General features: G+C 41.0%; 1 protein-coding gene and 1 long non-coding RNA gene across 5 annotated transcripts; one reads left to right on the forward strand and one right to left on the reverse strand.

Moving 5' to 3' along the window:
• Positions 1-428: 428 nt before the first annotated feature.
• SP100 (SP100 nuclear antigen) lies at positions 429-100,798 on the forward strand. Of its 4 annotated transcripts, XM_043578128.1 has the most exons (27): positions 430-589; positions 40,312-40,474; positions 42,248-42,416; positions 45,847-45,930; positions 48,206-48,268; positions 48,907-49,053; positions 49,511-49,594; positions 52,416-52,562; positions 53,276-53,356; positions 54,861-54,944; positions 56,513-56,605; positions 57,745-57,798; positions 58,676-58,759; positions 62,367-62,426; positions 63,354-63,407; positions 73,441-73,491; positions 79,796-79,864; positions 82,616-82,663; positions 83,894-83,998; positions 85,678-85,820; positions 89,678-89,716; positions 91,646-91,678; positions 96,352-96,467; positions 97,906-98,026; positions 98,309-98,380; positions 98,919-99,062; positions 100,503-100,798. In XM_043578128.1, the coding sequence occupies exons 1-27, from the start codon at positions 558-560 to the stop codon at positions 100,626-100,628; spliced, it is 2,466 nt and encodes an 821-aa protein (XP_043434063.1). In that variant the 5' UTR covers positions 430-557; the 3' UTR covers positions 100,629-100,798. The 4 variants fall into 4 exon arrangements, with proteins under 4 accessions (XP_043434065.1, XP_043434066.1, XP_043434063.1 ...); XM_043578130.1 differs by lacking the exon at positions 56,513-56,605 and having other exon boundaries at positions 429-589; XM_043578129.1 differs by lacking the exon at positions 73,441-73,491.
• An 8,929-nt stretch (positions 100,799-109,727) lies between these two features.
• LOC122479740 lies at positions 109,728-113,188 on the reverse strand. The gene is made up of 2 exons (XR_006296423.1): positions 113,106-113,188; positions 109,728-110,520 (listed from the first exon to the last, which is right to left on the reverse strand). It is a non-coding gene; the product is annotated as an uncharacterized LOC122479740 (long non-coding RNA).
• Positions 113,189-144,179: the final 30,991 nt, after the last annotated feature.

A 144,179-nucleotide genomic window follows, 5' to 3' on the forward strand; every position in this document is an offset into this window, starting at 1 on the left:
GGAACACTAAGCACATTCCCCCGGGTTTATGATGCTGAGCATTTGTGCTCTCTCCAGCCCTGTGTTCCCATGCTGGGACCTTACCTGGTCGGGGTCCAGGCTCTCCCGCAGGAAGGGAGATTTTAAGTTTCTGTCTCTCCCTCTGTCCCCCCCACAGCCTCGTTGGCGAGGGGAAGGTGGCAAACACACAGCTCCCCTCTCCCCACCCCTATTACCCTCGGAAACCTTAGATAGAAGGACAGAAACACTTATGGACACATAGATATTTCCGTGTCTTTGCACACCGAAGTGGCCCCCCTCCAGGGGGCTGGCCCTGCTCCTCCAGGCCCTGACTGTCACTCCTTTGTTCCTGCTGCCACAAGTCTGTCTGCCCAGCAACTGAGAGATACTTTCACTTCCCTTTTCCCCATTTGGGCGGAGCTGCCTCTGCGTGAGTCAATTCACAAACTTCCTGCTCTGGGCTCAGCAGCTACCCTGACCCGGGCCACCCCAACTGGAGGGTTCGGAGGCCACACTTGAGGCCCAGGCGGGGCCCAGGCGGGGCCCAGAGCGGAAAGATGGCTGATGGGGGCAGCGACCTCAGCACCAGGTTAGTCTTCATCTCCCTCCCTTTGAACCTCTCTCTCTGCCCATGGCCTGTCTGCTCCGGTGTCCTTCTAAAGACACTAACCTAAATCTCTACTTTACCCAGTTTCCAAGAATGCTCACTAGCAACGTAAATAAAGTAGAGGACTAGGCAATGAGGAAATCAGGTTTTCATCTGCACACATGACTTTCCCGTTTTGTCATGCTGCTCAGACAGAGGCCCCTCTGAAGTCCCAGGGTTTTAGGACAGGGATTTGTTTTTTGTTCGTGACCTCTGAACTGTCTCGTTTCCCTCAGGCCTCCCCTACTTTCACGAGCCATTTCAAAGAAGGCAGTTGAGCAAACATAAAGTTCAGGGGAAACATCTGACAGGTTCAAACACTGGCTATGGTCTCACACCTGTCCTGTGAACAGGCTTCTGTCAGCGCCTGCGCCATTCCTGTCTCTGGCTGGGGGGGTTCTTCCTCGTCATCATGACCAAAGGAAGTAAAAGGGAAGAGAAGGGCCCAGACCGCCAAAGAGTAGTGCAGGCTCAGGTTTTTTGTCTTTACTTTGATTTTCTGTTCTGGAATGGGTTATGCCTCGGACAAAAAAAAAAAAAAAAGAAAAGAAAAGAAAAGAAAAGAAAAGAAAAGAAAAGAAAAGAAAAGGAAAGAAAAAGGCGGGGAGGAGGGAGGTAGAAATCCTATCTTATTCTCTAGCATTGGGTCAGAAATGATATTACTTAATATTTTTAATTAATTTATTGTTTAATACAAAAGGAATACATTATACATTCTTGTTCATAAAATTTTACACCAAATGAAGGTATGTAGAGGGAAAAATTCCTGTTTACTGCCTACCCCAATGCAGCTTCTAATCTGGGTCCTATTAAGCGTTTCAGGCACAGCCTTTCAGATCGTTTTCTACGTATTTCCATGTATAGCTTATTTTCCTATATATGCACTCTGTGCTTTGTGTTTTTAATAAATGGGATTATATTGTATATGCTGTTTTGCATTTTTCGTTTTCTCTTATTTTAAGAGTGAAGATCCTAGAGATCACCTTAATAATCATATAGATCTACTTCATTCTTTTTTAAAAATGATTTTTTTTTTATTTATTTTTGAGACAGAAAGAGAGAGAGCATGAGCAGGGGAGGGGCAGAGAGAGAGGGAGACACAGAATCCGAAGCAGGCTCCAGGCTCTGAGCTGTCAGCACAGGGCTCGAACTCCTGGACTGTGAGATCATGACCTGAGCTGAAGTCAGATGCCCAACCGACTGAGCCACCCAGGCGCTCCATACTTCATTCTTTTTAAGAGCTATTTTAATAGCTATTGCTATCCCATAGAATCGATATGCCATAATTTTTAAATCATCCCCCACTCCCCATTGATGGACAATTTAGGTCATATTTGATTGTTCACTTTACCAACAAGCTATGATAAGAATAATCTATTTCCTTATATTTTTGCACGCTTACAAGTATTGTCTTGTGTCAACAACCCAAAACGTGGAATCGTGGAGGCAGAGGTTACTAATATTTACTTGTCTATAGATCCTGCCAAATTGTCTTTCTAAGAAGCTAAACCGATATGTTCTCTTAACAATATCAAATGAGATAAACCATCTCCCCATGCCCAACCTTTGCAAAGGTGCTGGATAAGGAGCTGCACCTTCTTTTAATGTGCATTTTCCCAATTGCAGGGGGAGGTTGGACAGTTTTTCACGTTTATTGGCCATCTGCCTCTTTTGTGAATTGCTGCTTTATTTATGGCCGATGCCATTCAGTTGACATGACTGTCCTTTCTTTGATGAAAAGGGAGAATTTGCTAAATATTCTGAAAGGTATATACTCTCCTTGTCTTTGAACTCTGTTTATGGTGACTTTATCTTGTTAAAGCTGACGACGTACAATGTAGACTTATTATAGTATTGACTTCATGAGCTAGATGCACCCTCGTTGTTATAAATAATTAAAGTGAAACAGAAAAATTACTGATGAATTCCATGCATACTCTTGAACCACAGTTCTTGTGTTTTGAAGATGGCGGATTCAAGTCTATCTTCGTTGCACAGGAAGTTTCTTCTCTCACATCTCCAAAACGTTTACTTTTTCAATTTGGGGGCCAAACGATTCTTCCACCGAAGCAATGCTAGCCTTCACCGCTTCTATCTGCTCCCTAAATTTTCACCTCTTTCACTTTTTAACATTCTGCTCAGAAGGGTGGTCTCAAACTTTTCTTCCATGACAATTATTTTTTAGTCGCTTTTTCATTTCTTGTTATTTCCATTTTTTGTAAAGTCGGTTGTGTTTTTTTTTTTTTGGTGGGGGGACAGATGAGGTATCTGAATTTGTATCTAGATCTCTGCAGGCTTTTGGATGACTGTAAGCGCTTCGGGGATTTTTTCTTCATCCCCTGGGTTGTTCTTCCAGGTCGATTCTGTCAGCAGTTTGGTTTCAGTGCTGTTTTTACTTGCTTTCTCCCAGGCCTGTGGTGGTTTTATAGCCTATGTCACTCGTGATGGACGCCCCCCCCCAACTCCGCTATACACAGACTTGATCTGGGTGAATGTTTTTTCCCCCCAAATGTCTCATCTTATCTGAGACTGAATTGCTTCCCATCTGATCTACAGTTGAAAGGCTCTAATTTGATTCTTATCAAAAATTTTTTTTCCCTGAGGAAACTTTTATTAATTACACTATCCTTTTCCCCTGCTGATCTGCAACACCACTGTCTTCACTACTCAGTGGTCTTGTATGCAGGGCCCATTTCAAGGGCTCTCTCTTCCAGCACTGGCCTGCACGAGCCTTTTCTTACTCCCCACGCACCACGTTGTCATCGTGACCATGACTTCAGATGAACTTTTGATATCTGTGGCAGTAAATCTTCTTACCTTCTTTTCTTCCAAAGTGGCTTGGCCCTTTGCGTCTCCAAATTGGCTTGTCAATATCTTGCCAGGAATTCATTTAGATCGCGTTGAATCTATAGATCAGTTTGCAGAGGATTCATACCTTTACAACATTGTGTCTTCTATCTCATTACTGTGGTATATGCATATTACTAATTAAACTAGATTTGCTAATAAAAATTATATTTCTCTCTATAGAGGTCTTATACTTCTGCTAGATTTATTCATAGATACTTGATATCTTTATATCAAATCTACATAATTTAAAATAGGCTGTCTAGCTGCTTGTAACAAAGATACAAAAATAAATGAAAACTTTGCCAAACTCTTTTGAATTCTAATGACTTATATATACATATATGTATATATGGGGTTTTACATAATGTAAACACAATGACAGTTCTGTTTCTTCTGATCTAATCCTTCTACGTATTACTCCTTTTTCTTGCCTTACCGTGTGTGCTAGGTACTTTGTACATGGCAAATACAAGTACTGATGGTAATGATTCCATCTTGATCCTAATTTCAAAGGGAAAGTTTTTATCACTGCACAGTTATGGATGATGTTTGCTGTAGGTTTCTTTTATGAAAAGAGTTTATAAAATACTTAGATTAGAGAAGTTTTATATTGGCATCTGATATTTTCAACATAGGAGGTGTTTGTAGCCCTGTTTTCTGTTGTTTCTGCTGGTTCTCACAATTTTTTTAAATAAACTTTTAAATTTTGGAATAATTTTATACTTAAAGAAAAGTCGCAAAGACAGTACAGAAGTTTCTGTATTCTGCACACCCAGACTTATTTCCTGCGACATTATCCTCTTATGTGACTCTGGTTACGTTTTTCAAAAATGAAAAACCAATATTGGTAACGTCAGCGTGAATTAAACCCTGGACTTGTTTTCAGTTTCAACAGATTTTCCATCAACGCACATATTCTGTTTTTAGGATCCAATCCAGGGCTCCACATTTAATCTAGCCAGCCTGTCACTTATTCCCTCTGGTCTGTGACAAGTTCTCAGTCTCGCTTTGTTTTTCATGATCTTAATAGTTTGAAGAGTACTACTGGTCAGGCATTTTGTAGGCTGTTTTTTTTTTCTTTTTGTTTTGTTTTTGTTCTTATTTGGTTAGTTATTTTAGTTTTCTGGGTTTTGGGCGGTTTTTTAGTTCTTTTTTTATTTTTATTTTTTGTAGACCATTAAAAATTTTTTTTTAACGTTTATTTATTTCTGAGACAGAGAGAGACAGAGCATGAACGGGGGAGGGTCAAAGAGAGAGAGACACAGAATCTGAAACAGGCTCCAGGCTCCGAGCTGTCAGCACAGAGCCCGATGCAGGGCTCGAACTCACAGACCGCGAGATCATGACCTGAGCCGAAGTCGGCCGCTTAACTGACTGAGCCACCCAGGCGCCCCATCTTGTAGACCATTTTTTAATTTCTGTTCATCTTTATGTTTTTCTCATGATTAGACTGATTGAGGGTTTTTTTGAGAGAATACCACAGAAGTGAAGTGCCCTTCTCATCACATCATATCTGGGGATATAGCCAACCTGACTTAGCACCAGGGAAGTTGACCTTGATTATTTAATTAGGGTGGCATTTGCCAGGCTCCTCCACTGTAAAGTTACCATTTTCCCCTTTCCACAAAGGGATAAATTTTCTTCTGATTACAAAGATCATTTTGCCGGGTGTTTTTGTGTATTAGCATTGTATTGGGGAAATTATTTGTAGGTAAATCAAGGACTGCAATGAAGGTTTGGAAAGGGTTTCTGTTTGCCAAACCCAGGTGTCTCTGAAAACTCTTGAACACGGGTCAGCGTCTGAGAGCACCTGGGTGAAGCCAGGTGGTTCTCTGGGAGTGCCATTATTCCAGGCTACAGCTGCCCCCTTCACGGAATTCTCACTGGGAAGATGTGGTGGTGGTAGCTGGGACTCCCGCTGGACCCTCCATCTTTTTGTTTGTTTGTTTTTGAGAGAGAGAAACAGAGAGTGAGCGGGGAAGAGCAGAGAGAGAGGCAGAGACAGAGAATCCCAAGCAGGCTCCACATTGTCAGCTCAGAGCCTGTTGCGGGGCTTGAACTCGTGAGCTGGGAGATCATGATCAGAGCCGAACCCAAGAATCTTACGCTTAACCCACTGAGCCATCCAGGCACCCCTGGACCCTCCATCTTGTATGGACTCTAGACTTCATTTCTGTCCCTCTCTCCCCTTAAAGCTGTCAGACCTGAGGTTCTGATTCTCCAGGATCAGCAAATGCCCCTAAGTCAAAAGCGGCTGTTTGCCTGCCTCTCTGGTCTCTCCTTTTGCTTTACTTCCTCCTGGTGAAGCCTCACCATACATAGTTTCATGTCTTCAGTAACATTCTTAGATGCTATTCTCAACTTTTACGGTCTTTCCAACAGAAATCTGTATGGCTTGTGTGAGTTGGGGAAGATTGGAGTTTTTGAATCCTGTGCCACCACACCAGGAACTTCCAGTCATTGATGGATTGGTTGATTAACTGGCAGTTTTCAAAGTTTATTGCTTGACGTTTGGTTGTGACTCACGAAGTTTTTCTCTGAATGTTTTTAAGATTTTTCTCTTAGAATGTATACGTAATGAGTCTAGATTCGTTAAAAAATTTTTTTTTAAATTTTTTGTTTTTGTTTTGCGTTTATCCTTTTGGGGTTTCCAGACCTTGAATTTGTGAGTTGATGTCTTTTGGTTTTTGTTAATTGGGGTTTGTTTTTTGTTTTAATCAAAGTATGGTTGACATACAATGTTATATTAGTTTCAGGTGTACAACAGAGTGATTCAACATGTGTATACATTATGAAATGATCACCACAGTAAGTTTAGTTACCATCTGTCACCAAACATAATTATTATAATATTACTGGCTATATTCCCTGTGCTGTACTTTACATCCCTTGATTTACTTATTTTATAACTGGAAGTTTGTACCTCTTAATCCCCTTCACCTGTTTTGCCCATTCCCCTACTTACCTCCTCTCTGGCAGTCATCATTTTGTTCCCTGTATGTATGAGTCTGTTTCTGTTTTGTTTATTCATTTATTTTTTAGATTTCACACATAAATGAAATCATTTAGTATTTGTCTTTCTCTGACTTGTTTCACTTAACATAATACCTTCTAAGTCACCCATCATTGCAAATGACAAGATTTCCTTCTTTTTTTATGGCTGAGTAATATTACACACACACACACACACACACACACACACACACACACACACACACATACATGCACGCACACCACATGTTCCTTAATCATTCATCTATTGATGGAAACTTAGGTTGCTTCTATATCTTGGCGATCATAAACAGTACTTCAGTGAACCTAGGGTGCATATATCTTTTTGAATTAGTGTTTTCATTTTCTTCAGGTAAATACCCAGAAGTAGACTTCTGGATCATATGGTATGTCTATTTTTAATTTTTTGAGGAACCTCCATACTGTTTTTACATGATGGCTGCACCGGTTTGCATTCCCACCAACAGGGTGCAAGTTTTTTTTTTTCTCCACATCCTTGCCAACACTTGTTATTTGTCTTTTTGATTCCAGCCATTCTGACAGATGTGAGGTGATATCCCATTGTAGTTTGGATTTGCACTTCCTTAATGATTAGTGATGTTGAGCATCTTTTCCTATGTCTGTTTGCCATCTCTATGTCTTCTTTGAAAAAATGTCCATTCAGGTCCTCTGTCCATTTTTTTAATTGGATTGTTGGGGCTTTTTTGATGTTGAGTTGTAAGAGTTCTTTATATGTTTTGGATACTAACCCCTTATGGAATATATCATTTGCAAATATCTTCTCCCCTTTAGTAGGCTGACTTTTTATTTTGTTAATGGTGTCTTTCACTGTGCAAAAGCTTTTTAGTTTGATGTAGTCCCAGCTGTTTAGTTTTGCTTTTGTTGCCCTTGCCTAAAGAGATCCAAAAAAATACATTGCTAAGAGTTTACTACCTATGTCCAAGCGGTTACTACCTATGTTTTCTTTCAGGAGTCTTATGGTTTTAGGTCTTACATTTAGGTCTTAAAGCCATTTTGGGTTTATTTTTGTGTATGGTGTAAGATAGCAATCCAGTGTCATTCTTTTGCACGTAGCTGTCCGGTTTTCCCAGCACCATTTATTGAAGAGACTGTCTTTTCCCCCTATCCTTGCCTCCTTTGTCATAGTTTACTTAACTGTATAAGTGTGGGTTTATTTTCAGGCTCTCTATTCTGTTCCATCAATTTCTGTGTCTATTTTTGTGCCAGTACCATAATGTTTTGATTATCATAGCTTTGTAGTATATCATGAAATCTGGGATTGTGATGCCTTCAGCTTTGTTTTTCCTTCTCAAGATTTCTCTAGATACGTGGGATCCTTTGTGGTTCCATACAAATTTTTGGGTTATTTGTTCTAGTTCTGTGAAAAAAATGTTGTTGGTATTTTAATAAAAATTACATCGAATCTGTATATTGCTTTGGGTAGCATGGAAATTTTAACATTAATTCTTCCAATCCATGACCATAGTATATCTATTTATTTGTGTCATCATCAATTTCTTTCATCAATATCTTATAGTTTTCAGAGTACTGTTCTTTCACCTCCTTGGTTAAGTTTATTCCTAAGTATTTTATTATTTTTGATGCAATTGTATATGGGGTTGTTTTCTTAATTTCTTTTTCTGTTAGTTCATTATTAGTATAGAGAAAACGCAACAGATTTCTGTATATTAATTTTGTATCCTGAAAATTTACTGAATGTATTTATTAGATTTAATAGTGTTTTTGGTGGTTTTTAGGTTTTTTTTTCACATATAGTATCATGTCATCTTCAAACAGTGAGTGTTTTACATCTTCTTTACTGATTTGGATGCCTTTTATTTCTTTTTCTTGTCTGATTGCTATAGCTAAGACTTCCAGTACTATGTTGAATACAAGTGGCAAGATGGAGGGCATCCTTGTCCTGTTCATGATCTTAGAGGAAACACTTTTAACTTTTCCCTATTGGGCATGATGTTAGCTGTGGGTTTGTCATTTATGCCCTTTATTATGCTGAGATGTGTTCACTCTAAACCTACTTTGTTGAGAATTTTTATCATAAATGGATGTTGAGTTTTGTCTAATACTTTTTCTGCATCTGTTGAGATGATCATATAACCTGTATCCTTTATTTTATTAATGTGTGTATCATGTAGATCAATTTCCTGATATTGAACCACCCTTGTATCCTTGGAACAAATTCCACTTGATCATGGTGTATGATCTTTTAATGTATTGTTGAATTTGGTTTGCTAATTATTGAGGATGTTCATTTACCTTGTATTTATCTGGCATTTATAGAAGAAATATAGTAGTCTATTGATGATTTGGGGTGATTTGAAATTTAAAAAAATATATTGAAATGGTTTGTTTAATATGGACATTTTCTGTTTTGTGAAGGATTGCTGGAAATTGTCCATAAAACTGTTCGAAACTGATATTTGTTACCGTTTTTATTTTTTGAGAGAGAGAGAGTGAGCAGGGGAGGGGCCGAGGGAGAAGGAGAGATGGAGAATCTTAAGCAGACTCCACACCCAGAGCAAAGCCTGACATAGGGCTCTGTTCACAACTGTGGGATCATGACCTGAGCAGAAATCAAGAGTCAGATACTTAACTGAATGAGCCATCCAGGTGCCTCTGAAACTGATATTTGTGTGTGTAGGTGTGGGGAAAAGGCAGGGATAGGGTATGTCTCAAAGTACATTATACATTTATTCTATCACTTTTAATTCTATTTAGTTCTCATGTTGACTCTCAGTTTTGATGATTCATATTTTCCTAAAAAGTAAGCTTTTTTTCCTAGGTTGTCATATTTATTGGTAGAAAATTATACAAGGATTTCTTTTGTAAAGTTTTAATATATAGGGATTTCTTTTGTAAAGTTTTAATCTTTTCCTTAACTGCAGACACATCCTTTTCCTCATTCCTAGCATTGTTCATTTATGTCTTTTCTTTTGGTCTCTCTCTCTTTTTTTTAATGTTTATTTATATTTGAGAGAGAGAGAGAGAGAGAGAGAGAGTGAGTCAGGGAGGGGCAAAGAGAGGGAGACCCAGAATCTGAAGCAGGCTCCAGGCTCTGAGCTGTCAGCATAGGTCCCAAAGCGGGGCTTGAACTCACCGACTGTGAGATCATGACCTGAGCTAAGGTCAGTCGCTTAACCGAGTGAGCCACCCAGGCACCCATCTTTCATTCTCTTGATCAAATTTTCCATTTTGTTGTTCTCTTCAAGGAATCATCTTTTGGTTGTATTGATCCATTACTCTGATTTTTTTGTTTGAGATTTAATTAAATCCTGCTTTTCTTTATTTTCATATTTTTTTTCTTTCCTCATTTTTGTCTTCAATTTCCTTGGGGGGTGGAATTTCCTTGACCTCTTTTCTTAATACTTTGATTTAAAACTTAGTTTATTGGGGCGCCTGGGTGGCTCAGTCGGTTGGGTGTCTGACTTCAGGTCATGATCTCACGGTTCGTGGGTTCATGACTCCGAGCCCCATGTCCGGCTCTGTTCTGACAGCTCAGAGCCTGGGGCCTGCTTTGGATTCTGTGTCTCCCTCTCTCTCTCTCTGCCCCTCCTCCGCTCACACTCTGTCTCTCTGTCTCAAAAATAAATCAACATTTAAAAAAATTTAAAACTTAGTTTACTTTTCAGTGTCTCTTATTTTCTAAAAAAATGTTTCTTAGGCCATGAATGTTTATCTCTTTGCTACTTTGGGTATATCCGTGGTTCTTATATGTTTGTGGTCTTATATGTTTTCATTAGAATTTATTTCTTACTCATCTGTAATTTCTATCTTGATTTTCTCTTTAAACTAAGGACTGTTTGGAAAGAGTTTTAAAATATTCCCAGTGCATAATATTGGAGGAGTTCCTTTGTCCTGGTTGTTTGTTCTGATCTATGACATGTGGTTAGAAAATGTGTTCCTTAAGATTGTTTTCCATTTCAGAATCTATTGTTATTTTTCTTGTGGCCTAATGCATGTGATTTTGCAGGTTTTCCATGTTTGAAGGGTAATATAATGTAGTGATTAATATTGTGCTATCGAAGGCCAGCCAGGATGGAGGGTAGGAGCTGAGAGAGTAGGTAGGAAATTTGGGGAGAGGTGTTCCAAACCCTAGCTCTGGCACTACATAGCTGTAAAACATGTCCCCTCAATATTTTAAAGATATTTTCTTACACATAATGACTTCTACCATGAAGTCTGGTGAAGTGTATATTTTATGAGTATGAAATAACCTTCTACATTCTTTGTAAGGCTTTTCAACCTAACTTCCATTTGCTTTTGATTTTAGTTTTGCTACAGAGCACGCTTTACTTTGTGTTTGTTTCATGTGTCTTTTCCAATCCCTTTATTTCCAGTGTTTTTGAGCCATTTTATTTTTTCTATGTCCCTTATAAATAGAATACAGTGTACACAAAAATTAACTCAAATGGATTAAAGACTTGAATGTAAGACCTGAAACCAGAAAATTCCTAGAAGAAAACATAAGTGATAAGCTCCTTGATATTGGTCTTGGTGTTGAATTTTTGCATTTGATTCAAAAGCAAAGGCAACAAAAGCAAAAATAAACAAATGGGATACATTAAATTAAAAAGCTTCTGCACAGCAAAAGAAACCATCAGCCAACAATGAAAAGGCAGCCTACTGAATGGGAGAAAATATTTGCAAATCATATGTTCACTAAGGAGTTAATGTATAAGATATATGAAGAACTCAAACAACTCAATAGCAAAAACCCAAGTCTGATTTAAAAATGGGCAAAGGCTCTAAATAGACAGTTTTTTTTTTTCAAAAAAGAAATAAAAATGACCAATGGACTATGAAACTATGCCCAACATTACTAATCAGCAGAGAAATGCAAATCCAAACCACAATGAGATATCACCTCACACCAGTCGGAATGGCTATTGCCAAAAAGACAAGAAATAACAAGTGTTGGTGAGGATGTGGAGAAAAGGAAACTTCATGAACAATTAATCAGAATATGAATTAGTACAGCCAGTGAAAACAGTATGGATGTTCCTCAAAAAATGAAAAATAGAGCTATCATATATACGACCCATCAATTCTACTTCTGGGTATTTATCTGAAGAAAAGAAAAATGCTAATTTGAAAAGATATATTCAATCCTATGTTCATTGCAACATTATATATGATATAACTACTCTCTATATAATACTATACAATGGAATACTCCTCAGGTATAAAAAAGAAGAAAATCTTGGCACTTGTAACAATGTGGCTGGACCTTGAGGGTATTATGCCCAGTGAAATAAGTCAGAAAAAGACAAATACCATATGATTTCACTTATATGTAGAATCTAAAAAACAAAGAAACAACAAAAACCCTTCATAAGCACAGAGAACAGATCTGTGGTTATTTAGAGAGGATGGGGGTGGGGGTAGACAAAATGGGTGAGGGGACCAGTTGCATGGTGATGAGTGGTAATGAAGCTTATTGTGGTGACTTTGTAGTGTATGCAAATATCAAATTATTATGTTGTATACCTGAATATAATATCATATGCCAATTTTAGATCGATAAAAAATATATACAGCTGAATTTTATTTCCTATCCAATCTATATATTCTCATATTTTATGTCACTTTATTCCATTAGCATTTATTTTGATCACTAGTATATTTATGTTTATTCTTACTCTCTTAGTTATTAATATTTACAAGAATTTCTTCTGGTTCTCTCACCTTCTTTCTTACCTGTTTTTGAATTGGTTGCATTTCCTTTGCTCCATATTTCCCCCCGATACATTGGAAGTATTGCCTTTTTTGTTGTTGTTGAAATTTAATTTTTAATAAACATACTTAGGCTTGTATTATTCTCCCAATGCCTGGAGTTATTTAGTACCTTTTTTTAAGCTAAAAACTGGAACTTGATTTTCTTTTCCTCATCCCTCTTCCTATGCCCTCCATGAAATTTTTGAGGCTGAAAATGTCTTCATTTTACTTTTATACGTGAATGAATGTTTGTGTATGTTTAAAATTAAAGTTCACTTAAATTTTGGTCATTTTTCTTCACTGTCTTCCTGAATTCGGTGTTGCATAGGAAAATTCCAACTTCCATCCAATTTTCATTTCTTGTAGGTAAGTCGCTTTTACTTTCTGTAACCATTATGGTTTGTTTGTTATCCTTGATGTTCTAGATTTCACCATAATACATCTAGGTATGTGTTTTAAATACTCATTCTCTGTACTTGATGAGCCTTTTTAATATAAAGTTCTACCTTTCTCTGATTCATTTCGTTTGGCATAATACTCTAGCTCCATCCATGTCATTGCAAATGGCAAGATTTCATTCTTTGTTATGACTAATATTCTAGTGTATATATAAACCACATCTTCCTTATCCATTCATCAGTTGATGGACATTTGGGGTTCTATCCATAGTTTTGCTATCGTTGATAATGCACAGAGAAAGACAAATATATGATTTTACTCATATGTGGAATTTTAGAAACAAAACAAACAAACATGGGTGGGGTAACTGGTGGTTACCAGAGAGGAAGTGGGCAGGGGGATTGGTTAAATATGAGGTGGGGATTGGGAAGGGCACTTGTTTTGACGATTACCAGGTGTTGTATGTTAGTGTTGAGTAACAAAATTCTATACCTGAAACTATTGTATGTTAACTAACTGGAATTTAAATAATAACTTAAAAAAGGAGTTCTAGCTATCATTCTGAAATTCCCCTCCCCCCTCTTTTTATTGGATCTTGTGTCCTCATTCTTTCTCCTCTCCTTTTAAAATTCCCACTGGCAGAACGTCAAAACATCAGATTTTGCAGTATATCTTATTTTCTTCACACTTGCCAGATCTTCTTTTTTCTTACATTCCAGGAAAAAAATACATCTAATTAACTTTTCTTCAACTGAGTCTATTCAGCTATTAATATGCCTACCTTTATTTTTTAAAGCAGTTTTAATGAGGTATAATTTACATACTATAAAATTCACCTGTTTAAGTGTACAACTTAATTATTTTTAGCAAATTTATAGAGTTCTGCAGCCATCAGCACAATCCAAATTTAGAGCATTTCATTACCTCACAAAGTTTGCAGTTTTTTTTGTCATTTGTAGTTGGTCCCTGTTCCTATCCCCCAGCCCCAGGTCACTACTAATCTACTTTCTGTCTCTGTAGATTTCCTTTTTCTGGATATTTCATATAGATGGAATCATACAGTAGGTGGTCTTGCACATCTGGCTTCTACCGAGCATAATATTTAAAAAAATTTTTTTATGTTTATTTATTTTTGACACACAAAGAGAGACAGAGCATGAGGAGGGGAGGGGCAGAGAGAGAGGGAAACACAGAATCCGAAGCAGGCTCCAGGCTCTGAGCTGCCAGCACAGAGCCCGATGCGGGGCTCGAACTCACAGACTGCGAGATCATGACCTGAGCTGAAGTCGGACGCTCAACCGACTGAGCCACCCAGGCGCCCTGTACTGAGCATAATATTTTGAAGTTCATTCATGTTGTAGCATGATTAGTATTTCATTCTTTGTTATTGCTGAGTAATACATACTGGATGGGTCTACCACATTTTATTTATCCATTTATACCTGTTAATGGACATTTGGAATTTTTCCATTTTTTGACTATTATGGAAATGCTGCCATGAATATTTGCATATTTGTGTGAACATGTTTTCATTTCTAGGTTGATATCTAGGAGTGGAATTATTGGGTTATATGGTAACATTATGCTTTCCCACGAGCAGTGTGTAAGGGTTCCCATTTTTCCACAATCTTGCTAATTATGTCTTTGATTATAGCCAAGTCAGTAAGTATGCACTGGTATCTCATTTTGGTTTTAATTTGCTTTTCCCCTAATGACTAATGATGTTGGATGTCTTGTGTTTACCTTCTTAATATCTTTTTGAAGAAATAGCTATTAAAATAATATATATATATTTATAATTTATATATATTTATAATATATTTTTTACATTATTTAAATTCTTTATAATTTTTATTTTTATTTTATTATATATATAAATATATAATTTTATTATATTTTTATATTATTTATAATTTATATATAATATATAATTTATATATATTTATAATATATATTTATAATATATATTATATATTTATAATTATATAATATATATTATATATAATATATATTATATATTTATATTTATATATATTTATTATGTATTATAATATATATTATTTATTTATAATATATTATATATATTTTTTATATTTCATTTTTTATTTTTTAAAATTGACATCCAAATTACTCAGCATATAGTGCAACAATGATTTCAGGAGTAGATTCCTTAGTTCCCCTTACCCATTTAGCCCATCCCCCCTCCCACAACCCCTCCCATAACCCTCAGTTTGTTCTCCATATTTATGAGTCTCTTCTGTTTTGTCAAACTCCCTGTTTTTATATTATTTTTGTTTCCCTTCCCTTATGTTCATCTGTTTTGTCTTTTAAAGTCCTCATATGAATGAAGTCATGTGAGTTTTGTCTTTCTCTGACTAATTTCACTTAGCAAAATACTCTCCAGTTCCAACCACGTAGTTGCAAATGGCAAGATTTCATTGTTTTTGGTTGCCAAGTAATACTCCATTGTATATATATACCACATTTTCTTCATCCATTCATCCACCGATGGACATTTGGGCTCTTTCCATACTTCAGCTATTGTTGGTAGTGCTGCTGTAAACATTGGGGTGCCTGTGTCCCTTCCAAACAGCATACCTGTATCCCTTGGATAAATACCTAGTAGTGCAATTGCTGGGTCATAGGGTAGTTCTATTTTTAATTTTTTGAGGAACCTCCATACTGTTTTCCAGAGTGGCTGCACCAGTTTGCATTCCCACCAACAATGCAAAAGAGATCCTCTGTCTCCGCATCCTCACCAACATCTGTTGTTGCCTGAGTTGTTAATGTTAGCCATGCTGACAGGTGTGAGGTGATATCTTATTGTGGTTTTGACTTGTATTTCCCTGACAATGAGTGATGTTGAGCATTTTTTCATGTGTCAGTTGGCCATCTGGATATCTTCTTTGGAGAAGTGTCTATTCATGTCTTTTGCCCCTTTCGTCACTGGATTATTTGTTTTTTGGGTGTTGAGTTTGATAAGTTCTTTACAGATTTTGGATACCAACCCTTTATCTGATATGTCATTTGCAAATATCTTCTCCCATACCGTTGGTTGCCTTTTAGTTTTCCTGATTGTTTCCTTCGCTGTGCAGAAGCTTTTTATTTTGATGAGGTCCCAGTAGTTCATTTTTGCTTTTGTTTCCCTTGCCTCTGGAGACGTGTTGAATAAGAAGTTGCTGTGGCCAAGATCAAAGAGGTTTTGCCTGCTTTCTTCTCAAGGATTTTGACAGCTTCCTGTCTTACATTTAGGTCTTTCATCCATTTTGAGTTTATTTTTGTGTATGGTGTAAGAAAGTGGTCCAGGTTCATTTTTCTTCATGCTGCTGTCCAGTTTTCCCAGCCACATTTGCTGAAGAAACTGTCTTTATTCCATTGGGTATTCTTTCCTGCTTTGTCTTTATTCCATTGGATATTCTTTCCTGCTTTGTCAAAGATTAGTTGGCCGTATGTTTGTGGGTCCTTTCTAATCTTTGTTGCTTTTGATAGTCATCTTTTCTCCCCTCAGAGAGTCCCCCTTAAAACTTCTTGCAGGGCTGGTTTAGTGGTCACAAACTCCTTTAATTTTTGTTTGTCTGGGAAACTTTTTATCTCTCCTATTTTGAATGACAACCTTGCTGGATAAAGAATTCTTGGCAGCATATTTTTCTGATTTAGCACACTGAATATATCCTGCCACTCCTTTCTGCCCTGCCAAGGTTCTGTGGATAGGTCTGTTGCAAACCTGATCTGTCTTCCCTTGTAGGTTAGGGACTTTTTTTCCCTTGCCACTTTCATGATTCTCTCCTTGCCTGAGTATTTTGTGAATTTGACTATGATATGCCTTCTTGATGGTCGGTTTTTGTTGAATCTAATGGGGGTCCTCTGTGCTTCCTGGATTTTGATGTCTGTCTTTCCCCAGGTTAGGAAAGTTTTCTGCTGTGATTTGCTCACATAACCTTCTACCCCTATTTCTCTCTCTTCCTCTTCTGGGATCCCTATGATTCTGATGTTACTCCTTTTTAACAAGTCACTGATTTCTCTAATTCTTAAATCGTGCTCTTTTGCCTTAATCTCCCTCTTTTTTTCTGCTTCATTATTCTCTGTAAGTTTGTCCTCTATATCGCTGATTTTCTGTTCTGCCTTTTCCATCCTTGCTGCCACTGCATCCATCCGTATTGCAGCTCAGTTATAACATTTTTAATTTCATTCTGACTATTTTTTACTTCTTTTATCTCTGCAGAAAGGGATTCTAATCTATTTTCGACTCCAGCTAGTATTCTTATTATCATGATTTTAAATTCTGGTTCAGACATCTTGCTTGTATCTGTGTTGGTAAATCCCTGGCTGTCATTTCTTCATGCTCTTTCTTTTGTGGTGAATTCCTTCATTTGGTCATTTTTAAGGGATAAAAGGAATTAATAATGTAGAAAAATTAAAATTTAAAATATTAAAAATTAAAAAAAATTAAAATTAAAAAATTAAACACACACACACACAAATCTAATAAAGGATGCTAGATCCTAGGTGTGTTTTGGTCTGGGTGTTGAAAGTGGTTTGACAGATTAGAGAAAAAAAGGGGGGGGGAAAGGAAATCTTTGAGAATTTGAAAAAATGAATACACTGAAGTAGACTAAAATTAGATGATGGGAGTAAAATAGAACTTGAAAAAATTTACACAAAAGTAAAAATATAGTAGAAAAAATGAAAAATATTTTTAATAAAAATTAAAAATAAAAATGATTTTTTCTCTTTCTGTATTCAAGAAAAAAGATATGAAAAAGGGAAAACATAGAAAAAAAGAAATCATTTGAAAAAGTGAATACACTGTAGTAGACTAAAATAAAATGATGGAAGTAAAATAGAATTTGAAAAAAATTACATCAAAGCAAAAAATACAGTGAAAAAATTAAGGAAAAATATTTTTAATGGAAATTGAAAGTAAAAATGAAGTTTTTCTCTTTCTGCATTCAAGAAAATGAAAAGAAACGAAAAAGAGAGAAAAGAAAGAAAAAAGAAAAAAATCATTTGAAAATTTGAAAAGGTGAATACACTGAAGTAAACTAAAATAAAATGATGGAAGTAAGATGGAATTTGAAAAAATTTACACAAAAGTAAAAAAATAGTAAAAAAAATTAAAGAAAAATATTTTTAACAACAATTGAAAATAAAAATGAATTTTTTCTCTTTTTGTATTCAAGACAAAGAAAAGTAGTGTAAAAGAGAAAAAAAAGAAAGAAAATTGAATAGATGGACCTAGCAGATTGAAATAGGACTGAAATTACTTCGTTTTCCCCTAGAAGCCAGACTATGCAGCGCTTTATAGTCCATAAACTAAGCCGGCGGTGAGACTTGTGTTCTTGAAGATCGAGGTTGACCCAATTGGGTGGGGCTCGGTGTATTGGCTCCGTTCTCCACTAGATGGCGCTGCTACCCTACTGGGGTGGAGGGTTGCGGCGCTCTTAGGTGCGTATGCGCTTGCGCGGGGGGCTGAAAATGGCGTCTCCCAGCTCCTCAGTCTCTAGTATGGGAATTTTCTCTGCAATCAGCAATCGCTCAACCGTCCTCTGTCTTCAGCTTTCGTCCACTCCTGGCTTCTTCACTGTCCGTGGCCTAGTCCCAGGCAGCACCTCTCTCCCGAGCCCTGTCTCAGACGCGGCTGTTTTCCCCGACCCCTTACTTCCGAAGGACCGCGGCTTTGACCCGTTCCGCCCCTCTGCGGGAGGGTCTCACCGAGCACCGGCCGAATGAGCAATGGCCGAATGTCAGCTGCACCCAGGAACGCTTGTGGGACCCTGCTGCTGCTGGTGCCCCGAGACTGCGGTCAGGGGCCAGCCCGCCCCAGAAAAAATTCACGAGATAGCGTAGCAGCAGCTTTTCAGGGATTATGGAAAAACACCACACACTTCTGGCACCAGGTTTCACCCTTACCGACCTTGCCCCCGCACCAGCGAATGTGGCCGTTTTCTGGGGTCTGCTGGTAACAGGTGGCTTCAACAGTCTCTACCAAATGCCCTTCCAGCAGTGGAACCGCTCTTCCCCGTGTGGCCCGAGAACCTCCCAGACCCCACTCTGCTCCTGGGGACTCGCCCTTCCCACCAGAGCACCGCCAGGTAGCGTGCTGTGGAGTTGCAACGTTTGCGCTCCCCTTGTTTACAGTCTTAATGGAATTTTAACTCTCTCCTTTCTCCTTTCTCCCTTTTTAGTTTAGTCCCTATGGCCGTTTCCAATTTTCCACTTTCTCTCCAGCTGCTTTTGGGGAAGGGTGCTTTTCCCATATTCTCCCCCCGTCCCCAGTCTCTGTCCTCTCTCCACCCGCGAAAGCAGTTCCCTACCCTCCTTGGCTTCTCGCTCCCCAGATTCACCTCTGTGCGCCGCATACCTGCTGAATTCTGTGGTTCAAGTTGTGCAGATTGTTGTGTGAATCCTCCATCAGTTTTCTAGGTGTGTCGGATGGTTTAGCGTTGGTCTGGCTGGATTTCATGGACACGAGGCACACAAAATGCTTCCGTGCTGTTCCGCCATCTTGGCTCCTCCCCTCTCGTTGGCTCTATTATTTATATTTCCTCTGATGTTACCAAAATATGGTCAAAGATGGATCTGAAGGGACCTGGGTGGAATTTTGATTCTCTTCATTAAGCCAATGTTAACAGCCTAGGATGTAGCACTCCATGTTTTTCCCAAAATTTGTTCCAAACTTTACACACAAATGAGAGATTTTTACTACTTTGATCTGTATACAAATGGGGTCATAACATATTAATCTGAACCTGATGTTTTCATTTATCAGTAGAATTATGCCCTTCATTCCAAATTACTAGGAATAAATAGCAACATACCATTTCAAATTATGGATTTGCCATAAGCTCCTCTGCTATTCAGCTAACGGACAGTCAGGTTTTGGGGGTAGTCTTTTTTTTTTTTTTTTATGAAATTTATTGACAAATTGGTTTCCATACAACACCCAGTGCTCATCCCAAAAGGTGCCCTCCTCAATACCCATCACCCACCCTCTCCTCCCTCCCACCCCCCATCAACCCTCAGTTTGTTCTCAGTTTTTAACAGTCTCTTATGCTTTGGCTCTCTCCCATTCTAACCTCTTTTTTTTTTTTTTCCTTCCCCTCCCCCATGGGTTCCTGTTAAGTTTCTCAGGATCCACATAAGAGTGAAACCATATGGTATCTGTCTTTCTCTGTATGGCTTATTTCACTTAGCATCACACTCTCCAGTTCCATCCACGTTGCTACAAAAGGCCATATTTCATTTTTTCTCATTGCCACGTAATATTCCATTGTGTATATAAACCACAATTTCTTTATCCATTCATCAGTTGATGGACATTTAGGCTCTTTCCATAATTTGGCTATTGTTGAGAGTGCTGCTATGAACATTGGGGTACAAGTGGCCCTATGCATCAGTACTCCTGTATCCCTTGGATAAATTCCTAGCAGTGCTATTGCTGGGTCATAGGGTAGGTCTATTTTTAATTTTCTGAGGAACCTCCACACTGCTTTCCAGAGCGGCTGCACCAATTTGCATTCCCACCAACAGTGCAAGAGGGTTCCTGTTTCTCCACATCTTCTCCAGCATCTATAGTCTCCTGATTTGTTCATTTTGGCCACTCTGACTGGTGTGAGGTGATACCTGAGTGTGGTTTTGATTTGTATTTCCCTGATAAGGAGCGACGCTGAACATCTTTTCATGTGCCTGTTGGCCATCCGGATGTCTTCTTTAGAGAAGTGTCTATTCATGTTTTCTGCCCATTTCTTCACTGGGTTATTTGTTTTTCGGGTGTGGAGTTTGGTGAGCTCTTGATAGATTTTGGATACTAGCCCTTTGTCCGATATGTCATTTGCAAATATCTTTTCCCATTCCGTTGGTTGCCTTTTAGTTTTGTTGGCTGTTTCCTTTGCTGTGCAGAAGCTTTTTATCTTCATAAGGTCCCAGTAATTCACTTTTGCTTTTAATTCCCTTGCCTTTGGGGATGTGTCGAGTAAGAGATTGCTACGGCTGAGGTCAGAGAGGTCTTTTCCTGCTTTCTCCTCTAAGGTTTTGATGGTTTCCTGTCTCACATTTAGGTCCTTTATCCATTTTGAGTTTATTTTTGTGAATGGTGTGAGAAAGTGGTCTAGTTTCAACCTTCTGCATGTTGCTGTCCAGTTCTCCCAGCACCATTTGTTAAAGAGGCTGTCTTTCTTCCATTGGATGTTCTTTCCTGCTTTGTCAAAGATGAGTTGGCCATACGTTTGTGGGTCTAGTTCTGGGGTTTCTATTCTATTCCATTGGTCTATGTGTCTGTTTTTGTGCCAAGGTTTTGGGGGTAGTCTTTATGGTTGTATTTTGCTACAGAAAATGTGTAATAAAAACTTTTGTACTTGTAGGCATCAATAAATATGGATAATTATTTATATTGATAACCAATAAATATTGACCAATGTCTTATGCATCTCAGGTACTTAAGAAAACTCAAGGGACAAAACAGACAAAATCCCTGTGCTTGTGGTATGTATATTTTGTGAGAAGACAGACAATAAACACTAAATGAAATAAATAATTCAATACGTTAGAGAGTGGTAAGGACATGAATCAAAATAGAGCTAGAATAGGGAGTGAGTTGGTCAGAGCAGGCCTCATTTGAGAAGATACCATGAAGCAAGTTCCTTAAGGAGACAAGGGAATTAGTTCACCACATGGGTGTCTGGACAAAGGACATACTACACAGAAGAGAGAGCCAGCACCAAGTTTCTAGGGTTGGAGTGTGCCCGATGTAGTCAAGAAACAGCACAGAGTAGGGTGGGGCCAGAGAGGGTTGAGCTAGGGAAGAGGAGAGAAAGGCTGTATCATTTCAGGTCCCTTGAACACTGTAAGAACCTGGCTTTTACTCTGAGGGAAATGGGGAGCCAGTGAATGTTCTGGAGTTTCTACAAGATGCATATTGTTTTTATTTCCATAGGCTAGGTTCCAAAAATGACTGCTGAGTTAATCTGTAGTATATCTTAAAATTCATAGATTATTGCCAGATCCTTTTCTGAAATGGCTTTAGCAATTCAAGCTCACACCAACAAGGAATGTTTCTCTGAATCTTCTCCCACACTGCAGCATCACATATAAAATTCTGTCTGCCACTCTAACTACGAAGAAATGGTTTCTCACTGGTGTTTCAGTTTATCTGTATTCACATGTTTATTGGACATTTTAATTTTCTTTTCCCTAAGCTACGTGTTCAGGTCTGTTTCCTTTGGGTTTGTCAAATGTTATTATTAGCCTGGAATCTTTGTGTATCAAATGAATTAACCCTTTCTCATATGTGTTGAAAATACTTTTCTACATTGTCTTCTAATATCTGTATTGCTTTTTTTTTTCTACATTTAAATATATTAAATCTTCCTCCACCTACTTTACATATTTTTTCCTGGCTTGACTCAGATATTCATTCTATCATGTAAGTTTCTGTATCCAGTTTCAGTGGAATTACAAACTGCAAATACACCACACTTACACAATAATTTCAGAAGGATTGACATTTTTAAATTACTGTGTTTTCCTAATTGGGGGTGCCTTATATATCTCTTTATTTGGATCTTGTTTAATTTCCTTTAGTAGGATTTTATGGTTTTCTTCATATAGGTCTATACCTTTGAAATGTTTATAAATATACATGCATTTTATTTGCTATTGTGTCTGGAGTATGATTTTATGTCTTTTAAATTTATATTGTTCCAAATAAAATCTGTAAGTTTTATATATCTACTTTTTAAAATTCACGCATGTTGGTAAATTCCTTTTCTAGTTCTTATAGATTTTGCTTTTGTTCTCTAGGGTTTCTATGTATATAATTGTAAGACATATAATGTTGTATCTCATGTTCATATTTACCAATGACTTAATTTTCTTACCCTATTGCCTTGGCTAAACCTTCTAAAAATATTTATAGGTAAGCAACTTGTCCTTTTTTTTTCCTATTTAAATGACTTCACCATTTCAGTATTCACTGTAATGTTTGTTCTTTCTGGAGGCTTTATATTATAATAGCATCTATCTATTTCATATAGTTTTTATAAAAATAGCTACTAGGTTTTACCAATTCCCTTTTAAGATAATTTAGGGGTATATTTATATACTTTCTCCTTTTATTTGTTGATGTACTGAATTATATAAGGATATTTCTTAATGTTGAACCATCTTTACTCATTTTGTTATCTTCCTTTTCCTCCTCTTTTTCTCCTTAGTAAAGTAGTTTGATGTTTTTTAGGCTAGAATTTTTTTATTATTGATCATTTTTTAAATTTAAGTATAATTAACATACAATGTTCTATTAATTTCAAGTGTACCCACATGTGATTGATGTACTGATTCAACAATTCTACACATCACTCAGTGCTCATCACCATGTGTACTTATCACGTGTCACCATATAACACTATATAACACCATATAACAATGTTATTGACTATATTCCCTTTACTGTACTTTTCATCTCTGTGACTGATTTATTTTATAGCTGGAAGTTTGTACCCCTTAATCCCCTTTATCTATTTTACCCATCCCCCAACATACCATTCCTCTGTCAACCACCAGTTTGTTCCCTGTATTTAAGAGTCTGGTTTTTTTTGGTTTTTGGTTTATTTTGTTTTGTTTTTTAGATTTTGCATGTAAGTGAAATCATATGGTATTTATCTCTTTGTGTCTGACTTATTTCACTTAGCATCATACTCTCTAGGTTCACCTATATTGTCATGAATGGCAAGATCTCATTCTTCTAAAAATTAAAAATAGAAATACCGAATGATCCAATAATTCCAGTACTGGGTATTTACCCAGAGAAAACAAGAATACTAATTCAAAAAGATAAATGCACCCCTATGCTTAATAGCCAAGTCTTGGAAGCAACCCAAGTGTCCACTGATTGATGAATAGGTAAAGAGGATGTGGTGTATAAATATAGTGGAATAGTCCTCTTCCTCTATTTTTGAAATAGCCTCTAACCACAAGGTCTATTTCATCTTTGAGACTCAACATAGTACTTTTTATTTTTCTTGTAAAATCTCTGGGCAGTTTATTTTCGTTATGTTGCAGCCTGTTTAGCTTCTACTTATTATAACTTATTGAGACTTCTTTTGTGTCCAAGATTATTATTATTGTTTAAAAATTTTTTAACATTTATTTATTTTTTGAGAGAGAGAGGGAGAAGGGGCAGAGAGAGAGGAAGAGACAGAATCTGAAGCAGGCTCCAGGCTCTGAGCTGTCCGCACAGAGCTCAACATGGGGCTCGAACTTAAGAACCTCAGGATCATGACCTGAGCTGAAGTCGATGCTTAACTGACTGAGCCACTTAGGCGCCCCTTTTGTAGTCAAGATTATAATCCATACTGATACACATTCAAGGACATTGGGGGAAAATGGTGTGTTACTTGTTTTTAGGTCACAAGATGAAATAATAAATTATTCTTGTTAATTTATCCAGAGCCTGTATATTTTGATCATTTTTGGAATATGTGAAGAGTCAAAAATCAGAGGTGAATTGCTTTTCAACATCCATAAAACTTTTGTTTCATTATTTGTTTCTTAATTTTTGCTTTGCTATGATTATGAATACCATTATTTTTTGTTTTGTTTATATTTGAATACCATAACTACCTTTCTTTGATTTTACAAATTTTGTGTCACTTTGTCTTTTTTGTATCTTTTCTTGGATTCCATTTTTGATCTGTGTCTTTCAATATTATCCTTTTTTTTTTTGCATTTCCATTTAATATTTTAAATATATTTTTCATATGGGTATTTTTTTCCTTTTTTAACTTTTAGAACTCCTATTGTTTTCCTTGTTTGTTCTCTCTGAAAAATGCAAGGTGTGTTTTCTTTTTTTTTTCCTTTATTTTTTAGTGTTCCATAGGGTTTTATAGAGTCTGATTTCACTGAACCTGTAGTTTCTAGAATAATTTTCTGCAGGTAGATACTGTACTCATTTTGTTAGATTAATACTGTATTTCACATTTTTTGTGCTATTGTAAATGGTAGTATTTTATGTTATGTTATTTCATTTAATTTTAAAGATTATTTATTTCTGAGAGAGAGAGAGAGAGAAAACACAGCAGGGGAGGGGAAGAGGGACTGAGGATCCGAAGCAGGCTCTGCACTGAGAGCAGTGAGCCCCACATGGGGCTGAAATTCACAAACTGTGAGCCAAAGTTGGACACTCAACCAACTGAGCTACCCAGGTGCTCCTGGTAGTAGTTTTTTTTTTTTTTTTTTTCAAATTCCAATTGTTCATTGCTGGTATACACAAAAGCAGTTGATCTTTGTATATTAACCTGTGTGCAGTGACCTTGCTATAGTTACCTATTAGTTCCAGGAGATTTTTTTTTTTTTTTGGCAATCTGAGATTTTCTACATAAACAATTATATAATCTGCAAATAAAGACAATTTCTTCCCTCCCAAATTCTTTTTTTTTTTTTATTTAAAAAAAAAATTTTTTTTTTCAACGTTTATTTATTTTTGGGACAGAGAGAGACAGAGCCTGAACGGGGGAGGGGCAGAGAGAGAGGGAGACACAGAATCGGAAACAGGCTCCAGGCTCTGAGCCATCAGCCCAGAGCCCGACGCGGGGCTCGAACTCACGGACCGCGAGATCGTGACCTGGCTGAAGTCGGACGCTCAACCGACTGCGCCACCCAGGCGCCCCAATTCCCTCCCAAATTCTATACGTTATTTTTTTCTTCATCGTCTGCACTAACTACACCTTTTAGTAAGATGTTGAATAGGAGCGGTAAGAGAGGACATCTTTGCCTTGTTCCTGATCTTAGGGAAAAGTGTGCCAGTTCTCTCCAGTATATTAGCTATAAGGTTTTTTTTGTAGAGGTTTTTTGACTTCATGTTGAAGAAGTTCCTCTCTATTTTTAGTTTACTGAGAGTTTTTACATGAATAGGTGTTGGATTTCATTAAATGACTTTTTTGTGTCAGTTGATATCATTCAAATTTTCTAGTTTAGCCTGTTGATGTGTTAGATGAGTATACTGATTGGTTCTGAATATTGAATGAGCCTTGCATATCTAGAATAAACTCCACGTGGTTGGAGTTAATTTTTTGCATTGTTGGATGAGATTTGCTAATATTTTCTTGAAGACTTTTGGATGTATAGTCTGAGAGATATCGGTCTGCAGTTTGTCTTTATCTGGTTTTGGTATTACAATAGTGCTGGGCTCATAGAAGGAATTAAGAAGTGTTCCCTCTGTTTCTATTTTCTGGACAAGACTGTGGCGAATTGGTACCATTTCTTCCTTAAATATTTTGTAGAATTAGCGAAAATACCTGAACCTAGTGCTTATCTTTTTCAAAGTTTTTGAAACTTTGACTCAGTTTTTTAAAAAGTGAGCATAGGTCTATTCAAATTACCTCTCTTTGTGTGAGTTTTGTGGGTTTCTGTTTTTCTAGGATTTTGTTCATTTTGTTTGACTTATCAAATTTGTGGAGATTCCTTTGTTATCTTTTTAGCATCCATGGAATCAGTTGTGTGATCCTACTTTCACTGTGATATTTTGTGTCTTTTCTTTCTCTCTCTTTTTTTCTTGGTTAGCCTGGGTAGAAGGTTATCAATTTTCTAAATCATTCCCAAGAACTAGCTTTAGGTTTGGTGGAATTTTCTGTTATTTCCTATTTTCAATTTCATTGATTTCTGCTCTAATTTTTGCTGCCTTACTTCTGCTTTAGGTTTAAATTGCTCTTTCTTTTCCAGTTTTCTAAGTGGAGAAACTTAGATTATTAATTTTGAATCTTTCTTGTCTTCTAATATATGCATTTAATAGACTGCATTTCTCTCTAATCATAGCTTTTTTTGCATCCCACAAATTTTGGTGAGTTGTCTGTTCATTTTTATTTAGTTCAAAATATCTCTAAATTTTTCTTGAGATTTCTTTGATCCAGGTGTTATTTAGAAGTGTATCTTTAAATCTCCAAGTATTGGGTACTTTCTAGCTCTTTCTGTTATTGATTTGGAGTTTAATTCCTGTGTTGTCTGAGAAAATACTTTATGATTTTTATTCTTTTCAACTTTTTAAGATGTGTTTTATGGCCTACTGTGTGCTCTGTCTTGGTGAGGGTTGTTATTCTGTGTGATTTTGGGGAGTATGTGTATTCTCATACTCCAACAACAGCAGCAATTCTTCTGTTGTTGGATGCAGTATTATAAAAATGTCAAATAGATCAAATTGTTTGGCAAAGATGTTTAGGTCAATTACATTCTTATTGCTTTTCTACCTGCTTGATCTATTAATTACTAAAAAAGGGCTTTTCATGTATCCAACTGTAGTAACAGATTTGTCTATTTCTATTATCATTTTATCAACTTTTAGCTTCCATAATTTGATGTTTTGTGTTTAGGGAGATATACGTTAAGGATTGTTATGTCTGCTTGGAAAACTGACCCCTTTATCATATGAAATGCTCTCTTTCTCCTTGATAATTTTTCTTATTCTGAAGTTTTTTTGTATGGAAATAATGTGGCTACTCCATCTTTTTTGTTTGTTTGTTTGTTTGTTTGTTTGTTTGTTTATTAGTGTTAGCATGGTATCTCTTTCTCCATTCTGAACCTGAGTCCTTTATTTATGGGTTTTTCTGGGTGACAATACTGGTTTTTCTGGGTTGGGTCTTGTTTTTGCAGTCACTTTGACAATCTCTGCTTTTCTTTTTTTCTTTCCAAGTTTTTAATTAATTTCCAGTTAGGTAACATACAGTGTAATATTAGTTTCAGGTGTAGAATTTAGTGATTCATCACCTACACCCCACGCTCAACACAAGTGCCCTCCTTAATACACATTGCCTATTTAACCCATCCCTCTGCCCACCCCCCTCCAGTAACCATCAGTTTTTTCTCTATAGTTAAGAGTCTGTTTCTTTTCTTCTTCTTCTTCTTTTTTACCATTTAATTTAATTTATTTTTTAAATTTACATCCAAGTTAGCATATAGTGCAACAATGATTTCTGGAGTAGATTTCTTAATGCTGCTTACCAATTTAGCCCCCCCCCAATAAACCCTCCAATAACCCTCTGTTTGTTCTCCATATTTAAGAGTCTCTTATGTTTTGTCCCTTCCCTGTGTTTATATTATTTTTGCTTGCCTTCCCTTATGTTCATCTGTTTTGTCTCTTAAAGTCCTCATATGAGTGAAGTCATATGATTTTTGTCTTTCTCTGACTGACTAATATCACTTAGCATAATACCCTCCAGTTCCATCCACATAGTCGCAAATGGCAAGATTTCATTCTTTTTGATTGCCAAGTAATACTCTATTTTATGTATATACCACATCTTCTTTATCCATTCATCCATCGATGGATATTTGGCCTCTTTCCATACTTTGACTATTGATAGTGCTGCTATGAACATTGGGGTGCATGTGTCCCTTCGAAACAGCATACTTGTATCCCTTGGATAAATACCTAGTAGTGCAATTGCTGGGTCGTAGGGATAGTATTTTTAATTTTTTGAGGAACTTCCATACTGTTTTCCAGAGTGACTGCACCAGTTTGCATTCCCACCAACAATGCAAAAGAGATCCTCTTTCTCCACATCCTTGCCAATAGCCTGTTATTGCCTGAGTTTTTAATGTTAGCCATTCTGGGGCGCCTGGGTGGCGCAGTCGGTTAAGCGTCCGACTTCAGCCAGGTCACGATCTCGCGGTCCGTGAGTTCGAGCCCCGCGTCGGGCTCTGGGCTGATGGCTCGGAGCCTGGAGCCTGTTTCCGATTCTGTGTCTCCCTCTCTCTCTGCCCCTCCCCTGTTCATGCTCTGTCTCTCTCTGTCCCAAAAATAAATAAACGTTGAAAAAAAAAATTTAAAAAAAAATGTTAGCCATTCTGATAGGTGTGAGGTGGTATCTCATTGTGGTTTTGATTTATATTTCCCTGATGATGAGTGATGTTGAGCATTTTTTTTCATGTGTCAGTTGGCCATCTGTATGTCTTCTTTGGAGGAGTGTCTATTCATGTCTTTTGCCCCTTTCTTCACTGGATTATTTGTTTTTTGGGTGTTGAGTTTGATAAATTCTTTATAGATTTTGGATACTAACCCTTTATCTGATATTTCATTTGCAAATACCTTCTCCCATCCTGTCAGTTGCCTTTTACTTTTGTTGATTGTTTCCTTCGCTGTGTAGAAGCTTTTTATTTTGATGAGGTCTCAATAGTTCATTTTTGCTTTCGTTTCCCTTGCTTCCAGAGACATGTTGAGTAAAAAGTTGCTGCAGCCAAAACAAAAACAAAAATTCATATAAAGTGATACAACACTTTAATATAATACAAAATAATAAAGAAAATGCAGAATATAAAGAAAAATAAATTAACCTGCACTTACGTTTGAAAACCTTTGTGGCTGGTGTGAGGAAACAGGAGAGAAGAGGGTTTGTGTAGGATGACTTTCATTATCACTAACGGAATCACTGCTATCTATTTGTTCAATAGAATCTTTTTCTGCATGGGGGCCATTTATATGCTCTCATGGATGTTGACTACGGTAAAGTATTAATAAATTCTTGTCATATACCATATTTAATGTAACTGGCAATAAGGCAGCAGAGGAAAGGGTCTACATCCACAGGCAGCCTGACCTAGAATGAAGCAAATCATTCCTGAGCTTACTCTTATATGGAAAAGCAAAGGACTGTCCATAGGTGCTTTGAAGTGACAAAAACTGATACTAGTGCCAGTTGTGGGCACCTTCCAACATTCTGAAAAATCACTGATTTCTGCCAAACACTGTGGCCTGAGACTGAGCATCTGAGCATGGGAGACGATCACCCACGAGGCCTCAGAGAGAGAGAGAAGAACCACTGGCTCAGTTGTGATCACGTGATGTTCAGCATCATGTACTACTCATATTGCAGGCCATTGCTTGTTTATCAAGTTAAAATTTATTAGAAACATTTGCTCGTCTTGTGGAATACTCACAGAACAAGTTACTCGCAATCCAACCTTTTACTATATATGTGTTAAGTCCATCTGGTCCATTGTCATTAAAGCCATTGTTTCCTTATTGATTTTCTGCTTACATGATCTGTCCATTGATGAAAGGGGGGTAGTTAAAGTGCCCTACTGTTATTGTATTATTATTATAAATGAATTCCTTTATGATTGTTATTAATTGTTTTATATATTTGTATTGTTTCATGTTCGGGGCATAAATATTTACAATCATTAAATTTTCTTTTTGGATGGTCCCCTTTATTATGATATAGTGCCCTTCTTCATCTATTGTTACAGTCTTCGGTTTAAAATCTAATTTTTTTGATTAAGTATTGCTACTCCGGCCTTCTTTTGACTTCAGTTTGCATGATAAATGTTTCTCCATCTCCTCACTTTCAATCTGCAGGTGTTGTTAGGTCTAACATGAATCTTCTATAGGCAGCATATAGATGGGTCTTGTTTTGTTTTTTATAGAGCATTTAGTCCATTTACATTCAGAGTGATTTTTTTAAGCGATTAATTTATTTTTTTAAGTGTATATACAAGTTTGCTAGCATATAGTGCAATAACAATTTCAGGAGTAGAATCCAGTGATTCATCCCCTACATATAACACCCAGTGCTCATCCCAATAAGTGTCTTCCTTAATGCCCCTTGCCCATTTAGCCCATCCCCCCCCACCCACATCCCCTCCAGCAGCCCTTAGTTCTCAATATTTAAGAGTCTCTTATGTTATATACCCTTCACTGTTTTTATATTATTTTTGCTTCTCGTCCCTTATGTTCACCTGTTTTGTATCTTAAATTCCACAAATGAGTGAAGTTGTATGATATTTGTCTTTCTCTGACTCACTAATTTCATTTAGCATAATACACTCTAGTTCTATCCATGTTGTTGCAAATGTCAAGATTTCACTCTTTTTGATTGCCAAGTAATACTCCATTGTATCTGTATACCACATCTTCTTTACCCATTCATCTGCCAATGGACATTTGGGCTCTTTCCATACTTTGACTATTGTCCATAACACTTCTATAAACATTGGGGTGCATGTGCCCCTTTGAAACAGCACACCTGTATCTTTTGGATAAATACCTAGTAGTGCAATTGCTGGGTCATAGGGTAGTTCTATTTTTAACTTTCTGAGGAACCTCCATATTGTTTTCCAGAGTGGCTACACCAGTTTGCATTCCTACCAGCAGTGCAAAAGAGATCCTCTTTCTCTGCATCCTCGCCAACATCTAGTATTGCCTGAGTTGTTAATTTCAACCATTCTGACAAGTATGAGGTGGTATCTCATTGTGGTTTTGATTTGTATGTCCCTGATGATGAGTGATGTTGAGCATTTTTTCATGTGTCACTTGGCCATCTGGATGTCTTCTTTGGAGAAGTGTCTGTTCATATCTTTTGCCCATTTCTTCACTGGATTATTTGTTTTTTGGGTGTTGAGTTTGATATGTTCTTTATAGATTTTGGATACTAACCCTTTATCGGATATGTCATTTGCAAATATATTCTCCCATTCCTTTGGTTGCCTTTTACTTTCACTGATTGCTTCCTTCACTGTGCAGAAGATTTTTATTTTGATGAGGTCCCAATAGTTCATTTTTGCTTTTGTTTTCCTTGCCTCCAGAGATGTGGTAAGAAGTTGCTACAGCTGAAGTCAAAGAGTTTTTTTCCTGCTTTCTCCTCAAGGATTTTGATGGCTTCCTGTCTTACATTTAGATCTTTCATCCATTCTGAGTTTATTTTTGTGTATGGTGTAAGAAAGTGGTCCAGGTTTATTTTTCTGCATGTTGCTGTCCAGTTTTCCCAGCACCATTTGCTGAACAGACTGTCTTCATTCCATTGGATATTCTTTCCTGCTTTGTCATATGGCCACAAAGTTGGCCATATGTTTGTGGGTCCATTTCTGGGCTCTCTACTCTGTTCTAGTGATCTAAGTGTCTGTTTTTGTGCCAGTACCATACTGTCTTGATGATTATAGCTTTGTAATACATACTGAATTCCGGAATGGTGATGCCTCCAGCTTTGGTTTTCTTTTTCAGGATTGGTTTGGCTATTTGGGGTCTTTTCTGGTTCCATACACATTTTAGGATTGTTTGTTCTAGCTCTGTGAAGAATGCTTGTGTTATTTTGATAGGGATTACATTGAATATGTAGATTGCTTTGGGAAGTGTTGACATTTTAACCATATTTGTTATCCCAATCCATGAGCATGGAATATTTTTCCTTTATTTTGTGTGTGTGTCTTCTTCAACTTCCTTCATAAGCTATAATTTTCAGTGTATAGATTTTTCACCTCTTTGGTTAGGTTTATTCCCAGGTATTTTATGGTTTTTAGTACAATTGTAAGTGGAATCAATTCCTTCATTTCTCTTTCTGCTGCTTCATTATTGGTGTATAGAAATGCAACCTATTTCTGTGCGTTGATTTTATATCCTGCAGCTTTGCTGAATTCATGGATCAGTTCTAGCAGGGGTTTTTTTGTGAAATCTTTTGGGTTTTCTATATAGAGTATCATGTCATCTGCAAAAAGTGAAGGTTTGTCTTCCTCCTTGACAGTTTAGATGACTTTTATTTCTTTGTGTTGTCTGATCGCTGAGGCTAGGACTTCTAATACTGTGTTGAATAACAGTGGCAAGAGTGGACCTCCCTGTTGTGTTCCTGACCTTAGAGGGAAAGCTCTCAGTTTTTCCCCATTGTGATGATATTAGCAGTGGGTCTTTTGTACATGGCTTTTATGATCTTGAGGTATGATCCTTCTATCCCTACTTTCTTGACAGTTTTTATCAAGAAAGGATGCTGTATTTTGTCAAATGCTTTCTCTACATCTATTGAGAGGATTATGTGGTTTTTGTCCTTTCTTATATTAATATGATGTATCACACTGATTGATTTGCAGATATTGAAGCCAGCCCTGCATCCCAGGTATAAATCCCACTTGATCGTGGTGAATAATTTTTTAAATGTATTGTTGGATCCATTTGGTCAGTATCTTGTTGAGAATTTTTACATCCATGTTCATCAGGGAAATTGGTATATAGTTCTCCTTGTTAGTGGGGTCTTTGTTTGGTTTTGGAATCAAGGTAAGCTGACCTCATAGAATAAGTTTGGAAGTTTTCCTTCCATTTCCATTTTTTGGAACAGCTTCAAAAGAATAAGTATTAACTCTTCTTTAAATGTTTGATAGAATTCCCCTGGAAAGCCTCCAGCCCTAGACTCTTGTTTTTTGGGATATTTTTGATTACTAATAATATTTCTTTGATGGTTATGGGTCTGTTCAAATTTTCTATTTCTTCCTGTTTCAGTTTGGTAGTTTATATGTTTCTAGGAATTTTTCCCTTTCTTCCAGATTGCCAATGTATTGGTATACAATTGCTCATAATATTCTCTTATTATTGTTTGCATTTCTGCAGTGTTGGTTATGATCTCTCCTCTTTATTAATTTTATTTGGGTCTTTTTCTTTTTGATAAAACTGGCTAGGGGTTTATCAATTTTGTTAATTCTTGCAAAGAACCAGCTCCTTGTTTCATTGATCTGTTTTACTGTTTAGGTTTTTTAATTTCGGTAGCATTGATTTCTGCTCTAATCTTTATTATTTCCTGTCTTCTGCTGGTTTTGGATTTTATTTGCTGTTCTTTTTTCAGCTCTTTAAGGTGTAAAGTTAGGTTGTGTATCTGAGACCTTTCTTCTTTTTTTAGGAAGGCCTGGATTGCTATATACTTCCCTCTTATGACAGCCTTTGCTGCATCCCAGAGGTTTGGGACTGTGGTATTATCATTTTCATTGGCTTCCGTGTACTTTTTAATTTCCTCTTTAACTTCTTGGTTAACCCGTTTATTCTTTAATAGGATGTTGTTTAGTCTCCAAGTATTTGTTGTCTTTCAAAATTTTTTCTTGTGGTTGATTTCGAGTTTCATAGTATTGTGGTCTGAAAATATGCATGGTATGAGCTCAATCTTTTTGGTACTTGCTGAGGGCTGATTTGTGTCCCAGTATGTGATCTATTCTGGATAATGTTCCATATGCACTCGAGAAGAGTGAGTATTCTGCTTTAGGATGAAATGTTCTGATTATATCTGTTAAGTCCACCCGATCCAGTGTGTCATTCAAAGCCATTGTTTCTCTGTTGATTTTCTGCTTAGGGGATCTGTCCACTGTTGTAAGTGGGGTGTTGATGTCCCCTACTATTATGGTATCATTTTCAATGAGTTTCTTTATGTTTGTGATTAATTGATTTATATATTTGGGTTATATCAGGTTGGGGGCATAAATGTTTACAATTGTTAGATCTTCGTGTGGATAGACCCCTTAATTATGATATAGTGCCCTTCTTCATTCTCTTCTTACAGTCTTTATTTTAAAGTCTAGATTGTCTGATATAAGTATAGCTACTCTGGTTTTCGTTCAGTGACCATTAGCATAATAGACGTTTCTCCATCCCCTTACTTTCTGAAGGTGTCTTTAGGTCTAAAATGGGTCTCTTGTAAACAGAATATAGATAGATCTTGTTTTATTTTCCATTCTGTTACCCTGTGTCTTTTGGTTAGAGCATTTAGTCCATTGACATTTAGAGTGAGTACTGAAAGATATGAATTTATTGCCACTGTGTTGCCTGTAGAGTTGGAGTTTCTGGTGATATTCTCTAGTCCTTTCCAGTCTTTGTTGCTTTTAGTCTTTTTTGTTTTGTTTCATCTTTTCTCCCCTCAGAGAGTCCCTCTTAAAATTTCTTGCAGGGCTGGTTTAGTGGTCACAAACTCCTTTAGTTTTGTTTGTCTGGGAAACTCTTTATATCTTTTTCTATTCAGAATGATAGCCTTGCTGGATAGAGTTTTCTTGGCTGTAGACTTTCCCCGTTCAGCACATTGAATATATCATGCCACTCCCTTCTGGCTTGCCAAGTTTCTATGGAGAGATCTGCAGCTAGACTTATGGGTCTTCCCTTGTAAGTTAGTGACCTCTTTTGTCTTGATCTGCTTTTGTTCATTTTGATGAGAGTTCTCTGTGCCTCCTGGATCTGGATGTCTGTTTCCTTCCCAGATTAGGTTAGTTTTATGCTATTATCTCCTGAAATAAATTTTATGTCCCCTTTTCTCTCTTCTTATTCTGGGATTCCATGATATGATGTTATTATGTTTGATGGAGTCACTGAGTTCCCTAAGTCTATTCTTGTGTTCCATAATTCTTCTCTCTCTTTTGTTCAGCTTTATTATTTTCCATTATTTTATCTTCTACATTACTTATTCATTCCTCTGCTTCTTCCATCCTTGTGGCCACTGCATCCAGTCTGTTTTGAATCTCAGTTACTGCATTTTTTATTTCTGACTGATTATTTTTTAACTGTTTCTTTTTTTTTAATATGAAATTTATTGTCAAATTGGTTTCCGTACAACACCCAGTGCTCATCCCAACAGGTGCCCTCCTCAATGCCCATCACCCAATGAGGTTCTCCCTGATGTCTTCCATGCTTTTCTTAAGCCCAGTGAGTATCCTGATGATTGTTGCTTTAAATTCTCTGTCAGGTATGTTACTTATATCTGTTTTGATTAGATCTCTGGCTGAGACCTGATCTTATTTCATTTGGGATTAATTCCTCCATTTTGACATCTTGTCATCTCTGTCTTCTTCTCTGTGTTAGAAAAGCTGCTTATGTTTCCTGCTTCTGCGAGTAATGGCTTTATGAAAAAGAGGTCATGTGGTATCCAGGGCCTGGTGCTTCAGGAAGTGTTTCTGGTATGTGCTGCGTGCACTCTGCTGTTGTGTTGTGGCTGCTGTATCCTTCAGGCAGGCATCTGCAGAGGCTCTCCTTGCCTGCAATGGGCAGTGTTTGGTTCTTGGTCAAATCATGGCAAGTTTTAATGAGGCGTGGTCTGGTCTGCTTGTTAAATGGGACCTGATGTTACTTACACTAGAACTGAAGCCTTGCAGAACAGTCTGCTCAGGAGATATGGTGTGGGCAGGGGTTTCTGCTGGTCTTCTGGGGAAGGGCCCTGCCACGCTGGGACTGAGGCAAACTTGACCGAGAAGGGCAATATTAACATAACGCAGGGGTGTGCGATCTGATGTAAGCAGGCTAGGCAGCCCGTGTCAGTGCTGTGCTGTTTATTAAAAGGTGGTTCTGTGTTGATGCTGAGGTACAGGGGAGGGAAATGGCATCAGCCAACTGCTTTTTCCCCAGAGAGGGGTCTCCATGTTTGCTGCTCTCAGGAAAGCACTCCCAGAAGAGTGAATATTCTCCCCCTGTGCATTCCAGGCATTTTTCACTGTTTTCATGCTGTCTGCCACTGGGTTGCTTGCCTGCATTCTCTCCTGGAGCAGCACATTTCCCGCAGGGCTCTATCCCAGCCAACCCTGCTGACTTTTAAAACTCCAAACTTTGGGGAAGTGCTCTGGTGAGGGCCTACACTGGTCTTCTGGGGTAAGGTGTCACCACACTGGGACTGAAGGAGGTTTGGCCAAGAAGGCAGTCACACCTTCTTGGAGTGCAGGGGTGTGGGACTTGGAGCAGACAGGCTAGGCAGCCAGTGTTGGCATTGAGCTGCCCGGGTCAGGTGGTTCTGTGCTTATGCTGAAGGGCGTGGCGGGGTGGGGGATGGAAATGATACCTGCGGGCAACTTTGTCCCATGGAGAGGTGTCTCTGTGAATGCCTTCTCTCAGGGATGTGCCCCAAGGAGGGCGAATAATCTCCCCACTGTGTGCCCAGGTGATCCTCAAGTTGTGCTGTCTGTCCCGGTATTGTTTCCCTGCCTCCTTTCCAGGAGCAGGGCAGTCCTCTCAAGGCTCTATCCCAGCCGTGCCCAAAGACCTTTAAAACTCACTGGAGTTCACTTCAAGCCCCATTGGTTGCAAGAACTCACTCAAATCAGCCCCTCTCATTTCCCCAGCCAACGGTTCTGAGGAAGTATTCTCCTCGTGCATATCTCTGTGTGCCCCTCTCTCACCTTTCTTTGCAACCAGGGCTTTCTCTCCTCTGCAGCATCCCACCATCCCTTTCTCCCCCAAACCATGTCTCCACACTTCCTACCTTCTTCACTGTGGCCTCTTCTCTCCCTCTACTTGTTCAGTGTGTTCTGTCAGCCCTCAGGCTGACTTGTTGGGTTTTCAGAATGATTTGTTATCTAGTTGTGTTCAAGGGACAAGATGAGCCTAGGGTTCTCCTACTATGTTACCGTCTTAGCTCCTGCACCAACAATCTCTGCTTTGAATTAGAACGTTTACACCATTCATACTGAAAATACTTATTTACATATTTATTAATATCTACCATCTACATTATTGTTCTTTATTCATTACATTTGCTTTGTTTCTTTTTTCCTTCTTTTTCTACCTTGTCTGGTTTTAAGTTAGCATTTTATATGAGCCCATCTTATCTTTTCTATTAATATATCAGTCATACTTGTTTTCTTTAATTTTTTTAATGTTTATTTTTTGAGAGACAGAGCATGAGTGTGGGGGGCGGGTGGCAGAGAGAGAGGGAGTCACAGAATCCGAAGCAAGCTCCAGGCTCTGAGCTGTCAGCACAGAGCCTGATGTGGGGCTCAAACTCACGAACTGCAAGATCACGACCTGAGCCGAAGTCGATGTTTAACCGACTGAGCCACCCGGGTGCCCCCTAAGTGCTTTTTTTTTTTAAAGATTGGAAACAAGACAAGGTAGTCCATTCTCCCCACTTTTCTTCAACATTGTGTCTAAACTCCTAACCATTATAATAAGAAAGAAAAAGAAATAATTGTTGGGGGAAAAAAAGTAAAGGGGTTTTACTTGATTCTTTATTTTCTATAAAATCCAAAAGAAATATATAAACACATTATTAGAATACAAGAATTTAGGGGCGCCTGGGTGGCGCAGTCGGTTAAGCGTCCCACTTCAGCCAGGTCACGATCTCGCGGTCCATGAGTTCAAGCCCCGCGTCAGGCTCTGGGATGATGGCTCGGAGCCTGGAGCCTGTTTCCGATTCTGTGTCTCCCTCTCTCTCTGCCCCTCCCTCGTTCATGCTCTGTCTCTCTCTGTCCCAAAAATAAATAAAAAACGTTGAAAAAAAATTAAAAAAAAAAAAAAGAATACAAGAATTTAGCAGGCTTATAAATACGTGGTTAACGTTTTTGAAAATTAGTTTATTGCCATACAATTATAACAAGCAATTTAAAAAGCAATACCATTTAAAGCAATGCCAGTTTTAAAAAAGCAATACCATTCTTAGTTAAGAGTAAATTTAATGAGAGATGTATATGACTTCTTTATGAAAACTATAAACATTTCTAGACAAAATTAAGGAAAACCAAATAAATGGAGAGCTATACAGTGTTAACAGACTGTAGTTCAATATCATTAAGATGTCAGTTGTTACCAAATTTATCTATAGGTTCAAAGCAAACCCTATAAAAATCCAAAAGGCTTTTCTTGTAGAAATTGACAAAATGATTTTAAGAGATATATAGAAAGCCAAAAGAGCTAGAAAAGTCAAGACAATTTTTCCCGAATTGGCTTCAAGATTTTCTATAAGCTACACTGTGCAAGCCAATATGCTGTTGGCATAAGGATAGACAAATAGATCAGTGGTGCAGAATAAGAAGTCCAGAAATAGACCCATGCCTACATTGTAAGTTGCTCTGTGAATATTTTCATTAACTTGTGATAGGCAAAGATTTCTTAGTACCTTAAGGTTTTTACCACAGAAAAGAAGTGATGGATTTGGCTTCATCAAAATTAAAAATTTCTCCTCATCAAAACACATGGTTAAGCAAATCTCAGACTGGGAGAAAATGTTCATAATACATAAATCAAACAAAACAATTCTTTCCATAATATAAAACAAGCTGCTACACATCAGTAAGTAGTAAAAGATAACTCAACAATAGAAATCTGTCAAAGACTTGAACAGACACCTTACAAAACAAGATGCATAATTGCCAATGAACGTATGAAAGTGTGCTCAACATCATTAAAGTAATACAAATTAAAACTATCTAAGATACCACATCAAAGACGAGAGTCGCTTAAATTAGGAAAACTGTATCTAATAGGTTCTAAAAGACAGTTTGGCAGATTCTAAAATAGCTAAGCATATTCACACCATGCCCCACTCCTAGTTATTTACACAAGAGAAACGAAAGCATCATGCCATAAAAAGATGCGTACAAGAACAGCAGCTTTCTTAACACGAGTCTCAAACTGGAATCAATCTAAATAACCATCAACAGGAAAATGAATAAGCAGATTGTGATAGGTCCACACAATGGAATACCTTCAGCAACAGAAAGGAACAGACTTCTATTCATCCAACAGCATGGGTAATGAGCAAATGTCAGGCACAGAGCATACATGATGTATGATTATTCCATGTACATGAAATCCGGTAATAGGCTAAATTCGCACATGGTGATAGAGAGGTCAGCAATGTTTGCCTTTGAGAGGTTGCCTGGATCCAGGGGGTCAGCTTGCAGGTGGAGAGGTTAGACGTACACTGTTCTATTTGCCATTTTTAAATTAACACGTAAGTTTCCAGCACCATCCCTTGTGATCTCCACTGCCTCTTCAGGGTTCTTCAGGGCAAACCCGTTGTTTTTCTGACCTCTGGGAGCATACTTCACCTACAACAGCAATTAGCACCCCTCTGCCCACTTTTGTCTACGGATTTTGATGGAAATCTCTCTTGTTCTCATTGCCCAGCGATTCTCCTTGCCAGTGTGAATCCAATTTCTTTATTATCATTTTTAGCAGGGTTTTTAATAAAAGACAAGACACATGCTTCTTTTCAACCTGCAGTCTTTGAACTGAAACTTGTTTTTTCAGGGATGTTTCACAATAATGTGACATCATTATTCCCTGAGGCACGCTAAGTACTGGGAAGTGGCAATGATTCTCTTCTGGTTTGACAAAGAAAGCTTCTGAGTCTTCATGATACAAGATGTTGATTAAAACATTATTATCAGAGCAATAAAATGATCAACTAACAACTGGAATTACAGACCCCAGTTTAAAATTAATTTCACAGGAAACATCAGTGATTTCTGAAATTCAGGTGCCTGAAAAGATTCACTAGCGCAGACAGATTTATATTAACACAAAGCAGGGCAGATGTCCCAGGAGAAATGTTTGATATTCTTGTGAAATTATCAATTTATACTGTGTCATATCATTATTAACCACATCCTATCCTTTGTAAACTAGTTTTATAATATTAGCAGGATGGCATTTCTCTTAACAGCTCTACATCAGAAAGGGGACAGCTTGTTTTTTCTTTCTGATATTCTTTTTCTCTTAGTTGTTAGTTAGGAAGTATTTTCAAGGTTAGATTTTTAGTCCATTGCTTTCTTTTTTTTTCAAAACTGTTTTATTTGAGTGCGGTTTATTCCATTGCTTTTCATTCCTCTGTTCACTATATCTCAATTTTGTTTAAATTTAATTTTTTTAATTACAAAAATATTTCAGATATGTGAAGATATCTTTACAATGGCTTTGATCCAGACAGACTGGAACAGACTTTTTCAATCCTGCATTTAAGTCTTTCTTTTTTTTTTTTTCTTTTATTTCAGTCTTTCTTAACCCTTATGCTTTCTTCATAATATCTTTGCTTATTGCTTTAATTCCATGTATTCTGTCTCTACTCGGGACCACTTAACTTATATACGTTAGTTTTTCACAGCTTATCCTTTATATATGAATCTTACAGCCACTACAAACATCTTGGAAATCTCGATGACCATTTTCATATGGTATCCTTCCTTCCTAGGGTGTCTGCAGAAGACCAGAGCATCGATGACAGACTCATCTATGAGACTGTATTCAAACACTTCAAAAGACACAAGGTGGAGATTTCAAATGCAATAAAAAAGACATTTCCCTTCCTTGAATGCCTCCGTGACCGTGAACTCATCACCAATAAAATGTATGAAGTAAGTGACGTATGTTATGTCACGATATGGTAAACTGGCCCCAAATGAAATTGTATTTTAATACCCTGGACGCAAACATCAAGCACAACTGGCTGACTGAGGAATCTCCTATGAGTGGGAGGCCTTTCCAAGTATTGTTGTAAGTGTTTCCTATAAAGCAAAAAGTGAAAGGAGAATCAGTCATCACCAGAGGCAGCCCTGCTTCTCACTTAGGGACTGGAGCTCCATGGTGCCCACTGGACTTGGATCTGAACCAGGAGTTCTCCAGAGATGCGTAATGCCTTGTAGGAATGCATAGAATATAACATAAACTAAGAATTAAAGGTAATTTTAATGAATTGCTGTGTAACGTAAATGAGTTAATTTAATAGAATAATAATTAACGCATTTCAATGGACATCAGTTTGAGTCCTTAGATCTGAAAACATTAAAGCCTACAGGAAACTGGTGTCCTGTTAGGACAAAATGTGGGAATTGATGATTGTTATTCTTTCTCCAGCAGTTTTCAGTTATTAGGGTTCTTTTCCTTTTTTTCTTTTTCTCTTTTTTTTAATGGTACCTTTGGAGTCTTGGAATTTGGGTGAATTTTAGTAGTAGGCATTAATGGAGATACAGAGATGCAAGTCTTCCTTTTTTAATGTTTACTTATTGATTTTTAAAAAAATTTTTTTTTAACGTTTATTTATTTTTGGGTCAGAGAGAGACAGAGCATGAACGGGGGAGGGGCAGAGAGAGAGAAGGAGACACAGAATCGGAAACAGGCTCCAGGCTCTGAGCCATCAGCCCAGAGCCTGACGTGGGGCTCGAACTCACGGACCGCGAGATCTGACCTGGCTGAAGTCGGACGCTTAACCGACTGCGCCACCTAGGCGCCCCTATTTATTGATTTTGAGAGTGAGAGAGCAAGCACAAGCGGAGGAGGGGCAAAGAGAGAGGGCGAGAGAGAATCCCAAGCAGGCTTCTCACTGTCAGCACACAGCCTGACTAGGGGCTGGATCTCATGAACCGTGAGATCATGACCTGAGCCAAAATCAAGAGTTGGACACTTAACTGACTGAGCCCCCCAGGTGCCCCAATGCAAGTCTTCTCTTTGCCCTATGAATATGCTTTCTCTACGGCCACGTTCACAAAAGGGGAGAACTGTCACCTGCTTTCCTTGAGCTCTTTAAGGCCAAGTCAGTCCTGGGGAAAAGGCAAGGATTGTGCACGTAACAGGACAGCTGCTCATCATTCCTAAACATGTATTCCTAAAACATCTGGCCAGGTTCTTAAAGGGCTACATATTATTTAACTTTGAAACTGTTACTCTTCATAGGTGCTCTCACATCTAATGTAAATGACGGTGAGGAGATCAGTTTTACAAGTGAATATTTTTAAGGAGGAAGGAGTTACATACAAATATGTAGAAATTCTAAAACTTTATATGAGGGGCGCCTGGGTGGCGCAGTCGGTTAAGCGTCCGACTTCAGCCAGGTCACGATCTCGCGGTCCGTGAGTTCGAGCCCCGCGTCGGGCTCTGGGCTGATGGCTCGGAGCCTGGAGCCTGTTTCCGATTCTGTGTCTCCCTCTCTCTCTCTCTCTGCCCCTCCCCTGTTCATGCTCTGTCTCTCTCTGTCCCAAAAATAAATAAAAACGAAAAAAAAAAAAACCTTTATATGAGAAGGTACCTATGGAGGGAACCTGGAATACATTACCCATAAAATCACTTTCTGGGGGCTCTTCTGTAACTTGGAAGTCTGTATTTATATTTTCTCTATTCAATATTTTTTTAAGGATTGTCAAGATTCTTGTAGAAACCTGGTCCCTGTACAAAGAGTGGTGTATAACGTTCTAAATGAGCTGGAGAAGACATTTGACCTGCCACTTCTAGAAGCATTGTTCAGCGAGGTCAACATGCAAGAATACCCTGATTTAGATCACATTTATAAGAGCTTCGAAAATGGTAATTAGGCTTATTATCTACCTTTTGATGTTTTATATTTTTTCTTTTTTTCTTTTTTTTTTTTGGACAGGTGTATATTGAGCCACTACAATTTGCTACATACAGTGCCGGGCAGTGAGGATATAAGAAAACACAAATCATGAGCCTTCTTAAAGCTTATGGTATAATGCCTATGGTACAACACCCACCTGGAGGTCTGCTTAACTAGGCCTTTAGACTCACAGGATAACCAGAGGCAAATGGCATCAGATTGACTTAGAAGGACACATTACAGGAAATACAGCATCCCAACAGGCCAATAGCAGTTGCTCCTCTTCTGTGGGACTCCTTGCAGTGGTCCACACTGCAGTCCACCAAGTTGACTACCCAACTCAACTGTCAGCTTAGCTGTGGATAAAGGACCCACCCTGGCTTAGCAGCACCATGCCCATGGGTATCAATATCTCATGTAACAGTGCTGTAGTTGCAAGTTTCAGGGACCTCACAAGGGACAAGGAGAGTTAAAAGAGTCACCACACTGAAGGAAAACCAGAGTGTGCTTTGTAGTGTCCAGATAATCCCTCCCAATCCACATGCACTTTACAGTCATTTTTAACCCTAAACTAGGGCTAAACGAGGGCTTTTTAAAAAAATTTTTTAATGCTTATTTTATTTTTGAGAGAGCTACACAGACTGCAAGTAGGGGAGGGGTAGAGAGAGAGGGAGACACAGAATCCAAAGCAGGCTCCAGGCTCTGAGCTGTCAGCACAGAGCCCGATGTGGGGCTTGAACTCATGAACCGTGAGATCATGACCTGAGCAGAAATCAGATGCTTAACCGACTGAGCCACCCAGGTGCCCCTACACTAGGTTTTAAGTAGGCTGATGTTGGCCTAATAACACAGGAGAGAGGCCACCTTGATTAGGTTTCCAGAGTAATGAGCCAGAAAATTAACCCAAGGTTAAATTTACCCTTAAAGAAGGAGAATTGTTGTTGTTTAATTTTTTTAATGTTTATTTATTTTTGAGAGAGAGAGAGCAGAGGAGGGGTGAAGAGAGAGGAGACACAGAATCGGAAGCAGGCTCCAGGCTCTGAGCTGTCAGCACAGAGCCTGATGCAGGGCTTAAACTCACAAACCGTGATATCACGACCTGAGCCGAAGATGGACTGTCAACTGACTGAGCTACCCAGGTGTCTTGGAGAATTGGTTTTATTAAGTCTTTCGGGGTGAAACAAACATTATTCAAATAATCACAAAAACAATGCTCTGCCAGATGTTCTACAAAACTAAAGGTTTGATTCTCGATTTTTTTCCTGGGAAAGCATGAGTCTCTATTTTATTTTTTAAATGATTTTATTTTCATTTATTTTAAGGCCTGCAAGAGTTAAGAGAATGCTTGTGTGTGTGTATGTATAATTTTTTTACTTGCCTAGAAAACCTTTTATTTCAACAGAGTTTAGTGTCAGTGGAGTTCTCCAAATAAGGGAGAGACACATCATAAGAAGAAGGCTCACATGTCCTGAGGAGGGTTGGCATTATGGGATCAGGCATGGAGTGTCCAAGGGTCCAGCGTGTCTTCAAAACAAAGACAAATTTGATGGGGCGCCTGGGCGACTCAGTCGGTTAAACATCCGACTTCGGCTCAGGTCATGATCTCGCGGTCCGTGAGTTCGAGCCCCGCGTCGGGCTCTGTGCTGACAGCTCAGAGCCTGGAGCCTGTTTCAGATTCTGTGTCTCCCTCTCTCTGACCCTCCCCCATTCATGCTCTGTCTCTCTCTGTCTCAAAAATAAATAAACATTTAAAAAAATTTTTAAAAAAAACAACAAAAAACCAAAGACAAATTTGATTTGTCTCAGAGAGTGAGAAGAAGACTGTGGACCTGATTTGTGAGAGATAAGTTTGAAGAAGATTTTCTTCAAAGAAAGAAAAAGCTAAGAAATTAGAAGTTTATTAATAGGCAATAAAGAGATATCAACAGTTTTATAAGCAAGGAAAAAATTAAGCATGTGCTTTGTTGATTTGTGTCACCAGTAACCTTATCTGAGAACAAAATTTCTACAGCAAGTCAGTACAGTTAGAAATGGAATAAAGGAAATTAAATACCTAATCAGAAATTTCAAGTCAATATTACATTTGCAACCAGGATGCCCTGGGCCATGGGAACAAAGGGAATGGTGGTTACATGTCAACTGCCTACATCTCAGGGGCTCTGATCCTCTCCGTGGACTGCAGGGACCCCCCCCTTCCAGGTTCACTGTCCACATCACACGTGTTAGGTTCCAGGGCTCCCCGAGCTGGGGTGACACGCACCTACACTCGCCGCTGCCCACCTGTCCCTGCGGAGGTGGCAGTTGTCACCTCCCGGACCCTGTTGTCCCCGGGAGCTGTCGGTCAGCGACCCAAAGCCAAGATTCGGGGGGCTGTGGCCCGAGTGCGGCACCCTCTCCTGTGCCCCAATTCCCACCTTCATCTGGTGCTCAGAGGCCCCTGAGCCCCCATGGGACCCTCCACACACAGGCCCCCTTCACCTTTCCCTTTGTTCTCTCTTATCTTCTACCTGGTTTTCCCAGGATCTGAGGCCACGTCCTGGGATGACGAAGCACCCGTGGCTCCCACCATCCAGTGGAACTCACCCCCACTGGCACTGCCCCAGGAGGAGCTCCCGTCATCAGCCCTGAGGCAGCAGGCCCCCTCCTCCCTGGCGCCCCCTCCTCTCTGGACTCCCCACAGACAGCCCTCCCCACCAGGCTTCCTGGTTCATTTCCTTCTTCCCATGTGTGCTGGGTCACCTGCAGGCAGGGGCGCTGGGCTGGTGTCCCAGCCTCCGGAGCCCGGAGCCCACGGGGAAGGCGTCTGAGGTCGTCCTCCAGCACTGCAGTCTGCTCAGTGCTCAGAGCTGCGGAGTGTCCTTTGTTCCCGGGACCTGGGCCCCTGAGAGGTCTGTCTCGTTCCTCCTGGTGTCCCCTGCTTTGTGTCTTTGGGAAGCCCTCACCCTCCCTACCCCAACCCTCCTCTTGTCTAGCAGCATCTTTAAAGTAGCTGGGCTTTCTCTTTCATACCCAGGGATCTCTCTCGGAGCTTAGCTCATCTCCCAAGGAAATCCCTGTTTCTTCCTTTCAGTTTGAACAGTTCAGAAACACATTTCAGTCCTTTTACTTATTTTGATACATGCATTTCCTGGCCATCCACAAATTCTTTTACAAGGCTAATAATAGGATCATGATGTTTTCCTTTATCCTTATATTGGAGGAGCTCCTTTCTGTGTGAGAAACATAGATTCTCTTGCTGGGAGTTCTCTTTTCTATCCCAGGGATGATGGGGGAATTTTACAAAGAGGATCAGACACACTGAGCTTGGGGGATGGGAGCTGGTAACTGTGCAATATTGAAGTATTGTTCCTGGTCTCTGATGGGGATCCCTAATTGCCTCCTCTGTCTCCCTCTCTTCAGCAATCCAAGAAAAACTTAGTTACCAAGAAAGTGATGGAGAAGAGGCGGTGAACAGTCCTAATATCCAACTGAGCCTTGAACAAGGTGATTGTAACCTGATAAATACCGATTCTCATCTGCAAAGAAGAAAAGGAGAAAGAGAACTCAGGCCCCAGTCCTGAGTGGATTTGGGGAATCAGGAAAGAAATGTTAAGGACCAAGGAGAAGGCAAGGAGCGGTATTTGTGTGAGCATCTAACCAGAGGAAAAATCCTGGAGGAGTATCTGTGACAAGAAACTATTGGCCCAATAACCAAGATGAAGGGACAGAAACCCAGTGTGTCAGTAAAACCAGATTTAAGCAGATTAACTACCAGGAAGTAATTGTGATTTAGAAAGGCCCCTATAGGAGAAGATCAGTGTAAAGCTGTGAAGGGCTAAGAACTGGGCCCATGGTCAATATTAAATGATGGCAGTTGGGACCAATTTCAATGTGGGGGATGTTGTTCAAGATGCTATTCAGAGAATGCCAGTCACAGAAAAGAGGAAGTGGTACAGAGGTGGAGGGGAGGATGTGGGCACTTTGAGGGAGAGAAGGAAGGGAAATGAAAACAGGGAAGAAAGGGTTAAAAGAATCGAAATAACCATGTTATTTTTTTTTAAAGCTTGTTTATTCATTTTGAGAGAGAAAGTGCACGGGAAGAGGAGGGTGTGGGCAGAGAGAAGAAGAGAGAGAATCCCAAGCAGTCCCTGTGCTATCAGCACAAAGCCCAGCACAGGGCTCGATCTCACAAACAGTGATCATGATCTGAGCCAAAATCAAGAGTCAGACACAACTGACTGAGCCACCCAGGTGCCAGGTGCCCCGAAATACCCATGTTACTAACACCTCACTGATTAACAATTTGCTCTGACTGTTGTAGGTTTGTAGCCTGACAGTGCTCAGGCTGCCACTGGAGGTCAGCCTTGCTTATGTGCTCATTTTGCAGACCCTGTGGGCCTTTAGCCTGGAATCCGATGAGCAAGGATGAACCCAGGCATTTTGAACCCAGAGTCTGTGTGTGTGTGTGTGTGTGTGTGTGTGTGTGTGTGTGTGTTGATGGAAGTAAAATTCACATAACATAGAATTAACCATTTTATTTTATTTTATTTTATTTAAATTTTTTCTTTTTAATGTTTATTTTTGACAGAGAGAGAGAGAGAGAGAGACAGACAGACAGAGCTTGAGCGGGGGAGGGGCAGAGAGAGAGGGAGACACAGAATCGGAAGCAGGCTCCAGGCTCCGAGCTGTCAGCACAGAGCCCGACGTGGGGCTTGAATTCATGAACCTTGAGATCATGACCTGAGCCGAAGTCGGATGCTCAACCAACCAAGCCACCCAGGCGCCCCAAGAATTAACAATTTTAAAGTATACAGTTTAGTGATATTTAGTGTGTTCAGAATGTTGTGCAGCTACTACGTTTATCTAGTTCCAACATATTTGGATCACCTTAGAAGGCAGCTCCGTGTCACTCCCTATGCCCCTCTTCCCGAGCCTCTGGCAACCACTAATCCAGTTTCTGTCTCTTTGGATTTACCTCTTCCAGACATTTCATGTAAATGGAATCACACAAACATGGACTTTGTGTCTGGCTTCTTTCACTCAGTGTGATGTTTTCAAGGTTCATCCGTGTTGTAGCATGAATCAGTCCTTCATTCCTTTTTATTAGTGGTTAGTATTCCCTTGTATGGCTATATAACATTTTGCTTATTCATTCCTCAGTCGGTGACGGTTGTTTCTACCTTTTGGCTGTGACAGAGTCTGCATTAATAACCCTGTACTGCCATTCCAGTAATCTAATGAAAAAGACAGAAACATGAGACAAAAATTGGGAAATATATGCAGAGAAAGATACAGAAAAAAAAAACCAAAAATGGGAGAATCAGACCCAGAATCCTCATGAACAGGCCAACAAAATAGACTGAACAGATGTGAAAAGGGAGGGTGTGGAGGGAGAGGAGGTAGGGACAAAGCCCCAGAACTTTGTAAGAACCCAGGTAAGTCTGCTGGTCAGGGCAGCTCTGGAAGCAAAGGTGGCATCACTGTGGCCACGGGAGTCAGGATCAACCATCTCCAGTTACTTAAGTACCTCGTGTAGGACACGCAGTGAGATGGCTTGAACGAGGCCCTCGTAGCCTGGGATGCGGGCGACCCTCGTCCTCCACTCTGCCACCTGGGGTCTGACTACAAGAGTTGTGTGGGATTTGCCAAGCCCACATGGCCTCTGTATTGATACCTGGAGGGGATCTTCACCTCCTACTTTATAAAAAAGGGGATTGGGGAAGAACAGCACAGACCATACTTCAGTTTCTGAAAGAAACTTTCAATTTCTTCCCCTTAGGAACTGGTGAAAACTCATATCGAAGCCTGACCTGGTCGTGCCCACAGTCCTCATCTTACAACGGTCTGTTCCTGTTGACTGTATTCTGTGATCCCTTGCTGTTCTCGTTCCATTCTGGAATGTGCTAGAAGGGTGGGGGCTGCTTCTTTGTATCGCTGATTACCCAGAATGTCCATCTTTCCTTCTGCAATTTCTCCAAGGAAGTCCTGGGGTGTTTGCCCTGGAATTCATTCCTTACCTTCTGCTGCTCTGCCCTCTATCTCTGGACACTGTCCCCTGTGGACTTACTTGCCAGCTCCTTTTGTTGCTGGCTTCCTGTTGAGTTCCCGACATGGGGCACTAACAAGAGATTGGAGAGTAGGAACAAGGGAGAAGTCGGATCTGTCCATAATTCTGGCAACGGCTGCATCTCGCCCATGATACCACTTCCCACCAAGCATGCCAGCCAGGGGCCAGCTTCTATCCACCCATTGATCCTGGCCTCTGTGCTCACCCTCTGGCCCTCCCACAGCTTACTGTTAAATATTCTTCCGGTTCCTGCATTCTTTTATTTGGACTTCTTAGCTGTTCCTTCAACTGCATAACTAACCCCCTGGATTAAATTCCCTCTGCTGTAAAAGCTAGAGCGATTTGTATTTTCCTGTTGGGCCCTGATTGATATAGAGGAGAATAAAACATCTATGAATCAAAACATGGTTTAGGTACAACCCCATCTGAAAATGGACTCTCGGAGAACCTCTGTGAAACAGAACAGATAAATGCAAACAGAAAAGATACGAGTGACAAAAATGATGCACTAGAAAGCCAAGAAGCAAATAAAGAGTGTGCCCAAGAGTCTGAGCCAGCAGGTAAGACTGATTGCCTGGGTTTGCATGAGCACAGAGAGGCCAAGGAGTCCTTGCTGGTGGCAGAGAATGGAGTCTTGCACAACCCAAGGAAATATCTATTAACAAAGAAGGGGAAACTCATGCAGACACAGAGGGGGCAGTAGTGGAGGCTAATATATTGATGGGAGAGACCTGGAGGAAGAAAAGTTAGGAAGGACTAACAAAGAGACAAAGGATGAAATTCTGCAGTACCTAATCGGGAAAGAGAGACAGAAAGAAAAGTCAAAAGAAGTCAGGGAGAGATTGGCCACAGAATCACTGAAGCACAGACACTTTCATGAGGTGAAGGTGGCAATATATGCAGACAAGCTATAGTAGAAACATGAGAAGAAAAGAGAAGTCAGGTGAGATGCAAAATGGAAATGGGCAGAATAAGGTCTCTCTGTCGGGCCTCAGCTGTGGTCTATTTTATCCTCAGAGTCCTGTGAACAAGCACCTATCCACGTGAATAATGGAGATACAAGAGAAGAGACACCCAGCACATTGCCCTGTGATGAAGAAAGTAATTGTTACTTTTCCTACCAATATTCTAATTCTATCCTTGTTTTTCCATGAGAAAAAAAGCTTTCCTCTTTTCTCTTTCTACCAACCACCTCTCTGGCCCTATCCAAGACCCACAGCCTTGTGCACAGCCTCTGACTACTTTTAAGTAAGCAAGCAGGAAACAGAGCTCAGGTCTTTAATGGAGGGGGTGTCCCTGAAGAGAGGATGTGAGGAGAGAAAATATGAAAAAGTGAACCATGGAACACTGGTGGCAAAGTACATGAACTACATAGGTTTTAGATAAATTGGCATGGAATCCAAACAGTACCACTTTGTGGAGTTGATGAAAAGGAGTAATTTGCAACTTGCTCTTCAGAAGTTGTAGCAGAAACATGGAAGCCACGTGTGATGCTGCTGGTCAGTTTGTGAGTACGGAAGCCCCAGTGAAGGACTTGTAGGAAAGAAGTGACAGATGGAAGGACTTGGAGCAGGGGACAGTGGCACAGGGGGAGAACTTTGATGATCATTGGAATGCTTGAGATGAGGGAGATGAATAGAAAGAAAAAATCAATATAGAAGAGGCTCTTTAATAATTAAGAAACGAAGAATAGGAGAAAGTAGAAAATGTAACAGAGAATGGATACACTGAAAAATCAGGTGGAGGACAGCAGGGCCAGTTTTCGGGGGAGGCAGCGAGGCCCTGGGGCACATGTAAAGAAAATCTTACTCTTGGTTTCTTGTGCCCTCACAACCTCCCCTGCCCCATCCTAGACACTGCTGGGCCCTGGGAGACAGTGATAAAAAATTGTTGAGAAAAAGAGCATGATAGAGAAATATACAGAAGGAAATGAATACCAGTAAATAGAGAAAATGGGAGGAGGCATAGAGAGAACTATGTAGAGGATGAGCTAAGGGACCATAAATGAAAAACTGGTGAAGAGTGGACCAACTGATGAGACAGAAGACAAATCAGTGTCCAATTTGAAGAGTCAGTCACTGGAATGAAAGCACAAAGGGCCCTTTCTAAGACCGTTGAGAAGGGTAAGGTGTCTGCAATGACCAAAATGGCCTTCTAACCCCCTCAGATAAAAATAAGCATTTACCCAGGCATTTCATTTCTCCATGGCTTCAGTCACCATCTGTGATCTATGGATTCCTACACACACATCTCCAGTCTGGACCTGCTTTCTAGATTCATCCCTTCAAGTTCCTAAATTTTTGTATTCAAAGATCTGAAAGCTCTCTCTATTTGGAGGCTGTATCAGTTATCTACTGCTGTGTAACAAACAGTCCCCAAATTCAGTGGATTAAAACAACTGTGACTTTATTTGCCACTTCTGTCAATTCCAACTTTAAAATATGTCCAACTTGCTCATTTCTCTCCATCTCCAGGATGCTCACTCTAATCCAGATTCCTATCACTTCTCACTTCAAACAGAGGAACTCTCCTGCTGGCCTCCTCCTTATCTTGCTCCCCTCAGATCCATTCTGCACACTTCAGCTCAATGGGCATATCAGAAATGCAAACCAGTTCATATGTCTTTGCTATTTAAACTCAGTGCCTTCTTGTGGCCCTCAGCATGAGGTCGACACTGTTTGGTATGGAGTATTGAAGGATACTTCCCATGCAGTTGCATATTCCCCCCTCATTCTCCCTTCCACCAAGTTCCCACCACACCAAATTCCATTTCTTTACTTGAATTTTACTAGCTCTCTCAATTATATCTCTGCCTTTACACATGCTTTTGGAAAATAGTTTGGTATACTCTTTCAAAATTGAAAATACACATAGCCTGTTACTCAGCAATTGCATTCCTCAACAGAAACCAACAGAAATGCACATTGTTCAAAAAAACTAAAAGAAATGCATATAAGGTCAGTACTATTCATAATAACTAAAATCTTGAAATGGCACAAATTCATTTTTATGGTTTTATTTTTAATGGGTTATTTCTACAATGGAATACTATACAGCAGTGAAAAAGCAAAGTGAATACAGATGACTACCACACACATCATGCTGAGAAAGGAACGTGAATTGATCACCCTGCCCCATGACAGAAAGACAGAGAAATAGCAAATGAGAGAGAAAAGGCATGATTCTATTTATACAAACTCGTGTATATTTTGGAACTGACAAAATTAATTATCAGTGGAATTACTAATCAAAGTGGTGATTAATTTGAATTACATGATGGAGACAATTAGTGGAAGCCATCACTAAAAGGCTTCCATGGTATTAGTAATCTTTTATTTCTGGACCCGAGTGATAGTTACCCAGATATGCTCACTTTGTGGTGATTCAAAATTTATGATTTGCTTATTTTTATCTATGTACATTATACATAAAATATAATTTTAATTTTTAATTTGTTTATGTTTACTTATTTTATAGAGAGAGTGTGTGCATGTGAGCAGGGAGGGGTAGAGAGAGAGAGAGAGAGGGAGAGAGAGAAGCCCCAGCTGACAGCACAGAGCCTGATTCAGGGCTTGAACTCATGAACCGTGAGATCATGCCCTGAGCTGAAATCAAGAATCAGATGCTTAACTGACTGAGCCACCCAGGTATCCCAATATACTTCTTATTTTTAAAAGAGCAAAAAGTAACTCATAAAAGGATGGGAAGAGAAAATAAAAACAAAAAACCTCCAAAGCCCAGAATCCAGACAGGCACAGAGGAAGGGACACAGTTAAGCAGCAGGAAGGGAGAGGGGTGGGGGGTGAAGCTTCATCCCTGCAGTGGATTTACAGGGAGAAGGACTTATCAATAGGAGTAAAGCATGTTTACTCCCTTTGGGGGAGACAAATGAAAATTCTTCATTTATTACAATTTGATCCAGGAGTAGAGCTACCAGGCCATGGGATCCAAATAAATTCCTGTTCTGTATATCTGATGGATATAAAGAAAGAAAAGCCATTTTTTAACTTGACAGTTGATCAGCAAGCCCAAGCGAGGACTAACTGTAACCAGGCCTCTGACATAATAGGTAAGTATGACTGTACGAGTGTGTAATGTGAGTCACCAGTTCCAGGCAAGGGGCTGGGACATGTCAGCAGGGTCCATCGAGGCAGTCCGGGTGGCCTTGGATGGAGGCAAGGGGTGAGGAACCAGTTAGGCAGTGAGCTCTGCAGGAGAAAGTCCCAGTAATTGGAAAAATACCAAAAGACAGAAAGGTTAGGTTAAAGTATTAACGTACAGGAGACTATTTCTAAATCAAAAGAAGAAAGTATGGGGGTAGATGTGGAAGAAAAGGGAAAAAAAAGTCAGAGAGCCAAGATATTCATGAGAGGAGATGGAAGACAAAGAGAGGTGTAAAGAGATACCATTGCCAGAAAGAGAGGCCTAAGGAAGAGAAATGGTCAGAGCCAAGAGGAAAGTCAAGAAATAAATTGAGAAAAAAAGATAGAGGTAGCATGAGAGCAGGAGTAAGAGGTAGCACAAGGGCAGGCGTAGGAGGTCTCAGGACAGTGGGGAAAGAAGAGTGATGGAAGGATGAGCAAAGCTGCCCTCCGTGCATGGATTCCGTCACCTTTGGTTTAGGACCTGGAGCAGCCCACGAGTCATACACATTCAAGCACAGACCAGGGTGCCTTGTGTTAACTTAGCTTCCAGGTCTTTCTAGTGCTCTTTTACAGTGTTGCCTGCTCTGTGGGCTCATTGGCCCCACCTGCAACTAAAGGGTTTTGCTCCTCTGTGCAGTGATCAGCAGTGACTCTGCAGAATCCAGTGATGGAGACGAGCCCCCAGAAGCCTCCACGTCAGCACTGGAAAATGGACCTGGTAAGACAGTGGGAAAGCAGGCTTTGGCTGCAAGAATCTGAATTAAGAGCTACAGTTTGATGCATCTTACCCTGTGCCTATTCTGTATGATAGATTCAGTTTATCCTGGAATCCCATTCTCTGCATTTATTTCACTTGACCTTTTTGGGAAATGAAGGGAGATAAGAAATCATATACGAAATATATATATATTTATAGAAGATGAGGCCTATTGCCTGATAGGTCCATGTATGGATTATATAGTAGAAAGAGGTTTCCAAAATGATGAGTTTGTTTTTCAAATTAGCTAGTTTCTATGCTTATAAAGTGTTGGAATTATACAGTGATTTCTACAGGGAACAGAAGGCTAAATATTCCTTTATTAGAAGGTCATATTGTCTTCTGATCACAAATTGTGTCAAAAGACAACTCAGCCAGCTATCTAGTGTTAGCAGAAAAAAGATTCAGATTAAGTACTCTGAAACCCAAGTATCATTTTTGAGAGTTCTTCAGCAATTCATGGCATATATGGTGATTTTTCAAAGGACTTTTGCAAATAATACCTTACTTTTTAATTCACAACAATCTTAAGGGGTAAGGAGACTAAACACTGTTACCCTTGTTTTCTAGAGAAAACGCAATCATATCAAGGTCTTCTACAAAGTGTCATGGCAAATTAATGGGACTGACAAGACTAGCATCCTGGATTCTGCATTTTTGTTTTGTAACACAGAGCTAAAAACAATTATCAAAATGTGTTTCCTCAATTCCAGGGTAGCAGGAGCTGTCCTAAGATTTGGAGCTCTTTAGTGCACAAATTGGTGATTCGTTTTCTCTTTCTACTTTCTAGACCCATAGGATATTAGAAACATGCCTATTTGGGGGAAACATACTTGGAAAATATGTAAGAACAAATAAAAATGTTACCTGGTCTTGATGTTACAAATGAACCATGACTAAATGATATGTTCATTCTCATCGCTCACTATATCTGTCAAAGTAAAATGTTAATTTGCTTCAAATTTTAAAGAGTGCACATTTTAGCTTTGGTCTTAGGGTTAGCAAACTGTTCTAAAAGGCAACCCCAAAATATGTCTATGATATGGACACAGAGCTTATTTCTCAGCCTTGCCAACTTTCATCATGGCACCAGGTTGGCAAGGAGTAGAGGAAGCTTGCTATTGTCAACACAAGATTTCCAAGGGTTCCCTATGAGAAGCAGCAGAGATAGGAAGTGTGAAGTGACAGTAGAGGGGCTAAGAAGTAGAAGAGGAAGAAATGTAGGAAGGTAAGGTTCAAACAATGCAAAGTTGCCCCTTGCCTCTGGGGACAGGGGATGGAGGTGACGATCATACAAGGCAGGTGGCTTAGAAGGACAGACCAAGCAAGGCAGCACTGTTGCAGGCCATGACATGCATTGGTTTTCAAGATTTTTCTAGGTTTTCTTATGAGGAGATTTCCTGCTAATATTTCAGTTTCTTAGTCATACACTGGGACCCCTAAAGATTCCTATTCTTTTGTGCAGTGACCAATAACCTTGACTCATTAGAATCAAGGAAGAGAAAAGAGTCCCAAGAAGCTGCCTGCTCACCACTCCATATTACAGTAGGTAAGAATATTAGGATTGAAACCCTGGGTAACAAATACTCAGAGTCTAAATCCAAAGCTCTGTTTTCCTGATGAATCTTGTTTTGAGCATGCCCCATATGCCTTAATGCTATTACTTCTAGGAGATTATTTTGTGCATTTAATTTCTCTGAGCCTATTGGGATGTAGAAGGGGACAAGAAGGCATTATTGATTGTTGTTTAACTGTACCGATCCATTTGATTGGTATATAAAAAATGTAGCAAAAACAAATTGGTAAAATGACAAACTTTTTTTACTATACACTATTATATGTATTAGTGCTAAAGGTTGAAATAATGTACTTATTCTCTACCTATATGCTTTAGATTCTAGCCGACATGGTAAGCATGGTGTTCCTCTATTTGTTCACAATATTGTCATTAGTCCCAAATGCAGAAAATCTTCGAAGAATAATTTGTGCTGACATTTAATTATTGGTGAGGAAATGGCCTCTGATCAGCTATTCTCAAACCCAAATTACTTAATCCATTGGCTTACACTGTGATTTTTTAAAGGGTTTTTGTAAACTAAGCTGCATTTTGTTTTCATAAAAACCTTAACAGGGAGATAGGGTAACCAGGTAATCCCAGCTTTATAGATCAGGAAACTGGAGCTAGTAATGTTTAAAAGTCAGTTACAAATTCACAGGGAGAGTGAAAACGAAATTTAAGCAGGAACTCAGCATTATGAACCCAGGCCACCAGAACTGGATTCAGTTGAAGAAAAGTGAAGAAAATGATCATCAAAACATTATTATGATTGGGGCACCTGGGTGGCTCAGTTGGTAAAACATCTGACTTCGGCTCAAGTCATGATCTCATGGCTTGTGGGTTCAAGCCCCACGTCGGGGTCTGTGCTGACAGCTCAGAGCCTGGAGCCTGCTTCGGATTCTGTGTCCTTCTCTCACTCTGCCCCTCCCCAGCTCACTCGCTCGCTCTCTCTCTCCCTCAGGAATAAAAAAAAATGTTGTAAGCCCATTGAGTTGTCACAGAATCTGTAGACTCTTGAGTATGAATAATTATTTCCTCCCCTTTACCTTGTGGAGCCCACGGATATCAGAAAATCACCTATACCCAAAAAAAAAGAGTTTGGAAAGTAGATAAGGGCAAATAAGAACTCTTCATGTTTACAAATAAATAGCGTTTTCCACAAGAGATTCATTCTAATTCTTTGCTATAGCCTTCAAAGTAAAATATAAATTTACTTTAATTTAAAATGGTTTTGTTTTAACTTTTGTATTAGTTAGTTAGGCTAACAGTCATAACAAATAAACCCAAAGAAGTCAAGGACTCAAACACAGTAGAATTATTTTTTTTTCAAGTAAACATTCTGAGAAGTTTTAGAAGTTTAGATGAAACATCCCCCATGTTTCAAGTGGGATTCAGGGAAGCTGCCAAGGGGAAGATCTGCCTTCTTCAATACCAGACTCCAAATATCCTTGGGAATTGGGAATATTCTTGCCCTGGGTTTTTAGAACTTCTCAAGTGTTTCCTTCTCGGTTCCTTTGTCATACACTGAGACTTTCAAGGGATATTTGCTCCTTCTGCAGTGAAAAAACTTGATGACTCTTCAGAGTCTACTGAAGAAGAAGAGCCCCCAGGAGTCTTGAGCTCAGCACTGAGAAGTGATCCTGATGAGGAGGGTAAGGACCGTCATACTGGACTCCCAGACATGAAGAATCTGAGTTCAGAGTTCTCGTTTCCTGGGCATTTTACTCCAAGCACACTTCACAGTCTATGATCCCATTCTCTGCATTTATCACATTTGGCCATTTTGAAAAATGCAAATAGAGAAATCATTATAAATTCAGGTTTAACAAAATGACTCTAGTTGAATGGCAGTACAATCTGTATGACATGCTCTCCGATTTATTAACCCCAAAGTATTGAATTATGTAGTGGTTTATACCCCTGTCCACTCCTATTCTGTAGAGAAAGTGGGGTATCTGACATTGCTTGATTTTGTCATAAACTTGCTCAAAACTCAGAAGACTCTGATCATAGACTCTGTTTATCAACAGAAGGAAAAGCTTCTGATTATTACCATCAAATTCAATTTATAACTTATGACACATGACCGTAATATGACACTGGCCTATATAATGATATTTGAAAATATATTCACTGATAAAATATCCTTTTATGTTTATAACAACTTAGAAATAGGCCAGATAACTGTTGTTCTCTCCCCATTCCACAGATGAGAAAACTCTAGCCCATAAACATTTAAGGATGTTTTACACATCACATATGGAAAGTTACCAGAAAAGACAGACCAGCCTGGACTCCTACCAAACATCCACAGTCTTTTATTCAAATATTTGAAGCCAGACATACAATAATAATCTCTTTTCAGAAAGACAATGTGGTTTATATCCTATACATTACAAAAAAAAATCCAAGAGGGTCTGGGGCAGAATCCCATTCTCAAATATACTATATTAATGTTCCTGCACCAAATTGTGTGAATTAACACCAAGTGTGAGAAATAAAGATTTTACATGGACTCATGACAACTCAAGTCCAGATTCACTGCCCAGGTACTTAGCTGCAAACCTGTAGGAAAAATATGGATTTTCAAAACTTCTTTGATTTTTCAATTAGGGCCAAAGAATTGTGGTTCTTGGCTCTATTTAGTAGTGATCTTTTTCCTTTAGATGGAAAGAAACAGAAATGATCATCATAGTATCTTTCGAATCCAAATCCTGTCTACAATGTGAGTAGTCATAAGTTTTACAACTTTAGTTGTAGATGACTAGTTGTGTTTTCCTTTGTTTTTTAGATCCTGTGGACATTGGAAACAAACCTATTTGGGGGATAAACAATAGGAAAAGACGTAAGCTCAATTAAAACTTTTGATGTAAAAAAAAAACTTTTGATGTAACAAATATCTTTCTTTTTTTTTTTTTTTTTTTCAACGTTTATTTACTTTTGGGACAGAGAGAGACAGAGCATGAACGGGGGAGGGGCAGAGAGAGAGGGAGACACAGAATCGGAAACAGGCTCCAGGCTCTGAGCCATCAGCCCAGAGCCCGACGCGGGGCTCGAACTCACGGACCGCGAGATCGTGACCTGGCTGAAGTTGGACGCTTAACCGACTGCGCCACCCAGGCGCCCCACAAATATCTTTCTTTACTGCTAAAACGTTGCTCAAAATTTTTGTTATATCCTTTAAAATAAAAAAAAAATGAATTTGTTGGTAATTTAATTGATTCATATTACACATTTTGAAATAGGTGGGATTGGCTAATTGATACAATATGTAGTCTTCAAAAGGTTCAGTGGCACAAGTAAAATAGAAGTATATTCTTCATTCGCCTCAATAGGATAAAGTAGTTCCCAGGGTAGAGAGGCGTTCTGCTCCACATGATTATTAAGGGCCTAGCTGATGGAGGCTCTGACATCTTGAAAATGCTGCTTCCACAGACTTCCTGGATAAACAACAGAACTGGAAGAAGTATGTAAAGACAAGTGGAGAGGGTAGGACATAGTGACAAATGGCAAAGTTGTCCTCTAGCCCAGCCCCGGGGATGGTTCCTGGAGCAACCTTGACTGACAGGTCAGATGGAGCCACAGGGTAGCCTGGCAGTAGGAATACTCCTGCTCCTCCTACATGAGCTTCCCTTTCCAATTTTCCTTTTAAAAAATTTGGTGCCGGATTGGTTTGTAAGACACAGACTGAGACTGCTAAGGAATTTTATTTCTTTCTGCAGGGATCAGCAGTGGTGACTTTTCAGAATTGAGCCACACGGAAGAACCTCAGGAATCTTCTAGCTCAGACCTAAGAAGTGGGTCAGGTAACGAAGATTAGGATGCCAAGCCTTGGCCTGCAGAATGTCAGGAATTAAAAGCTACTGTTTCCTGATGATTTTATTCTGAGCACCTTGAAGACCTGTATCCAGTTAATCCTGGGAACTCCTTTTCTGCATTTTAGAAAATAGAAGGAGACAGGAAATTATTATAAATTCATGTTTAACAGGATGAGTCCTATTGAATAAATGTATGTAATTATATATTGCTGTTGTAGAAGAAATTGATAGCAAACTGGTGGTATCTTTTTTAATACCTACTGTTATGCCTGCTAACACTAAGATCTTAGACTTCTATAGCGATACATTAATTGGCCCTAATGTCATTTGTAATTGTAAAAGCCTCAAAAGACAACTGGTCCTGCTATGTAATTATAGACAGAAATAAAGCTTCAGATAAACAACTTTCAAACTTTAGTATAGTTTTTAACAGATGTCCATTACATTGTAATTTGATTATATTGTGTTATTTTAAAGTACTTTGGCAAATAAGATTTTACTTTAGTCATAACAATATCCTTAAGACTTAGGCAGGCTAATTCTTGTCATCCACATTTTGGGATGAGGAAATACACATACAAATGTACAAGGGTCAAGAAGTGTGACTGCTGTATGTAACAGGCAGGAATATAAGAGCTGTATCCCATGATCAAAGTCCAGAAAGAAGATATAAGGGAACTGATATATAGTATCAGCAGAATGTATCACAAGAAAATTTATTTAACAGCTATTTGGATGATAGATAGATAGATAGATAGATAGATAGATAGATAGATAGATAATAGGTAAAAATGAAAATCATAAAGAAAAAAGATGGTAGGAGTGGAGCCAGCTATAAGGTGTTCAAAATACCTAGAAGGGAAGAACCAAAAATGATTAATAGAGAAATAAAAAGGAATAGAGATGAAGAACATCACTGACGAAAAGAGAAAACCACACAGAGGACAAGAGAAATCAGGGAGAGAAGCTCAAAGAATCAAGTGATGGAGATAGAAATGCATGAGGCAGGAAAATGGTCAAAAAATTGAGAAATAAGGAGGAGAATGAGGTGTGGCCAGATAGAAAAGGTGACAGTGCAAATCTTTGTTGGATATAAGGTGTAGTCATTGGAGTGGGTGTTTTCTCAACTCATCTGAGCAGTGAACATAGATGAGTGTGACCACATCGAAGTCACTGCCTATAGTGTGTCTTTCTCTTCAGTGTCCTATGAATTCTAAGCTCTTCAGATGAGTAGAGGAAGAGAGTCAGAAGAGATGCCAACCTATAAGCATCTGATGGAGAAGCCAGTTTTGATATTGTGAATTATCTCTGTTTTCCTGTCTGCACAGAGGAAAAGCTCTCCTTTCTTTACCTTACCTCTCCCCTCAAAACATAGCATGTACATACACACACAAATGCACACACTCACGCACACAGACTCCTATACATAGGCAGAGATGTGTGCACAGATTTGGACTGCTTTCAACAGGTTTGAGGGAGCCAAAAGAGAAAGATGAGCTGTGTTCCTGAATGCAGGGAGGTGACACTGAGTGGATAATGTAAGGAGGAAGCATGGAAAAAATAGTCTGGGGTCTCCAAATGGAAAGACATCTGACCGAGTAAGCTTCAAGTTTTTTCAAGTGGACATGGAATCCAAATATCACCAGACTGGGGAGTTTTGGAGGGAGAAGAGTGATGATTTTCCAGATACCTCTCAGAAGTTGCATGAAGAAACATGGTAATAAAGTCCATGACTGACTGAGTCTTGCAATGTAGAGAGCCCATAGGAAACTGGCAAAAGTAATAATGGTCAACAGTGTGGTCAATGTCAAAAGAGTAGGCATTTGACTTTGATGAAAGTAGCAATCTGTGAGATGAAGCTGAATACAGATAAAGAAAATATAAAGACAAAGATTATAATTATAAAAACAGCCAAAAGATCAAGATAAGATTAAAAGAAACAGACTAGAAGCAAAGAGAAAATAGAAAAGGAAGTGACAGTAGGAAGAGGATTACTTCCATAATAAAACTAGATCCAGGGATAGAAGCATAGAAAAATAGATGGAATGAGGTACATACCTAGGGGAATAAATAGAAGAAAGGGGAGGCACACAGAGAACCATGTAGAGAGAGAGTTAAAAGATGAGAGAAAGATGGCAGAATGTAAAAGGAAGAGAAGTGAGGTGGAGAAATTGTGGGATCTGAAATGGCCACAAGACAAAAGCAATGTTGGCACAAAGGGTGGCTCACAGTAGCAGTGAGTTTTCAGGGCAATGTGTGTCCAGGTATCCGTGTCCCCTATAACTCACACAGATTACAAGTTGCCTCGCCCAGGAATTTCATCGACTCCTATGGTTTCAATCAACACCCACAACTTAACAGTTCCTAAGCATACATATCCAGCCCAGCCCTGTCTTCAAAACATCTAAACGCACTCATCCAAATGGAAGGCTGGCCTCTGTCCAAGGTCCTGAAGGTCCTAGCCTTCTCCATTTTAGGTGTCTTTCAAAACCTTCAAACAACATTTCCAAAACTGAGCGCATCGTCTTCTTCCTTAAAACAAATATCTGCTCCTTCAATGTTCTCTGTCTCTAAAACACACTGTTAATTGTCGCATTATTTCACAATGAAATTCTCAAAGTCATCCCTGATAACGTTGTCTCCTCAGTTGATACACCACATCTATAACCTACCTGTATCAGTTCTTCCTTTTAAATGTCTCCGACCTGTCCCTTCATCTCCATTCTCAGTGCTAACACTCTAATCCACATCTATATCACTTCTCACTTGAACTAGGTCTACAGGGTTCTGTTCTAATCTTGTTCCCACCAAATGTATGCTAAGTGATTTAGCTAAATTGATCTTTCAAAACTGCATCTAATTTCCTTTCATTTCCTTTAGTATTAAGTTAGTTCTCCTTCATGTGGCCTCTAAAGTCACTTAACTCAGGGCTCCTGTTTATTTCTCCATCCTCATCATTGCCCTTTATTCTTTCACTTCGTATTCAGACATACTAAACTTCTTGTGGTTACTTGCATTTAATGGATCTAGATCTTTGCACATGCTTCTTCATATTTCAATATGTTTCCTCATTTATTTCTGTGTCAATTCCCTGGTTGCTCATAAGATTGGCAGCCACTATGCTTCAGTAGTCTTGTGCCTGAATTATTATCAGCACCCATCTCAGCACCTGGCACCTGAAAGAGGCTTTGAAAGCTTATTGAATGAGTGAAAAAAAAATTTCACTTCCTATATTCCAACATTTGGAAATTTCTCTGGCAAAATTTACTTTATTATAGTGTTATACAGAATATTTACAAAAACTATTTTAAGAATATCACATAAAGTAAATACAAAAGTAGGTAATAAATGTCATAAATGAATGGATAGGAAAAGCACATAAAGAAAAATGGAAGAACAAAAATACAGATTTGGGGCAAAGAGAAAATGATTCAAGTGAAAAAATAGGTTGAAGAGAAAGGCCAAAGACAATGGGGGAAAAAACGAAGAAAGAGATCTCAGAGGTAGAGAGACCCTTTGGTGGAGGAGTGGGGGAACAGAGGATCATTGGAAGAGAGGAGATACAAATGAAAACTCTTTACAAATCACAATTTAGGAGCAGAGCCGCAAGGACTTGGAAATAAGAAGTGTTCCTGTGTCATGTGTTTTTCAAAAGGTATGTCAAGAGGCCAAGGAACAAGGGGTAAGAGTAGCCAAGCATCTGACATGATGGGTAAGGCAGCCCAAGGATCTTGGGGTGGATATACCCCCACATGGCCCTGGGCTACAGGATGTCAGGAGTCTGAAATCAGAGCTTTCATTTCCTGCTGGACTTGACTCTGAGCACCCTTTGATAAAGAAGGGATTCATCCAAGACCAAATCCCATTCTTTGCATTTGCTTGGCCTGAGCCTTTTGGGAATGACAAGGAGGCAAGAAATCTTTATACAATCATGTTTAACAGGGTGGGCTGGTCGATTTACATGTATGATGTAGTAGAAATAACACTGGTAAAAATGGCAGTATCTCATTTACTCTATTAATATATCAATACTAAAGTATTGGATTTATATAGTGACATCCACCCTTGTCCATGGAATGAAGAAATCCAAGTGTTCTTCAGCTGGTAGATAATAGTGTCACTTTGTCACGACCTTGGAAAAGCCTCGGAAGACAAATGGCCCTGTTACCTGTCAGGAAACCAAGGCCCCAGATAACTATTCTTAAACTCAACATATGTTTTTGAAGGATGCCCTCCCACATGTTATTGACTAACCAGGTGATTTCTCAGTAACTTTTGTAAATAAGATCTTATTTTATTCTCATAAAAAATTTAAAGCCTAAACAGGATAACAGTTGCTATCCCTGGTTTCATGAAAGAGGAAACTGATGTATTGAAGTGATTAAGAGTTTTTTCAAAGTCTCCAAGAAATAAAGGAAGACCTTAGATATCAATCCAGTACTTGTCTGTTTCCTTTAGAAGGAAGACAGAAATGGTACTTAGATCATTATAAACTCAAGCCTTCCACAGTAGGAATTGTCATAAGATTTGTAATTTTTATTTATAAATTATAGTCATCTGACCACCACCTATTACTTTCTAGATACCATGGATATTGGAAACAGTTCTACTTCGGGAAAACACAATGAGAAAATAAGTAAGAGTGAATAAGAATTTACTTGATTTTTATGTTACAAATGAACTGTTTTTTTTTTTTAATGCTAAAGCTTATCATTTTCTATACCTTTCATAAGACAAAAAGTGAATGCCTTTTAAAGTAACTATTTTTTCCAAATGGCCATATCTTCACATTGCCTTTTATTCTGATTTTAAAATGTTTCTTATAAACATTTGTGTATGCCTTCCCAGATTTTTTTCTATGCATGTGTTATCTCAGTTTGGAATATATTGTTATTTCTCTTAATATGGTAATTCTATACCATCTTGCCTTTTAAAATTCATACATCAAAGCTAAACAATAATAGCATTTAACATCTTAATTGAACTATTGCTTTAACATGCACTATCTTCATTTTTAAGGTGCTTGAGCATTCTTCATTTGTTACTGGTCATTTCTTTTTTCTTCTTCATCGAACTCTTTTGTCATAGAGTACTGTGTCGATATTTCCTGTTGTGGTGTTTGGTTGTCTTTCCTTGCGTTGCCAAATGAATATAGAAAAGCCTATCTGATATATGCATTAAATCTTCATCATATATGTTGCTAATATGTTGCCCCATTTGTAATGTTTACACCTATAATCCCATGGGTTTTGCCCCTTTGCTTTTACGTGAGGTGGGAATTTAAAAAATATTCCCTACATTATTACACTGTAACTGAACCACCACTTTAATCACATAGTGCCTTTACCTCTCTATATACTAGATTTTCTTTTGTAATCAAAGGGGCTACAGAAAAGAAAAAAAGAGCTCACAGGTAGTACCATCCTGACGACCCACTGGGGGTGATTTTTAGAATCAGCTTGAGAAGATCCCCCACCTCCTTCCCAAGTTTACTGGAATCTCTGATCAGAAATGCGCTGAGTGTTATATGTAAGTGATGAATCACTAAATTTTATACTTGAAACCAATTTCACTATATATATTAACTAACTAGAACTTAAATAAAAACTTGAAAAAAAATGCATTGAAAATGCATATTAATTTAAGGAGAACAGAAACTTTTACCCACTTACATCTTATTTGATGTTCTTCCGATAAGAATTTTCTTACACTTTTTAAAAAGTCTTATATGGTGTACAAATTTGCTTGTTACTAAGAATATCTTTTTTCCCATTACATAATCCGGAGTGAATTTAAATGAGACAAGGCTCTCAAATCTTTATTTAAATAGGAAATCTGTGGTCATTTTATTACTTACTTGCATGTGAGGAAATCAGAATGCAAAGGATTTTTTTTTCTGATTGAATATAAAAATCTCATAAACACTTATACAGTTTGGGGATCCAGATGTCAGTTAAAATATGATGGCCAATATGAAATTGTTGAATCACTATATTGTGTACCTGAAACTGGTATAACCCTGTATGTTAACTACACTGTATTAAAATTTAAAATTTTTTGAGAGAGAGAGAGAAATCTTAAGCTTCACGCTCAGTGTGGAGCCCAGTGCAGGCTCGATCTCACAACAGTGAGATCATGACCTAAGCCTAAATCAAGAGTCAGTCGCTTAACCTAGTGAGTCACCCAGGTAACCCCAAGCAATTTTCTTTAGTTCACTCCCAAACCTGTAACTCACTACCAGTCACCCTTATCTCGGCAAATGGCAATACATATACTCAGCAGCTTGAACCAAAAATGGACGAATATCTTGAGGAATGAAGGACAGGATCCAGGAATAAATACTTTCTCTTCCATTTCTAAGATGAGCAGCATCAGGACCCAGTTGACCACAGTGGCAACCATCCCCATTGGCTGTCTCTCCTACTCTTTGCCTCTTTCCCATTCTGACTCCCAATCCTTGACACAGTTTCACAAATAAACTTCCTGAACACAAACACTTAACTCAAAATTTGTTTTGGGGAATACCAGGTTAAGACACTCTTATTTCTTTTCTCATTTAGTTCTTTAATCCTTTTGGAGTTGATTTTCTTAGTGTGATATAAGGTAGGGGGGTTAATTTTTTTCCAACGTGGATAACCAGTTGTCCCAGCTTCTCCATATGTAATGTCACATATGGCTTGCATTGAGATGCCATGTGTATATATGGTTTTGTTTGGGGGCTTTCTAGTCTCATCCACTGCTCTATCTAATTCTGCATCACTCTAGTACTGTCACTTAATAATACCTTGATATCTGGTAAAGCAAGTTTCTCTCAACTTGTTTCTTTTTCAAAATTATCTTAGCTATTTTGGGCATTTTCTCTTCCATGTAAATTTTGGTAGCATCTTGTCAAGTTCCTTTGAAAATCCTATTGAATTTTTGTTGAAATTGCTTAGGATGAATTTGGAAAGAACTGACATTTCTAAAACATTGAGTCTTTCAACTCACGAACACGATCCTTCTCACTACTTATGTATTCTGTTTTCTTTTTACATCCTTCATTTATTTATTCAACAAGTATCTATTGCCAAAGCTGCTCAATAGGAACAAAGAAGTGAGCAAAATCTCACTGAACTTACATTCTAGTGGACGGGGGGTATAGACTATACACAAGTAAATAAATATATAATATTTTAGATGTCCCTTATTATTATCCCTTAATATTATTAAGATTATCTCTTAAAATCTCGTCTATTATCCTTTTCTTCACACACCACTCTGGCATCCTTGAACAAACCAAATAATTTTCTGCCTCAGGACCTTTGCACTTGATGTCGACACTACATAAAATGGTTTTCCCCTCAGCTGAAGTGAAGAGAAAATAAAGAGTAATTGAAGGTATAGAGTGACAGAAACTGTGTCTCATATTTTCACTGTAAGCATCTTTGCTGTAGACATCTTTGCTGCAAACATTTTTACTGCATAACTAATTAGCTATAAGGCAATTTTGCCTTAAAAATTTTTTGAAGAACTGGATGGCAGTTTGGTTTTGTTTCTTCACTGACACAGTACTCACATTTTTGTATTATATAAGTCATAGCCCTCATAACGATCTATTCAGTGGTATAGTTTTAAGGCCACATTTCCCACAGAAGTTTGGAATATCCCTCAATAGACATGTAACAATATGCCAAGAACAGTGTAGAAAACTTTCACAACACATTACAAAGCTCAGTTACAGATAAACATCCTAGTATTTGGAAACTGACACCTCTCTTGATGATGAAAGAAATTTTAGTGAAGAAAGAAAAAGTGTAATGCTGAATATGGAGACAAATCAACAAGCAAAGAAATATATATATATATATATATATATATATATATATATTTATTATAATATTATGAACAAAAGACTTTGAAGAAAGGGCTTAGGTATAATCCACAAAATAAAATCAGTTACTTGTGTGTTCAGTGTTGCCATGAACCTGCACTACACATTTTAAATGTATTCGGATATTTTTTTATTTGCCAATAAAGTGTTTTTAATTTTGTTATTCATTTTTCATGTTCCATTTCATCCCTCTTTTATTTTCCACGATTTATCTTTTACAGCAAAATTGCCTTACAGCCAATTAGTTATGCAGCAAAATGTTTGTAGTGAAAACGGTGGGAGCCAAGATGCTTACTGAGCAACAGCCTGGCACAAGCAGAAACATGCATCTTATACGGGGTGGCCAGTTAGAGCCTCACTGACAAACTGAAACATAAGTAGATATTGAGTGGGGTGAAGGAATAAGCCACGGTGCTGAGGCTGAGATGTGCAGGGTCTTTTGAGGAATGTCAAGGAGACCGCTGGCTGGAGAGGTAAAGAGGGGTGAGTGGAAAGTGGTTTTTAAGGTCATATAGACCTCAGAGGCCATAGCAATGACTTTGGATTCTTGTCTCAGTAAGAGGAAAAGACATTGGAGGGGTTTGAGCTAGGGAACGGTAGAATCTCAGTTATGTTTTTAAAGGATTGCTCTGTAGTCCACATGAAGGATAGACTTTAGGCGGGTAGCATGAGAGGTCAGTAAGGAGACTGTTGTAATGATCTAGGCAAGGGGACTGTTGGGCTGGACTAAGCTGGGAGAAGTAGAGGTGTTTGAAAATAGGTGGATTCTGAAAACATGCACACATATAACACACCAACATGTATGTAAGTGTATATTTTTATATATCTTATTTAAAGATATAGAATTACATACTATGTGCAAATATATATAATATGGAAATGTATTTATATAGATAAATATAATATATAATATATAAATATGAATGTGTCATATGTGAAAATATATAAAAATTATAAATTATAAGTAAACTACAGGTAGAATGTGACACATATATAATTAAATATATAAAATATGTCTATAAATTATATAATATATGTAATGTATAAATATATAAATATAAAGTATAAAGCTATTATATATTTATATGACAATGCATACATAAATAATAAATATATATAAAGTTATAAAAGTATATATTTTATACATATAAATGTTACAGTTTATATATTATACATAAATATAAATATACAGTACTATAGTATAATATGTATAGCTTGTATGCATATAAATATGTAATACATTATATATAATATATAAATATAGATAGATAGATAGATAGATAGATAGATAGATAGATAGATAGATAGAAAACTCGCAAATATCCCTGGCCATCTGGACGGCCACACACACGTCTAGGAAAATGCACATGCTCAGGGCTATGCAAAGGCTCAGGAAAGACCTAAGAAAACCCTCAGCTCTAACCTGGAGGCTCTGTTCAAGCCGGAAGTGACAGCTAAGGTGGAATTGTAAACTGCCTAGCTGTGCATTGAAGGCATGCATCGACACAGGCTTTTACAGCCCCTTGACAAATACTGGAAGACTTATCGGTTCTAGCTTTTCAGGGAAATCTCTTTCCAGTCATTAGCTGACCATTAAACTAACTGAGCTGAAACTTCAGGGACCACATGGCAAAATACACAGACTTGACAGAAACAAAGCACAAAATAAGCAACAAAACTCAACAGCAATAGCAACAAACTTTGAGGAAAGGGGGATATCTGATCTCCAGGCTTACTACATATTATTTAAGATGTTAGGTTTTTAAGAAAAAATTATTTGACATGCAAAAAAAAATTTAAAAGGGGCGCCTGGGTGGCGCAGTCGGTTAAGCGTCCGACTTCAGCCAGGTCACGATCTCGCAGTCCGTGAGTTCGAGCCCCGCATCGGGCTCTGGGCTGATGGCTCAGAGTCTGGAGCCTGTTTCCGATTCTGTGTCTCCCTCTCTCTCTGCCCTCCCCCGTTCATGCTCTGTCTCTCTCTGTCCCAAAAATAAAAAAAATAAAATAAAAAAAAAACGTTGAAAAAAAAAATTTAAAAAAAACAACTAAGGGGCGCCTGGGTGGCTCAGTTGGTTAAGGGTCAGACTTCAGCTCAGGTCATGATCTTGCAGTCCATGAGTTCAAGCCCCGTGTCAGGATCTGTGCTAACAGCTCAGAGCCTGGAGCTTGTTTCAGATTCTGTGTCTCCCTCTCTCTCTGACCCTCCCCCGTTCATGCTCTGTCTTTCTCTGTCTCAAAAATAAATAAACGTTAGAGAAAAAAAAAAACACAACTAAGTATGGCCCCGTGCTCAGGAAAAATAGAAACTGTATGTGCGGTAAACCAGATACTGGAATTACTAGACAAAGACTTTAAAGTCAACTATTTTAAACACGCTTAATAAAGTCTTGTAAAAAGTAAGAAAATTATTTCTCTGCAAATAGCAAATATCAACAAAGAAATAGAAATTATAAAAAAGAACCAAATAAAAATTCTGAGATTGAAAAATATGTTTGAAATAAAAGGCAATGAAAAAAAGTGGATGGATTCTGAAAATACATTGTATACTCATATATACATATCCATATATATGTACATAAACAACGAATTTTCATTATTCAGAGTAGATACGTTCTATAAAGTCACCCTAAACACAGAATTAGCTAATACTGAACCATGGCTTCTAGAGGAAATATAGGGTTAGGTTCCTGTGAGCCTCTGGTCACAATATACCAATCAACACATACCTTTGTGTTCTTATGAGTGTTTCTACTTAAAGATATCTTATTTTACATATATATATATATATATATATATATATATATATATGTGTGTGTGTGTGTGTGTGTATTTCATAGCCAATATATGTCATAGCCAATAGCACTAGAACTCCTGCCTGAATGAAGTTTATCTAACACACAGATTTTCTCCATAAGGTGCATCACAATTATTTTGCTTAGGAACAAGAGATCACACAGCAGCACTACACTTGGGGGCAATTTTAAACAACAAAATCACCAGCAAAAACACTACATAAGTGGCAAAGGGACCCTTGTGTACAGAATGAGAGTGGAAGCAAGAAGGTAGAACATGACCTTGCTCCACTTTAGCTGGGAACATGCGCCATCAGCAACTCAAAGGACCCACTGCTCTGTCCCCACCCATGAATGACCATGAAAGTGCCATGAGCCTTGATTTGGGGGTTAAAAATAAGTTTTAGTGAGTGAGTGACTTCACAAATATGGAATCTGTGAATAAACAACTGACTGTATGCATGTATTTTTTTCATTCTTTCCAAAATTAGTGCTTTTTAAAATTAGATAGTGCATAGGTTCTCACAGCAAATATTTTCATTATTGTTATTTGCTAGATAGTCTGCAATTTGGATTTATAAGTCCTCTTTGACCCAAGAATTGTTTTTTTGTTTTTTGTTTTTTTTAAATTTTTTTTCAACCTTTTTAATTTATTTTTGGGACAGAGAGAGACAGAGCATGAACGGGGGAGGGGCAGAGAGAGAGGGAGACACAGAATCGGAAACAGGCTCCAGGCTCGGAGCCATCAGCCCAGAGCCTGACGCGGGGCTCGAACTCACGGACCGTGAGATCGTGACCTGGCTGAAATCGGACGCTTAACTGACTGAGCCACCCAGGCGCCCCGACCCAAGAATTGTTTAAGAAAAGAAAAGTTGGGAAGGGGCGCCTGCGTGGCTCAGTCGGTTAAGTGTCCGACTTCAGCTCAGGTCACGATCTCGCGGTCCGAGAGTTCGAGCCCCACGTCGGGCTCTGGGCTGATGGCTCAGAGCCTGGAGCCTGCTTCCCATTCTGTGTCTCCCTCTCTCTCTGCCCCTCCTCCGTTCATGCTCTGTCTCTGTCTCAAAAATAAATAAAACCTTAAAAAAAAAAAAAGTTGGGAAGAAATGAACATTCTCTATTTTTTGGATATGAAGTTGAATATCAATTAATCATATCAACCCTGTTAAATGTATTATTTGGGCCTTCTTGTTTTGTGCACTTGACCTCTCATTGACTGAGGGAGGTAAAAATAAAGTTGTTACTAGTCGTGTGTTTCTACCTGTTTCTCGTATTTCCGTAATGTCTACTTTCTTAAAACTTTTTGGCCTGAATTATACTTCCTATGATATTAAGATGATGACTCCCTGGTTTCTTTTGTTGATGTAAGCTCAATATACTTTTGCCTATACATTTGTCTTCAACATCTTAAAAATATGTTTTTCCAAGGGTCTCCTATATATGATTCAAAGCTGGAGTTTAGTTTGGAATTCAATCTCAAATTCTTTGTTTAAACAAGTGATTTAAATCCATTTACTTTTATTGATAGGACCAAAATGTGTGGTCTGGTTCCTGTTATGCTAATTTATATTATGTATTCTAGTGTCTTGGATATTAAAAATATCGACATTATCTTCTATGCATTTATGTGCATGTGCGTACTTCTGATAGCTGGGAAGGTTTGCATTTCTGTTCCAGTGGTTACTGTTGGGCACATGGCTGCCTAGCTAGACTAAACCTCTCAACCTTCCCTGTGGTTAGTCCCAGACTTGTGACCAAGTTCTGGCAAAAGGCCCCTGAGCTAAAGAAGTGCAAGCCACTTCTGGGTCTTTCCCTTAAAAGAAATGAATGGTTGAGCTGTACTCATTTCTCATATTTTCATTGGTTAGGAGTAAGTATATACTTGTGATACATAGGAATGTTTATATTTTTGTTCTAGTGGTTACTCTTAGCATTACTTTCATATACCTTCCTTTTATATACCCTCTGTACTGTATTAGACAGTACCCATTAATTTCAGTCCCCCCAAATTGATAAATTAAGCATGTGCCCTATTTCTCTGTCCACTCTTCCTTTCCCATCCAAGTTTAGATCATGATTTTCTTTTTCTTTTTTTTTCCTTTGATGTCAAATAGTATTTTTTTTAATTCTAGTGTAGTTAACATACAGTGTTATGTTAGTTTCAGGTGTGATTCAATAATTCTATACATTACTTAGTGCTCATCATGATAAGTTTACCCTAAATCCCCTTCACCTGTTTCACCCACCCACCCCACCTCCTCTCTGGTAACCACCAGTTTGTTCTCTGTAGTTAAGAGTCTGTTTTTTGGTTTGTCTCTTTTTTGTTATTGTTCATTTGCTTTGTTTCTTAAATTCCACAAAAGAGTGAAATCATAAGGTATTTGTCTTTCTCTGATTGATTTATTTTGCTTAGCATTCTATTCTCCAGATCCATCATGATGTTACCCTTATGTTTATCTTTCAGCCCTTTTAATTTTTTTAATGTTTATTCATTTTTGAAGGAGAGAGAGACAGAGCATGAATGGGGGGAGGGGCAGAGAGAGAGAGGGAGACACAGAACCCGAAGCAGGCTCCAGGCTCTGAGATGTTAGCACGGAGCCCGACCCGGGGCTCCTACTCATGAACCATGAGATCACTACCTGAGCCAAAGTCAGACACTTAGCCAACTGAGCCACCCAGGCACCCCTAGCTTTCTGCTCTTAAATGTTTTTTATATTACTCCTTGATTTGCCCAAATAACATGCTGTGACCCCACCAGTCAATGATCCTACTCTACCACCCATATTTCCCCCTTCCTCACACATTTTTTTTGCTGTTATATCATTTCTACATTGTCAGGGCACGTATGTTTAACATTCTGGTCTGTCACCTCACTCACCACTTTTATTGTAATTCTTTTGCCAAAATTCTTCCTGTCTCATCTTGATTTGCTGAAGTGAATCCCCTAGTAGTTTTCTCAATAATTACTCCCAGGAACAACCTTCTCGGAATTTCCCTGTTTAGAAGTATTTGGTTTTGTTTTTCACATGTGAAAAATAATTTACTCACTATTTCTAGAAGCATCTTGTAGATTTTTCTCCATTTTTCCTGTGGCATTAGGTGTTACTGGAGAAAATTCTATAGCCAATAAGATCCCCACCCTTGAAAATGACTTGACATTTTTGTCTACAATGCCCATTCCATTCTTTCTTTATCTTTAAAGTCCAGTAAATTTGCTGGACTATATCTCAGGGTTGGTGGTTTGGAGTCAATTTTCTTTGCTACAGGGTGAAAATACATGTACTTATGATATGTATATTCCATTTCTTGTTATGATTTCAAAAACTTTGCTCTTGAATTTATCTTGAAGTACTTCTATTATTTTGAATTTCTTCTTAGGAAGTCTGCTGACTTGTTCACTATCTTCCATTGGTTATTTTTTTCTAATATTTCTTAATTGTTCTTATACTTCCTGTTTCCTTTTGTTTCTTTTTTTTTTTTTTACAAATCTATGTTCTTCGTTTTAATTTCTGAAACATCTAATCTCGTTTATCCCCTTCTAAATTTGTCTTCATTTCTCTGATTTTTTTCTACTTATTTCTTAAGTTCTTGTTGTTATAAACATGGATTATATCTTTAGCTTTTCAAGGCAAACCCCAAAACCCAGGACATATACTTGTGATTTCTGATACCTACTTTTCCTTGATCCTTCTGACAGTCCCCCTCTTCTCTGTCAGCCCCTATCCAACTTCAGCTGCCTTTTGCATTATCTTTATTGTGAATGAGAAACCCTCATGTGAATAGGTAAAAGTATACAGTAAATGACCAGTACTGTATAAATCTAGGTTGTGTTTGCTGCTATTTTTGTTTTCAGTGTAATGACAACCAAGATAGTATGTTAGTAGCTGGAGATTTAGCACTACAAAAGTGGAGTGAAAACTTAAAAATAAAATGCTTGAAGGTAACTGGCATGTAAATCTTGTAAATTTCTGTTTATAATTCTAAAGGATTATTTTCTTTTCTTTTTGAAGGAAAAAAGAGAAGATATAAATGTAAAAAAAGCAGTCTCAGAAAAGGCACAGGTAAATCTGTGAATTCACACGTGTGCGCTACTGCAACTCTGATATTCCTTCCAGACCTTTCTTTGCTGCACCTCTGAAATCTCCAATGGGCTTCATAAATAATGAATTTTTTAGAGTACAGGCTAAGCTGTTGTAACAAAGAGAGCCCAAAATACAGTGGTCTAAGCCACATAATTTATTTCTCTTTCATCAAACAGTCCAGAAATGGGAGGAAGAACCTGCCTTCCTCAACACATAGTTTCCCTCTCTGGGTCCAAGAAATCAGGTCTAACCAGACCTTTGTCTCCCAACCAGTGGGAATGGGAAAAATGGGCAGAGAAATCACCTATCTATTTCTTTTAATGGAAAGATCCAGAGTCTTCTCCTCACATCCTATTGCCCAAAACTTACTCACATGGCCAGCGCTAGCTGCCAGTGAGGCCAAGAAATATAATCTCTAGTCAGGCAGCCATGGGTTCAGCTGTAACTCTATTTCTATGAAAGGAGGAGAGAATGATCATGGGAGACAATAGCAATCTGCTACTTGCCCTTCACGTTTTCGTCCAAAGTCACTGACTTCCTCACATATGGAGGAAAACTCAGATTATTGATTCAAACCTGGCCTTCTTGGCACCTGAGACTCTTTGGCAAGAATAGGAGCTAGAACCTGAATATAGCACAGAGCTACATGGTCAGAGACAAACTAGCCCTGAATGGGAAATGAGGCACCAAGAGAAAATGTTGGAAATGTTTGCTGTAACTAATGAACACACCCCTCAACAGAATGAGGGGAAACAGACAGAGGGAACTTGAATCAGTTAAGCAGAAGCTAGAGTCCTGGTATCACATCAGATCTAAGCCTGGGAAACAGTTACTTAAACCAAGCTCAATCAGAGCATACGCCATACTGTGTTCATGCAGCAGAGGATGAAAAAAAATGAGTGGCACTTCATTCTCTGCATCCAGCTTTGCAATTGTTTCTTTCCATTGTGTTCCTCCTTTCTTTCCTCATCTTATTCTCCTTTCTTTTCTTTCTTTTTTTTTAATATGAACTGTATTGTCAAACTGGCTTCCATATAACTCCCTGAGTTTATCCCAACAGGTGCCCATCACCCACCCTCCCCACCCTCCCACCCCCCATCAACCCCCAGTTTATTCTCAGTTTTTAAGAGTCTCTTATGATTTGCCTCCCTCCCTCTCTAACTTTTTTTCCCTTCCCCTCCCCCATGGTCTTCTGTTAAGTTTCTCAGGACCCACATAAGAGTGAAAACGTATGGTATCTGTCCTTTCTTTTCTCTTTCCCAATCCTGTTCTACTTATGTTCCTCTTATAGAGTACATTTCTTTTTCTTCATTCTTTAACATCAGATCCTATGAAATACTGCTACTAAGCTGATATGGCACATAGAGGTGGCAGGGTATTTCTTGTGGAGTCAAAACATATTTGGATATATTTTGTTTCCTTTCCATTTCTTCTGATTATTTCTGTCATCTCATCGTTATATATATAACATAACTGAACTCCTCCCATTTCATATGTATGTAATACATGCCTATATTTATGTAAACAATATAAATAAAATATAAACATATGAATAAATATATACATATATTTCTACTGTCTCTATCATTTTACCTCCATACTTGCCTACCTTACTTATTTCTTAGGTTACACTTACCCAGGTCCCAGATTTTGTTCTTCTGAGTTTTTGTGAAACCTCTCTGTCTTGCCTGCTTTGTTAAAATGTTGGAGTTGGTAGTTTAAGCACAAATCACCTTTGTTCCTTCTACTTCTTTTCAAAATTGTTCTCTGAAATCGTTCTCTTCTTGTCCCAAGACGAAGTCGTAGGTAAGATTTGGAGTTGTGCTCATCCTTTTGGGCAGCGGTGATATTCTCATACAATGTTAAAAAGCCTGAACTGATATAATATTACAACTGGAAAGCATGTAGTGAAGAAGTTGGGTGAGACCAGCTGCTTCTTTTATGCATACTCTTATCTAACCCTACTCAGTATCTATGTTTTCAGCTAATTCAAGTTGTGGAAGAGGGGGAGAAGGAAGAAGCAGGAATAGCCTTCTTATGATCAATTCTTCCTGTCTTCCAGATATGGAGGATGCATGAGCCACGTTTGTGGGCTCTTTAAAGAACTCCTCTTTAAGAGAATCTGTCCATGAAAGTTCCTCTAAAACAGGAGCTGAGTGCTTACCACTTCCCCCTTAGAGGAGGTCCACACCCCTGCTGAGTTCATCCTATCTTTCTGGACAGAATATCTTTCAAGAAAAGCTAATTGAGCTCCTCCTTTCCCCAGAGAGGGCCATGAGAATCATGTCTTCTTATGGTCCTACTGTCAGTGGGTGTGCAGCTGGTTCCCCACACAGTCACCCTACCTAGATTGATTATATTCCCTAGGCTATAATTTTTATGCCTGTGACTTAGCCCTTCCATAATGGAAGGCTGTGTCTCCCACTCTCCTTCATACATTTTCCTCATCCCCCACCTCCTCCCCTTTGGCATCAGTTTGTTCTCTATATTTATAGATCTGTTTCTGCTTTTTTATTGTTTATTCATTTGTTTTATTCTTTATATTTCACATGTAAGTGAAATTATATGGTGTTTTTCTTTCTCTATTTGACTTATTTAGTATTATACCTACTAAGTCCATCCATGTTGTCACCAATGGCAAGATCTTATCCTTTTTTATGGCTGAGTAATATTCCAACACACACACACACACACACACACACACACACACACACCATCTTCTTTATCTACTCGTCTGTAAATGAAAACTTCAATTGCTTCCATAGTTTGGCTATTGTAAATAATGCTGCAACAAGAATAGGAATGCATACTTCTTTTTGAATTAGAATTTTTTTTTTTCCTTTGGGTAAATACCCAGTAGTGGGATTACTGGATTATATGTTATGTCTATTTTTAATTTTTTGAGGAACCTCCATATTATTTTCCACAGTGGCTGCACAAATTTACATTCCCACCAACAGTGCACAAGAATTCTTTTGTCTCCACATCCTCACCAACACTTTTTGTTTCCTGTCTTTTTGATTCTAACCATTCTGACAGGTATAATGTGGTATCTCCTTGTGGTTTGGATTTCCATTTCCCTGATAATTAGTGATGTCGAGCATCTTTCATGTGTCTGTTGGTCATCTGTATGGTGGTTTTTTTTGGAAAAAATGTCTATTCATATCCTCTACCAATTTTTAACCATTTTTTATGAATTGTGTAACTTCTTTATATATTTTACCCCTTACTGGATATATCATTTGTGAATATCTTCTCTCATTCAGTAGGTTGCCTTTTAATTTTGTTGATGGTTTCCTTCACTATGCAAAAGTTTTATTTTGGTATAGTCCCAATAGTTCATTTTGGCTTTTATTTCCCTTGCTTGAGGAGCAAGATCTAGAAGAATGTTACTGAGGCTGAGGTCAAAGACATTACCACCTGTGTTTTCTTCTAGGAATTTTATGTTTTCAAGTCTCAATTTAAGTCTTCAATTCATTTTGTTTTTGTATATAGTGTAAGAAAGTGGTCCAGTTTCATTCCTTTGCATGTAGCTGTTCAGTTTTCCTAGGACCATTTGTTGAAGACACTGTCTTTTTCCCATTGCATATTCTTTCCTCCTTTGCCATAAATTAATTGGCCATACTAGTGTGGCTCTCTATTCTGTTCCATTGACTGTGCATCGGTTTCTATGCCATTACCGTACTATTTTGATTACTACCACTTTGTAATATATTTTGAAATTGGGGTGTGTTATACCTCCAGCTTTATTCTTCTTTCTCAGGATTGCTTTGGCTATTTGGGGTCTCTTGTGGTTCCATACAAATTCTAGTATTATTTGTTGTAGTTCTGTGAAAAATGTTGTTGGTATTTTGATAGAGACTGCATTGAACCTCTGTTTTGATTACTCTGGACATTTTGATATTTATTTATCCATGAGCATGGAATATCTTTGGATTTGTTTGCATCATCTTCAATTTCTTTCATCAATGTTTTATAGTTTTTAAAGTACTGGTCTTTCATCCCCTTGGTTAAGTTTATTCCTAGGTATTTTGTTATATTTGGTGCAATTGCAAATGGAATTCTTTTTAGAGAGAGAGAGAGGGTGGGAGAGAAGGGCAGAGGAACATAGAGAGTCCCAAGCAGGCTCCATGGTCAGTGCAGAGCCTGACATGAGGCCACATCCCACAACTCTGGGTTCATGACCTGAGCAGAAATCAAGAGTCAGGTGCTCAACTGACTGAACCACTCAGGTGCCCCCGGAATTGGTTTCTTAATGTCTCTTTCTGCTACTTCATTATTAGTGTATAGAAATGCAACAGATTTATGCACATTACTTTTGTATCCTATAACTTTACAGAATTCATTTATTCCTTCTAATAGTTTTTCTGTGGAGTGTTTAGGGTTTTCTATATATAGTATCATATCAACTGTAAATAGTGATAGTTTAACTTCTTCCTTACCAATTTTTATGTCTTTTATTTCTTTTTCTTGTCTGACTGCTGTGGCTAGCACTTCCAGTACAATATTGAATAAAAGAGGTAGGAGTGAACATCCTTGTCTTATTCCTGATCTTAAAAGAAAAGCTCTCAGTTTTTCACCATGGAGTATGATGTTAGCTGTGGGTTTTTCACATATGGCCTTTATTATGCTGAGTTACATTCCCTCCAAACCTGTTTTGTTGAGAGTTTTTATCATGAACGATGTTGAATTCTGTCAAATGCATTTTCTGCCTCTATTGAAATGATCATATGATTTCTATCTTTCATTCTGTTGTTGTGGTACATCATATTGATTTGCAAATATTGAGTCATCTTTGCATTTCTAGAATAAATTCCACTGGTCATGGTGAATGGTCCTTTTGATGTATTGTTGATTGCAGTCTGCTAATAATTTGTTGAGGATTTTTGTATCTATGTTCATCAGGGATACTAGCCTGTAGTTTTTTTTTTTTCTTTCTTTCTTTCTTTCTTTCTTTCTTTCTTTCTTTCTTTCTGTTTTTTTAATTAAAACATTTTCAATATTTATTTATTTTGGGGAGAGCACAAGCAGGGGAGGGGCAGAGAGAGGGGGACAGAGGATCTGAAGCAGGCTCTGTGCTGACAGGCCAACAGCAGTGAGACTGATGTGGGGCTCAAACTCATGAACCATTAGATCATGACTTGAGCTGAAGTCAGATGCTCAACTGACTGAGCCACCTAGGTGCCCCTCTTCCATCCTTCCGTCCTTCCTTCCTTCCTTCCTTTCTTGCTTTCTTGCATTCTTGTGGTCTTTGTCTGGTTTTGGTATAAGGGTAATGCTGGCCTCATAGAAAGTAATTGGAAGCTTTCCTTCCTCTTCTATTTTTTTTTTAATTTTTTTTTTCAACGTTTATTTATTTTTGGGACAGAGAGAGACAGAGCATGAACGGGGGAGGGGCAGAGAGAGAGGGAGACACAGAATCGGAAACAGGCTCCAGGCTCTGAGCCATCAGCCCAGAGCCTGACGCGGGGCTCGAACTCACGGACCGCGAGATCGTGACCTGGCTGAAGTCGGACGCTTCACCGACTGCGCCACCCAGGCGCCCCTTTCCTCTTCTATTTTTTGAAATAGTTTGAGAAGGATAGGCATTAACTCTTCTTTAATGTTTGGTAGAATTCACCTGTGAATCCATCTGGTCCTGGACTTTGGGGGATTTTTTTGATTGTCAATTCCATTTCATTACTAGTAACTTGCCTGTTTGGATTTTCTATTTCTTCCTAATTCAAATTTTGGAAGATTGTATGTTTCTAGAAATTTATGCATTTCTTGTAGGTTGTCCAATATGTTGGCATATAATTTTTTTGTAGCATTCTCTTATAATCCTTTGTATCTCTGTGGTGTTGGTTCTTATTTCTCCTCTTTCACTTCTGATGTTGTGTCCTCTCTTTTTTTTCTTAATGAGTCTGGCTAAATTTTTTAAATCTTTTTAAAGAACTATCTCTTTGTTTCATTGATATGTTCTATTTTGTGGTCTCTATTTCATTTATTGCTGGTCTGGTCTTTATTATTTCTTTCCTTCTGCTAACCTTGGGCTTTGTTTATTCTTTTTCTAGTTCCTTTAGGTGTAAGGTTAGATTATGTATTTGAGATGTTTCTTGTTTCTTGAGGTATTCTTGTATCAATATAAATTTCCCTCTTAGAACCATTTTTGCTGTGTCCCAAGGATTTGAGACTGTTGTGTTTTCATATTCATTTGTTTCTATGTATTTTTTAAATTTCTTCTTTGATTTCTTCATTTACCTATTGGATGTTTAGCAATATTTTTATATTTTTGTTTTCTCAGTGAGGAGATACAAACGTAGAATCCAAAATCTGAGTAACAGAGCTCCAAGGAAAAGAGGCAGACCAAAAGGTAAAAAAAAAAGATGTAAAATATGTATGCATTTTCCATTTTCAGTAACTAAACATCTAAATTTTCATGCTTTATTCTATGTTTTTAACAACCTACTTCCCTATTGCTTTATGTAGCTGTACTATTGAGAAATACATCAGATTTAGTCAATTTCCAAAATGTGACAGGGAGAGAAAGATGGCAACACCACAAAAAAGTAATTTGGTGGTGAATCTGCAATCAGAAACTGGGGCCCAAGTGCCACTGCAGTGCTGCCTCTACTGAGCTGATAGCTTTTCAGCTTAGAAGTCGTTTTAGCCATAAAACACTATGTCACTCACAAATGATGTAGCTGTCCTTCCTCATGTCCCATGACCTTGAGGTAATCATGTGAGCTTGAGTGTGTCACTCTCTCCCTTCTGCCTCAGTTTCCTTATCTATAAAGTAAGATAAATAGTAATAGACTCACTGCCTTCCAAGGCCCATCTCAACCTCACATACAGCTTTATATCCTGTGATTTTGATGAAAGGAGAGTCTAGCTCACACACTAGTCCCAAGAGGACTTAGACGTAGAGAAACTGAGAGCAAGAGAATGCATGTTTGCCAATAATGGCTACTACTCAACACACTCAGACAGTAGCTAGGGCTGGGGTTTAAGTTTGGCCACCTATGGGAAAGGAGAGGACAGACAGCACGGAGAAAGCAGAGAGAGCTTTCTCATGGGACAGTGGGCCTTGACCCTTGCAAGAAAAGAGAGAAGGGGCGGGGGGGAGGAGGAAGGAAGGGAGGTAGATTGAGTCAGAACTGGCTAGTTTTCCTGGGCAAACCTACCACTTCATCATCACAAGTGACAGGAAAGGGCTGTTCCACAGAGAGCCACACTTGTGGGTTGGCTTTTGTCACCTGGCCACCATACTAACTACCATACTTGGCACAATCATGTTCTTTGGAACTGATCAATGTAGAGCAATTTTTAAAGAAAGTTTTATTTATTTATTTATTTATTTATTTATTTATTTATTTGAGGTCTACGTGTTACTTATTTTACATCTCTTGAATCTTTAGTATCAAGAGCTATGCTTATGATTCCTTTATGAAGGTTTGGGAATCTCTCCTCTCTATGCACCTCCATAAAATCTTGATAAACTTCCTTAGGGTGATACTTTGTAGAGTAGAACATGCTTGATCTTGGGATGTGATTCCTCTTAGAATAGGCATCATCAATAAATATCTCCTGGGTCCATTGTATCTTGATGAGTTTTTAAAAACCCTTTGTTATAGCAAAGGCCCCCAAAATGAAGGCTTTTTGTGCTTGGTTGAAGAAAAAGATTCCTTTCCAGCCTCATCTGATCATAGTCTGCTTAAAGGAAAGACCAGATGGTTGAGTATCTGGAGGAGATTTTATCCTGGACCCTGAACCACCCAAATTAGTACCCCAGGATTCCAGCCATGGGCACAGACCTTTAGAAAGAAAAAGCATCCAGGTGTGTCCCTGCCCTCAACATTCAAACACTTTTGAATAATGGTAGATACAAATATGCACATGGACATGACTCAATCTTTTTTGGGACACAATCAACACATAAATTAGATACTACATTCTTCTGGGACATCTTTTAAATCAACCCTTTGTGCTATCACTACCTACACCTTTTAGAATTTGGGCATCAGTTTCTAGAAGTTCCCTTTCATTGGGTTAGTTCTGAACTCCTTGATCCTTTTTGCCACCACTTTCAACACAAAAATCTTCTTTCAAGTTTGGAGTTTGGGGCAGCTATCTACTTGTAGAATCCACCATGTGATCTCTCTTGAGACCTTATATTCTGCCTTTTAAAAACATATCTAATTTATTGTCAAGTTAGCTAACATACAGCGTATATAGTGTGCTCTTGGCTTTGGGAGTAGATACCCATGATTCATCACTTCCATACAACATCCAGTGCTCATCCCAACAAGTGCCCTCCTCAATGCCCATCACCCATTTTCCCCTCTCCCCTTCCCCCAATCGACCCTCAGTTTGTTCTCTGTATTTAAGAGTCTCTTATTGTTTGCCTCCCTCTCTTTTTGAAGCTATTTTTCCCCTTCCCCTCCCCCAAAGGAAGTCTTCAGCATCTTCCTTTAATTTGTATTTTTATCTGTGAGCATTAACTTTTCTCATATGTAAGATGAGGACAGTATTAGTTCCTATCTGATCACTTGTTCTAAGGATGTTCTAAGTAAGTTGATAAGGACAAGGTCTAAGGATAGCTCTTGGCACACAAGAAGCACTCAATAGATGTCTAACTCACTCTTCTTACCCAGTTGCTTTGGAAATACATAAAACACTATTCCAAATTTATTTGGACTGACTTAGAGATAATAGCAAAAGAAATATAAGATGAATCTCAGTTAAGTATCATCTTTGTAACTAAGTCTAGGCCAGGGTTCAGCAAACTATGGCCCACAGGACAAATCTAGCCCACTGACTGTTTATAAATAAAGTTTTATTGGAACACAACCACATATTTTCATTTCAATGTTATCTATGAATGCTTTCACAATACAACACCGGATTTGAGTAGTCACAACAGCAATTATGTACTTAAGTATTTACTCCCTGGTCCTTTACAGGAAAAAGTTCCTGACTCCTGATCCACACATTTGCTGTTTTTCTCAAAGTACTAGACAGGCTTCTGAAAAGTTACCTTTGAATGGTGTTTTTGCAAAACAATACTATTTGAAATGTAATATTATAAACAAGACACATTTATGTTATTTTTTTACTTTCTCAGGGAGAAAAACAGTCAACACTGGGCCTTTGAGAAGAGTCAGAAAAAGAGGTAAAAGGAAGGAGTTAATATACTTTTGATAATTAAGTATCTAAATTCTTGTTTTATACTCGTGTTTGGAGTGATCCATAAATTTTCTTAACTGGCTCTTAGAGCAAGTGACAAATGTTATGATATTCATTGGCCTTGGTTAATTTCAACAACAAGACAAGATGGTAGTAACACCCACTCCATTGATTAGTCAGTTGATCTGAGAGATCCTAGGCCTCCTTGGGCCCATACAGAGCTTCTTTCACTATACTGATGATGCTTGAAGAAGGAAAATATAAAGAAAAAAATACAAAGGGTGTGACTCACATGATTTTTAGCTGATCTCTTACAGCTTAGAGAGCCATAGGTTGCCCATCAAGAGGGACCCTCGCTGGTAATACAAGACCTATGTCCTAATTCCCAAACTTCCTTTGGTTGTGTGACTTTGGATCACCATTTGTGGGTGTTTTACTCCATTTCCTTCTCTGGGTGAGTGGCAGGTAAATTAGACTGGGTGGCCTTCTAGGCCTACCCCAGCTCTAACCGAACTGACTCTGGGAAGACCATGGCCACCCATCTTTCCCATCCCAGAGAGAAGCCCCAGCATGTGTCTTTAATGAATCCCCCTAAATGTTGGCCAGAATGTTCTGAAGTCAGTTTTAAGACTTGCAACACCTGCTTCGGCAGAATCAGATCCCAGTGACCCTGCCCAAAGGTTGTGCAGAGGTCCCCTCCCTGAGCAATTTTCAGTTCTAGCACACCCCATCCTGAGTTTCTCCTTTAGCCACAGAGAAAGCTCACATGAAGTAAAAGTGCAACAGGCAGAGAACAAGGAGGGAAGACAGACACCATCCCTTCTAGGCACTCCATTACAATCCTGTTTTCTGTCCCTCAGCTGATTCCTCAAGTGAGGAGACAAAACTAAAAGCTGAAGGGCTTATCTCCATCTACATAACTTCAAAGCAATAATATGATAGGAGGAAAATTATTGCATGATGGGGAGTTGTAGTCAACAAACTTGGAGATACAGACACCTCCACACAAGACATTTAATGCAGGCTTTTAGAGGATGACATTATCTTTGTGCATCTAATCTGCTATAGAAGAAAGACCTAGAAGGGTAATGAGTTCATGGGGCAAATCCCTCCAATACATTTTAAATTATAAAAGAAAGATCTCAAGAGGGAGGAGGTCAGAACAGTGCATAGTTGTAGAGAAAAGTGGAATAAAAACAATAATGCTTCTTTGCAGGTCCAAGAATTCCCAGAGATACAAATATGAATTTTCACCTCCCAAAAGTTCCTGTGACCTGTGGAGAGGCAAAGGGGATTTTATATAAGAGAAAAATGAAAGAAGGTGGGCTTCATGGTCTTCTATGCTTTTCAACTGGAAAGTACCAGTGTGAATAATATATTGTTCAGGGGTAGACACCTGTGTCAGGGGTTTCCCAAGACCATCCCCAGGTGTGGTGATTCCCTAGGAGGATTCGTAGGACTCGGCATATAGTGAACTCATGATGATGATTTCCGAAATTGGAAGGGTACACAGGAAAATCAAAGAAGGAAAAGACACACAGGACAAAGTCCAAAGGAAACCAGGTGCCAGTTTCCAAGGGTCTCTCCTGGTGGAGTCACACAGGGTGCACTTAATTCTCTAGCAATGAATTGTAGCAACATGTATGAAATGCTGTCTACCAGAGGAATCTGCCCCTCTGAGTCTCAGAGTCCAGGTTTTTATTAGGGGGTCATCACGTAGGTGCCCTCTGCCTAGCACATGCCAAAGTTCTAGACTCCCAAAAGGAAACCATATTGTTTGTATAAACAGTTTAGGGCAGCGAGACACTCTTAAGTTCTAGGAATGGTAGGACCCCTCCCTAAATGCAAGTTCCCAGATACCAGTCAAGAGCCAACCTTGCAAGCAGACGTTTCTAAAGGTAGCAGCCTCAGGTCTGCCCTGTTAAGTCTTTTCTGCACAGCATCCCAGATAGGGAAGAAATGGTATTTCCACACTTAAAATTAGCAAACATAACAGGACATTTTTCCTTTCCCCCATGGAAATGGTCCACAGGATGCTGTCCAGCACCCAATGAGATCAAGTAGTTTAATATCAGGGCAGAAAAGGTACATGTTTGAGAAATCTGGCAACAACCTTCACGGTACCATCCTCATAACATCTGTAGAGCCTTGATCTCGCTGGGAGGAGCACAGGATTTAGAATTCGAGGACCCAGATTCATGTTTCAGCAATACCAAAAGTGTGTGTTTCGTCTGGGCCAAATTCCTGGTCTTTCTTACCTTGACCTTCCTCCTGTACAAAATGAGAATAATGATAAAACTTGCCATGTTATTATGAGGGGGAAAAAATGAGATAATGGATATAAAATACTTTGCAAATCATCACTGTTAAAGTACACTACAAACATTCACCCGTCATAATTGATTCCCCCTTCCCCAAATATAGTTCTTTAGGCACCAACAAGTGTTAATGTTTCCCTGGGGCCAAATTTCAGGTGTGTACTTTAACTTTGCCCCCTTCCTTGATGATATTTCCATGCTTTTCGCATAAAATAGCTTTGAGTCCAAAATATGAGAAATAACTGATTGCCATTAGCTGGATGACCAACAAGGTGAGGCAGATGTGGCGGTGGTGACAGCAGCCACTCATCCACCTGTGTGGCCTCGTGTCCCCTCTGAAACCCAGCCTACCTCTCAGAGAAGGCAGGAAAAAGAAGCCTGCTCATCCATCTTCAGGGCCATTCAGTTGTTTCTCTTTTGAATGTAGTGAAATACTTTTAAAAAATACATGTTGGTGTTAATTATTTTCCTTGTTGCACAAAGGTCAATGATATGTGTGCACACGGCAGGAAGTTCCCTCTTGCCCTTGCCTTTCAGGCTGCTTGTAGGGCCCTGAGAGGGATCTCAGCTCTCTTGCTACAGATTCTGAGCCAAGATCCACGGGGCGGTGGGGGGGGCATATTTGGGGGGGTTTTATAGTTGAGAAGGCGCTCCCTTATGACTTCTTATTTTTGTCTCACAGGAATTGCACAGAGGTGTATAAAGGGGGAGGATGGAAGGTGGTTCACCCTCAGGGAATTTGAAATTGAAGGAAACCACGGACCATCCAAGAACTGGAAGATGAGCGTGAGGTGTGGTGGATTCCCCCTGAAACAGCTGATCGAGGTATCCCAATGACACAGGGCTTAAATCAAGGGTTTAGTGTCACGGTTCATCAGCTCCAAGCATCAGCAGAATTTCTCAGTGTCCAGAAAACTGCCATGACCCCCTTGCCCAGATCACAATGCACATGTTATGTACTAACATTCCACTCAAGAGTATTTTGGCTGCTTTATATTAGACGTTAATCCTCTAAATGCATGAGCTATTATCCTTTTGTTTTTTGGAATTTTTTAATGTTTTTTAAAATTATATTTATCTTGAGAGAGAGAGAGAGCATGAGCAGGGAAGGAGGAGAGAGAGAGGAAGAGAGAGAACCCCAAGCAGGCTCCATACCGTCAGCACTGCGCCTGAGGCAGGCCTGATCTCACAAACAGAGAGATCATGACCTGAGCCTAAATCAAGAGCCAAATGTCCAACCGACAGAGCCATCCAGACACCCCCCAAGCTCTTACCCTTTTGAAGGCAGAACCGTAAATTATGTCTCTGACTCAACCACTAATAATTGCCACTGTGTAATCTGGTCACAGAAAGTAAATTGGTGTGTGTCGGGGGTGGGGGGGAGACTAAAGTTTAAAGTGGCATGGTAGATCTCTGTATCTGAAAATAACACATCAGTATAAATGTTTCTTGGATTGCAGAATATTTTACCGTTATTTCTTTTGATAGCCTTCTGAGATTCATCCTTGAAAGAGAATATAAATACATTGCATTTCAAAATATCTCCTTTGGCCCCCATATCAGCCCCTTGACGTGGACAAAACAGGCTGGGTCTCTATTGCAGACAAGCTCATGCCTTCTGACTCTGTCGCATGACCCAGATGTCCCTTCCTTGTGCCACTCTAATGATGAAGAAAAGCTCTTTGCTCAGCAAATATCTACCGAGTTGCATCTAAATCCACAGGGTGTAAGGTGTGAGCCCCAGCCATGCCGGAGCAGGGCTACGTGTTTACGACACAGGACCAGGTACCTCCTTGATACAGTAGGTGGCACACGAGCCTCGTCACCAGGGGACCACACAGCACACGGTGCTATAAGGAGGGGTGCTGGCAGGAAGAGATGCAGTGGCTCCAGGAAGGGAGGATTATTTCTGAGCTTGGGGTTGAGGACAGTTTCATGGAATGGTTTCCACTGAGCTGAGTCTTTTTTTTTTTTAATTTTTAAAATTTTATTTAGGGACAACTGGGTGGCTCAGTTAGTTAAGTGTCCCACTGTGGCTCAGCTCATGATCTCACAGTTTGTGAGTTCAAGCCCCGCATCAGGCTCTGTGCTGACAGCTCGGAGCCTGCTTCGGATTCTGTGTCTCCCTCTCTCTCTCTCTGCCCATACCATCCCCCTCAAAATTAAATAAACATTTAAAAAAATTATTGATTTAAAAGTAAAACATAAATTTATTTACTTCCAAGTTAGTTAACATATAGTGTAATAATGATCTCGAGAGTAGAATTTAGTGAGTCATCACTTACGTATAACACCCAGTGCTCACCCCAACAAGTGCCCTCCTTAATGCCCATCACCCATTTAGCCCATCCTCCCACCCACCACCCCTCCAGCGACCCTCAGTTTGTTCTCTGTACTTACAAGTCTCTTATGGTTTGCCTCCCTCTCTGATTTTATCTTATTTTTCCTTCCCTTCCCCCTATGTTCATCTGTTTTGTTCTTAAATTCCACATATGAATGAAATCATATGATATTTATCTTTCTCTGACCGACTTATTTTGCTTAGCATAATACATTCTAGTTCCATCCACATTGTTGCAAATGGCAAGATGTCATTCTTTTTGGTTGCTGAGTAATATTCCATTGTGTATATATACCACGTCTTCTTTATCCATTCATCAGCCGATGGACATTTGGGCTCTTTCCATAATTTGGCTATTGTTGATAGTGCTCTGAACTGAGTCTTAAAAGAATAGTCCTGGAGCGCCTGGGTGGCTCAGTTGGTTAAGTGTCCAACTTTGGCTCAGGTCATGGTCTTAGGCTTGTGAGTTCGAGCCCCACGTTGGGCTCTGTGCTGACAGCTCAGAGCCTGGAGCCTGCTTCAGATTCTGTGTCTCCTCTCTGCCCCTTCCCCAGTGCTTGCTCACTCTCTCTCTCTCTCTCTCTCTCTCTCTCTTTCTCAAAAATAAATAAACATTAAAAACAATTAAAAAAAAAAAGAATAGTCCTGATGAGCAAAAATGTAGGAACAAGGCATTCTACATAGAAAGGATGGAGTGAAAATCCTGCCTGTGATTTGTCAAGAAGTTGTAGGCTTGTTACGTGGGCTGAGCGGATGGAAGACATCTTAAGGCCAGAGGAAGGAGTCTGGACCCTTCCTTTCATCATGAGGGGATCATGGGGGGAGGGGGGTGTTGAGTTAGTGATGACTGACATAGGTGAGACACTGCTTTAGAAGTATTAATCCAGTCAGGGATACCCCAATGGTTCAGTCGGTAAGCATCCAACCCTTGGCTTTGGGTATGGGACCCAGCCCTATGTCAGACTCTGCACTGAATGTGGAACATGCTTGGGATTCTCTCTCTCTCTCTCTCTCTCTCTCTCTCTCTCTCTTTCTCTCTCTCTCTCTCTCTCTCTCTCTCTCTCTCTCTCTCTTTCTCTCTCTCTCTCTCTCTCTCTCTCTCTCTCTCTCTCTCTTACCTGAGCCCCTCCCCTGTTTGTGCTCTCTTTCTCTGTCTAAAAAAAATTTTTTTAAAAATAGAAGTATTAATCTGATCAGAGAATGCAAGATGGGTAGGAGGATGGAGTGCTTGCAGCCACAGATACTTCATGTGACCTTGACTGCCTCTGTGCCTGATACACCCCCACTCAGCCTGCAAGGCCCAGTTCAAACAGCATACTCTCTAAAGTCCTTTAAAACCCTCTGCCTCTGTTTCTTGTGGCTGCTGTAACAACTTTTCACAACCTGGGTGGCTTAAAACAATAGAAATCTATTATCCTAACAGTTCTGGAGGCCAGAAGTCTGAAATCAGTTTCATTGGGCTCAAGGCAAGGTGTTGGCAGGGCTGGTTCTTTCTGGAACCTTCCAGAAGTTTCCTTGCCTTTTTCAGCTTCTGGAAGCTGCCTGCATTCCTTGGCTCAAGGCTCTTCCTGACGTCACTCCAACCTCATGTTTCATCGTTACACCTCTTACTACTCACTCTGACCCTCCTGCCTCCCTTGCAAAAGGATGCTTGTCATTACATTGTCCCAACACAGATAATCAGAATGATCTTCCTATTGCAAGATCCTTAATTTAATTACATTTGTAAAGTCCTTTTTACCACTTAATTTAACATATTCAGAGGTCTGAGAATCTGACCATCGTTGGGGGTCGTTGTTTAGCCTACCATACTGACCCATCTCTGGATCCAAAATACTCTGTGAGAGCACGGTTTACACTTCATCACTCTTACCATCATCACCTTACCATCACCATCACCATTACATAATGGCTCTTCGCACTTGTCTCCCCAAAGGCATGGACACCTTTATGTGCCCAAGGCCACTAAGAGCCTGCCCCAGTCTGTCACTCACTGGCTAAGTGCCAGTGGAGTAGCTATAGCATGTGAGGTATAAAGACACAAGCTAGAGAGGTCCTGGAGGTCGGACAGGAAGCAGTGGGTATAGAAGACATTGTGAAGGAAAACCTGGCATGGCTATGAGGGGAGCAAAAGAGAGGGCACGGTTTTTAAAGTTGCCCTTAAAGCTAAATCTGGGTAAGAGAGAGCAGTGTGTTAGGGATTCGGAGAGGGATGTTATTTTCCATGAAAACACTTTGAATTTGTGCTGACAGTGGGGCATATCTGGAAGGCAGTTGGAGATACAAAGCTCACAGAGTAGAAACAAGGACCCATTTGGCATTAATCTCATTTCTATTTCAGAATAAATTTCTACCAGACCCACCAAGAAAAAGAAGAAAGGTAATTATCACATGACCTTCTACCAATGTCTCACCCCTTGGAAGAGATAATAGTCGTGTGTCACCTGGTGAAGCAAGAAACCCAAATCACATTCTCTCCCATTCTCTTATATCTTTCCTCTCTTTCATGCACACACACGCGTGCTCGCACACACACGCACACACACACACACACACACAAACTCACACTGAGGACTTCTTCAAGAGGTCTTTCTTTAAGGGAACTTTCAATTCCTTTATGGAGATGTAATCCTAGAGAATAGAGAGGTTGGAAGGCTGATGTGCACTGGGCGAGACATTGTTGACCCAGAAGAGTTTTCCTTTGTGGAGAGACACCATGGACATGATTTTGTAGCTGAGCGTCTCTGGGTAAAAGCATCAGGCCTCACCAGATGGGTTTTGCACACCTCAGTTCTGTCTATGGAGCAAATACTCTTTCCTTCAAAGTCCCCTTCTGGAGCTCATGGACCAGTGGTTTTCATGCTGTATGGATTCCAGGGAAGGTGGTGGGATAGTTGGTGTCTTCTATGGCCTCTCCAAGAGTATGTGTGAGAGAGAACCTGTGTGGTGCAGAAAGGATATGGAAGAACTTCCATTTTCTTGACCTCCAATAGAGGTGACCTTGAGAGGTGACCTTGGCCCATCTCTGCCGCACCAGAAAGTCACGGTCTTCACCAAGCTGGTTTCTGGGACAACCTGCCCCACTGACCTTATGCTAGAGACTCAGTCACTAGGGTCTGCATCCACTGGGTTTTCTGGAGAAAGAGATACTATTTGCTCTGTTCACTAAGAGCAAACATCTCCACCCAGTGCTAGGGAGCCGAGGGTTACAGCCTTGTGACCACCTCAGGTCTCAGAGCATCGCTCCAGAGGGTCTCTTCCTTCCCCAGACCCTAGGCTTCTGTCCTTTGTGTCATCAAATGACAGGTGGTGCTTCTGGCAGTTTCCCTGCTCATACGATTCCTGTTAAGCCTGATAGTGATAGCTGAGGTGTTCCAAGATAGTCAGCTATAAAACTCCAATCCGATCATTTACCGGCTGCTAAGAAACCTTGTCTCTGAGTGACAGTTGTGTTCGTTTGTTTGTGCACTTATGTATCCATTTAACAAACACCTGGGGAGCAAGCGCTAAGCACTAAGTGTATGCTTGGCCAACGGCAGTGCGCAGGAGGCCAAACAGACCCAAAGGATTGTTTCAACTTTGTTGTCTAATACGGGACCATAACTATCGGGGTGGGGTGGAGGTTCTAGGCCCTTCTGAGAGGCAAGCAGTGATGTGGCTGCCTCCCAAGCCATTGTACTTTGGATCACACTGTGTGACTTGTCTATGGCCTCTATGCCTTGGGCTGGAGGTGAAAGTTGAGGCCGCCGTTGTTCCAGACTGAAGAAAGCCAACTCATTCCACAGATATCAGTCAGTGCAAGCTTTTGGGATTCAGGAGAAAGTGGTGAGGTGCTTAGCTTCAGGAAGAAGAACTGTAGGACTGGGGACCTTAGACCCATTTTATCTTCAGGGCTATGTCCTGAGTGAGCTGCAGAAGACAGTGGGGTTCTTTGGGACAGCTGCATGGTGTCCAGGATTCTGGGCACTGTGGCTGCTGGGGGCCGTGGATATTCAGTCCTCAGCCTGATTCTCTCATTGCAATCCCAGCCCCATCTGTGGCATCCAGGGCCACAGTCCCCTCATAGCTTCACAAAGGCCTGCCTTGGGTCTGAGAGCCAGAGAATGAACTTACATTGGGCCAAACTGCCAGAAACAAACAATTTCATGCTTTTTAATTCTCCTGTTAGATATATAGATCCATAAAAACAGATATAAAACAGAGGGAGGGCTGTGGCATGAATCCTTTACATAAAGAAGTCTGCTCAAATGTGTGGTCAATAAAAAATCGTATACAATATTGTCATTCAATCTTTATCTCTTTTCTACAGACTGCCCCAGAGTATGGGAGAGATGACCCTTACGTAAGTACTAATTCCCACCTGTAACCCCAGAATAATACTGGCCTTGTTCCTCCATACATTATCTGTGTCACTGCTGTGCTCCCCCAAAGCATGTGCATACTCAGTTGGAGCATGTCACCGTGTGTGATGAGCAGAGAACGGCAGACACATCACCCACACCAGGGAGATGGTTCTGGAGCTGGTGTCTCTGCATGAAAGCATCCTTTCAATTTGTTCAGGGAAGGTTTCCTGTTTCTTTATTTCCCCTCGAAAGTGGGTAGGGGAGGCAGAACTCTAGATCACTGGGGCCTCTAGAGCCAGTGGTAATAGTCAAGACTGGCCTGCAGATTAGGGGTAAGGAGCAAATTTGAGAGAATATCAGCATTTTAAAAAAGGTGATAGGGAAGGCAAGGAAAACCCCAAATATCTACTCTAAGGTGCAGAAGGAGCTAAGATGGTTTTAAGCATCAGCCAGAAGGAACAGGCTGGGCCCTGCTGGCAAGTCCAGGGGTGGACCCTGTCATGAGTCCTGCAGAGAAATATACACAGGGCAAGTGGGTGCTGCAGAGTAATGCATTCACGGTCCTTATGGAAACCCTGGAGTCCATCTGAAGGGAGCCATCAGGATGCTGAGCTGGCTAAGACTGAAGCCATCAACACGGAGCAAGTCACAGACAGTTCTACGCTAACTGCTCGGGTAGTGCTCGATGATGCGCAGACCATTCTGTCCATTCTCTGCTTTGCTACGGCTGGCTGCTTTAGAGTCGGCCAACAGCAGAGATGACCCCTCTGTCTAAGATAAATCATACTTTGATTGTTTTCATTGCAACAAGATGGACATTTTCGGCAGTCAGCTTTTTGCACAACTCCAGGGGGAACCTCCCATTTTAGTATGATGTGCAGCTGTACTGATATGGGATGCCAACAGAGAGGGGATAGAAAAAGGTCGCCAAGGCCATGCTGGCCTTCTAGCAAATGCATTGCCCAGCACGATCTAGATGCATCCACACCACTCTCATTCCTCTGCTGGAGGTGGGACCCTTGAATCCTGGGGTCTGTGCAACTTTTCTGATTTCTGAAATGGACACAGAGGGTTATTTCTTACAGCTCACCACCAAGCCCTCTGTGAAGATTAAAAGGCACCTCTTCCAGCAAGAATGTCCTCACTCCTTTTCATAACCTTTCTGTGACAGACTTTGTGGGCTGATAATAACTCTACTTACAGCTCCCAGGCCTTGATGGAAGAAATCCTTCTAGACCGTGGGCTCCCAACCTTGGCTGCTCATTGCCATCAGCTGAAGATCCCACCCTCAGAGGTTCTCATAGTAGTCTTCTAAGGTGCTGCCTGCAGGTTGACATTTTTCAAAGCAACTCTGGTGGTTTTAATGCACAAAGTTGACCACAGTGAGCCAGTGCTGTTCAATCTGTAGTGCCCATCAGAATCTCTGGGCTTCTGATTCAGTGAGTGAGGTGGGGGGCCTGAGAATTTACACTTTTAACAAGTTTCAATGGATGCTGCTCCTGCTGATCCAGAAACCACTGCTTTAGAAGCCAGAGGTCTCCACTAATGACTGCACCAGGGGAATGTTTAAAACATACTATGTGTCCATCCTGGTGAAGCAAACCACCAAAATCACATGCAATTAATTGAATCTCTGAGGGTGGGGCCTTAGGCATCAGAGTTTTTTTTAAAGCTCCCCAGGTGATTCTACTGTACAGCAGGTTGAGAACCACTGCCAAGCAAAAGGACAAATTTCTTGCTAAATAGATTAAAGAGACAGGGGCACCTGGGTGGCTCAGTCAGTTAAGCCTCCAAATTTGGCTCATGATTTCGCAGTTTGTGGGTTCGAGCCCCACATCGGGCTCTGTGCTGACAGCTCAGAGCCTGGAGCCTGCTTCATATTCTGTGTCTCCTTCTCTCTCTCTCTGCCCCTCCCCTGTTCACACTAAAACCTGAATAAACTGGGGCGCCTGGGTGGCTCAGTCGGTTAAGCATCCGACTTCAGCTCAGGTCATGATCTCACGGTCCGTGAGTTCGAGCCCCATGTCGGGCTCTGTGCTGACAGCTCAGAGCCTGGAGCCTGCTTCAGATTCTGTGTCTCCCTCTCTCTCTGACCCTCCCCCATTCATGCTCTGTCTCTGTCTCAAAAATAAATAAACATTAAAAAAAAATTTTTTTTAATGAAAACTGAATAAACATTTAAAAAAGAAAATAAGAAAAAAGACTGAAGAGACGTATGTCAAGTTCACAGGCTTCCTAGACTACAGACTGGCATGTTTATTCCAGCACGGGATTGGCATGTTTATTCATTCTTTCTCAGGGCCTACTTGCAGTGCACTTTATAAGATGATGGTCCAGAAATCTTGACCCATCAATGGTCAGCATCCACGAATGTCATCTGTTATGACAAAAAAGAAAAATGGTTACATGGCCCCATACCAGGACCACCTCAGGCCCATGTGGGGATGTGCCCAGGTATGTCCCTGACAGGCTATTCCTTAAGTTTTCCCTTTCAATAAAGGGAAGACATGGGCTAGATACAAGAGCCTAGAATTTCCTCTTATGTGTGACTTTTGTGTCCTTCTTATATTGAATTTACAGATGAAAAGAATTTACAAATTGAGACATATCCCAATTTACATCAGCTTATTGGGCACAGGGATGATATTCTGACTGTTATGATCTGGAACCCAAAAAGCAGGCCACTGTGCTTTGGCTAATAAGGCAGCATTGTAAGTAAGGGCTCTGCATCCTTGTGGCTGTCGACCTCACAGAGGCACTAAGAAGAAGATGGGATATTTGACAAATAAGATCAGCAGGACCAGTGATGGGATGGATATCTGGGATGCGAAAAGGGAGGGTTATATGTTCACTTCCAGGCTTCTGGGTGGATGCTGGAGTGCTTGGTGAGATGAGGGACAACCGAAGAGGAGCAGATCCAAGACAAGGAATGTGGTTGGGGTTGGGATGGGTTCAGACATGATGAAAAACATCTACCCGGAGGTGACAGAAAGTTGAGTTTGGATGTTTGAGGACTCAAAAGGTAACTAGAGATACCGCTTTAAAGTCTGGGGATAGATGTGGAAGGCGTGGTCATGGGAGCAGTTGTGGTCATCCAGCAGAGTGGAATGAACAGGGGACACAGGACAGAGCCCCAAAGATTTCCCATCATTCCAAGTGAAGAACCTGAACAAAAAGAGACAGAGGGTTAGGGAAAAAATCCAAGAGAGTGGAATATCCTGGAACAAAGTATGAAGAGTGTTTCTAGAAGGAAGAGGTGAAATGGTGCCCCCTGTCACTGCTCCCCTTCCTCATCACCATCAAGAGACCCAACCATTTCACTGGGTTGGCCAGTCCCCAAGTCTGTGCACTATTTTGTACCTAGATTGTCACATGAGGACATAAATCCTTCTTCCAGTCCACGGTATAGACAGGATATTTTCATCTAGGTGTAGAACTGCCACCCATTGGATGAAATGTTCCCCCACCATGCGGCTTTCCTCAACTGGTTCTCTTGCTTCCCAGGTAGTCCCAAGAGAGTATTCAGGTGTTCATCCTCTGGGCATTTCTCCAGCACAGACACACCACCTTCTTACATAGAAATTATAGTGTGTAGGGATTCACGTGTTATTGCCACATAGATTATCACACACACACACACACACACACACACACACACACACACACAACACAGGAGGAAAAAGGTGTGATTTCTTTTGCCCATCAATGGGCTCATTCCTTGACCAATTCTTATTTCGGTCTATTAATTCTATTGTTCTTAACATATGTTTGTTACTCCATAATACTTAGATATAAACACTATCAAATGTTTAACTTCACTAAATGAAATTAAATCTGGCTAAAGGTCCCACAGATTGAGGTGAAAAATCCAGCATCAGCCAATTTTGTGGACCCCTCCATCTTCCTTATATACAAAAACACCAAATCTTCTATGTGCTCAGAAAATGAGGGTAAGGCCTTGGGCTTCAACAGTGGCAGTTGCTGGTAGGACCCTCCCTGGCCATTTGGAGGTAGCACCTCCGCACCTTACATGCCGAGCTGAGTCATGGGTATCTTCCCCCAGGCTCCCAGAACCAAAGAGCTCTGGCATCCTTCTGGTCATCTGTGCCCATGTCTTTCCAACCCAGAGGTACTGCCACAGGCTCAAGGACCCTCCAGGCACAGAGGCCATAGTGCAGGAACTCCTTCTCAGGTCCTTCAAATCATGGGAAACTTATGGCCAAGAAAATGGGATGCAGTGTTATGTCATAAGTTTAATCCATTACATTAAACTCTAGATAAATCACTCTTCAATGACTCAATGTAGATGATGCAATGTAGACAACTAGATAAGACACTGTGTTATATTCACCGTATTACATTTATTTGTTAATAAATTTCTCAGGTTATCTTTAATCCCTCATTTGTTGTTGTCGTTGCTAGTCTGTATCAGAATCTCTGCCTTCATAAAGAAAACCGTAATGGTCTAATAACCACCCCCTCCCAAACTTCACTGCAGACCAGAATGTCTTCTTTTGAAATCCTCACTCAGTGTTGTTCCTTAATATTTTGAGGACAGAAATTTGTAAGTGTCACCTTGGTACAAGCAAAGGCCATGTGTTCTAAAGCCCCATGTGTTGACCTTCTGGGGACTTACTAGTCCCAGTGATGTCTACATTATCTCCCCTTCCAGCCGGAAAACTCAAATGAATGCGAGGTGTGCGGTGGACCCGGGATGCTGTTCTGCTGTGATACTTGTTCAAGGTCCTTTCATGAGACATGCCACATCCACCCTATAGATGCTAAAAGGTTGGTGAGACCTGGCCCCCTCTTGCCCTTCCTTCTTGTGGCACAGCTCCTCCCACCATGTGCATTCATCCTGCAAAGTTTGACTCTGGTTGTATGGGTCTTGATGCAGAGGCACCAGAGTCTTAAAGTATCAGGATCCAGAAATATGGCCCAAAGCTGTTTACTACTGCCGGAAGCAGCAGATTAATGGGAAGCAAAAAGTCTTCAAGTGGTTATTAAGTGTAATAGAAAGAGATGTTACCCCCACTCCCCCCACCAGGTCCCAGACCCATGAACTTTGATGGGGGTGACGACACCATACATTAGCTGGTGGTTTAAAGAACATACCTGTGATGGGAACATTAAAAAGTTGACAAATCTGGGGTTGTGGTGAGCCTTCAGAAGGCCATTTACACTGCATTCCTTTGCTCTAAAATCCCAGCAAATGTATCTTTGGTCAGAGCTGATGGTATGTTGGATAACACGGAGACTAATAAGGCATTCTGAAAGTGGTAGTGTGAGCAGAATTGCTATGGCCAAGGAGGATGGATGATTTCAACCAGGATTGTGTCTGTCCCTATGAAGACAGAGCATTGTCCCTTCATAATGGGAGAGTCTAATGTAATCTACCTTCTCCCAGGTAGTCCCCAGGGAATGGTGTCATCTCAGAGATTCAGCATAAAGCTCTGTAGTTGGGCAATTTGCAGAGGCAGAAGACAGGTCTGCTTTATTGTTGAGCCCGTGTATAGTCCCCAACTTCACACCATGGATATTTGATAGTGGGCCCCTCAAGCAAGCACTGGGGTAGCCAGGGACAGAGGCAAATGGCATGTCTAAGAAGGATCACTGTATCCACTTGATTATCGAGAGCTCTTCAGCACAGGTAGCCTGGCAGAGAAGAATGGAGAATGAATCTGGAGGAATATGGCAGATGTCTGGCACCACTCTGTCAATAGATTTCCTTTCCAAGAAATTTCTGCAGCGCAGATTCTAGGCACAGATATGGCAATGCCAGAGGAGAGGATGCCTATAGCTCTGTGGTCTTTTGCTAATTCAGCAAAGTTGAGAAACAAGAGCTGGTTTCCTGATTGTTACTACGGTCTGATGTCTTTCTGAAGCCCAAGACTCCAGCGCTGAAGGTACCAGTTTCCAATCCTCACAGGGCTCATTACTGAGCCCACAGTGGCTCAGATGAGAACTCTTAGTTTTGAGGTGAAAGACCATCACCCACCACGGCATCTCACTCAACAAACGGTCCGTCCTGGTACCACAATTAGTGGGAGGGGTGCCTGGCAAGGGTGCCCAAATGGGGCTCTCGTGCAAAGGAGTGTCCAAAAGAGAAGCTGGATAAAAGGTGGAAACCACCAGTCATTCCTGAACAGAGGGCTTCAGCAGCTATAGAAACAGTGGCTGATTCACAGAGCACCTACCTTTGCTGACCTTATGCCCAACCTTCCAGGGACCCATGGAGTTGCATCATCTGCAGGGTAGAAGCTATTAAGGAAAGGTACCCACAAAGCCAGGTATGTCACCAGGAATCAGAGGTCCTGAAGAGGCGGATGCTGCCTGAGGAGCAGTTGGTGAGTTGAAATGTAAACCTGAAGTCTCCTCCTTTCTGTTGACTTGAGAGAAGCAACACAGTCTTGCAGGGGCTGGAGGGATGGTGCCCAAGGGTGAACTGCTGTTCCTTGCTGTGCTTTGATCACATGACCTAACACTAAAGTTTGTATTGCAAAGAAAATTCCCATTCCATGTTTGTTTCACAGACCACAAGTCTGGGAGCTGGGCATTCTGTCCCAGCATATGTACACCTCATTCTCTCTAAGCTGCTTTTTACTTAAAATCTCCCGTATCTTTTGCAGAAATGTGAGTTTGTCCTTTTGAAGGTCTACTCCTGTTCAAAAAGCTCCTTTTTTGCCTCAAAACCGCATTATGTAAGTAACGGCAACAAAGCCCCAAACTGGCATTCTCAAATTTGTGAGATGAATCCAGTGGGTACCAGTGTTATTATCTTTCGTCTTATTGATGGATGGCTGGGTCAGGTTACTCAGCCCTTGGCTGCTTAGGCCGCTGTCACAGGGTACCACACACAGGGCGGCTTAAACAGCAGACGTTTAGCTTTCACATTTTTGCTTTCATTCATTTCTCAGCTGGAAGTCCAAGATCAGGGTGCCAGTGTGATCTTACAGACTCCCAACTTCTCTTTGTCTCCTCACAAGGTGGAAAGAGAGGAAGAGAGCTGTCTGGGGTCTTTTTATCAAGGCACCAATCCCCTTCATGAAGCCCACCCTCACAATCTAATCGTCTCCCAAATCCTCACCTCCTGACGCCATCACAACGGGGGTTACAGGATTTCAACCCAGGAATGAGGGGGCTGAGGGGGAGGTGGGGAGGGCACAAGCCGTCCATCTGTAACAGCGGGTAGACTGGGAACAGTGCTAATAGCCTGTCCTTTGGCACTTTGACCAACAGGGTCGAGAGGCATCTCATGGCCTGAGAAAGCCCATGTGGCTAAGCAAAATCAAGAAAAAGCTGAATATGAAACTGTACATCCGAGTGGAGGGGTTTGTGCAGGACATGAGCCTCATCTTTCAGAACCACAGGGCATTTTACAAGGTGAGCGGCACCCAGGGCGTCCCTCTTTCTGTCTTAAAGCCACTCTGCCTTTCATGGTCTTGTATCAGGGAAATGTTGCAGTTTCCCTTATCGTGTGGCCAGCCCACACAAGTACAAATTCTGGAAGTATTCTAAAAGCCCGTGGTCTAAGGTGGGGAAAATTATAGCAAGCCAGAAGCTGTCTTTGCAAACATGACCTTGGGACCTCATCGTTTACTCACTTGTAGATACTCAGTTTTTGCCCACAGAGAGCAGTAGACTGACGACCTCCTTCCAGAAGAAATGGAAACGCATGTTTTCCTGGACCTGGGTAGCTATGTGCGTGTCCCAGGAGTCTCCACCTTTGTCCCGGGTTCCTACGCTTACTCGGCCTAACTAAGGGAGCCAGTGGAGGGAGACTGGGTGCCGAGGCACAGACTCTGCCCGTGCACAGTTTGCTGTTGCCACTGTGCACCTGCCTGCTGGTATCCGGCCTCTCTGGGATGTGCGGACAGCGGCCTCCCCCTCACACCCGGGCGAGTGCCTATTTCCATTGGTTCCCAGGGCTGCAGTCCGGACGCAGAGCATGGGAGGCTGCTTCCAGACAGATCCCTCAAGGCCATGGTGCCAGGAAGGGCATCCCTACAGGCGCCAGGCCTCCCAGATCACTCCCTTGCGAGAAGTGTGTTGTAAAAGGCAACTAGTGTCTCTTTTCTCTAAAGGAAGATACCCAATCAAATTTCTCAAATTTCAAAATCCTGGATTTCTTTATATACGAATTTTTTAGGGCTGTATCAAAAAAAGTAATAAACAAGGAATATCTCAAGGGGTGAAGGAGGAAAGGGGACATCATGAATCTGCCTTCAACATTTCCGTCCCACCGTGGTCATGCAAGGCATAGGTGCTATGTGAGAAAATCGAACAACTAGAATTTGGGGGAAAAAAATGAATCAATACGTTTCTGATGAAGAATTGGACTATAATACAGTACAATTTTTTGCATCTCTGAGAAGAGATGATCTCTGAGAGAAATGATCAAGTTATCAGGGAACATAAGCTACTCTTAACTGTATTAATTCTCACTTAACACGTGGGATCGTCTAAAATGAAGCCTGGGGGCGCCTGGGTGGCGCAGTCGGTTAAGCGTCCGACTTCAGCCAGGTCACAATCTCGCGGTCCGTGAGTTCGAGCCCCGCGTCAGGCTCTGGGCTGATGGCTCAGAGCCTGGAGCCTGTTTCCGATTCTGTGTCTCCCTCTCTCTCTGCCTCTCCCCTGTTCATGCTCTGTCTCTCTCTGTCCCAAAAATAAATAAATGTTGAAAAAAATAATTTTTAAAATAAAATAAAATAAAATAAAATAAAATAAAATAAAATAAAATAAAATGAAGCCTGGATTGTATGAGACAATGAGAGCCAAACTCAGCAGCAATGGTTACTCTTGTTTTTGTCTTTGCTTTTCCAGAACAACCAGAAATTCATCAGACTGGGAAGTCAAGTAGAGGACGTATTTCAGAATAATTTCAGAAACACCTTTGCGATTCAGGAAAGAAGCGAGAACAGTTCTCAGCTGGAGCCCCCTCTTTTATAAAGTAGCCCACCCCCCCCCCTTCCATCATTAGCAACTACATGATAAGGCGCTGTGGTCAAAATGTGAACATTTTGCCTGTTGCTGTGCAAAAAACTTTTTCGAACATATTTTTTTTGTTGCCATTTCCACTCATTTATTTTTCTAAATAAAATCTAAAATTATCCTGTCAAGTTATCTTATTGAATTATTTGGAGCGAAATTTATACTAGAAAACGTTGGATCTTTCCACAAAGGCTCATCTTGTGTGCTTCCATTTATTTGAATCTTTTATTAGGTCCTTAAGTAAAGTTTTCCACCTCTTTTCTCCTCTCCACACAGGACTTATCTGTTTCTTTCTTTCCTTTTTTTTTTTTTTTTTTAACACTCTCAGGTAGTTAATATTTTTTCATGTTATTGTGAAAGTGAACTTTTCCCCCAATATATTTTATTACCAAATATTGATCCCTAATAGAAAGCTACTGTAATTTATATACTGTGGTCACCGATTACCTTACTGAATACTGGATAGCATCCTTCTTTGCCTCATACCCAGTGGCATCAGGAAGCAGAGTAGCCAATTTTCAATTCACGGATCATAATTGGTTCAGCTGAGGGAAGCATTCCTCACTCGGGCCCTGAAATCTCCGACAGTTCTTGGTTCTGTTGATGAATGGCTCTGCCGTGGCACTCTCGTGACCTTGCACGTCTCCACATAAACCACATAGGCAGAGTTTAACTGCCGCTGATTCGATCTGAGTCTTGGCAGACGGCCCTGCGATCATTCCAGAACACGAGAGCATAGGAGGCTGGTGACATGTGCCACTCACCGCCTTATCTTGCAGAGGTTATCACGACACGCTCTCTCCTCAGGCTGTAAAATTCCAATGAGGTGTGAGGCCTCTGCCTCTTGTTTTAGACTCCGGCTGCTGGGCCCCGTAACTGCTCCACTGTGACCTGAGCGTGTGCCGCATCTCAGGCTGCTGCAAATGCCACGTCCCCTTTTGTTGGGTGCCACCCCACGAGACAAAGGACATGGGGAGCGGGTGCCTGTGTTCTTCTTGCTTTTGCTGTCTACATAAGTCATAAACTGTCTGAATCTAAAAAAGGTGCATTGTTTCTTTACCAGCCAGATCAGTCAGCCTTGCTGGACAGGTTCCCGGATCCAGCATCTTCTGGCTAGAGCACCTGACAAGGAGTACCCCAGATTGGTAGCTGGTTCAGAGCACGCACTACGTCCTTCAGGGAAATACTTCAACTCGGGAATGATTGCCTCCAGCTTGTTCCAAAGGTGACTCTCCAACACACCACTTCATTCAATCATGAAATTTTGTTGTTGGAATGGGTCATTTTGAAGATGAAATTAATTTACGTATGTGAGCTGTTTAAAATCATGTCGGAGGCACATGAATATTCCACTGTGGCTGCACACAGTAGGGATTCTGTATTCAGAATGTTAATTCAAGCAAAAAGAGGCATTTCTAGTTGTCTACTTAGCTAGTTGATAGCTAGACAAATGGAGGCCATAAAAGCCAAAATTGATAGCCCTTCCCAAAGAGACCTTTGTCTATTTTCCAAGGTAACGATGCTCTGAAAAAAAAAAAGAGAGAGAAAATTCCCATGTCCTTAAAAGATTATTGAATGGACCCTCAGCTAATTGTGGGGCCTGAAATGTCACGATGGCCTGATGGAAGAGGTTCAGGCAGTAAATGTGGTTTTAATCTCCCGGTACACCTAGTGGGAGAAGTTTCTTAATGCAACTGATGAGAGTGTTTAGGGGTGATTCAGAAACAAATGTGACTGAAGCTCTGTCTCCCTTTCCTGATGTTATGACTGAAAGGAGAATGGTCTCCTACACAGGTAAAAAGTTCGGGGGTCCTGCCAGAAAATAAACTTTCTGGGGCTACAGTTAGCTAGAAAAATTCAATAAACTCCATCACTGACCAAGCAAAGCATTTTATTCTTGAAGATCGCTCCTTAACATATTCTATTTTTAGTCCTTTGCCTCCTGATAAAGTTCTATTTTTCATTTAGATTTACCTTTTATTTATTTTTTAGAATATTTTTTAAGTTTATTTATTTATTGAGAGAGACAGAGAGAGAACAAGCAGGGGAAGGGAGGAGAGAGAGGGGGAGAGATGATCCGAAGCAGCCTCTGTGCCAAAAACAGAGAGCCAGCAGAGAGCCCAAAACGGGGCTTGAACTCATGAACAGTGAGATCATGACCTGAGTTGAAGTTGGACATTTAACCGACTGAGCCACCCAGGCGCCACTCGATTTACCTTTTAAATGCTACCTCTTTTTTGTTTGCTTTGTTGAACTGCGGGGATCAGCAATGTGGATTCATTCTTTCACTATTATCTAGGATTGGTTCTTTTCAACCTCCCATTTTTATTTTGTGGCAGAAACAGTAGTATTGTCCAAATATCATATATATCCCCCTAAGTTTTCCAGCTCCTTGCATTAGGCACGTCTAAATGACTAAAACACTGACCGATGTATTATGATCACATCATTTGCAAGCTAATTCACAGAAAGGCACTAAGAATTCCCTGTGTACCCTCTCCTGCCACGTTGATTATGGAGGCCTTGTTTTGAGATGAGAGAGCCTAGAGATTGATCCCACCTGGTACTTGACCCCACCCCAGGAGGGCTCCCCGATCCACTGTGACTTTGAGTTAGCAAGAAGGAAACTTTGTTGTCTACACCACTAAAACTCAAGCGTTGTTTATCGCCATAGCGTGACCCAGAAAGAGCTGGCTGACATGTATTGGAGACAAGAGAGCAAAGCACTTGTAGCAGTGGGTGTTTAGGGTGTACGACCAGGAAGGGTAGAACATAAGACTGGATAAGGGAGGGGTGCCTGGGTGGCTCAGTCGGTTAAGCATCCAAACTCTTGATTTCAGCTCAGGTCATGCATGATCTCACGGTTTGTGAGATCCATGAAATCAACGAGGAGCCTACTTGGGATTCTCTCTCCCTCCCTCTCTGCCCGTCTCCCTCTCTCCGCCTCTGTGTCAAAATAAATAAATAAACTTAAAAAAAAAACTGGATAATGGAGACTTCATTGACATGGAAGCCCTCTCCTCTGATCAGGGCGTAAGGCCCAGGCACAGGCACCCGGACCTGGTCATGTCTATGACTGAACCGGCTCTTTGAAGCTTAGACAAAAGGATGGCATTTAGCAAATGAAGTGGAGAGATGCACCAAATGCCTTAGCCTAGTACCGAAGAAGGGGTCAGAAGGCTCAGAGAGGTAGGAATGTTCACGTGGGTGTATCAATGAGACCTGAAGACATGCCATATGGCTTGTGACCCAGATGAGCCCGGGGGACATTCCCTTTACAAAACGAATAAGAGCTGCGTCGTGTGGGAGTGTTGGCATTGTCGAGACCCTCACTTTTGCCTCTCATCTATAAACCAGAGGTAACACCAATCCAGACCCAATCTCCCCAGACCCCTCCTCCTACTCATGGCCTAGAATACCACAGAGCTCGTTCCCGCAAGCAAGAAACAACTTCTCTCTTACCAATTACAAATGTTCAGATTCTATCTCATATAACAGATGGCCCACTTTAATAAAAAAGATTAATCTGGACTCTTTAACACCTATTATCTTACCTTTGAATGATCTCACAGACAACTGGATTTAACGTGTTGTGGAAATTTTGTTGAAGATTCCTTTGCACGCCAGGAATCTGATTTGCACACATTTCTCTTCTAACAGGTATGCCAGGAGTAAAAAAGTGTCTCCAATACCCATGAGATTTATAAAGCATGAGAAGAAAATAGCAACTTGTACTTTGAAGAGCGGTAGATCTCGATATTTCACACAATTCACAGTCAGAATTGAGACATGTTGAATATTATTTCTGTCTATTTTTCTAAAGAAAATAAACAGCTATGGGACTGAGTTCTAGAAATCAAAGGTGGTAATTCTAGTTGTTCTTTTATTTTTTTAAGTTCTATTTTTATTTATTTTAAGAGAGAGCAGTGGAGGGACAGAGAGAGAGAGGGAGAGAGAGAGAGAGAGAGAGAGAGAGAGAGAGAGAATCCTAAGCAGGGTCCACACTGTCAGCAAAGAGACCGGCACGGGGCTGGAGCTCACAAACCGTGAGATCACGACCTCACCCGAAATCAAGAGTTGGCTGCTGAACTGAACGAGCCACCCAGATGCCCCTCTAATTGTTCTTTTAATTTGCTATTTGGCATTGTGGAAAAAGAAGGAAGGGAAAACCTTAAACGTGTGTGCTTTGGTTTCCTCATGTATAAAACAGGGCTATCAACATTTGTTCTGCCTTACATTTCCTGATCATGGTGAAGTTAAAATGAGATTTTTTTTTTTTTTTTTTGCAGAGTCCTTTGGTAAACCACCACGTACTCAAGGGCATTGAGAAAGTCGAAATTAGTTCAGTCAGAGAAGCAAAAACCTGCCCTGCCATTCATGAGACTGCAATAACAGATACAGAAAAAGCCAGCTGCAAATTTAATGGGAAACATTCTCCTAAGAACTTGCTGCAGCTATAAAATGTCCTAACAACCTTTCTTTGAAGGACTAGTGCTTTCTTACTCACTGAGGAACTTTGTTGTCAAAATCCACACACTCTCAGAAACTTGTTGTTTGAAATGATATCAGCAAGAGAGAAAAAAAAGCATTTCACCCTTGCTCAGAAGGTTTAAGTTATTTTTTTTAATGTTTATTTATTTATTCATGAGAGAGAGAGAGAGAGAAAGAGTGTGTGCGCATGAGCGGGGTAAGGGCAGAGAGAGAGAGGGTGAGAGAGAATACCAAGAAGGATCCATGCTGTCAATGCAGAGCCGGACTTGGAGCTCGATCTCATGAACAGTGAGATCATGACCTGAGCTGAAATCAAGAGTCATCCACTTAACCAACTGAGCCACCCACGTGTCCCTGAGTTATTTTGATAGAAATGGAATCTTGATTCCAATCCAGGGGCACAGCTTCCAATACAGGGTTTCCAAAGACAACATTTCGCATTTTCCTAACTTGGTAGTTTTCCAGCGACGGGACCCTGGGTTCACTTCACAATCCAGACCTGATCTTGACACAGCTCAGGCTTGGTCTGAACCTATCAAATCACTGCATCCAACAAATTATGCTTAAACTGCACCCTTTCCCAAACCGTATCATAACTATCTGTATCTTTGTTCGGGGCAATGTCCATGGTTCTCTGGTGTGTGTTCCTCTCTCTTGTTGCAAGGAGTCAATAAATCTGTTGAAATCCAGGCTTGTTTGTCCCTGGTAATCTTCAACTGATTGAATCAGGACAGCTTGCTGGAGGACTTCCATCAAAATCTAAAACTTGACTTGGCCTGTGGCTGTTTGACTCCTTTCTTTTTGACAGTAATTAGATAGCAGGACTTCTGAGCTTTTGGGGGTTTTTGACCAAATGATAACAGTATGATTACCCAGGAGAGAAGTACTGAGCATTCTGTGCTCCCCAGAAGATAAAAAGGTAGAAGAGAATGGGTGTGGAAAACACCGTACAAATTCCAGACTTCAGTATTAATAGGCGTAAAATAGCTAATCACAAAGCTCTCATTTTATGAACATGTGTCTATAGCATCAAAATATGAGTGGATCTACTCAGTCAACAGCGGCCATACTATTAAATATGAATTTATAAGGATTGCTTATGTTTTTGCATAGGTAGTAGGGCAAAGAAATGCAGAGAATGGGGTTTTAATATCATTGATTCATTTTCATCTGTTTGGTGCTTAGAGTAAAAGGCATCAGGAGAAAGTAGCTCTGAATTCAGATTCCTAAAATCCTCAAACCCAAGACTTGCATGCCTATCTGACATACCTTTTTCAAGTTTACTTATTTATTTTGAGAGAGAAAGAGAGAGAGAGAGAGTCCCATGCAGACTCCGAGCTATTGAACCCATAGGGCTTGAACCCATGAACCGTGAGATCAGGACCTGAGCCAACACTGAGAGTCAGACACTTAACCAACTGAGCCACTCAGGAGCCCCACAATTTTTGATGGTGAGCTAGAAGCTTCCTGGCTCTCTTTTCAAACATTTGTTTCCAAATCATTGTCACTGATATTCTCTAAATAAATGAATGAGTTTCCTTATTAATTGCAGTGTGTGTGACCCCCCAACATAGAATTCAAGGAACAAAGGTTTATAAAGTTGGCCAGTAATAGCATGCTGGCTGAAACAAGTTTCCTAAATGAGACCCCAAACTGGTTAATGTCCTACAAGGCAATAAACCCATAATCTCTGGTATTATCTTTTCTACCAAACAAATAATATGCATCTCTGCTGGACAAAAAATCTATAAATTTTAACATGCAACCTCACAAAGTCAGGCCCTAATTAATAGTAAATAATAAATCAGGACATGCCTTTCACCTTATTGCCTTATTGCCAAGTGTGGATAATTTTTCTTAATTGCCTGACTGACCTCAGTCTGCCACTCTGAGAGAATATTACAATAATTTGATTAACAACTTACAACTTATTTTTTTAAATATGAAATTTATTGTCCAATTGGTTTCCATACAACACCCAGTGCTCATCCCTACAGGTGCCCTCCTCAATGCCCATCACCCACCCTCCCCTCCCTCCCACCCCCCATCAGCCCTCAGTTTGTTCTCAGTTTTTAAGAGTCTCTTATGTTTTGGCTCCCTCCCTCTCTAACCTTTCTTTTTTTTTTTTTTCTTCGCCTCCCTCATGGTCTTCTGTTAAGTTTCTCAGGATCCATACAAGAGCGAAAACATACGGTATCTGTCTTTCTCTGCATGACTTACTTCACTTAACATAACACTCTCCAGTTCCATCTACGTTGCTGCAAAAAGGCCATATTTCATTCTTTCTCATTGCCAAGTAGTATTCCATTGTATATATAAACCACAACTTCTTTATTCATTCATCAGTTGATGGACATTTAGGCTCTTTCCATAATTTGGCTCTTGTTGAAAGTGCTGCTCTAAACATTGGGGTACAAGTGCATCAGCACTCCTGTATCCCTTGGGTAAATTCCTAGCAGTGCTATTGCTGGGTCATAGGGTAGGTCTATTTTTAATTTTTTGAGGAACCTCTACACTGTTTTCCAGAGTGGCTGCACCAGTTTGCATTCCCACCAAGAGTGCAAGAGGGTTCCCGTTTCTCCACATCCTCTCCAGCATCTATAGTCTCCTGATTTGTTCATTTTGGCCACTCTGACTGGCGTGAGGTGATATCTGAGTGTGGTTTTGATTTGTATTTCCCTGATGAGGAGCGACGTTGAGCATCTTTTCATGTGCCTGTTGGCCATCTGGATGTCTTCTTTAGAGAAGTGTGTATTCATGTTTTCAACAACTTACAACTTATAAAGGCTCAGACAGTTAATAGCCTGGTAAGGTTAGAGGTAAACTGTAGAAATTAATACACTGCTATAACTTTATAGGCTTGTAGAGAAGTTAACTGCAAAGGTGATATTTATTCCTCTATAGAAATTAACCAGCTGCACACCTAATTTAGCAATCTTACTTGGACATTCCTTTTTACCAACTATATAATTCTCTGTTTCTTAATGCTCCAGAGTCCCTTTGAATTTCCTGCTGAGGATTCCACAGGGTGACCTAGAGGCTCCTGGTCTCCTCTGCAGTCCTCCCCTCCAGGAGGCTGCTGTGTGTGCACAGAGCAATCAGATCCACAGTGTGCAGGCAAGGAGCCAACATAAAAAGAAATTCCTTAAGAAAACTATGAGAAAGACCAGGGAATATGATTAAACTCTTGGAACCCCAGTCTGCTCTTTGAATTCAACAGACCCCCTTGGTTTTGGTTAACACTGTTTCTGTCGCCATCACCAGTAGCTGGGAAAATTCCCCCAAGTTGGGCAGTTTTGCTGTATATCGCTCTGCCTTTCCTAACCCCTCGCTTTTCTGTTTATCCTTCCAACTAATCCCTACACATTTCCTCTGCCTCTATTTCTTGACCGGGGCAACACCGGAAGATGGATCCCAGAATGAGGGTGTGGACCAGAGCCCTTCCCCCTCCCTCCTTGCCCCCAGCCCTACTCAGCATCCCTCGCCAACCCAGAACCTGTTTCCATGAGTAACAAATAGACTTCTAGTGTTCAAGAAAATACACATTTGTTAAAAACAGACGGTGAGAAAAATAAACTTAGTTTTTGCTTATGAAAAGTATAGCAAACAATTAAAATGAATCTTTTTGTTGGAAAAAAATGTGCATTTTGACATTAAGTTATCTTATTTGCTATTATTACACATGGCGTATATTTTCAAATTAATTTTGTTCATAAAATCCATGGAAGAGAAACAGTAACTGCTTGATAAAAGTTATAAATCCTGTAACAACGAACACTTGCAGATGTGTCTGATTGGTTTTCCCCCTTTCTTCCTTCTAAAGGGAATACATCTGCTATATTGAAATCGGAGCATCCGGAACAATGGTTCTGACTCTGCCTTTAACTCTCCATCTGACTTTGGAAAAGGTTCTTAAACATTTATGTGCTAGAGTTGCCTCATCTATAAAACAAGGATAGTAATAGTTATTCCACCTACTCCTTACTGATGTTTGAGAATTATGAGATATTATTTCCAAAATTATTTTTGGAGTATAAGCTAATGGCATGTTGGAGAACTCCTGTCAGAAGGACTTAGTTGGGCTTTTTAGATATTTCCAAGTTTCATATAACAATATGTGTATCAAAGCAATCAAAAATCACTTACCTTTTTTGTGATCTATGGATGATGGGGGTTAGTTAAGGCAGAAATCAGTACCTAAATTGAAGACATCAGTAGGAATAGTTGTGTGTGTGTGTGTGTGTGTGTGTGTTTTCTGACACCAACTGTGCAGTGTCTTTTCCAACGGGAATTAGGTCATTCCAACACCAGTCAATTCTCCAGCTCTTCACCACCAACTGGGTGTTGAACAATTCAATTCCATTTTGACACTAACTGCCCAGAGTTTGCACAGACCACACAGCAGAAGGGCTCAGTCTTATGTGACTGCCCCCCTTTCAGACACCAGCTACAAATGGGGTCCAAGCTACCCATGTTTCCACCCACAAATTATAAATTTGGGGGTTCCCATGATGCCCCCTAGGTCTAATAATTTGCTAGAATGACTCAGAGAACTCAGGAAAGTGCTCTGCTTATGATTACAGTTTTATTATAAAGAATACAACTCAAGAACAACCAAATGGAAGAGGTGCATAGGGCAGAGTATGGGGATGGAGTGGGGGGCGGGGGGGGGGTTGCAGAGCTTCCATGCCCTCTCCAGCACGCAACCAACCCTCCCAGCGCATCAGTGTATTTACCAAGTTGGAGGCTCCTGACCCCACTGTTCAAGGGTTTTTTTTTAATCAAGGTTTCATTATGTAAGCATGATTGGTTAAATCATTGGCCATTGGTGATTGAACTTAATGGCCCACCTCTTTTCTCCCCAAAGGTCAAGGGGTGGAGCTGAAAGTTCTAACCTTCTAATTAGCATAAAGACACTCTTATCACTCAGGAAATTCCAAGGGTTTGGGGAGCTCTGTGCCAGGAACTGGGGACAAAGACCAAGTACCTATTTTTTGTTACACCACAACAGGCATGATGGCGTGAAAGAAAAAACAAACAGAGATATGCTGGTTTGTTTCTACTCTGACATTTATATATGAGCACACATGCTCAATGAATAGGGCCTTGTCTCTCACATTTCCCAAAATGGCACATGAGGTAAATGCAGAGAATGTGTTTCCAGGGTGGACAGGACCACAGGCTGTAGAGCATGCTCAAGTACAGCGCATCAGGAAGCAGGAGCTCTGAATTCAGATGTCTGATGGTCTGCAGCCCCAAGTCACCAGCCTCGCCTTCCTCATCCGGCCCATGTTCCCGTCCCTGTGCTGAGCTCAGAGCTTAGGGAGCTCTTCCTCCTCGCTGGATTCACTGCTGATCACTGCACAAAGAAACAAAACCCCTTACGGTTTTAACATGGGGCCAAGGAACCAACAGGAAACCCCATAATAAGGGGACACCAGGAAAGATCCAGCTGCTTGGGTAACTTCCGGGCAGGAATGTCCCTGCTCCAGATGGTGCCATCTTCTCAAGGAATCCTGTGGCCCATAAGTTGATGGTGCTCCAGTCATTCTCACCAGACACTGTGTAAGGACAAGTGGCCGAAGCGGCCAGTTTTGCTCATCTTGCTCCCCATTTTCTGGCCACTCACTCTTTTTTCCCCTTCCAGCTGTCTCTCCCCATTTCCCTGCCTCTGCCTCTCTTTCTGGTGGTTCCTTATCCTCTTCTCAGCCTCGGGGTGTTTTCTCTTCAGGGCTTTCCATTTCTGCCTCTTATGACCTGATGTGCCTTTTGTCCCCTCACCTCTTCTTGCCATCTTGCTCTACACATCCCTGTAGAACCCCCCCATTTCAGTACATCCCCACTCCACGCCCAACTTTCGTCTGTTGGGCAAGAGCCCCTTTGCTGCTCACTGGTCTCCCTCTCCTGCCTCCCCGGGCCACCTGCTGACACTGTGCTGCAACATACACAGCATCACCACATCAGACTCCCTCAGCCAGCCTTACTGATTACTTCAGGTGCTTGGCCATATGCTATCCTTGCTGGCTGGCCCTCTTGGTTAATTCTGGGGTGACAGGATGAAATTGTCTTCTGTATATCCACCAGACCCACAACACAAGACTGTACTAGAGTTTTGTATCTGGATAGCTCTGCCCCTGGGATATATAATGATCCATAAAGACCCCTCAGCTGTCTCCCTCATAGACCCCTTGTCCCCCTCTCTCCTCAGTCCACCTGAGAAGTGTGTCTGTACCTCTGTGTCCTTCTCTCTCCATCTCTCAAGGGCTTTCCTTTTTACCCTGAATTCTACCTTTTTGTTTTTCCTCTTTTCTCTTAGCCTGCTCTTCTCATTCGCTCACTGAAAATGATCTTGGCTGAATTTTGTGTTTATTCTTGTGTTCTTTTCTGCAAAGGTAGTTTAATACATGTCTACATCAATAATACTTCTTAGAACCACTTCTGTAGAATTTTCCATACATCAGTAATGTAGTGTTTGCCAAAACATGTGTCCAGCATTTAGGGTTCTGAAAACTCACTGTTACAGGGATGGCCCCCCTGTGGCAGAAGCTTCTCCCCCTGATGTCCCATTGTGTCTCCTCTCTCCCTGCCTCACTGACCTCCAGCAACGTTTCATTCACTCCCATTGAACGTTGGGTCTTCAGGGTTTCTCTGCGTCCCTCTCCTACTTTCCCTTTCCTTGGCATTTACTTTGTCCCCTATGTTTCTCTCTCCATATAATCTTTGTCCCTGTGTCTGGTGTGACTTGTCAGTTTATCTCCTCTCTGCTGTGTGCCTCACATCCCTCCTCCACCTCTGTTTACTCTTAGGCTCACCATCCACACTCCCAATCCTTGTCCTGTGTTGTCCTCATCTCAAAGGTTGGGTCCCTCCATCACTCCAGGTCTCTCACTGGGCTTTGACCAGACCTCAGAGCCCCTTTCCCACCTCTCCCTCTAGGGTCTTCTACAGTGATCTCACTGACTGGTCCATCTGACCATCACATACATTATTTCCAGTTCCTGTGACAGCTTCTGACAAGTAGGATAAAGTTCTTTCCCTGCCAAACCTCTGCCAACTGGGAGAAGTTTGGATCTCATGTCCGTTTTGGTAAAACCGCACTTGCTCCTATAAGTCCTGTTGGACGGCCCTATCAATCTACCTTTCCACACTCTCCTCCACACAGCGCACCTTTCTCCACTGAGAACTTTAGTTCCCCTTTCCCTCTTGATTCTTGTAGGAGAAGCAAACACGAGGCCTAAGGCAACAAGTTTAAAGAGGCACCTACTCTAGGGTTCTCTTTAAATTTCACCCCCCCCCCCCAACTCCAGGGTGCCTGGGTGGTTCAGTGGGTTAGGCATCTGACTCTTGATTTCTGCTCAGGTCTTTTTTTTTTTTTTTTTGAGTCTATGTATTTATTTTGAGAGAGAGAGAGAGAGAGAGAGAGAGAGAGATAGTGTGTGCACACACATGAAAGCAGGGGAGGGGCAAAGAGAGAGGGAGAGGTTGAGAATCCCAAGCAAGCTCTGCACTGAGCACAGAGCCTCACGTGGGACTTGAACTCATGAACTGTGAGATCATGACCTGAACTGAAACCAAGAGTTGACGTTTAACCAACTCAGTCACCCAGGTGCCCCTCGACTCAGGTCTTGATCTCATAGTCGGTCATGAGATCTAGCCCCACATCAGGCTCTGTGCTGAGTGTGGAGCCTACTTGGGATTCTCTCTCTCCCTCTCTCTCTCTCTCTCTCTCTCTGCCCTTCCCCCACCTCTCAAAATAAAAAAAAAAATAAACATTAAAAAAATTTCATCCCCTAGGCCCTCCACGGGTCTCACATGCATGCATGCCTCCCTCACACCTTAGAAAGCAGCCAGAGGCTGGGCTCAAGTGTATGGCCACTCCCCCCTCCACATAATGAGCCATCCAGGTAACTGGTTATTTAAAATATGGGATTCCATCATAGTTACCTTGTTCACCATCCAGCAAGCCACACACCTTCTCTGACCTCCTCTCCTTCTTCATTCCTAAAACTTTAGATTCACCAGGCACTGAAGAGAGAGAAAAGGAAAGGAGAACCCAGAGCCAGTGGCCAGGGAACAAACTGTGGCCACACTGAGCTCTGAGGTTGGAAAAAAAAAGGTGAGCTGCTCCTTGTGAAGAAATACTCTTCCTGCTCCAAGACTCCACTCAAAATCCAAGCAAGCCCTTCTCTGCTTCTTTCCATCACATCAGACCTCATTATCTTTCTCCCTCCCTCAATTTCCCACCAGAATCCAACATCCAGGCACTGCTGGGTCTATTCTAGGAAAATATTTCTGCATCCTGGATTCCACTGTCTTCTGTCTCCTTGTGTTTTTGTCTCACTTTTCCCTCCTGCGACACTCTCTGCTCAGTCCCTGCTTGCTCCATTTTCCTTCCCATCTCTCTTCCTCTGCATCTTCCCATCTTCCATGTCTGGCTCTGTTCCTTTTCTTTCTGTCTTTCTGATTTCCCCCACTCAACACACAGACATGAAAAGATACACCTTTTAGTTATATCAATGGCTCTTGACAGTGGGAAGACAGGAATGAGGAGTAAAACTGGGTTGCCTTTGGAGGTGACTGAAGTGTTTTGGAACTAGATGGAGGTGACAGTTGCACAACATTATCAATTCACCAAATGTCACTAAACTGTATACTTTAAAATAATTTTACATTATGTGAATTTTACCCCCATTAAAACACACAAACAGGGGTGCCTAGATGGTTGAGTTGGTTAAGCATCTGACTTCAGTTCAGGTCATGGTCTCGTGGTTGTGAGTTCGAGCCCCACGTTGGGCTCTGTGCTGACAGCTTGGACCTGGAGCCTGCTTCGGATTCTGTGCCTCCCTCTCTCTCTGCCCCTCCCCCACTCACACTCTGTCTCTCTCTCTCTCAAAAATAAATAAAAACATTTAAAAAATTAAAACACACACACACACACACACACACACACACACTGGGTTCAGAATGTCCGGGTTCACCCTTGCTCATCTGACCCCAGGCCAACTATGCACATGGTCTCTAGATTTCAGTTTCTTTATCTGCAAAATGGGCACATAAGCAATGTGAACTCCCGGTGGTAGCCTGAGCGTTAAACCCACAACTGCCAGAGTAAACGGTCAACCAATGAGATATTAATAATATGATTCATTCTATTGTATCTTTTAACCCTTTCTTCTCTGCCTTTCATTTCCCCTCCTTCTCTCTCTCTCAAAATACCCACATGCTTCCCTCCACCTTTCTACCACTTCCTCTTATCTCTCTCTATGTGACTGGACTTCTCCTTGAATATCCGAGCTCTTGAACGACATCTCCCATATTGAGATCAGTCCCTTCTACCATCACCAAGGGTCTTCTCTTTGACGTTGACCATGAGCCCAGAGTTCTTAGCCCTTCACAACTTCACACTGAAGGTCACCTCTGGAAACTCATAATTCACAGTTAGGTTCTTATCCACTCTCCAGGTTACTGGGCAGAAAGCCTCTCTTTGCCACCTTTTGTGGTCTTGGATTCCAAACAGAGTCATGCCATTTTGGAATCGATTCAAAGCCACACTCATCTACCTTCCCCATCCCCTCTGGATTCCTTCTCCAGTATCATAGTCACCCTTCTTGAGCCAGAAAACTGTATTCTGTCATAATTTCCTTGTTCGCAACTTGGCTGTGTGCTGGGCATTTTTTGTGTCTCCTCTCTCTCACTTTCCTGGGGGAAATATTGGTCTTCCATTACTAAACAGAGGAAAAACTAATTAGTGATTGCACCCAAGTGATCAGGGATACCACCTCATAGTTACATATTTGGACCCTTCCCCAATAATCCATGTACTTCAGTGGGGACTTCTGGACCCTGGATCAGTTAATCTCAGTGGCTCCTGACTTGGTGTTGCTTGCTCCTTTCCCTGGGACATCGAAGAGAACACACACACGCACACACACACACACACACACACATCTTATAAGTGATGAGACTGTCAGGTTTAAGGATTATGGAACAGTGGGAAAGTTATAAATAGTAGTCACCCAACAAGATGGCCAGAGAGAAGGGAAAGCTTATCTCAATATAAATTCTGTAAGTGGAATGTCTCTGTGAACTGTTCAAAGGAACAGAGGATTTCTTCAGAAGAGCTAGGCTCCTAGAGAGATCCCTGGGTATGAAAGAGAAAGCCTAGCTACTTTAAAGATGCTGCTAGACAAGGGGAGGGTTAGAGCAGGGAGGGTGAGGGCTTCCCAAAGACACAAAGCTGAGGACACCAGCAGGAACCCAGACAGACCTCTCAGGGGCCCAGGTCCCAGGAACAAAGGACACTCTGCAGCTCTGATCACAAAGCAGATTGCAGCACTGGAGGACGATCCCAGACACCCACCCCAGGGCCTTGGGTGGCTGGGACACCAGCCCAGCACCCCTGCCAGCTGGTGACCCAGCACACATGGGAGGAAGGAAATCAACCAGGAAGCCTGGGTTGGGGAGGCGTGTCTGTGGGGAGTCCAGGGAGGAAGAGGTGCCAGGGAGGAGGGGGAGGGGCCAGGGAGGAGGAAACCCACTGCCCAGGGCCAATGGCAGAAGCTCCTCCTAGGGCAGCGCCCCTTGGGGGAGGTTGAGTTCCACTAAACGGTGGGAGCCACGGGTGTTTCGTCATCCCAGGACGTGGCCTTAGATCCTGGGTAGACCAGGTGGAAGATAGGAGAGAACAAAGGGAAAGGTGAAGGGGGCTTGTGCGTGGAGGGTCCCATGGGGGCTCAGGGGCGTCTGAGCACCAGATGAAGGTGGGGATTGGGGAGCAGGAGAGGGTGCAGCACTGGGGCCACAGCCCCCAGAATCTTGGCTTTGGGTTGCTGACCCACAGCTCCCGGGGACAACAGGGTCCGGGAGGTGGCAGCTGCCATGTCCGCAGGGACAGGTGGGCGGCAGCGAGTGTAGGTGCAGGTCACCCCAGAGTGAATCTGGAAAGGGGGGTCCCTGCAGTCCACAGAGAAGATCAGAGCCCCTGAGATGTAGGCAGTTGATAGGTAACTGCCATTCCCTTAATTCCCATGGCCCAGGGCATCCTGGTTGCAAATAAATTGACTTAAGCTATGTAAATTTATCTCAAAAAAACTTTTAAAAATTATTGACTTGAAATTTGTGCCCAGGTGTTTGTTTGATTCTCTCTATTCCTTTCTCTAACTCAGATATTAGTATAGAAATTATATTGTTCTTATTTTAATCAATCCACTATTTTCACAAATTAATACACTCCATACATTATTTTAGCTTCTTTTTCTTTCTTCCCCTTGCTTAAGAACTGCTGGTACTTCCTTGTTATGAAAATAAAAATAAAATTCGAATTCCTCTGTTTAGGGTGTCGGGAACTGCACCGTCTGCCTCTGTCAGGTACAGAATCCACCTTTTATGCACTTGAAGTCTAAATATTGTTAAAATATAAACTCTCCCCAATAAATCCAACTTAATTTCAATAAAATGCAAGTAGAGGCAGACGACAGGCCTCCTGGCTCCAGTGCTGCCCACTGCCACCATCAACACCACCATCACCAATGCAAGAAAAGAAATGTCTCAAGCAGAACCTCTCTCTGGGTGCCTCTTTTCGGGGGGGGGGGACGCTTTTCTGTATGAGGATATCCTAGAACCTGGAGAAGTCTCAGAATGACCAATCTCAAGGATTACATCCATTGAAAGTCCTCCTCTCACAGTGACATCCAGCAATGTGGCCCTATGACTGGCCTTCAAACGGATTAGACAGAATTAAGATTGATGCCATCCCCTATTGCTGAGCTCCCCATAATGGCCATGCTCCCCACTTTGGCCTTCACCTGAAGCCAGAAAGGCTTGAGGAGTACCTTTAGAAGTTTTATCAATGGCCTCCAAACCCAGGGAAAACATAAGGTTCTGGAACTTCCTGATTGTCAGGAACAGGGTGTCCCCCAATCATGGTGGGAGTTGGTGCTACCTGTGGAGCTAGAGCTGGTGCTGCCTCTCAGCTGGGGGCTCCACCTCCTGCAGTGACTACACAGCAGGTCAGTGCATTGGGACGGGGTTGGGGGGCAGGGCTAGCTCCTCGTCCTTGACCACCACCCTGAAGGGGGCCTTTGGTTTGTTGCATTTGTTAACTGTTTTCTGATCCCCTTCTTATATTTGAACTCTGCGTGTCACTACTGAAGGACACTACTGAGGTGTCATACTTGTTTTTTTGTAAAAACATGAATTCGTTACACCTCTGGTGTTGTTCCTGGTTAGCTGCCCCAATAAAACCTGGCTGGACCTGCTCTACTCCTGACCCCAGCCTGCTCTGTGGTGGCCTGTCCCAGAGAAAGAGCCTTCCTCTCATGGATTGGTTATATGGAGGGCGTTGGGTAGAATGCTGGTCATACCTCCCTGTCTGTGATGTTTGTGTCAAAGAGAAAATCTGCTGGAATAGATTACTGAGGAGTAGAGAGAGCTCAATAAAATGTTGGTTTCCAGTAAAACTTTTGTGGAAATTGACCAAGTGATTTTAAAACATAAATGGAAATGCAAAAAGCAAAGCTTAGTCAAGACAATCTTGAAAAAGAATAACAATGTTTAACTTGCTGTTAAGACAACATAATATGGATCGCTTCTTGGCCTTTTGGCTAAGATCAAGTGTAAGACAATGTAATGTGGCCACAAAGATTTATTTTCATGTATACTCTGCCATCATTTCAGCAAAGCATTTAAAGTGTCTTCAAAATACTTAAAATATGTAAGTAGAAGTTAAATATACATTGGAGCAAAAATAAAATGAAAGGGGGAACATGAAATAAAACCAGAATATGAGAGATTTGGTGGGACTGTGGCTCCAATTTGGTGGTCCATAGACCCCGCATCGAGAAACACACACCTCTTTGGTCTTCGGGCTATTCAAGCTGGGGATGGGTGGACATTCAATATAAACTATCTCAACTTCTGTTGGTCTTTAAATTCTTTGGAACTCCAACCAGGTTCAAAGAGTGAAGGTGGAGGTTATCTCAACCCCCATCTTCCCTCCTCCGTTGGAGGAACCATGTGCCCCCATTGGAGAGGGCTGACTATGGTGTGAACTACAGAGAACTGATTGCTTGTTTCAGTCCTGGCAATGTGGTGGCTGTATTAGCAGGCATATAAAAAGCAACGAGGACCCACATGCTATAGGAGATACATCAGATTCTTGGCTGAGGTAGAGGAAATCTCAGTAGAATCAACACAAAACACAAACTAGATGCTAAGGAGATTGAAATATCTATGTTGGGAGTACTCAGCTCAGGGAAAGGAAGCATTCTCATTGGCTCCCCAAAACTCCTCTGCCCCAGACCCCCCCTCCATTCCAATGGCAGGAATCCATTCCTCTGCCTTTCTAGTCACTGGTTCATGGATGGCCAGGACTAAGCCAGTTTGGACCGATGAGTTTCTAGAAGTTTTCCTACTGCTTCTGTGTAAAACCAGCCAGTCTTTCATTCCATGTGACTCTAAACAAGGCAGCATGTTACCCAGTTGCTGCTGGTAACCATCTTACACCCCCCCCCCGACCCCCAGAGGAACCAACAACCTTAGGTGGAAGTTGGTGCTGAGGCATCAGAGCAGAAAGATGAAAAATACCCAGATGATGGATGACATCATTGGGCCACTGAATCAACCAACCCTGAAACCTGGGTCTTGCCGCTAGATTTTCCATTATGAAAGTTAAAATGTCTTCTCAATTTGAGCCAAGGTATTTGTTAACTTGTAACAGAGAGTGCCCTAACTTTTAAAATCCTCAAAATGCAATATGTGAAGAAAAAAGGGTTATGAAATAAAAAGAGCTCTGTTTAAGAACTAGGTTTTGGCCCCGTGGTCAAGACATGAAGGATAGGAAAGAAAAAAGATGTCCTGCTCTCAGAAACAGCATCAGACCCACACATAGAAGACAAGGACAGAACGTAAGAAGCAGGTTGAACTTTGAAGACTCTGCTGGAACTTGAAGGAAGTGTGTCATACGGGAGGCCTTTTCATGGCTTGTCACATTTCTGCCCCCACAGGGAAAGCCCAGATTATTCAAAGCCTGGAACATTCAGAAACAGAGGAAGATTTGAGGCTGGTGTAAAGCATGGGCCAGCAGCTATGTTGGTCCTTACTGGACCACTGAAGTAACCATCTTGGTAGGCTTTGCCAAGAGCAGCTTCAGCTCAGGGTTCTGTATTTAGGGATGGGTCCAAGCTGAGACAAGGGCTTTATTATCTAGAGCAGGGAGCTCCCTGGGCCTGCAGATTTCAAGGTGGGAGGCAACAGCAGGAGCAGTGGCCACTATAGCTACAGAATAAAGGGTCCAGGCTTCCTCTTATGAATGAGAATTGGAAGCACAGAGTAGGAAGTAGCCTGGGGAATTTGGCCGGGGACATTCATTTCCAGCTCCCCATGCCTCCTCTTTCCAGGAGAGGGACATCAGTCAGCATGATACTCCTCATCCTTCCCTGCACCCTCTTCCTTCCCCTGAGTGGTAAGTGGTAAGGAGGAAAAGCACGGGCTATAAAGTGTGGTCTCTTCCTGCCTGTCTCTCTGGAGCCAGCCTGGGAGCATAGAGGAGACCTCTAGTCTGGTGCCCCAGGTGTAGGCATTGTGAGAGTAGGCCCTGCCCGGCTACCGTGAGGTCCCTAATCATGGAGCCCAGTATGAGGAAACTCATTGCTGTGACATATCTAAGCCATGTCATCCAACCTAGTTTTGATTCATAATAAACTGATGTTATGATCTCCAACTACCTGACTTCTCTCTCAAGTGGCTTTGAACTATAGCATATAGAAGGTATTATTATAAGATCCCCTCAAATCCCCACAAAAACCAAGGAAGATACATAGCAATAGCCTCTGCTTGGAGATGTGCCTTGTATAACTGAAATTGCCTCCCTGGACAGGTCAAACACTGACTCATCATTGTGTGCCAGAACACAGGGCTCATAGGGCAAATAGAAATCAAGAGGTTTTCAATAACCAATGTGGATTCTGCATGGGAAAAGGGAATCACAAGAAGCCTTGGGAACAGGGCTGAACACTGAAAATTTACAAAACTGGCAAGAGGACAAATGTCACTTTCTGAAAAAGGAAGTCGTTCAAATAAGCAGATTTCCCCCAGGATCTGGGAAACTTATGTGCCACAATTGGCCTTCAAGTAGAAGCTATCCCCAGTTAAAATTAAGTTCTGCAATGGACCGTCGACACTGGTAACTTTCCTTCCCTCTATAGTTTGACCTGTCTGTTCCCCACACCTCAGATAAGAGGAAGTCTTTGCTAGAGTCTGTGGTTGTAAGGGTCCTGGGATCAGGGAATTCTCACATTGTTGGCTTGACTACAAATTAACTTCTGTGGGTTTTTTTTTTCTTTTGTGGGTTGGAACCAGGCTTGTAATATTCTCCTTAGTTCTGGTAACCCTCTTGCCTCTTGGAATTAGGAAATACGGGACACATAAGAGACCACGGGTTGATGCACCTGGATTAGTAGTGCTAAGAACCACATTTCCCAAAGAGCACAGGCTGCTGCAGCCAGAGCAGTGAGAATCTGGACTGCACCCAGTCCTCTGCAGCTGAGTCTGAGCAGAACCAGGATATCAGCCAGAGGGACCTTTGGAGTTATAATTTCCTTGGGAGACTAACCTAAAAATGAGGGGAGATTTCATTCTGGTTCCTCAATCTTACTATGGGACTTGACAATGGGAGGGGATGTCAGGAAAGATAGCAAAATAGGAAGTGCCAGAAATCTGTCTCTCCACTCAGACAACAACTGTCCTAGCAGAAACTGTCTGAAGTCACTACTTTGGAACTTTGCAGTCTATTTGAATGTTTGCAGCTTTCAGGAGAAAGCTTGACCAAGAAAGTGTGGCTAACTTTGGTCAATATCAGCCTGTAGCCTATATATTTAGCTTATATATTTCAGCAGCGGCCTATCCCTGAGCCCCAAGCCCAGTAGCAGGCAGCTGTGCTCACATTCCTAGGGTAGCTTGTTGCAGCCAGGGTGGCCGATAAGGAACTGGTCCTCCAAATATCAGGGTTCTGTGTTCTGATTGTTGATGACAGCTTCTCATTGCTGAGGTATCAGCACAGAAGCAGCCATTATTGCAGCCCCACTGGTTGGGGTGGCTTCCTGGGGACTTAAGGAGCTGCATCTGGTTTTTTGTTTGGGTTTTTTCTCCCTTACTTACCTTTTGGAAGCCAGACATTTAAGATTCAGACATTCAAAAGCAACCATATACAGGGGAGTTTAGAAGGCCACTGCACATCTGCCCATGGACAGATGCAGGCTCAGAGAAGACCTGAAAAGACCTTAAACTTTTTCTTCAGGCTGACCCACAGCTGAGAGTTATCCTTCAACAGTTAGAAAAAAAAGTTAAGGAAGCAAAATCATCTAAAAGAAGTAAGTACTTAAACATAACTCTAAGGAAGTGAAAGACTTCCTGAAAACTATAAAACACTGCTGAAAGAAATTAATGAAGACTTAAAAAAATGGAAAGAAATCCCATGTTCGTGGATTGGGAGACTTAACATTTTATGATGTCAACACTACCCAAAGCAGTCTATAGATTTATCACAATTCTTATAAAAATTCCAAAAGCCTTTTTCATAGCTTTGAATAGCTAAAACAGTCTTGAAAAAGAATGAAGTTCGAAGCTAGCAATGCAAAGCTATAGTAATTGAAACAGTATGGCACTGGCATAAGGACAGACATATGGACAAGTAAAATAGACTAGAGAGACCAGAAATAACCCTCATACACATGGTCAATTGATTTTCTTTTTTTTTTCCAATATATGAAATTTATTGTCAAATTGGTTTCCATACAACGCCCCGTGCTCATCCCAAAAGGTGCCCTCCTCAATACCCATCACCCACCCTCCCCTCCCTCCCACCCCCCATCAACCCTCAGTTTGTTCTCAATTTTTAAGAGTCTCTTATGCTTTGGCTCTCTCCCACTCTAGGTCAGTTGATTTTCAACAAGGGTGCCATGACCATTCAATAACAAAAAGATAGGGGCTCCTGGGCAGCTCAGTTGGTTGAGCACCTGACTTTGGCTCAGGTCATGATCTCATGTTTGTGGGTTCGAGCCCTGCATTGGGCTCTGAGCTGACAGCTCAGAGCCTGGAGCCTGCTTTGGATTCTGTGTCTCCCCCTCTCTCTCAACCCCTCCCCCATTAATGCTCTGTCTCTCTCTGTCTCTCAAAAAATAAAACATTAAAAAAATTTTGAAAAAAAATAATGAAAAGATAGCTTTTTCAACAAAATATGCCAGGAAAACTGTATATCCACATGCAAAAAAACCCCACATACAAAAAGTAACTCAAAATAGATCAAAGGCCCAACATTAAAACTCTTAGAAGAAAAAATTGGGGAACGTCTTCATAACACTGGGTTTGGCAATTATTTCATGGATATGACACCAAAAGCATGGGCAAGAATAGAAAAAATAGATAAATTGGACTTCATCAAAATTAAGAACTTTTGTGCATGAAAGTAAATTATCAAGAAAGTGAAAATACAAACCCACAGCTAACATCATACTCAACAGTAAAAAACTAAAAGTATTTCCTCTAAGATCAGGACCAAGACAAGGATGTCACTCTCACCACTTTTATCCAACATAGTACTGGAAGTCCTAGCCAAAGCAACAATACAAGAAAAATAAATAAAATGCATTCAAATTGGTACAGAAGAAGTAAAACTGTCACTATTTGTAGAAGACATGCTATATATATATATATATATAAAACCCCATCAAAAACTATTAGCACTAATGAATTCAGTAAAGTTGCCAGATACAAAATGAATATAGAGAAATCTGTTGTGTTTCTATATACTATAACAAACACAAAGAGAATATAAGAAAACAATCCCATTTAAAATTACATCAAAAAAGAATAAAATAACTAGGAATAAATTTAACCAAGGCGAAAGACCTATACTCTGAAAACTATAAAACACTGAAGAAAGAAATTGAAGATGATACAAATAAATGGAAATATATGCTATGATCATGGATTGGAAGAATTATTATTGTTAAAATGTCCATACTACTCAATGCAATCTACAGACACCTGGAATCCTTATCAAAATACCAACAACATTTTTCACATAACTAGAAAAAATAATATTAAAATTTATATGGAACTGCAAAAGACCCCAAATAGCTAAAGCAATCTTGAAAAAGAAGAAGAGGGGCGCCTGGGTGGCGCAGTCGGTTAAGCGTCCGATTTCAGCCAGGTCACGATCTCGCGGTCCATGAGTTCGAGCCCCGCGTCGGGCTCTGGGCTGATGGCTCAGAGCCTGGAGCCTGTTTCCGATTCTGTGTCTCCCTCTCTCTCTGCCCCTCCCCCGTTCATGCTCTGTCTCTCTCTGTCCCAAAAATAAATAAACGTTGAAAAAAAAAATTTAAAAAAAAAAAAAAAAGAAAAAAAAGAAAAAGAAGAAGAAAACTAGAAGAATCACGCCGCCAGATTTCAAACTATCCTACAAAGCTAGAGTAACCAAAGCAGCATGGTACTGGCACAAAAAGAGACACATAGATCAGTGGAACAGAACAGAGACCTCAGGAACAAACCCACACATATATGATCAGTTAACCTATGGCAAAAGAGGCAAGAATATACAATGGGAAAAGGGAATCTCTTCAATAAATGGTGTTGGGAAAACTGGATAGCTACATGGAAGAGAATGAAACTGGACCACTTTCTTACACCATATACAAAAATAAACCCAAAATGAATTAACAACCTAAATGTAAGACCTAAAACCATAAAACTCCTAAAAAAGAACATAGGCAGTAAACTCTTGGACATCAGCCTTAGCAATATATTTTTTTTGGATTTGTCGCCTCAGGTAGGGGCAACAAAAGCAAAAATAAACAATCAGGACTACATCAAACTAAAAAGCTTTAGCACAGTGAGGGAAACCATCAATAAAATGAAAAGGCAACCTGCTGAATGGGAGAAGGTATTTGCAAATTATATATCCAATAAGAGGTTAATGTCCAAAATATATAAAGAGCTCATACAACTCAACACCAAAAAAAAAATCCAATTTAAAAATGGGCAGAGGACCTGAATAGACCTTTTCCCAAAGAAAACATATAGATGGTCAATAGACACATGAAAAGATGCTCAAAATCACTAATCATCAAGGAAAAGCAAATCAAAATCACAACAAGATATCACCTCACACCTGTTAGAATGGTCAGTATCCAAAAGACAAGAAATAACAAGTGTTGGTAAGGTTGTGGAGAAAAAAGGAGCCCTCTTGCACTGTTGGTGGGAATGCAAACTGGAGCAGCCACTCTGGCATATAGAGGTTCCTCAAAGAATTAAAAATAGAACTACCATATGATCCAGCAATTCCACTTCTGGGTATTTACATGAAGAAAACAAAAGCATTAGTTCAAGAAGATATATGCACCATTATGTCACTGCGGCCTTATTTGCAACAGCCAAGGTATGGAAGCAACCTAAGTGCCCATCAATAGATGAATGGATAAAGAAGATGTGGTGTATATACAATGGAATATATTCAATGGTATATTACTCAGCCATAAAAAAGAAGGAAATCAAGGGGCACCTGGGTGGATCAGTCTGTTAAGCATCTGACTTCGGCTCAGGTCACGATCTCATGGTTCATGGGTTTAAGCCCCATGTCAGGCTGTATGCTGACAGCTCAGAGCCTGGAATCTGCTTCGGATTCTGTGTCTCCCTCTCTCTCTCTCTCTCTGCTCCTCTGCCACTCACTTTCTGTCTGTCTGTCTCTCTCAAAATAAATAGAAAAAATTATCACAAAAAAGAAGGAAATCTTGCCATTTGCAACAACATGGATGAACCTGGAGGGTATTACATTGATTAAAATAAGTCAGACAGAGAAAGACAAGTATAAGATGATTTCACTTACATGTGGAACCTAAGAAACAAAACAAATGAACAAGCAAAACAAAACAAAAACAGACTCATAAATACAGAAAACAAACTGGTGGTTGCCAGAGGGGGGTGAGGGTGGGGACGAGCAAAACAGATGAAGGGAATTAAGAAACACAAACTTCCCATTATAGAATAAATAAGTCATGAAGATATAAAGTACAGCATAGAGAACATAGCCAATAACATTATAATAACTTTGTAAAGTGACAGATAGTAACTACTCTTACCATGGTGAGCATTTCATCATGTATAAAGATGTCAAACTGCTATGTTGCACTCCTGAAACTAATTTACTATTGTATGTCAAGTATACTTTAATTTAAAAAAGAATACTTTTAAAGAATAAAAAAAAAAGAAAATGAAGAGACGACCTGCAAAATGGAGGGAAAACACTTGCAAATCACCTATCTGGTAAGGGATTAGTATTCAAAGTATATAAAGAACTTCTAAAGCTTCACAACAACAACAAAGCACAAAGAACTCAAAATAGGCAAATGAGTAAACATTTCTCCAGAGAAGATATGCAAATGATCGACAAACACATGAAAAGATGCTCAACATCATTAATAATTATGCAAATGTAAACCAAAACCATAATGAGATGTCACTTCATACCTACTAGGATGGCTATACTAAAAAAATTTTTTAAAGAGCCACACACAGAAAATAACAAATATTGGTGAGGATGCGGAGAAAATGGAACCCTCACTTGTTGATAGAAACGCAAAGTGGGATTTTAGAGGTAGAAGGAAGATGGTGGCGTAGGAGGACGCTGGGCTCACCGCGTCCTGCGGATCACTTAGATTCCACCTACACCTGCCTAAATAACCCAGAAAACCGCCACAACACTAGCAGAACAGAGTCTCCGGAGCCAAGCGCAGACGAGAGGCCCACGGAAGAGGGTAGGAAGGGCGGCGAGGCGGTGCGCGCTCCACGGACTGGCGGGAGGGAGCCGGGGCAGAGGGGCGGCCCGCCCGCCAAGCAGAGCCCCCGAGTCTGGCTGGCAAAAGCGGAGGGGCAGGACGGAGTGTGTTCCGACAGCAAGTGGGACTTGACATCTGGAAGGTTATAAGCTAACAGCTCTGCTCGGAGAACGGGAGGGCTGGAGGACAACGGGAGGGAGAGTGGTTGAGCTCCGGGACGACAGAGCGCAGCTTGGCAGGGAACAAAGGCGCTCGCCAGCGCCATCTCCCTCTCCCATCCCCCAGCCAAAATCCCAAAGGGAACTGGATCCTGCCAGGGAACTTGCCTGCACCACGGCAAACACCCAACTCTGTGCTTCTGCGGATCCACACCTCTGGCAGTGGCGGGTCTGACTCCCTTCAGGTGCCGCAGGGCCCCTCCCAGAGTGGATCTCCGAAGAAAAAGCGAGCTGAGCCTACTCCTCCCGCCCCCATGCACCTTGCCGATCCACCCCAGCTAATATGCCAGATCCCCAGCACCACAAGCCTGGCAGTGTGCAAGTAGCCCAGACGGGCGATGCCACCCCACAGTGAGTCCTGCCCCTAGGAGAGGGGAAGAGAAGGCACACATCAGTCTGACTGTGGCCCCAGCGGTGGGCTGGGGGCAGACATCAGGGCTGACTGCGGCCCCACCCACCAACTCCAGTTATACACCACAGCACAGGGGAAGTGCCCTGCAGGTCCGCACCACTCCAGGGGCTATCCAAAATGACGAAACGGAAGAATTCCCCTCAAAAGAATTTCCAGGAAATAACAACAGCTAATGAACTGATCAAAAAGGATTTAAATGATATAACAGAAAGCGAATTTAGAATAATAATCATAAAATTAATCGCTGGGCTTGAAAACAGTATAGAGGACAGCAGAGAATCTCTTGCTACAGAGATCAAGGGACTAAGGAACAGCCAGGAGGAGCTCAAAAATGCTATAAATGGGCTGCAAAATAAAATGGAGACAACCACGGCTTGGATTGAAGAGGTGAACTAGAAGATAAAATTATGGAAAAAGAGGAAGCTGAGAAAAAGAGAGATAAAAAAATCCAGGAGTATGAGGGGAAAATTAGAGAACTAAATGATGCACTAAAGAGAAATAATCTATGTATAATTGGTATTCCAGAGGAGGAAGAGAGAGGGAAAGGTGCTGAAGGTGTACTTGAAGAAATCATAGCTGAGAACTTCCCTGATCTGGGGAAGGAAAAAGGCATTGAAATCCAAGAGGCACAGAGAACTCCCTTCAGACGTAACTTGAATTGATCTGCATGACATATCATAGTGAAACTGGCAAAATACAAGGATAAAGAGAAAATTCTGAAAGCAGCTAGGGATAAATGTGCTCTAACATATAAAGGGAGACCGATAAGACTCGTGACGGATCTCTCTACTGAAACTTGGCAGGCCAGAAAGGAATGGCAGGAAAACTTCAGTGTGATGAACAGAAAAAATATGCAGCCGAGAATCCTTTATCCAGCAAATCCGTCATTTAGAATAGAAGGTGAGATAAAGGTCTTCCCAAACAAACAAAAACTGAAGGAATTCGTCACCACTAAACCAGCCTTACAAGAGATCCTAAGGGGGATCCTGTGAGACAAAGTACCAGAGACATCGCTACAAGCATGAAACCTACAGACATCACAATGACTCTAAACTCATCTTTCTATAATAACACTGAATGTAAATGGACTCAATGCGCCAACCAAAAGACATAGGGTATCGGAATGGATAAAAAAACAAGACCCATCTATTTGCTGTCTATAAGAGACTCATTTTAGACCTGAGGACACTTTCAGATTGAAAGTGAGGGGATGGAGAACTATTTATCATGCCACTGGAAGTCAAAAGAAAGCTGGAGTAGCCATACTTATATCAGACAAACTAGACATTAAATTAAAGGCTGTAACAAGAGATGAAGAAGGGCATTATATAATAATTACAGGGTCTATCCATCAGGAAGAGCTAACAATGATAAATGTCTATGTGCCGAATACGGGAGTCCCCAAATATATAAAACAATTACTCACAAACATAAGCAACCTTATTGATAAGAATGTGGTAATTGTAGGGGACTTTAACACCCCACTTACAACAATGGATAGATCATCTAGACACACGGTCAATAAAGAAACAAGGGCCCTGAATGATACATTGGATCAGATGGACTTGACAGATATATTTAGAACTCTGCATCCCAAAGCAACAGAATATACTTTCTTCTCGAGTGCACACAGAACATTCTCCAAGATAGATCACATACTGGGTCACAAAACAGTCCTTCATAAGTATACAAGAATTGAGATCATACCATGCATACTTTCAGACGACAATGCTATGAAGCTTGAAATCAACCACAGGAAAAAGTCTGGAAAACCTCCAAAAGCATGGAGGTTAAACAACACCTTACTAAAGAATGAATGGGTCAACCAGGCAATTAGAGAATAAATAAAAAAAAATATATGGAAACAAGCGAAAATGAAAATACAATAATCCAAACATTTTGGGATGCAGCACAGGCAGTCCTGAGAGGAAATACATTGCAATCCAGGCCTATCTCAAGAAACAAGAAAAATCCCAAATACAAAATCTAACAGAACACCTAAAGGAAATAGAAGCAGAACAGCAAAGACACCCTAAACCCAGAAGAAGAAGAAGAAGAGAAATAATAAAGATTAGAGCAGAAATAAACAATATAGAATCTAAAAAAACTGTAGAGCAGATCAATGAAACCAAGAGTTGGTTTTTTTTAAATTTTTTTTAATGTTTATTTTTGAGACAGAGAGACAGAGCATGAATGGGGGAGGGTCAGAGAGAGAGGGAGACACAGAATCTGAAGCAGGCTCCAGGCTCTGAGCTGTCAGCACAGAGCCTGATGCAGGGCTCAAACTCATGGACCGTGAGATCATGACCTGAGCCGAAGTCAGACGCTTAACTGACTGAGCCACCCAGGCACCCCAAGAGTTGGTTTTTTGAAAAAAATAAACAAAATTGATAAACCTCTAGCTAGGCTTCTCAAAAAGAAAAGGGAGATGACCCAAATAGATAAAATTATGAATGAAAATGGAATTATTACAACCAATCCCTCAGAAATACAAGCAATTATCAGGGAATACTATGAAAAACTATATGCCAACAAACTGGACAACCTGGAAGAAATGGACAAATTCCTAAACACCCACACACTTCCAAAACTTGATCACGAGGAAATAGAAAGCTTGAACAGACACATAACCAGAGAAGAAATTGAATCAGTTATCAAAAATCTCCCAACAAATAAGAGTCCAGGACCAGATGACTTCCCAGGGGAGTTCTACCAGACGTTTAAAGCAGAGATAATACCTATCCTTCTCAAGCTGTTCCAAAAAATAGAAAGGGAAAGAAAACTTCCAGACTCATTCTATGAAGCCAGTATTACTTTGATTCCTAAACCAGACAGAGACCCAGTAAAAAAAAAAAGAGAACTACAGGCCAATATCCCTGATGAATATGGATGCAAAAATTCTCAATAAGATAGTAGCAAATCCAATTCAACAGCATATAAAAAGAATTATTCACCATGATCAAGTGGGATTCATTCCTGGGATTCAGGGCTGGTTCAACATTCACAAATCAATCAACGTGATACATCACATTAATAAAAAAAAAAAGATAAGAACCATATGATCCTGTCAATCGATGCAGAAAAAGCATTTGACAAAATTCAGCATCCTTTCTTAATAAAAACCCTCGAGAAAGTCGGGATAGAAGGAACATACTTAAACATCATAAAAGCCATTTATGAAAAGCCCACAGCTAACATCATCTTCAATGGGGAAAAACTGAGAGCTTTTTCCCTGAGATCAGGAACACAACAGGGATGTCCGCTCTCACCGCTATTGTTTAACATAGTGTTGGAAGTTCTAGCATCAGCAATCAGACAACAAAAGGAAATCAAAGGCATCAAAATTGGCAAAGATGAAGTTAAGCTTTCACTTTTTGCAGGTGACATGATATTATACATGGAAAATCCGATAGGCTCCACCAAAAGTCTGCTAAAACTGATACATGAATTCAGCAAAGTTGCAAGATACAAAATCAATGTACAGAAATCAGTTGCATTCTTATACACTAACAATGAAGCAACAGAAAGACAAATAAAGAAACTGATCCCATTCACAACTGCACCAAGAAGTATAAAATACCTAGGAATAAACCTAACCAAAGATGTAAAAGATCTGTATGCTGAAAACTATAGAAAGCTTATGAAGGAAATTGAAGAAGATATAAAGAAATGGAGAAACATTCCGTGCTCATGGGTTGGAAGAATAAATATTGTCAAAATGTCAATAGTACCCAAAGCTATCTACACATTCAATGCAATCCCAATCAAAGTTGCACCAGCATTCTTCTCGAAGCTAGAACAAGCAATCCTAAAATTCATATGGAACCACAAAAGGCCCCGAATAGCCAAAGTAATTTTGAAGAAGACCAAAGCAGGAGGCATCACAATCCCAGACTTTAGCCTCTACTATAAAGCTGTAATCATCAAGACAGCATGGTATTGGCACAAAAACAAACACATAGACCAATGGAATAGAATAGAAACCCAGAACTAGACCCACAAACGTATGGCCAACTAATCTTTGACAAAGCAGGAAAGAATATCCAATGGAAAAAAGACAGTCTTTTTAACAAATGGTGCTGGGAGAACTGGACAGCAACATGCAGAAGGTTGAAACTAGACCACTTTCTCACACCATTCATAAAAATAAACTCAAAATGGATAAAGGACCTGAATGTGAGACAGGAAACCATCAAAACCCTAGAGGAGAAAACAGGAAAAGACCTCTCTGACCTCAGCCGCAGAATTTCTTACTTGACACATCCCCAAAGGCAAGGGAATTAAAAGCAAAAATGAACTATTGGGACCTCATGATGATAAAAAGCTTCTGCACAGCAAAGGAAACAATCAACAAAACTAAAAGGCAACCAATGGAATGGGAAAAGATATTTGCAAATGACATATCAGACAAAGGGCTCGTATCCAAAATCTATAAAGAGCTCACCAAACTCCACACCTGAAAAACAAATAATCCAGTGAAGAAATGGGCAGAAAACATGAATCGACACTTCTCTAAAGAAGACTTCTGATGGCCAACAGGCACATGAGAAGATGCTCAACGTCGCTCCTCAACAGGGAAATACAAATAAAAACCACACTGAGATATCACCTCATGCCAGTCAGAGTGGCCAAAATGAACAAATCAGGAGACTATAGATGCTGGAGAGGATGTGGAGAAACAGGAACCCTCTTGCACTCTTGGTGGGAATGCAAACTGGTGCGGCCGCTCTGGAAAACAGTGTGGAGGTTCCTCAAAAAATTAAAAATAGACCTACCCTATGACCCAGCAGTAGCACTGCTAGGAATTTACCCAAGGGATCCAGGAGTGCTGATGCATAGGGGCACTTGTACCCCAATGTTTATACCAGCACTCTCAACAATAGCCAAATTATGGAAAGAGCCTAAATGTCCATCAACTGATGAATGGATAAAGAAATTGTGGTTTATATACACAATGGAATACTACGTGACAATGAGAAAGAATGAAATATGGCCTTTTGTAGCAACGTGGATGGAACTGGAGAGTGTTATGCTAAGTGAAATAAGCCATACAGAGAAAGACAGAAACCATGTTTTCACTCTTATGTGGATCCTGAGAAACTTAACAGGAACCCATGGGGGAGGGGAAGGAAAAAAAAAAAGAGAGAGAGTGGTTAGAGTGGGAGAGAGCCAAAGCATAAGAGACTCTTAAAAACTGAAAACAAACTGAGGGCTGATGGGGGGTGGGAGGGAAGGGAGGGTGGGTGATGGGTATTGAAGAGGGCACCTGTTGTGATGAGCACTGGGTGTTGTATGGAAACCAATTTGACAATAAATTTCATATATTTAAAAAAAAAAAAAAGAAAGAAACGCAAAGTGGTACGGCCGTTGTGGAAAACATCTTAGTGGCTCAAAAAATTATACTAGAATAGTACGTGACCAAGCATTTCCACTCCTGAAGCGAGGCCCCACAGAAGACTCAAGTGGTGGGGCGGGATATCGGAAGTTACAGATGCTAGTTCTTTCTTTTAAAAAAACCTTTTTTTTCAACGTTTATTTATTTCTGGGACAGAGAGAGACAGAGCATGAACGGGGGAGGCGCAGAGAGAGAGGGAGACACAGAATCGGAAACAGGCTCCAGGCTCTGAGCCATCAGCCCAGAGCCCGACGCGGGGCTCGAACTCACGGACCGCGAGATCGTGACCTGGCTGGACCGCGAGATCGTGACCTGGCTGAAGTCGGACGCTTAACCGACTGCGCCACCCAGGGGCCCCAGCTAGTTCTTTCTTTTGACCTAGTTGGTCCACCGGCTGTTGCCCTTGGCCACCTCCCCTCCCCCTAACCTCCCACCCCACAAGACCTCACAAATCAGGGACCTGATGTCAAGGGGTCGTTCAGGAACCCGCTCCAGACTTCGGGGGCAACTGTTCTTATCAGGAGGTACAGAGAAGAATGAAAGGAAAGAGAGTCTACACTGGGGGGGGGGGGTATTCTAATTTTGGGCAGGGGAAACTTAATTTTCAATTTGCATGCCACCTCTCCGCGGTATTCTTATGGTTCCCTTTTCCTCTCTCCAGAGTCTCTAGAAAGTCTACACTTCCCTCTGGTGGCCGAACCTTGCCATTGCACAGTCCCCTTAACTGTCTTGTACTTTTTACTCTGAATTCACGATGTAGGCGATCAGGGAAAAATAGAACTCTCTTCTCAAGCCTCTGACCGAATAGCTCAAAATCAAGGTTAGAAGGTCCACGCTGTCTTTGTGGATAAGAGTGAAATATATAAGGAAATGGTGCATGAGATGGTTTTCCTGACCTCAACAGAAGTCTTAGTTCAAATTGTGAGGGAGGCCCTGTGTCTTTGACTCTTTCCCACCCTTCTGTAAGCTGCCCATTTTTCTAGGTTTTTGGAATCTTCAGTGGGCTTAGAGATCCCTGGCCTCTGGATTTCCCACCTAGGCTGGAATGCTCTGAAGTGAGCTGCCCTCGGAGGACTCACACAGTGAGCAAGGAGGTATCTGAAGTTTCAGGGCAGTGAGATGGTTTCCGGAAACCTATCTGGACAGCCTCCACCAAAGCACAGAGCCTGTTAGCTGCTCCCCCTGGCAAGCTCCCCACCGCTTGCCCTACAGATTCTCTGAGTGCTTCCTGCAGGGAGAATCTCGATGGTTGCTTGAACAGAGAAGAAAGGGCGGAGTAGTAAGGTGAGCATAACCACACCAGACAGCTGTCTTCTGAGGGGAGACGCGAAGCGGGTTGTATGAAGTGGACACCATCACGGGTGGGGGGGCTTCATCCTTGCAACGTCTCACGTATTTTCTAGCAAGACCTAATGCACAGCATCTGACCACTGCCCTAGAGATGATGTGTGGTGGAGAAGTGGCTCCACATCAGAGGCGACGTAATGAGGGCCCTCCTTACCAGTGGGAGCTCTCTCTGTGAAACATGCAGCCAGTGGAGGAAGCAAACACTTTGTATATTCATGAGGGGTCCCATGCAGAGAACAGGGCGGGTCTTCTCAGACTGACAGCCATGACTAAGACAGCATCGAAGCCCTGGACCCAGGAAATAATATTCATGTAGACCATCTGTCAGGGACAAGCAAGTATCTAGAGCAGGTGCAACAGCATCCGGAGCAACCTGTTTTCCCTGCCTTACGAAGAAGAAAGCAACCTCCCTAAACTGCAAACGAATTTCAGGCCACAAATCCTGAAAGTTAAACTCCCAAGTGACTAAGAAATCTTTAACCCACTTCTCCCCAGCACAAATATTAAGAAGGCTTTATAAATCCTAAACGTTTTACTGGACAAATGCCATCACTTCTTCCAAATGTTTGTTATCGGTATTCTTTCCTTATGGCCTTTTGGAAGAGGGTTAACTTGAACCACAGTGTTCCATTGTCCTGTCCCCTGCTAAGTGCCACTGGGTCTCACCTTCCTTACCTGCATGGCTCGAGGCTTTTCCTGAACAGCTAACCTCAGAGGAACCCATGGAGGGGTGAATCGGTTGTACTTATGTTAGAATTGTCAACATATCAGAAACAACTTCATGCAAATATAAAACGAACATGTACCCATGGTTTTATTAAATTCATTAATTAATGAATAGATATGAAAACTAGTTCTGAGGAGATTTCAAAGAACTGAGATTTATGTCAGTCAAGTCGAAGGAATGCTGGAAAGAATTGACTAATATCTGTGACACTGGTTACTATCCTGCTGGGCGAGAAAGTATCTGAGGCCATCTTTTCTACTAGAGGGCAATCAACTGCACTGTCCCAGACGGAAGCCATTTGCATTACAATGGCCAAGACTCATTTACAAAACTTTCCGGCAAGAATCATTTATGTTATTATTGGCTCTCTGCCAGTTAACCTCTACTTCTTACAGTTATAAAATACCTGGGGGGATAAAAGTTGAATCAAAGGTGCATAACCAGCACTCCACTGAAAGAATAACCAGTGATGTCTTCATTTTTCTTGACAATGTAGGAAATAGAATGTGTACATTAACCGGGGCCTCTGGCTGTGAGCATTTCCCTCCTCCTTTGTTCATACAAATGCCAAAGCTTGTTTATATAAATTCTGAGCTAAGCCCATAGGTGGCTTTTTCCCCTGTACCATTGTCTTTGTCTCAGCGATGTTTATGCCAGCTGTGGGACCATGTGAAGTCCCACTGGGCAAGGCTGGCATCCCAGAGGGCTCAGTGTGCATCCCAGATGCAGAAGAGTGTCTGCCTGGCCTTTGTAGAGACACATTAGGGTCGGCCTGGAGCAAACCTGTTCTATAAAGGACTAGATAGTAAATATTTCAGACTTCACGGGACCAGAAGCTCTCTGCAGAAACTACTCAGTCACTGTAGCACAAAAGCAGTTACAGACAACACAAAACGAATCATGTGGCTGTGTTTCGATAAAACTTTCAAAATAGGCAGTGGGCTGGATTTGCTACATGGGCCATAGTTTGTCAATCCCTGGTGTGTTAGACTCCTCAGACTTCCATAACAAAATACCATCAACTAGGTGGCTTAGACAAGATACTTATTTTCTCACAGTCTCGGAAGCTGGAAGTCCATGATCAAGGTGCCAGCAAATTTGGTTTCTGGTGAGAGCTCTTTTCCTGGCATTACAGATGGCCACCTTCTCACTGTGTCCTTACATGGCCTTTCGTGTGTACAGGTGTGGAGATAAAGAGAGGGAGATCTCTAGTATCTCTTCCTATTCTTAAAAGGCCACCAGCCCTATCAAATGTAGGCCCCCCTTTATGACTTCATTTAACCTTTATTGCCTCCTTTGCACCCTGTCTCCAAACACAGTCATATTGGGGGCTAGGGCTTCAATGTCCTACCAATGTCCTTCAATTCAGTCCATAACCCTGGTATAGAGTATACAAGAACCTTCATTCATTCATTCATTCATTCAACAAATATTCGCTGTGTTCACAACTGAGCCATCTCTAGACAGATCCAATCCCTGCCCTCGTCAAACTCTGGTGTGGCAGAGAAAGCACAGTTTAAACAAGGAATTGTAATAAAGTGCAGGAGTTATCAGTCCAAAACAAACAAAGTCCAATGAGAAGATGACATTTAAGGTGAAACGTAAATGTTTATGAAGATGCTGAGTTTGTTGGTGATATATCCAAGTAGAGATGTCATTTGGGAAGGTAGATATAATGGGTTGAGAACTCAGAAAGCAGGTCTGGGCTACAGACATTTGACAGTCATTGAAGCCATGGCAGTGGTTGAGAGCTCCTAGGAGAGCAGGGGTGGGGCCAAAAATTTGTATTTCTACCAAGTTCCCAAAGAAGAAGATGCATCTGGAATATGGTTTGATTTTAGAAAAAGATCTTTCAATTATAAACTGAATGTAACCAGGAAAGATAGCTTTTTGTACCTTCCAGAGGAACTAGAACATCTAAGAAAATCCAAGATCTGACACTTTGGTAATGGAGTCAAGAAATAAACCTAGACCAAAAAAATCACCACCACCACCATCATTATCATCTTCATCATGGTGGATCCAACGTCCATTTCTCTAACATTAGTCATCTTGGACCACCTAATGGAGGACAACAAATACCTTCCATATTGCTGGGTATTTCTTGGCTTTCATGTAAGTAACTTAATTTTTTGTTAAGGTTTATTTCTGAGAGACAGAGAGAGATAGAGCATGAGTGGGGGAGGAGCAGAGAGAGAGGGAGACATAGAGTCTAAAGCAGGCTCCAGGCTCTGAGCTGTCAGCACAGAGCCCAGCACAGGGCTCGAACTCACGGACCGCAAGATCATGACCTGAGCCGAAGTTGGACGCTCAGCCAACCGAGCCACCCAGGCGCCCTTCTTGTAAGTAATTTTTAAAGAAGCAACCTCAATAGGCACTGATCAACAAAATACACGTTGTTATAGCACAAAAGATCTAAAGGTAGATGTCCTCCATCCATTGAGCAGGGCTTAGTCCTTGAGTTAATTTCTTTTTTTTTTTTATTGTTTATTTTTGAGAGAGAGAGAGAGAGCACGGGGGGAGGAGGAGAGAGAGGGAGACAGAGGATCCAAAGCAGGCCCTGAGCTGACAGCAGAGAGCCCAATGTGGGGTTCAAACTCACAAACTGTGAGATCATGACCTGAGCTGAAGTTGGATGCTTAACCAACTAAGCCACCCAAGGGCCACAGCCCTTGAGTTAATTTCATCACTACGAAGGTGACTGTGGCTTTTGTCATTGTTGCTTCAGCCCAGAAATCTATTTGGTTCCAACTGACCTTAGAAGAGACAGATCTCAAAATTTAGTGGAAAGGTTACCAGCAAGGACTTTGGAGTCAGCCAGCCCTGGATTTGATTTCTAGAATTGTCATTTACTTTCAGTGACCTAGGGCACATTCTTTTCTATGTTTTTTTTTCCTTATATTAAAATACGAATAGGTCTAGGGTTTTTCTGAGAATTAAATTAAAACAAAAAAAACATGGGAAGAGCAGAATTCTTGGCCTGTGATAAGTACTCAATAAATAGTAACTATTTTTTGTCACTATTTTTATTTTAATTGTTGTTTGGAGTAGAAATGAAAAGTTGAAGAATGTTTAATCAGCTCACAAAGTTGTCAGAGGGTTTTAATAACTTGCTATAACGTGATAAAACAGAAATTCTGCTAACCTTAGAGAAGAGGTTTAAGAGTCATGTAGGAAATTGAATGACCTTAATATTGTTGTATAATGAAAACTCATCACAAGAAAGGAACACACTTATAAATCCCTTCACACCGCAGCCCCGGTGAACAATTAACAAAATGGGAAAATGCTAAGGCAGCTAGCAAAGAATGCTAAAGAGAGGTAGAGAACCATGCAACAAGGAAAGAAAAGAATCATTCCCAAATTTACAAATAATGGGCAACAGGTCATTTTGCAGAGAGCCTTGGAGCAAAACACTCTTCATCACAGTTGAAAAACAGTTTGATTTCATTTTGAGCCTCAAACTGAGTCTCAAGTGCTCCTGCCAACGAGTGACAGAGTCTCCAGTATCAGGAAGCAGCTACACAGGGCAGAACAGGGTAGGACAGTATCTGCATAGGACCCACGAAGAGAATTCGCTAAACCGGGACACAACCAAAAGGAAATCCTGGTGGGACCAGAGAAATGACCATTTCACAGCCCTGCTCAGGTGAGTTTTCACTCAAGACGAGGAATCAAAAGTTCATCTTTGGGGGTGCTTGGTGTGGGGGCGCCTGGGTGGCTCAGTTGGTTAAGCATCCAACTCTTAATTTTGGCCAAGGTCATGATCTCGTGGTCGTGAGATCAAGCCCCAAGTTGGGCTCCGTGCTGAGAGGGGAGACTGCTTGGGATTCTCTCTCTCCCTCTCTCTCTGCCCCTCCCCCGAGACACCATCAGACAGTGCAGTCAAGGCTGTAGAACCAGTTCAGTGTGATTCCCCAGGGACAGCTTTTACGAGTGTCTCTCCCCATTTAGACTGTTTCTTCTTGTAAGAAAAGGCTTTCACGGTGAAGAAGAAAATGCCCTCATTGAAGTCATCTTTGCCTTCTGAGATGGGTAAGGTTGTTGAGGACGGGGGAGGAGGAGCGAGAGCAGTCCTGCTGACAAATTTAACCCCACCCATTATAAAAAAAAGAACTGCGGAGTTTCTCTTGCTGCGACACAATGCTCGAAGATGCTGGAAGGTGCCAAATAGAGAGATGTCCTTTGTGGTAAAGGGACACATCAGTGAATTTGGGGCTACAGAAAGATGGTCTCCAAGCTTAAGTTTGGTGGAACCAAAAAGAGATGGCGTGGAGGCAAACAGTTTCTACAGAAGCAGCCGATAGAGAGGAAAATGAAGCATTGACCCTGCAAGCTGGAGCCCTGGGCAGAGAGACAAATAGGAAGATGCTCCCAGGGTTGGGACCTGACAGACCTCGCCCTCCACTGCCTTAAACCCTCAGTAAAAGTTTGGTATGAGCAGCATCATGGAAGGTTTTCAGCAAGGCAGTTAGGGAGACTTACAGAATGCCTAGGGAAGAAAAAGAGCAGAGACAAAGAACTAAAAGACAACAGGAAAAGTATAAACCTTCTGGGAATATCGAGAGGCTTACCTTTAATGGAATAATGGCTCAAGCTAATGATAATTCATTTATTCTTTCACTCAAGCATTATTTACTGAGCACGGCTCTTGTGCCAAGTATCGCGCAGCCGGCTTGAACCGGTTCATGAGAGCCCATCCTGCTCCTGTCTTTCCAGCTCTTCATTCACTGACGTCATGTCGGGAACTTGAAAGTGGCCATGTGAGGAAAGTTTACACACAGGAATCAGCAAATGCTACAAATCAGGGTTTTGTTGTTTTTGGGTGTTTGGAATTTTTTTCTGGAGAGTTGGTCTGCCTGTATACCATTGGCCAGCCACTATGTTTTGGAATACAGCAGCAAACTAAACAGTCAAGGTCATAACCCTTGCAGAGCACATGTTTTAGGAGGAGGAGATCAAAGAATTAATTGATTGGTTGATCGACTAGTCGATCGATTAACAAGCTATTTTCAGCAGGTGAGCAAGGCTCTGAGGAAAATAAGAGAGGGTGATTTGATAGGCTGTGGGGGTTGGGAAGGCTTCCTTAAGGAGGCAATGCTTGAGTCTCTTATGGTTTGCCTCCTTCCCTCTCGAGACTCTTAAAAACAGAATAAACTGAGGGTTGATGGAGGGGGGTGGGAGGGAGGGGAAAGTGGGTGATAGGCATTGAGGAGCACACCTGTCGGGATGAGCACTGTGTGTTGTATAGAAACCAATTTGACAATAAATTTCATTTTTTAAAAAAAGGAGGCAATACATGAGCCGTGACGTAAATTTGCATGTGCAAAATCATCCCAACAGAGCGGAGTCATCTGTAGAGGGAGGTACTCTGATCTATACTTTTTGTTTCTTTTTGACATGTTGTTATAGTGTTTACAATGGGGCTGTCATTTGTAATATTCTATTACGTTGCCTATAAAGTTACCACCAATAATTCGATAATTATGTCCTTGGCTAAGTCACACCTCCTACTTGTGCAGTGAAGCCCATTCCTTCTTAAATACTCAATCCAGCAATTCCACCCTCCACCTAGAGCATCATCAGGTCTTTTACTTGAGGGGTCTCTTCCAGCAGCATCAAAACATAACTGTTTCTCCCCTTCTAAAAATGCCTTTTTCCTGCCCCATCACCCCTCCAACTGCTGCTCCATTTCTCGTCATGCCTTTACAGCAAAATGCTCCAAAGAAAGGTTTCTATTCACTCTCTTTATGTCCTGTCCTCCCTTCTCTCTTGAGCCAGTGCAGGAAGGCTCCCACCTCACCACTCACCAGCACTGCACTTTTCAAGGTCAGGAGCAAACTGTGTTGCTGATTTTTTTTTTTTTTTGAAAGAGACAGAGAGTGAGTGAGAGAGAGGGCATGAGTTGGGGAGGGGCAGAGAGAGAGACTGAGAATCTCAAGCAGACTCCATACTGTCAGCACAGAGTTCCATGCAGCACTCGATCCCATAACCCTGGGATCATGACCTGAGCCAAAATCAAGAGTCAGACATTCAACCTACTGAGCCACGCAGGCGCCCCATGTTGCTGAATTTTTACTCTAACTCAAACTCCTGGCACTGTGGAACAAAATCAGTCCCTGGCCATAGCCTACATGAGTTTGGTGCCTGGCTTCTAGGAATTGACCCTTTCCTGGATTTCCTCCTACCTCACCAGGTGCTTTTCCCCAGTCTCTTGCTGGTTCCTCCCCATAAATGAGAACATGCCCCAGGGTTCAATCCTTGGACTTCATCCTTTTCCTAATTATGCTCATTTCTCCTAGATCTTACCTGGCCTCACAACTTCAGATACCATCTCAGAGCTGAGGATTCTCAAAGCCTATCACCTAGCAGGCTCTCCCAGCTGAGCCTTTTTGAATGTATGCTGCCTACTTAACATCTCTGCCCGGAGCTAGAACGGTCCTGTAAGGTGGGAGTCTTTACCACCCCTCTGTTTAAAACCCTCCAAGGGTTCCTACCTTGCTCAGAGTAAAAGTAGAAGTCATAGAAATGGTCTATAGGAACCCCCCCTGGACTTCTGTGACCTGCTCTGGATTGATTCTAAGATCCACTTATAGTGCAAGAGGTTTTGGGGGGAGTAGGAGACCCATGGCCCCGGTGCTAGTTCAGGTTCCCCCAGAAGCAGGTGAAAGAAACCAGCTATGTCACCCCAATAGACCTCTTTAACATAAAATTTATTTTAAGCTGAAGGCAATTAAGAAGTTGCAACCACAAAAAGCTTTTCCCACCCTCCCCTTTTTGGCCTAAAGGCCAGGTATGAATTCTGCTTATACTGGAGGTAGACTTATCCGCACTAGAGGAATCTGCAAACAAACCTTTCCCCACCCGTGACCTCCATATATTTCCCTTCCCACAGAAAGTCCCCTTGGGAGCCTAAAACTGCTTTCCTTTGTCTAGTTATTTCTCTGCAGATTTTTGTTCTTTGTTGAAGATGCTAATAAAGCAGGTTCTAGACACAGCTTTGGGTTATTTTGTATAGAGGTTTTCCCCACATGGTGTGTGCTACACAAGTTAATCAACTGTTTTCCTCTTGTCAATCTCTTTGTTAAAGAGCCCCAACCAAACAACCTAACATAGGGAGAGGTGAGGGTTTGACTCCCCAACACAGGACAAGGGCAAGGACCTGGGGACAGGTGATTTACTTATGACACAGACTAAGACACAAATGTGATGGAGAGAGTGAGATGGAGGAGGGAGAGACTCCAGCAAGTGGCCTGGTCCTGAGGGAGAGGACATCTGGGGCTCCTTCCTGTAGGGAACTCTGAGAAATTGTCACCCATGATTCAGCACCGGCCCCGGAGAGCTGGTGGGGGTGTTCCTGGGGACAGTAACTGCTGGGAACTCCCAAGTCCTCTGCCTACAGACCAGCCAAAGTGCAGAGACATCTGTCCAGCAGAGAAGGGAGAGGCCAGGCATGTGGGGAAGAAGCTGTAAGAAGCTGGAAATTTCCACAGCCTCTGCCGGGGAAAGCAAGGTTGCATTGCAGGTCTGCTCTGAGCCCTCACCCACCTCTGATGGCTGGAGGCTACTGATATTGCCAAAACATCTGAAAACTTGACTTAAAGAACATTCATAGCAATTTCCTTTAGAATTGGAATATTCCTCTTGCCTCATGGTTTTCTGTCCTTATGCTTCTGTCTCCTACATCGTTGACTCTGTGTCCACCACTTTCTTCCCTTCACTCTCCTTCTCGGCTGTCTCATTACTGTATCCTACCTGACCCTTGCTTCCCTGAATGGAAGACCCTGGGACCTGTTCTTCTGCCTCCTCCAAGTCTTCCTTCAAGCCAGATCTCCACGCAGCTCCTCATGGGAGTTTCCTCCTGCAGCTTTCTTAGAGTGTACACCATTTCCTGCACTTTGTCTCAGTTAATTTTTTGTTTGAAATCCTGTTGTAATGTCTTGATAGTAGGTTGAGACATACCGTAACCCTGTCCCAATGGTATCTTGGAGTCCTCATATAATTGTCATAGGTTTGCTCAGTTATGCCCCCATGATGGGTGCTTCCCCTGCTGTATTCTCTGCTGTATCCCCACTGCCTGATAAATAGTGCCTGGGTAACGGTGATAACTACCATCCTTGATCCCTCCAAGTGGGAAAAACTGGACATTGAAAGCAATTTTCTGTCTCCCAAGAAATGAGATCTGAACATACTTTTGAACCAGGCTGATCCTTTAGTCTGGGAAAACCAATCTCTATGGTCCTTGTAGTAATTTTGGCTCCCATGACCTTCTCTCTCCAGTGTTGTATCTATGGTTATGTTATTTTACAGAGTAAAAGAGAGACTTTGAAGATGTAATTAAGGCTACTAATTAGCTGCCGTTAAAATAGGGAGGTTATCTTGCATTATCCAGGAGGACCCAACACAATCACACAAGCCCTTAAAGTCAGAAGAGGAAGGCAGAGAGAAGCAGGAAAACCTGCTACACCATTGTTGGCTTTGAAGATGGAGGGATGAGGTACAAGTCCAGAAATGGCAGGTGGGCTCTGGAAGCTGAGAAGCACCTCCAGCTGACAGCCAATGGGAACATGAGACCCTCAGTCCTGCAACCACAAGGATCTGCGTTCTGCCTACACACTGAATGAGCTTAGAGCGGATTCTTTACAGAGCCTCCCAATAAGAATGCAGGTAGGTGAGGGGGCACCTGTGTGGCTCAGTCCATTGAGCATCCAACTCTTGATTTTGGCTCAGGACATAATCCCAGGGTCATGGGATCGAGCCCAGTGTCAGACTCCATGCTGAGCGTGGAGCCTGCTTAAGATTCTCTCTCTCTCTCTCTCTCTCTCTCTCTCTCTCTCTTTCTCTCTCTCTCTCTCTCTCTCTCTCTCCTTCTGCTGCTTTCCCCACTTGCATTCTCTCTCTCTCTTTCTCTAAAATAAAAATGTTTTAAAGAATGCAGCTAGCTGACACCTGAATTTTGGTCTTGTGAGACCCTAAACTGAGCCCAGCTAGGACTTCTGACCAAAAGATTATACAGTAACTTGGGGTTGGTAAAAACTGCTAAATGTGTGGTAATTTGTTACAGCAGCAATGGGAGACAAACACAGTGCCTCTAATTAGACAGTTATAAGGAGAAGATATTTGTGAAACTGTGGCTCTGTGGATCTGTGATGGTGAAAAATGTCACTCAAAGTGTGGCAGGAGCCTTGCCTCTGTGACATGGTGCTTCTAGAGAGGCCTTTTTGTTTTTGCTGACCATAGACTGGATACACCCTGTGCCAAGCACTATTTGGTCAATAGGAAAATCGTCTCCTACTCACTCTTAAAGGCTTGACCAAGATACCTTTCTGCTTCACACCTCCCCTTGGTGAAGGGAGAGCTCTTCCTTAAAATACGATATTGAGGCCACGGAGGGAAGAGAATAGAATTTAAACTTTCCATCAGTTCTTGGTGTTGCCAAGGCCAGGGACCTGATATATTGGGGTTCTCCAGAGAAACAGAGCCAATAGAATCAAGAAAGACAGACGGAGAGAGAGGGAGAGAGTTCAAGGCATTCCTATGCAACTATGGAGGCTGGCAAGTCCAAACTCTGCAAGGTGCATTGGCAGTCTGAAGACCCAGAGAAGAGCGATGTTGCCATTCAAGTTCAAAGCCTGTCTGTCGGAAGAAGGCCTTTCTTGCTTCGGGTTCAGTCTCAAGTTCTATTCAGGCCTTCACATGATTGGATGAGGCCCACCTACGTTGCAGAGGGCAGTCTCCTTTCCTCAAAGTCTACCAACTTAACTGTTAATCTCATCCAAATATATCCTCACAGAAACACCCAGAATCATATTTGACCAAACATCTAGGCACCCTGGCCCAGCCAAATTGACACGTAAGATTAATCATCACACCAGGGTAGACTAGTTGACTAGTTGGTTTGTTTAGGAATGTGCATATTTTCTAAAACAAGCACATTTAAAACATGAATTACAATACTGCATATAATTACAGGGATAAATAGAGAGAGAAGTTAAAAGTATTATAAGCTTATGGAATGCTAAATAAACACTAGAGTCTGAATATTTATTACTACTGGAAGAGAGGAAAGTGATCCAGGGACTTTCAACTTA

This window comes from Prionailurus bengalensis, chromosome C1 (genome assembly GCF_016509475.1).
Source record: "Prionailurus bengalensis isolate Pbe53 chromosome C1, Fcat_Pben_1.1_paternal_pri, whole genome shotgun sequence".
Classification (NCBI taxonomy): Eukaryota; Metazoa; Chordata; class Mammalia; order Carnivora; family Felidae; genus Prionailurus; species Prionailurus bengalensis.

Excerpts from the sequence above, each read along its gene's own strand:
- SP100 (XM_043578128.1), top strand. The coding sequence starts at position 558 with ATGGCTGATGGGGGCAGCGACCTCAGCACCAG. Across the intron at positions 40,475-42,247 it reads TCACCAATAAAATGTATGAA|GATTGTCAAGATTCTTGTAG; the intron begins GTAAGTGACGTA and ends TATTTTTTTAAG. Across the intron at positions 42,417-45,846 it reads TTATAAGAGCTTCGAAAATG|CAATCCAAGAAAAACTTAGT; the intron begins GTAATTAGGCTT and ends CCCTCTCTTCAG.